Raw genomic sequence first — 144,179 nt, 5'->3', positions numbered from 1 at the left:
AAAAACAGATTAAGTCAAACCTGTTGAAATGGTCACCTTCATAAAGCAGTCACCTGATCCCATCTAAAATTCATACCCCTCATAAATATATATATATATATATATATATATATATATATATATATATATATATATATATATATATATATATAATGGTCACCAGATTTCAGTGGTCACTGGAGTTTGTTTACAGTGCCCACTCAGTGTATGAAAAGGAAACATTTTGCTTCCTGGGGAAAAAAAAAACACTGTTTAGGTCACATAATAACATTGCTTTTCTCATCTGTCCTCACTATACTCCAGTTGCATTGTCAATGTAACTCAAACATGTCTACATATTGAATCTGAAAGTGAGATAGTTTTATCATTAGGGCAGAAGGTTGAATCAACTTGTTTGCTGGATGGTGGGAAAAGTTGCTGTGTTATCACAGCAGAAATGAAAGTCAACTTTTGTGCCTGTGTGACAGGTATAGTTTGATATCTTCATCTATTTATATGTGAATTTTAAAGTTATCGCAGTTGAAAAAAATTCACCTCTGACATAAGAGTTACATCCCTTTTCATACGGGTCCAAGGTCATACAATATTTCATACTTTCTGTATGGTTACTCAGGTGCAGTTTCAATTCAGGGGCCACAAAGAATTGATTCCATATTCATCACATGCCTCTCACATGTGCTGTATTTTGATCTCAGTGAGTTGACCAACTGGTCAATCTTGATAATATTTTTAAAGCATGAACAGCTATTTCTAAGCCTAGCATACACAAGCTGTCAGCTTTGTACAGAGGCCAGTTTTGCAATTTCCCATGGGTTACTGCTATTGATAGGTATGTCTGATATCAATCTCAAGCATAGATCAATTTCTTAACTGAATTTTTCCTTGAGAAATAATCTGGTATATGACAGCTTGAATGCAGTGGTCAAAACCTAAAACTTGTTTTATATGGACAAATAACAAAATATGCGTGGTTTTGGGTACATTAAAAAAAATATACGAGTAGAACGCTCGATACAATCTTTTCATGTCTTTATCTTTGGATGGATGAATTTAAATGATGCATAAATCAGAAAATAAGTGTCACTTAACATCATCAATTTAACTTTAACTGTAATTACATCCCTTTCATTTTTTTTCTCAAATGTTTTTCTTTTTTAAAATTTATTTTTTCCACAAATATGTAGTCTGCACAAAAAACAGGGGTGTCAGTTGGGTAGCCAAACCACACATAATTTTTTTACTTGGCCTAAGGCAAAGTTTTTGAAGTGATTAAAGGTTTTTATGAAACTATAAATGAAAATTATAACATCCTGATTTGATCTAAAATGAAAAATGTCGGACAAATTCAAGCTAATTTGCACTGTTTAATAACAGTCAACAATATTTCAAAAAGATGTTAAATAACTTCTAAAGTATAAGAGAGTGCAGAAAATGCATGAGATCTGAGCATACATTCAAGAAAATAAAAGGCAGACACCTATTTGCTTCAACTGCCCTAACAATAAACAAATTTCCAATTGAAGTTAATCACACGACTTTTTAAGCCTTAAAAAAGTGGTCTAGTTCTGCGTTGGTATGTTACACATACTAAATATGAAAAGCTGACTAGAGACTACATGTGGTAAGTATAGAGAATGATTGGACACAGTGAAAACCTGAGCAGAGAGGCTAAAAGCAAGCCCTTTTAGGGCTGAATAAGCATCATTTATACCTAAAACACTTGCACACGGTTATTACCAAAATCAACTACCAAAATAAGTCCATCAGGCGAGACACAAATTCCTGAGGGGCGATCTAACTGCCCAGGCCCTGACCCAGGATTTCCAAATTTACACAGGAAGTTACCATTGGGTTGGAATATCTGAATTCGATGGTTACGTGAATCTGCAACAATGATATTACCTTCCTGGTCCACTGCTACTCCCTGTGGGCGTTGAAACTGACCATTTGAACAACCCTCAGTTCCAAGAAACCTTGCCGTCTGAAAATCGGGGTGAATGACCAACAATCTGTGGTTGTTAAAATCGGTCACCACCATATGTCCTTCATTAGTGAAACAAACCCCTCTGGGCGAGTCGAAATGCTTCCAAAGTGAACCTTCAAATCCGTACTTACTTATAAACTGGCCATCATGGGCAAACAGTTGCACTCTGTGGTTTCTGGTGTCAGATACAAGGATCTTTCCCTCCTGATTGACTGCTACATCCCAAGGATAGTTGAACTGGCCATTTTTATTTCCCTTCTCTCCAAACCTAAGAATAAATGCTCCTTCAAGAGTAAAAATCTGAATGCGGTGATTATCCTTGTCCGCCACTATTATACGCCCTTGACTGTCCGTTGTGATTCCTGCTGGACGATCAAACTGACCATTTCTTGTTCCTGGTGACCCAAATTTGTGATGAAAACTTCCATCTGGATTAAATACCTGGATTCTGTTGTTACTACGGTCGGCTATGATAATAAATCCATCTTTGTTACAACAGATGCCCCATGGACGACACAATTTTCCATCACTTTCACCTTCAGCACCAAACTGCATCAACATTGGTCCAATTGTGGCATAGTTTCTTCCACTGCGCACATATACTGCGAATGGACTCTCATGGATGTGTTTTCCATGTATCATGACTGATATTATGTGCTTGCCTTCCATCTGGGGATGATATGTCACAGTGTAAATTCCATTCTGCCGGTCTAAGACATCAGTTCTGTACAGGGCTCCTTCAGGATTCTGGATGATGCATTCAATAGAGTCGCCACCAACCATTCTCAATTCTCCATGGTGATCTTTTGCCTGAACAACAAACATGGCTAGTTTTCCTTTTAGTGCTCTTTTCAGACCATCTCCAGTTGCTACGGAGTTAGGGGCATAAGCATTGCTGCTTATGAAGCCCATTTTGCTGATTGCATTTTGAAGTGCTGTATCTGGTGGTGTAAAAAGAATATCATCATCTTCGTGTGGTTGCAAATGACCACGCAGTTTACGCAAGTTCTGAATTTCACACACAAGACGATCTTTAACTTTCAATACATCTAGATCATTACCCGTATTAAGAACAGTTTCAACTTCATTGACTGACTGAAGAAGTGCACTTAGACCCTGCTTCAAGTCATCAAGCTGTAAATGGAGAGATTTTCCTTTCACCTGCCGTATTTTCTCAACCCTTCGCAGAAGTTCCCTTTCTCTTTCTTCCAAGGCTGTCAAGTGCTTTTGCATCACAGCCCTTACTTCATTTGTCACTATCTGTGTTCTAACTTCTACTTTCTCTGCCATACCCTGAGTTATCTGAATACCATCTTCTAGAGCCTTAATCCCTGCCTTTGCATCAGTTAATAATTTCAAGGTTATGGTTTTAGAATTCTCAATAGCATCTTGGAGGTAGATGAAATTATGGCCAACATGTTCATTCATAGTGCACTCTCTGCATATTGGTACTGAACAAGAATCACAATATAAACGAAGAACTTCATGTTCATGTCTTTCACAGAAGCTTGTATGTCTGTCCACTGGATGGGGAGGTAAACTCGGTGAGCTTTGCGGGGTACTTGGTACCATGTGAGGAGAATTAAACTTTCGATCTAGGATCAATCGTTCAATGTAGTGATCTTTAGTGAGTCGAACTCGCTGATGAGCTTTAACACAATTATCACATAAATATTCACTGCAATTTTTGCACATGCAGGTGGCTGCACTTCCCTCATCACACGAATGACACCATAACCCTCGCCTGCCGAACCTATCCCGTTTGTGTTCTCCATTTTCAAACGAATCCTGTGCAACCATAACGTCAAGGATGTTGGAGATGAAATAGTTGGCTGGAAGATCGTCCACGCCTCTGGAGTTCAATGCTACGGCTTGGCGACACGTTGGACACTTTAGACCTGCAAGGGGCCCCTGCTTTTGCAACACCCCTTCCAGGCATTTCTTGCAGAAAGAATGAAGGCAGGGTAGCACACGTGGGTCATCGTACTTTCCAAAACAGAGGGGGCACGCAAGCTGCTCCCCGATTGTATCGGATAGAGCGGCCATTTACGAGTAAAAACATGAGGTAGAACGGTAGTGAAACGCCAGAGGAAATGCCCCGTCACATCATGCAATCCTGGACTGACCGGCACTCAGTCACTTCCATGCTAAACTGTTACTTACATGATCGGCCTTAGGGATGCTCAAATTTGGGTCCTACAGGTTAAAGTACAGAATATAATCCCTGAGTAAATTATTCCTGTTTATGTACACTTACATAGCCAGTATGAATGTTTTCTTTTCTCTATTCTTATACATTCTGCGAGCATTTGTTTGTACTTTTCTCACCGTTGCACTACCTCGTAGCTGAGGCGCCATCTTTGGTCTCATTTTTAGAGAGGGTGGAGTAACCTAATTTTATCGATAGTGTCAATCAAATTATTGACCAATCAAAGCTCTCGTGGTAGAAATGCCTGGAATTTGGCCCATTGATTCTAATGTTTACTATACGGGACATGTACACAAACCATCCCACTTTTCTATGTTACTGCTAGCTGTACTTTATCTAGACTTAAGATATTTCAAACTGGTTATTCTATTTTCACCAAGTTAATTGTAATAAATAACTATGACGCGATTTTTAAAATAAAAAAATCGTCTGTGAAAAGTCCGATTGATAGTTTTAACTCATGAAGGTCACGTGAGAGTAGTTTTCGTGACGTTCGAGAAGAATTACGTAAACTTTGGCGTCTGGCGAGCTGACTCAAATTAGTTTAATCGGCGTGAAGCTTATGCAATATTTGTTGCTATATACGCAGTTCCTTTGTCTGGATAATAGAAAATGGGTCAAATAGGACAGGAAAAACCAGATAAAGAGAGTCTAACATCAGGAGAATCAATTGGTTGCCCTAAATCAAGCAGTTTAAACAGGAGTCAAGATCAAGTTACGTGAGGGACCGACAATTTAATTGGGGTGGGGAAGGGGTTGAATGCTGAGATTTTCATTCCAGCAGAGATAAACAGAAAATCAATCAAACAAACCAAAATATCGGATATAAGGGTATCTTTTTATTTCTTTAACTATAAGCACAATAATAATTTTATTCGATCTATTTGAGGGTTATAACTTTTTTTTTTCTCCAAAAACTCAGAGCACCCCCACTCTGAAGATTCAATGGTCGGTCCATTACATACCGGAGATTTGATTTACTCTTCAAATCCATACCGACCATGATGAAGGCAACCATCTAACTATTGTACATAGTTACCTAAATTACACAAGTTTAGATCTAACAATAAAGTGTATGTATTTACGTGCACGTCCATACATTAGAGGCAACCCCTTTTGAGCATTTGCTATTCAGTCAACACGTGATCTTTTGCTTGCGATGAATATACTAGTATTGTTTTCATATTTATATTGCAGGTACATTGTTAATATGTTTATCCTGCCCAGACATACACTATATATTACTTTTACTGTAAATTTGATCAAAGAATTGTTTGTTTTTTAAAAACAATATTTCTTGACGTCGATTTCTGTTGATCATCGTATGAATATTGATCACATATCGAATACTTGTCGATGAGAATGCGTGCATTTAATGAACTATGCATCACCCTGTAATTTCGTTGCTTAAAATGTAAGTTCGCAATTCACATTGCATTTTCTTCTTTAATTTTTCCTCACATATTTTCTGTATGGAAATATGTACCATGCATGAGCAATTCAGTCATGTTGTAGCAATGTGATCTTTTCCTGTGATGAAAATAAGTCTTGTTTTGATATCTATATTGCAGATAAGTCATGCAATAAAACTACAGTCAGTTCAACCCTCTGACATCTTTTAAACCAGATTCACCCGTTTTTGTGTATTTTCTCAAACTAAACGAAATAAAATTGGGTACAAAATTGAGAATCGAGATTTATTTTTAAAAGTTCTTTGTCTATCAGGCACCAAATGGCTGTTTCTCGGTTAGTACTCCGTTCACTTCATGCACACGATCATGTCAACTAGTTTCCTACCCTTTCTTCTCTTTTAAACTCCAAGTCTCGAATCGATAGCGACGTTTGCTCTAAATATTACCCGAGGTTTTCTTCTTTGATCGTATTGTCACATTGGCGTAAATGCTTTATGTGTCTGAGTACATTGTCTGTGCTTTTATCATGTGTTCATGTTGGGGACGGGCTTCTCTACACCAAATCTTGCTGAATGCCATTCCATCTAAAAAAATAGAAGTGTCAGGGTGATGTGTATTTGTTTCTAATGCGTGCATATCTTATAAAGATATGATATTTTTAAAAATTTGGTTTTTCTTTTCCAAGCTTTAGGTTGTTAATTGAGTCAACAAAAAAATAGTCAATAATATTTACATTCTTTTTCGGCTTGGAGTTTTAATAAGGATTAAAAGGTTTGTAAACGGAAATACTGAAACCATGACGTTTGGAGCTGTACAAGGTTTAATTTTTTTTTTTTTTTTTTAACGCGGACGTAGAGAAAACTTGGTAATTAAATTTTCTAGAGCTTGGAATTGTAAGCCTGATCGAAATCGTTCTTTAAACGGGCTTTATTGAAAAAATGATGCGAAGATCCGTTTAAGCTTAGAGATGTAGGACCAGGGTCCGGGAACTTTTTTCCAAGCACTTGTTCCTGGTACGAACGAGTTGCAAGAGATACTCGTCCGTGCTATCACTGCACAGTACTCAACACAGTAAATTTACCCACTACACTGCTTACCAAAATATACCATAAGCACCCGATGCAAGCTCGATACTAAAATGGATCCAAACAATTACTATATCTTCGAATCTTCGAGCGAATACACAAGTTTAAAGGATTTCTAATACAATGCCAATGATATATTTATATAATTAGAGACAAAGTTTATAATTTGAGATATTCTAGTTTCACACTTAACGATGGTTTTCACGTTTGTTGTGACACTTTTAGTAATCTATGTGTATTTTCATGTAAAGAAGTTTTGCTTTTCAACAGGCTATGACACGGCTATAAGAGTCATACACTGAAAGTGAAGAGCCACAAAATGTCCACATGTTTTAAGTTTTCTTCTGGTCAAACAGTGTCGCCTTTGTCGCCGGTCACCATCATTTTGAACACTGCGCATCTTTTCTTTAAAATACACTGACATGCCACAGTTAAAATATCTGCAGATATGTATAAGGATGTAAGTTCTTTTCACAAGAAAAATATTATACATGTGTTATGTATATTTGATTTAATTATATCTAATTTAATATATATTTATTTCATTTTAATTGTTTGTTTGTTAGTTTTATTTTGTGTTATATTTGTCATTACATACAATTGTATTGTAAAGTTATTCACGGAAGATGATATTTTTCCAAAAAATCAGTTGACCTGAATCATTCTTTAGTAAACAACCAAATTTTGACCTAGATCCTGACCTTGATTCAAAATTAGTAGCAGCCACGTAAATAAGTTCTATTTTTATTTTAAAATGGTTGTTTGTTGTCGAGGTCATGATGGGACTACGTGATTTAAGAGCAAACAATTTTTATTTTCTTTCTTAGAGTAAAATGATTGGTTTTCGTCAGGGTCATGTTAGGCGTACATGATATAAACACGATAACGTGACCCCTTTCGATTTTGCAACTTGGGGATTTTCGAAGCTGTGTTTTAGAATACGATATAACCTTTGTTTTGGAGAAATATTCTCAGTTGGGCTCTTACACTGGAAAGTGTCTGTTGGCTCGTTTGGAGTTATTTCAGATTATTTGGATTCAAAAGGATTAATTCTTTTTTTTCCTGGAGATATACGTCTGGTCATATGAAATTCTTGAACAAAGACAGCTGTTATACAAATTTGTTCGGATTTCCAAAATAAGAGTGACATTTCTTGTTTCTACAAGGAACTGTAGACTTCAACACACTACTGGTTACAGTATACGTCATCGTCTTCCATCTTGGATTCTTCGTCGGGACTCGAACTTGAAATCATTAGAAAATTTTGTTAATAGGACTTCCTAAAATTGTATTCGTGGATTATTCTTAGATTATTTTTGGATTTAATTCTTAAAGTCGTAAGTTCCTTTTTTCATTTCTACTGATTTTTTCCAGGTAAAACAAATTATTTTATTTTTCAAAGCTTGTTGTTTTCACTCTTTCTTGTGTTACTGTTTATTCGAGACGAAACACGTAATATAAGACATGACAGAAGAATTCAAAGCCTCTCTGCAATTTTCGTCCACTTTATACTAAGTAATCCTTTCCAATCAGGCGACCACGTCTAGAGAACCACTCAAAAGAAACGTATTAAAGAAAATATTCCTAATTGACCAAAATAATTAGAAAGTTAATATGTTATACTAATTAAATTACGACGAATCAACGGCCGTCTTCACAATATGTGCTTTATCAATAAATTACAAAGACAAGTGAAATTTGGTGGGAATAGTTGGAGACAATTAAAATACTTCTTTTTAAATTAAGTTAGCAACATTTTTCTTATGAATGTACCCCCCCCCCCCCATACTTACATAACTATTTGCTTGTCTCCTTGCTTTAACTTAACAATGAGTTAATTCAAGTTGCACAGTTCTGAAATACCGGTTACCTAGGTTCACAGAAGAAATGTGCTTGTCAACTGCTGAGAATGTGTCCTACGTGTAGACAAGGCATACGTACCAATAGTACCAAGGCACACGTATGTCGAGGAAAGAAAAAATGTCACATTTGTCACCACATCGTGGACTTGGAACACGAATGCTACGTGCAAAAATACCAACCCCCACCAGAGAAAGAGGACGGTCACAAGAAGAAAGGCAATTTCATCTTTTTCGATTTCGAATGCATGCAAGAGACCGGCATTCACATTCCTAATTTCTGCGTGGCTCATCGAGCGTGCGAGAAGTGCATTCAAGAATCTATCTTCAGTCATTGCCCTCACTGCAGCAAGATTCCCGGAGGGCGTGAAAAAATCTTTCGGGGACCGAACACGTTAGCCGATTTTGCCCAATGGGTCTTAGACCCCATCGACAAGACGTGGAGCCAAGAGGACATCGAACGTTACGGAGATTGTCATCGTCATGCCACTGTGATGGCTCACAATTTCTCCGGATACGATGGACAGTTTCTTTTGAGATACTATACGGAACAAGGCACCGAGCGTCCTAAAGTGACTTTGAACGGAGCCAAAATCATTCTCATGCAAGTGGGACAAGTACAGTTTAAAGATTCGATGAGCTACTTGGCCATGCCTTTGAGCCGAATGCCTAAAACGTTTGGAATGACAGAAATGGCTAAAGGGTACTTTCCTCACTTTTTCAATACAGAAGCCAATCAACACGCCGTTCTACCCCATTTGCCTGAGGCTCACTATTACGACCCCGACAACATGCGTACCGAACAACGAGAAGCTTTCTACGCTTGGTACCAGGCTCACGCCTCGGACCCTTTCGACTTTCAGGAAGAAATGCTAAAGTATTGTCGTTCCGACGTGGACATTTTACGACGTTGCTGTGGAAAATTTCGAGAACTGTTCATGGAACACGGAGGGGTCGATTCTTTGAAAGAAGCTTGCACCATTGCCAAAGCGTGTTCCTTAGTGTATCGACAACGATTCACGCCTGAAAAGACCGTGGCTGTCATCAGTCCTCAAACGACTATGTCAAGCGTCAATACTCGGTCAAAGCCCTACGTTGGTTACATTACTTGTGCGACAAGGAAGACAAGTGGATTCAGCATGCCCGCAACGGAGGGGGCGAAAAGACCATCGGAACGTATTCGGTCGATGGCTGGGACTTAGAAAACCCCAAGATCGTGTACGAGTTTAACGGTTGCTTATTTCACGGATGTCCCGTCTGTTACCCTGACCGTGACACTAAAAATCAGTTTTTACAACGGACCATGGAAGACCTGTACCAGGACACTTGTCAGCGACGCCTAAAGTTGGAACAGGAAGGATACCAAGTGGTGGAAATGTGGGAACACGAGTACGATCACCGTATGAAAATCGATCCCGAGTTTAAACGCCTCGTGGAAAGTTACCAGTTCATGGACCCGCTGAACCCGAGGGATAGTTTGTACGGAGGAAGGACCAATGCCACCTGTTTGCTGTACCAAGCCGACGAAGAGAAAGGAGAAGAAATCAAATACTTGGACGTGTGTTCGCTGTATCCCTACGTGTGCAAATATTGTCGCTTTCCCGTAGGGCACCCGCAATTGTTCACGGAACACATCGACCTGAAAAACATTCGACGATACGAAGGCTTGATCAACTGTAAAGTTTTGCCTCCCACGAACCTATACCATCCCGTCTTACCTCACCATTGTCAAGGCAAACTGATGTTTCCCTTGTGCCGTACTTGTGCCGAAACGTGCAACCAAGACCAACCTTGTCAGCACAGCCAGGAAGAACGGGCCTTGACGGGAATCTGGGTCAGAGTAGAATTGTTCAAAGCTCTGGACATGGGATACCAACTGTTAGAAGTGTACGAAATTTGCCACTTTCCCAAGACACAACAGTACCACAAGGGTGATCCCAGTCAGAAAGGCATTTTCGCTGACTACGTGGATGCCTTTTTGAAACTGAAGCAAGAAGCCAGCGGCTATCCTTCCTGGTGTCACACTCCCGAAGACCAAATACAATTCAAAGAGAAATACTACGAACAAGAAGGCATCTCTTTAGACCACATCGAAAAAAACGAAGGCAGGCGATCGTTTGCCAAAGTGATGTTAAATTGCTTGTGGGGTAAAATGGCACAACGACCGTGTTTACCCAAGACGGAATATTTGACAGAACCTTCCCGCTACTTCCAGATGATTCACGACAAAACCAAATACATGAAACACGTGGACGTCGTTCGAGAGGATTTGATCTTGGTCAATTACGAAGAAGATCTGGACTTTGTACAAGACGACCCTTTTGGAAATGTCATCATTGCGGCTTACGTGACAGCTCATGCTCGCTTAAAATTGTACGAAGCTTTAGAACTGTTAGAAGAACGCGTCCTGTACTTTGACACGGACAGTTGCATTTACATCCATCACCCGATTCACCATCACCCTGACATCGAAGGAGACCGTTTAGGAGCCTGGACAGACGAGCATTCCGACGACAAGATTCTAAGTTTCGTCAGTGGCGGTCCCAAAAATTACGGCTACGAATACCGTGACAAACAAGGAGAAGTGCACACGACGTGCAAAGTGAAAGGACTGACTCTGAATCATCGCACCAGTCGAGTGGTCAACTTTGGGGTATTGAAAGAAGCCTTGCAATCGGGAGAGGATGGAAACTTTAAAGTGACCACCTATCAACCGAACAAGATTGTACGTTTACCCACTCACCACATCGTCAGTCGGCCCCTGGAAAAAGTCTATCAAATCGTCTACCAGAAGCGAGTGCGACTTCCCAATCATTTCACCTTACCGTACGGTCACGTCGGTATTGGTCTGTATATAAAAAGGAACCCTAGGCAAGATCGATAGTTTATTGGGACTACCAAGACCGAGCGAACAAGATGAATACTTTCAGAGAAACACAGAACAAGTTGTTTAGAAAGGCACAATTCAAGTGTGAGGCTTCGGAAGTGGAATGCGATTGTGAGCTTTGCGATGGGTACGATGCTGTACCTTGTGACCTGAGCGATGCCGTAAAGCATCATGGGAACTTTAGTGTCACTACCCCTATCATGGAAAGGGATGCTGTGCGTGTCAAACCTGTGGGATGCGAAAGTGATGCCGCTCGTCCTCTTGGACATTTGACTGAGTTTCGTTTTAAAGGGGAATGTTCACCTTCACGTCTACCCCCCTACGGATGTCATCCAGCCCTGAGCAAACTCCTGTTCATGTCACCCAACCCTCATCGAAACGAACCTGTGAAAGACGAATATTCGTTTCCTGTGCGTTTGTCGGAATACTGCGACTTTGAAAATCGTCTTCAATCGTTCAAAGGAAAATGGCCTAAGTATCTGGGAGGACCGACCCCCGAAGAATTAGCCAGAGCCGGATTTTTCTATTTTTCTACTTGGGCGAAGGATATAAAGTCAAGTGCTTCAGTTGCGGTGTGTCACTTCACCACTGGGAACCGCAAGATTCGGCCTACGTAGAACATGCTCGATGGTCACCGAATTGTCATTACTTACCCTTAGTGGGACCGAGACATTGAAGTAACTTACCATGTCGTTGACGAAGAAGAAGAAACCAGATTGGTTTGGCTTGGACCCAAGAGGTGGCCCAGTATGCACGAGAGTTATTCAAGGAAAAAAGTTACTTTTCAACCCGTGTTAGTGACAGTGCCAGAAGAACCCGTCACCCAGGACAGGACTGTCGTGGACAGGCCTGAAAGACCCTTTCGGGAGGACACTTGTGTGACCTTACCCCCTACTATAGAACTGGTTAGAACTTTACCCAAAACATGTTGTAGAGACACTTGTTTTTATTCCACGTTCATGGTTATCATGTGCCTTTTATTCTTGTACTTAAGCCTTTGGCTTTTATGTATTTTTGTCTTTCATATTCATGTTTAAAAAAAACATTCAATAAACATGTTCTGAAAAAGTATATAAACTCTTGTCTTGTTTGTTTTTCGTGTCACAAGTGACATTTCTCACACAATGGCTACCTCTGCTGTCTCTGCTCCCTCTTCCTCTACTGTCAAAGTCATCGACGAACACTTAGATCGTGCCAGTTGGGAGGCTTTGTATCTTCGCCATCCCTTTAACATGCTCATTGCTGGACCTAGCGGTTCAGGCAAAACCGAATTCGTCAAACGTTTGATCGAACATAAACATCATTTGATCGATCGGCCACCTCAACGGATCGTGTGGTGTTACAAAGAGTGGCAATCGGCGTACAGCCTCTTGCGAGAAAGTCAAGGCGATTCCATCGTGTTTGTGGAAGGCATTCCTAAAGAAGACGACGGCATCGTCTCTGACTCCCGTCAAACCCATTTGGTCATTTTCGACGACATGTTAGGAGAAGACGAAGAAGAAATTAAATTGTGGTTCACGCGCAAAGGGCATCACCGTAATGCCAGTGTCGTTTACATCACCCAAAATTTGTTTCAACAAAGTAAAGCCCATCGCACCATCAGTCTCAATGCGCATTACGTGGTCTTGTTTAAAAGCCCTCGAGATAAATCGCAAGTGCAAGTCTTAGCCAAACAGTTAGGAACGCCTTGGCTGACTCAGGCGTACGACGATGCCACTCAAACGCCACACGCCTATTTACTCGTCGATTTGAAACCTACGACTCCCGAGGATTTACGATTTCGTACCCACTTGTTTCACCACTGGTGCCAAGACGGAGAGCCTGTCCTGTACACGTCTCCGTCCTCGACTTCATTTCATTCCACATAAAAAAAATCTATAAAAACCTCAGACCCTTTTTCGTCTGTCTCACTCTCAGTGCGAACATGACGTCCCTTCAGTCGCATCTTCCTGTCAAATTGATTCGTGCCTTGTATGGCATCAGTCGAGAAAAAGATCCACAAACACGAGCTCGTGTCTTAGAAGCTAGTCTCAAAGAAGTCTTACGATGGTTCACGGTGACGGCACGTCAATTACTCCAAGGAATCATTCAGATTCCTCATCAAACCAAACGCTTTTTTGATCGAAACAAAGTCGCTTTGGTCCAACTGGCCGATGCCCGCATCGACACTCAAACCAAAAAACAAATCATTTTGAAACCTGGAGGGAGCGGTACTCTAGGAGGGGTCATCATTCGCTCACTCTTAAGATGGGATCCTAATGCCCCCAAAGTTATACCCAAGACAAAAGTCCAACGAAGCCCCAAGAAGAAAAAGACCAGGTCCCCAAGGAGAACTTCTCCAGTGGCAGGACCCTCCTCTGACCAGACACGACCACCCCGGAAAAAGAAAAGAAGCCCCCAGAAAAAGAAACAGAGAAAAAGTCCCCAGAAAAAGAAAAGTCCACAGAAAACTAGTCGCAAGAGAGGCACTTCGGCCAGGACGCAACCTTACACTCGCAAACCACGACCTGCCACGGCGGTGACTGCGTCTCCGGCAGCCTCACGTTTGTCCACTTCTCCGTTAATGACACCCAGAACTGAAGAGTACTTGGAGACGTTGATCACACCAAGAACTTCTCCGTTGATGACCCCCAAGACAACTTCCCCAGTGGCAGGACGTTCCAATTTAGTGGCAGTGGCTGCTGCTCACAAAGTACCTTCTCCCAAAATCAAAGTTCAAGAAAGATCAGGCATGTTACAAAGTTTACTGGATTTGTCCAAGCAAGAACTGGCTCGATTTAGTCCGTTACGTACCCCTGCACGACGTGTCATGCCTGTCCTCAAACTAATACGACGTCAAAACAATCAGTGGCGACGCGTTCCAGTATAAAAAAGGCCTGTGACCAAGTCGGGTATCAGTGTTTTTTGGTGCTCCTGAAGACTCAAAGATGTCACCCTCCAGAAAACCCCAAGGAAAGAAAAGGAAAGGACTGCCACCACGTTTAGCCAAACATGGGGACATGTTATCTGTCCTGTCCAAAGCTTCTCCACCCCTACGAAAAAAACTCATTCAAACGGCCTCCAAAGAGGTCATCGATACAGTGTGCGAATGTTGTTTGAACGTTTTGAAAGGCACGATCCCTTTGTCCAAACACCAGAAACAATGCTTAGGCAAACATCGTCACGTTCTTCGCCAAATGGTTCAAAAGAAAATTCCCATTCGTCAAAAAAAGAAGATGTTAGTGCAACGTGGAGGTATTTTACCTCTCTTGTTAGGCCCCATACTGAAAGGAGTCTTGGGAACCATGTTGGGAGGACTGGTGGGAGCAAGATAAAAAGGCCTCGGAAGTTCCAAGATCTCAGAATCGACCCCTGACAACCCCATGGAAGGACGAAAACTAGCTTTAGTGCCTTACAAACGATGGATGGAATACCATCGGTGGCAAGAACAACACACCCCGCATTTACCTCCCAATCCCCATTTGAGCGAGATGTCCCAGTTACAGCACGAATTGCAGTCCTTGATGGATCGCCAAGATTTGTCCGAAACAGAAAAATCGCAAAAGTACGGTCAACTCTTGCAACGACTGCAACTCTTTCACCAGAAAGCTTTAGACGAAACAGCTCTACCCACTCTGAAAGATTTTAAGACCTTGATGAAAAGTCCAGCACCATCACCAGTACCAGTACCAGTACCACCAGTACCAGTGACCAAGACAGAAAAAGGAAAAGAAGAAGAAGAAGAAGGGTTTCAAACTCCACCAGAAAAAGTACGCAAGTTAACAACACCACCTACCTCCAGAATTGGATGGATTAAAAAGATGATGGCCACCCCTTCTTCATCACAAGAGAAAAAGAAAGTGAAGACAGAAGTGAAGACAGAAGTGAAACAAGAACCGATATCCCCCGCTCAGACATCCTCCTCCTCTTCAACACCTATTGCCGGTCGCACACGCAAAGCATTGCAATGCAAGAAAATACCCCAAGAGAAAAAGAGTAGCATCCTCCAAGAGTGGGTGCCTTATTAACACACCAACAAAATGGAAAAAGTCTTAGCCAGCATTTACTACGATCCCTCCCATCCTGCAGGTTACGCAGGAGTTCAAAAATTGTATCGTGCTGCCAAAACGCGACTGAAAAGTCTCCGTTTACCTCAAGTGCAACGATGGTTACAAGAACAAGCTACCTACACTTTACACAAACCCATTCGACGCAAGTTTGCCAGAAGTCGCACCCGAGTGGAAGGCATCGATCATCAATGGCAAGCCGATTTAGCCGATGTCTCTCATTTGGCCAGCTACAATCGTGGCTACAAATATTTGTTTTGTGTCATCGACGTCTTTTCCAAATTTGCTTGGGTCGTACCCTTGACTTCCAAATCGAGCAGCGAGTTAGTGCGAGCCCTGCAACGGGTGTTGAAACAAAGCGGTCGTCACCCTCTTCGATGGCAAACGGACAAAGGTACCGAATTTCTGAACCAAGCTTTCCAAAAAGAATTAAAGAAACGTGACATTCATCTTTTTACCACCGAGAATCCCGAAACCAAAGCCAGCATCGTGGAACGTTTTCAATGCACTTTGAAAGAACGCATGTGGAAATATTTTACGCATCACCACACTCTGAAGTACATCGACATCTTACCGCACCTGGTGCAAGCGTACAACCAATCTTACCATCGAAGCATCGGACGTGCCCCGCAAGACGTGACTCCCGACAACGAAGTGCTGGTGTTTGAGCGTCTGTTTGGTACGTCCCCGACGAGGGCTGTCCCCAAGAAAAGTGGAGAGTTGGCCGTAGGAGATTGGGTGCGCATTGGCAAAACCAAACGCACTTTTGACAAAGGTTACTTACCTAACTGGACGACCGAACTGTTTCGCGTCACTGGACGAGTGCATGGCCGTCATCCTGCCGTCTATAAATTGGAAGACATGAACGGAGAAGTGCTCAAAGGAACATTTTATTTGCCCGAGTTACAACGTGTCACCAAAAAGGAAGACGACGTGTACGACATCGAAAGCATTCTCGAACGCAGAACCCGTAAAGTGGGCAAACGACGTGTCAAAGAAGTCAAAGTACGTTGGAAAGGATATCCGCCCAGTTTTGATTCTTGGATCGACGCTTCGCAAGTCATCGACTATTAAAAGAAGTGACCATCATGCCTTTTCACACAGACGCAGCTACGTCGACCACTCCTCCTTCACCTAGTTCTTCTGTGCAAGATTTACAAAAACAACCCTTGTGGGTGTGGTGTGGAGAACGTGTGCCTAAAACGCAAATCGTCTTTTTCTGCCAAATCTTCGTGGTGTATTGTGTCATCGGGGCAGCCATCGCCAATTTGAGTTTGCAACAAGGAGACAAACAATTGTGGACCATTTTATTGAGCAGTTGCATCGGTTACCTGCTTCCTAATCCATCCCTGAAATTCACCTCGAACGGGAACCACGGGAACCTTGTGTCCAGTGCCAGTGCCAGTCACCACTCCAACCACAACCAGAACCCCATTTTGGGCGGAGACACGCCTCTGACGTCCACTAACCCCTCGGACAGCCACAGAACTCTGGAATTATGAGTCACCAAAACCAATTTTACTTAACTTTACCCAGTGACAGTTCCATGGAGGTGTTTCCCAAGAACCCGTTGTGCTGTTACACGGCCAAATTACCTCAAGCCATCCAGTTAGATCACGAAGCCCATTGGGAAGTGGCTTTAGTAGAAATGATTCACCCGACCCAAGTCCTCAATGTCCTTCCCAATCAAAATTTTTTTGATGTGGAAGTTCATGACGAGCAAATGCAACAGTGGATGGATAGAAATGTCAAATATGACAAGAAAACCCGTACACAAAAGTACACCACCTATCACTTGTTCATTCCCCCAGGCTATTATTTTAGTGGTCAACATTTGGTCAGCACCATAGCCTCCAGGTTTAATGTCGTGTTTCTGAAAGCTTTGGAGCATGTCAACAAAAGTGTCACCATAGAGTACCACAAAGCAGCTCGTCGCTTCTTGATGAAATTTGAACGGAGTAAAATCGTGTCCATTTTATTTTGTCCTGAATTGTTTGACATGTTGGGCGGAGACATGGACATGAGAAAGACCATGCTCAAGAAAAACGAATTACCCATCGTTTACGACAACGAGTCTTTTAGCAAGTTATTTCGTGCCCCGGTAGAACTGAACCAAGGACTGAATTTGATGTTCGTGTATTCCGATGTGGTGGAGTACAACGTGGTGGGACACACCTCCGTACCGTTACTGCGTGTCATTCCTTTCAAAGTAGATTCTGCCACGAACGCTGACGAGGAAGGTGGAAACACTTACCACGTCCACCGCGAATTTGTCCATCCTCACTATTTGCCGGTCAGCAAGTCGTATTTGGACACGGTCAACATTGCTATAAAAGGAGATTTGGGACAAAATATTCCATTCACCAAAGGAAAAGTCACGGTGAAACTCCATTTTCGAAAACGGTTCTCTCACGACTCTTAAGTCATGTATCCAGTGTACCGAGGGGTTGCTCTTCAGCGAGGACACGGCTTAGGAGATATGTTAAAATCGGCCTTTCGTTCGGTGGCCCCGGTGTTGAAACCGATGGTGACACGCGGATTGCACGCCTTGAAAGATGCGGCACTGACGCAAGGCAAAGAATTTCTCCAAAATGTCATCATCGACAAACAAAACCCTAAAGAAGCCTTCATGAGGGCAGGCAAAAATGTCTTGCTGCAAACGGGCAAAGACATTTTAGGCCAACGAGAAACACCTATAAATGCCCTGCACGCTACCGAGTCAGGCATTCAGCAAGGACAAGGCAGAAAGAGACGACGAAGAAAACACCCTTTCACCAGACTTCAAGCGAGAAAGGCCAAGAAAAGAAGAACCGTTCGAGACTTAGACGTTTTCGATTATTGAGAAAAGAGACAAAAAAATGATGCACCGAGAATCTTGCGCTTGTTCCAAGACGGAACTGGATCTGTTTGCCATGCCCCCCACGATGATGACGATGCAAGAATCCCAGTGGGTGGAATTTCACCCCGTCTCCTCACTGACCGATTCCGCTCCCATCGAGTTTGAAATCAAAGGACAGCCCGAAGATTACATCGATCTGAATAGCAGTTACTTGTACCTGAAAGTCAAAATTCTAGATAAGACTGGAGGTGCTATAGACGATGAAGCAGTAGCTCCCGTCAACAATTTCATGCATTCCTTGTTCAGTGGAGTGGACTTGTATTTGAATAACAAACTGGTCAGTAGCAGCATGGATACTTACCCTTATCGTGCCTACCTGGAAAATCTCTTGACGTACGGAATAGATGCCAAGAACACTCATCTCAATGCCTGTGTGGTATGGGAAGCTGACGAACCTACCAAGTTTGAAATATTGGAAACTGATGAAAAGAAAGACAACAATGATGGATTTGTAGAACGAAGAAAGAGAATCACGGGAGCCGACACAAGTTTAGAACTGATGGATCGTTTGCATTTGGACATGTGGTTGCAAGAAAAGTATTTGCTGAACGGGGTGGATGTCCGCCTGAGACTGAATCGTAGCAGTGCCGCTTTCCATTTGATGGCTGATAGTGACGGTTACAAAACCAAAATCCTAGAAGCCAGACTCTACGTACGCCGTGTGGAAGTGTTACCTAAAGTGGGAAACGACATCAGTCAGACGTTGAGCAGAACGACCGCCAAGTATCCCATACGACGCGTGGAAGTGAAAACCTTCACCATTCCCAAGGGACAGCGATCCATGATCGAAGACCATCTGTTCCAAGGACAGTTACCCAAACGTTTGATCGTTGGTATCGTCGAGAATACAGCCTTCAACGGAGCTGCCGAAAAAAATCCTTTCTACTTTCAACACTTTGGTGTGTCCAAAATCGAAGTCAGTCGCGATGGCAAGACCTTGTGTACCCGACCTTTCGAACCTGACTTTACCAAGAATTACTTGAGATCGTACTTGTCCCTGTACGAAGCCACCGGACAGTTAGGAACCAATACCAGTCACGGTATTACGTACGAGGATTATGCAGGAGGCTACGCTTTGTGGGCTTTCGATTTCACTCCAGACCAAGGCAGCGACGAGGGACATTTCCACCCTATAAAATCCGGCCAGATTCGTGTGGAAATTCAGTTTAAAGACCGAGACCCTGATGAAACGGTGAACGTCATCCTGTATGCAGAATTCGATAATACGATAGAAATCAACAGTTTGAGAGAAGTCATCCTAGATTACTAGAAACCATGGAAGACTGTTATCCCTCTTTACCTAGTGGAGAAACTTTTAGTGTTGAATTATTGTTAAAAAATGTTAGAGTTGTTGTTGTTTAGTGTTAAGTGATTTTTGAATAAAAAATGTTGTGTTTTGAAAAAATTGTTTGATGTTATATTGTTGGATTATTGTTAAAAATGTTAGAGTTGTTGTTTAGTGTTAAGTGATTTTTGAATAAAAAATGTTGTGTTTTAAAAAAATGCCTTTGTCTTTTGTTTAGCTATAAGAATGTTGGATTGATGCTCTTTCATTTCTTACTATCCCTCTCATGACACTCACTAAACGTTGCGACTCAAAAACCGTGTGGGGGATGTTTTCCTTCACGTCCGCGCTTTGACTTTAAGAACCGGGGTTGTTTCCAGTCTAACCATCCATTGTCGACTCATCCTCCTACGAAGATGTGCTCCAAACTAGCTAAGCTCAACGAAGCCTACGTGAATTTGCATAGGGTCAGACACAGTCTGATACCGAAGCCAGAAGAAATAGAGAATGTGAGAATGTTAAAAATCACTGAAGACCTGATAGAAGAGCTCTTCAGAGAAGAAATGAACCGGGAAAAAGAAGAATGGACAGAGAAATACAGACTTCAGAGACAGCAGCAACAGCAGCAACAACAACAACAGCAGCAGCAACCTGAAGCTGACAGAGGCTTTGTCGATTGTCGTATCGACACCAAAGAGGTCTTCTTCTCTTTTCGAAGAAGCAGACCTATCGCCAGAAAGTCTATCCTCAGAGGATATCGCATTCTTAGAAACTAAAAAAGAATGCCATAGCAAACAAAAAAACAGCCCTTTTCAGGGCTACCCAATACTCTAGAAAAGAAATAACGATCCATTTGCCAATGTGTGTAGGTAGAGTAGTGTGAAAATTAACACTAACTCTTTTTTAAAAAAATGTGAGGGTATGTGTTTGTGTGTTTGTGTTTGTAAGTGGTTAAGTAAGTTGGTATGGATAGTAGATTAAAATGATGTCTTTGTTTTGGTGTTTGAGGTGTAAATTTGGGGTTAGATTGGATTGCTTTGCGTATGTGGATAGTCTATTGAAGTGATTTATAAAAAATTTTAAAATAGTGATGGGTAGCATGAAAAGTGAGTGAGTGTTTCTTTTAGGTCCGCGCTTTGTTGTTTTTTGGTCATGATGTAGGTAAGATCAATTTTATGTTTTTAGGAGATGTTTTCCTTCACGTCCGCGCTTTCACTATAAATTGAAACTCGTTCGGCAGTCCAACTACCCTTGTTGATTGATCAACACCAAAAATGAACACGAGACTGGAGAAACTGTGGGAACTTCATGTGCATCTGGATATGCCAGGCGCATATTAAATGAACTGGCCGCGGAAGCCATTGTGGAGGAGGGAAGGATAAGAGAGGAGGAGGAAAGAAGAAACAAAGAAGAGGAGGAGAGAAGATATAAAGAAGAAGAGGAAAGAAGATACAAAGAGGAGGAGAGAAGATACAAAGAAGAGGAGGAGGAGGAGGAGGAAAAGGAGAGAAAAAGAAGAAGAAATTTTAGAATCCCAGAAACCGAAAATTGGGATTCTGAAGCCACATATCCTGCCTCTGCTCTCTCCCCCCAAAAGGTAAAAAGTAACTGGGGGATAAGATGTGTATGCGGCGCCAGGCCTGGAAGGTGCCACCATTAACCAGGTGTCCATGAAGTTCCAAAAAAACAGCCCTTTTCAGGGCTACCCAATACTCTAGAAAAGAAATAACCATCAATTTGCCAATGTGTAGGTAGAGTAGTGTGAATATAAACACTAACTCTTTTCTAAGATAGTGTGAGGGTATGTGTTTGTGTGTTGGTGCTTGTAAGAGCTAAGGTATGTTTGTGTGAATAGTAGATTATGGGTTTCTTTATTGTTTCTTAGCGTATGTGAAGAGTATAGTTAGGGTTTTGTAACCGCTCACGTACGATTGTGTGGATAGTAGATTATGGATTTTGTTTATTGTTTCTTAGCGTATGTGGAGAGTATAGTGTGGGTTTTGTAACCGATCACGTACGATTGTGTGGATAGTAGATTATGGATTTTGTTTATTGTTTCTTAGCGTATGTGGAGAGTATAGTTTGGGTTTTGTAACCGCTCACGTACGATTGTGTGGATAGTAGATTATGGATTTTGTTTATTGTTTCTTCGCGTATGTGGAGAGTATAGTTTGGGTTTTGTAACCGCTCACGTACGATTGTGTGGATAGTAGATTACGGATTTTGTTTATTGTTTCTTAGCGTATGTGGAGAGTATAGTTTGGGTTTTGTAACCGCTCACGTACAATTGTGTGGATAGTAGATTATGGATTTTGTTTATTGTTTCTTAGCGTATGTGGAGAGTATAGTTTGGGTTTTATTATATGAAATGAGAAAAGTAGGGGGATGTTTTCCTTCACGTCCGCGCTTTCACTATAAGAACCCACAGTATTCGTCGTTCAAACCATTCTACAAAGAAGATGGCTTCTAACCAAATGGACAAAATACAAACATTGCAAGACGTTTTAGACAACTTAGGAATGATGGAACAGATGTTAATAAGACTCGTTGAAGACCATTATTCCTATAGTCCCCATCGTGTAAAGATGGAAATTAATAACTTAAAAAAGGTAAAGGACAAGATTAGTGGTGTGATGAAAGAGATAAAGGAGGAGAAGGAGGATGAAGAGGAAAGAATAAGAATAAGCAAATGGAACGAAAAAATTGAAAAAGAAGAAGAAAATGAGAAGAGGAAGAAAGAAGAGGAAGAGAAGAAGAAAGAAGAGCAGGAGAAAAAAAAGAAAGAGAAGAAGAGAAAGAGTGTAGGAGATAAAATAAGAACTTGGTGGAGAAAAAGAAGAAATTAGAAGCAGAAGAAAACCCAAAGGCCCTTTTCAGGGCCAGCCATATTTCTCGAAAAGAGATAGGCTTTCCATTGCCTACCCTTTTTTAAATTTAAATTTAAATTTAAATTTAAAAAAATTAAAAAAAAAAAAATCCCATGTTCAATTCCCCTTGAGGCTAGAGTGGCCCAGGTTTTTTTCTCCATGTTCAATTCCCCTTGAGGCTAGAGTAGCCCAAGACTATTTCCCATGTTAAATTCCCCTTGAGGCTAGAGTGACCCACGATTTTTCTCCATGTTAAATTTCCATTGAGGCTAGAGTGACCCAGGGGTCTCTGTAATGCTAATTCCCATTGAGGCTAGGGTGACCCCATTTACTACTCTGGATAAAGAGAATTGTCTGTGTGGACGTGATTGTTCCAATAAGTTATTTGTACGGGTGGGATGATCCAGGTGACTTTATGTGCACATCATCCCATTTTGGTGAGATATGAATGTTCATCCTTCAACTTTTCTACTAATGGCATAAATCATTTGGATCTAACTCCATGTTTTGTTTAAAATTTGAATGCTTATATTTAGCTTTTATTTATAGTATTGGATTTCATATTTATTTTGATATTATGTATGTATTCACTAAGGTTCCTTATATTTTTACAATTTTCGCGATTTTTTGCTGTTCTCTTTAATGAGAATTCTTCTGTTTCAATTGTCTCTTTGGACTCGTCTGAAATATCAGTAGGCATCTATTTCCCCCTGCAGTATGGTTGCTTGTGTTGGTTTTCTCTCTCGAAGTATTTGTTGCATTTTCAAGTCTCGTTGTCTCAGCATATTTTGTTTTCTTGGTATTTGATGGGGGTAGGTGTGAGACCTTCCCTTCTTCCTTTCGTTTGGTTTCTCATCTGTTTGTCTTCTTCTTACTTTTCTCTATTTTGCTATCTTTTGTACGTTTTCCCTCTCCTGTCCTTCAAATTCTTCCATTGTATTTTCTTCTTTCTTCTTCTTGTCTTAATCTTTGTATTCTTTAACAGCTTATCTCAAGTTCTTGTTTGCGTTCACATCCATTTGTCTTCTAAAGTTTCTTGTTGTTCATGATCTGTTAGTTCTCCCCATTTTCGGAAATACATGGATTTTTTTTTTGTCTAATAATGTTTGATATCTCGTTTCTCTTTAGCTTTTTCTCGTCTTTCGTTTCCCCGGATTGTGGCTGTGTTATTTTTGTTGTTCCGCTTGTGGGTGGATTTATATTCTTTCCTTTCTACTCACCCGATTCTTTTCCGCTTGGGTTCCGTTTTGTTTCCATTGAAGGAATTAGTTTTCAGTTTGCTGCTCATCAGTTTTGTTCTCAGTTTTCCTTTGCCTATTCCCATCGTGGGATTGTCTTATTTGTTTTTGGTTTCCTTCTTTGGTGCTTGTCTCCAGTGGAACCTTTGCCTCTCTTTGCTCTTCATTTTTTTGTTGTTTTAGGGCTTGGTTGGGGTGCTTTTTTAGGGGTCTTGCTACAGGAATTGGGGTTGGGGGCTCTCTGCTGTCTTCACAGGGGAGAGGAGTAGGGGTTGATATGGGTGATTGGTCACCCTCGATTATTTCTCCTATTAACTCTTGATGGGATTGCAATGTCTGTGGTCGTGACCTTCTTATTCGCATTTTAAACAAGTTCTGTGGAACACGCATTCATGATACCATGCTTTTACTTTGCAGCCATTCATGTAGGAGAATATTGGTAATTATTTCTGCATACTCTCTCTCTGTCTCTCTGAATTTTTAAGACATTTCTCCCGTTAATTCCTTTTTTTTTGAATGCCTTACGTGTTATCATCATGGATGTGTGCATTTAAATGCCGAACTTGTGTACGAATTTCTGTATCGACACATCTATTAGAATTTTTAGAAGGATTCCTGTTATGTGTATTTTCCGAAATGCTTTTGTCCCCCACCTATATCTCGTATGATTTCTCGTGCATTCTGTCCGACAGAATCTTCTATTGGGGCCTGGTTTTAATGAAGGATTTTTCTTTTTGGGGAATATGAGAAACATGTCTTTACATCCTCTAATTTTACACATCTTGTTATAAGAACTGACATAGTTTCAGGCCCGCGTGACCTTTTTTCCTTTTCAGTTGCAGACACACAGTTCCCTGCATACCAGCGTTACTCTGGACCATTAGTAATTTGCCCTATAATGTCTCCTTAACAGAAGTTTTCATGTTTCTCTAACACTGGCATTTCTCTTTAGATGGTTCTAATATGTGATGACAAAATAATAAATGTACTTGATGATTGCAAATTATGAATTCTTCATTTTTAGTAGCAGAGATCTAATTTTATTTAATAATGATGAAAATAGTGTTCCACAAAAAAAATGTCGTTTAGTCTTAATGTAACTTTTCATTCATAATTGTGATTTTCATCGATCCGATAGACCAGGCCCTTTTGAATTTTTTGAACGGAACATTTTATTTTTAGCCCCACTTACTGGCACTGCTTTTCCCACTCATATTGAAATGTAACCTGTGTAAAATACTTGCAGTTTGCAATGACGTAATATTAGTTTACATCAACAACGAGGGGAATATAAAAAAGAACAAGTATATTCAATTAATCTTGTGCGCTTGACCTTTGTGATAGAAGGCAGAGTTTTGACCTGCTTGACTGTTGTAATGTTTTCCTTTCTTGAGTTTTAGCGTGATTATAAATCTATGCTCAGAGTTTTTAGTTGTGTTCATATATAGTTTAAGAAGAATCATTGATTTAAATTATTCATTGCAATTAAAAAGTGCGCATTAACGTTTTGGACTAAAATACATCTGTAATTATATCACTGTGATACATCAAGACTATTGGTACATCAGCACATTAAAATTATTGGTACATCAGCACATTCAAGAATAGTTGTATATCAGCACATTTAAGTTTATTGGAATTCATTCTGAACATTCTATATTTTTGGACTGGGATAGAACATTTATGATTATTTGGAATTTAATCCACAATAATGTGTCATTTGGATTTTCGCTTTGTATTCTTGGGAATAACTTGTTTGCTGAATTTTTGTTAAACTTGCTGGTTTCGTTTCTTTCTGGTAAAAGTTAAAGACGATACAGTCGTAACAATTAGACTTCATAAAGTTTTGAAAATATAAAACTCAACGATGGAACGATGAAAATTACATATACAGGAGAGAGAGAGAGAAAGAGACTCACGATTTCTGACATACCAAAATGTTCATCGAAGTTGCATTTTGACATTTGATTTTACAACATTGTTGCATACAAGAGTAAGACGAGTTAATTTTTCGGACGTAACTTCATTTAGACAGACAGACATACTCTGGCCCTCGGTATTAAGCGTACACAAGTATAGTTATGTTTTTAATGAAATTAAAACCTGAAAGAAAAACTGAAAGAAGTTAACATTCTCTTGAGTCTTAATTCCAATCAAGGTAAATAAACAACTTGTAGATCTTAATTGTTAGGACTTAGCATACTCACCCATAAAGACAGTATAGCTGTCCTCAGAGGCGTAGCTATGATATTTTGCGCCCGGGGACGAACTATAAAATTGGCGCCCCAGCCCCCTCCCCGTTTAATCACATTTTTGAATATTACCCTTGTTTACTTATTATAATGTAACGTTGTAAGCCTCATTTTGGCGCCCCTGTACCTTGGCGCCCGGGGACATATGTACCCCCCTGCTCCCCACCCCTCCCCAGCTACGCCTCTGGCTGTCCTTGACTGTCATAAAAGACAAACATCTGAAGCAAAAGCAAATGTTAGGAATTTATTGAGATTGTAAGCGTCTTTCTTGGTGGAATTTAATATGGATAGACCTTGTATGCTGAAGGGAGGCTGAATATTTCCTCTAACAAAAAAAAAGATATGAAAAGCATATCCTCTCTAAATAGGAAAACCTAAGCTCAACAGCATCACACCAAGGGCATGTTTTATATCACGTCCGCGCCCAAAAAACTTTAAAATTCTTTGCCATAATCAAAACCTTAAGCAAAGGCCATAAATTAAAAAGGGGAGAAAGGCAAAAGAACTGGCCCAACAGGATTACATGCTTAGAGGGAAAGGAATACGAGTCTAAGTTCATTTCAACAAGGGAAGACAAAACTACCCAAAACATTAGGATAGAACAAAGCGGCGCAACCTCGTCCTAAATAGTTTTTCAAAATTATGTACTTCATTATTTTTCAACAAACAAATAAACATTGAAAGGGAGGTGATGTAAAACAACATTATCATTAATATAACCATTATTGTTAAACAAAACGAGCTGACATCTCCAAGCCATAACCAGTAAATTATGCTGAGATGAGGCAGGGGGTCCAACATAACATGATACAGCAGAAAAGAAAAACACAATCAGGGTCTCTCTCTCTCTCTCTCTCTCTCTCTCTCTCTCTCTCTCTCTCACACACACATACACACACGCATCCACATTACACTGCAGTCGTATCCTTATTTTGCATACAGCCAATCGGAAAGCCAACCACTTCCATGGCAACATAGCACAAACTGACCTTTAGTCACTGAATCGTTATATTATGATTTGCATCAACGCTACCATCATCAACCGCTATTTCAGACCTAACCTTAAATCAGACCCTCATCCGTGATAATATTTAGATTAGGGCTGATATCACATATTCATTAAAACCTGCACAAATTTGCAGTTACTTTTGGCTGCATACGTCGGTGTACATTTTATATACTTAACATATTTCTTGCGGCTGTGGAGCTACCGTCGGCTGAAGGGTTCTTTTGGTGACATGTACATTATATTTCCGGAGTAAATCCTATTTCTGTTGACAACCCTCCGTCCTGTGGCCACTTTGAATTTCGCGCTAGATATGGCTGTTACCAATTACTGGCATGTGTTCCGGAAAGATTTGCATGCAGCAAAATTGTAAATTTCAAACATTGTTAGCGACTTAAACATTTCTCGCACAATCTGATGTTTTTTTTTTTTTTTTTGTTTTTTTTTTGTAATTGTATTGTTCTCCAAGTCTGCATTGTTGTGATTCCAAGATTACCACTAACACAATTAATTTATCAATATGCTCCGGATATGTATTTGAAATAATCACACATATTTTGGACCTCCTTGACAATCTGTATGATACTCCTCTTTGTTTATCTCTTTTGTTTATCTCAGCTTGGTTGAATATGGTACAGCTATTGTTTCTGTATGTGGGTACTCCACACTAATGTCTTCTTTCTTCTGATGGTCTTTCCGGTATTGATCCAATCTTCTTTAATATATTGTCACTTTCGTAGCATTTACCACATTTTCTGGTAAACTATTCGTATGTCTGCTACTTGGTTGGTGAAATGATGTTTCCCTATGTCAAGACTTCTGAACTTTTAGTTTGCATCCACCACTTGTATTATCATGATTAACTTGGGCTGCTGCTTTCCGTTCATAAATCCCAGACAAGATATTAAAAGTCTCCAAGGTGCCTGAGGTATTTAAAAGTTAATAATTTCAGAATCTGTAGCTGCTCTTGATAAAATTTATCTTTCAGACGATGTAACATTCTGGTAGTTCTTCTTTGCACATCTTTTGATTCAATTTCTTTTTTATATGGATAACACACACTGTTCACATATTCTAAGGTCCGACGAGAGTTTTGAATATTAGGCTCAAAGATTTATAGCCGAAAAGGTTAATGTACGTTGTATAATGCCAACTATCTGACTGCCATTGTTGACCTGAATCCGAATATATTTGTCAAATGCAAAGTGCTTCCTTCTCCATCTCCACCACTTATAAGCCAGTCATGCCTCTATCCTACTTGCTTATAGTGTAATGAGGGTCATAATATACTTTTTGTTTGTTCACATGTCTTAGAAATTACGTTATTGCAAGGGCAGTATTTCCAAAGTAATCATGAAAATAAGTCATTGTAAATCCAACACGACAAAAATTAAAGTGACTCCATTTCCAAGGTCAGGGTCACATTTCCTATGCCGTGGCATAGACCCTTAATATATATCTTGAACAGATCGTGTATAAAACAACTTTTGTGATTGGTTATCTCAAGATCACTCATTAAATTTCAAACATGTACATTCAAGCCTAGACAATGTGAATTATTATTATAATACATTATACATTTCACAACTAAAATTATCTTTTAACTGCAGGGTTACCCACATAATTATGTGGGGGAAACATAGTGGTCAGCTATCAAGGTTTACGAATGTAGTCCAAAACATGTTTAGAGCTGAAATCCGGGGGGGGGGGGGCAGTGCCCCCCTTCCCCAATGTGTGAGAGAGAGTGTTCTTTTGGATATCGGGGGAGGAAATTGCAGTAAAGTGACTTGCCGAAAGACACCATGGCAGACCCTGCACTGCTCAAGTTGTGGCAAGTCGTGGGTCCCATATGGAAGGGTGAGTATATGACAAATATTACTATCAGGACACATTAGCCACTGAACCGTATGTGTGTGCATATGCATCTTTATGTGTGTGTATGTGTAGGATGTTCTCAGTCATTATCTTGGCTATATAGTGTACAGTATTCTATCACTGTGGTAAGAAAACTGAAGAATATCAGAGGGGAAGAATATGTATAGAATTTTGACTCCATTTGATATTCTGACACTTTCTAACAAACAGTGACAAAATTTCAAAGGCCTGTGAATAAAGGCAAAAAGGTAAAAAAAAATCAAAGTCCAATTTGCAAAATATAAATAGCATTCTTCAAAAATGACCAAGACTTAAGCTTGGACACATAATTATTGGATACATTCCTGGGCAGAGGTGTCCACTATTAGAAGCCTCTTATGACATGCAGGAGGGGCATCCAGAGACAACTTGAGATCAAGATCCTGACATGCACAAAACAAGAGGCTTTACTCTTTTTTGCCTTTATGTTTGTCCTGTATGCATTGTTTGTGTGTGAATACCAACACTTAATTGACATGTTGACGTCAGATTGTGCTTATGTGATGTTAAACCCTCCCTCATCTTCGCTAGCCAGGGTTGCGATATGTTTCCCTATGTACAGTAGATAGGGTACAATACTGGAACCTTGGCTAGCGAAGATGACCCTCTCTATGCATACATACAGCATTCTGTTAGAAACTGCACAGAATGAATAAGCATCCAACGCAGGATTAGTCTAGAAATAGTATAAGTAGAAATGTATTAAAGTCATACAGAATGCAGTCTCCTCCACTCTTACCAACTGTATTGCCATAAAAAAGAACTTATTCTGCCCACGAGTCAGATCTTTTTTATTTATTATTTATTTATTCTTTAAATTGCCAGTGGGAATTTGTAGATTGCTTGCATGATAAAAAAAAAAGAGAAAAAAAAAGAAGAAAACTTGGACACCTGAATGAACAAGAGTGTAGCAATATCCCTCCAGAAGAGCACTAAAATAGCAATGTCATCATTGGCCTTACTTTGCAAAAGTAATTGCTGCAGATAAAAAAAAGATCTAAAAGTACTACACTTTCACTTTACATGTGGCATTCATATGAACTTGATGATAGATAGTGTTTACATTTTAGTCTGGATTGCACTGTGTTAAATATTAAATTTGATTAAACAATATCTAATGTCAAGTTCCTGGCTAGTATAGTGTAAGTTGTTTTGAAAGATTAACAAGACATAACACATTTTAATAGCAATAATCCTTTGAGATATTTTTTTCTAAAATAGTCTTTAAAAAAATCAGCATCGATATGTAAGCTTTGGAGACAATTACAATAATACTTTGTCAAGGAAAAGAAGGCAAACTTCAGATTTATCTAGTGACTATACTACAAGACAAGGAAATATGAAAATATGAATCATATACTGTATTTTATTAAAAAAATCTTTTAAATTATTATGGCAATGGACATGTTTCATGTTGAGTTTATACTTTGAAACTTAGAAAGAAAGTCAGAAATGTCTGATTACGTCTTCCAGTAGGAAGGGGAGACAACTCACTTTAACAACACCTGTGAACCAAGTACTATATTTAGTTACTCCCATTCTGAATACGAAGCACACATGTACACTGCATTTATCACTCGCTAGTATTTAAGCTTTCCAACTTTCTAGATTATTAAACTAATGTTCTGCTTCACTGTGATTATCAGCCCATCGAAAGTAATGCCTGTAGATGTAGCTAGGAATCAGTCCTCTAGATCCAACTAACAAGTCTAAATAATGCAGTAATATTTTTTGTTGTTAAACTGACTTTTGGGTTAATAAAATTTTTTATGGGAGTAGTTTGTGTCAAAATATTAAACAGGGTAAACTGTACACTGAATGTGTACAAGCTGTGGTCTGACACTTGATTATATCCAAGTATTTACATCATAAGGTGTGGCTTCACAAATAGTTTGTTCTGCCAGCACCCTGCAGGAAGTTGGATATACCTGCTGTACACAGTGTATTCACTACTGTGGAATGAATCATATATAGGAAAATGAATATGAATATATAACATATAATCAGACATGGAGTATAGTAAATCCATGGTCACTGAATTTTGCTGGATTCCTATGCAAATGAAAACAAAAACTTCTGTCTTTCCAGCAAAGAAGGGAGCCATTGGTTTGTACTATCTAATGAAACTCCCTTGTAAGCATGTTATCTCAACTACCAATTAGCCAAACCAGACCAAATTTAGATAAATTAGGTAGGTTGCAAGACTTGATTGGGTTCTGGTAACTAACAATGATTTTCAATTAGTTTTTGAATATTTAGGACTTGGCACTTTTCAGGACAAAACTTTATAAGCATGACTATGCAATGAGTACTTGAGGTAGACATCAAATTTTGGTATGCATTTTTGTACTAATAAGTAGATTACCTAATTAGATGTTCAGACCATTTCACCAACAAGTTCACAACTTTGTAACAAGTTTATGAACTTTGTGGACTTGGACTTTGGGTGGGGAATCTTGTTACCATGATTAAGTGAAAATCACTTCAGGCATAACAATAAAATCTAGTATGATGTTAGTTTTAATGTCTACAATCTCGTTAGATTTTCAGACCCACTACTGCAAATTTTTCCTTGTAAAAATATCTAGAAAAAATGAGCAAGTCCAAAAACCTGGTTAGGTTCTGGTGACTGTGACCTTATTTCCATTTTTGTTTTAGTTTTTACTTTAAAAGTTTCTAGACATGGCAAACCTTAGAAAGCAACAGGCATCGGATATAGATAAATGGTGTAAGCATATTTATATTCATATGTATATAACTTCATTTTCAAGCCACTAAAGTGCAAGTTTTTTGTTGTTGTCTGTTTAAACTAATGTTTAAATATTATGGACTTTTTTAAATACAAAATCCACTTGAATTAAGACAAATGTAATTTGGTATGCATGTTTGGATGCATAAATAGATGATCTCAAATAATTTTAATGAAATTATAACAATTTTTCAATTATTCTTTTGCTATTTTAATTTACTGGAATTGTTTCTGACAGAAATTGCAAACAATCTTGTTTCAGTTTTTGTGTTGCTTTTTGGTCTAATAGTGTCTATAAAGTATATGCATTGTAGGAGGGTGAAAAAGGTCTACACTGCATGTAAGAAAGATATATCACAGTGTAACCTGCCCTAGTAGAAATGTCATCATAAAGACACTTGATTTTAAAGGACAAGATTTCTAAGTCGTGTCTTGTTATCTATTCTCTTACAAATGGTTTTCAAGATACCTTACTGATAAGCGAATATCAGTTCCTTCATGCAAATTGGTGACTAATGATCTCTGAAATCTGTTTATGGTCTACAGAACTAAAATTAGGTCAGATTTGGTCCCACGATATCATATGCATCTTTATCATATAATTACTTCCCTTCTAGGTACAAAATTTCACCCTTAGACTTTAACAGTAAGAGACTTTCACTATCACAATTCAAACTATAACTTTTTCCTTTTGTCAAGTACCAGTGTAACAGAATGATATTGACTATGGGGTGTGTAGCAAAATCTACTTTCAAAACAAATTCTGTGTACTTTTTAAGATTTTTTTCCCCACAACATTATTTTAACAATCAATATTGGAAATTAAAACTAAATACCATGATCTACAAGGTCAAAGCTTTTTAAGACAAGATACTAAAGTGGGCCTGATATCACTCACCTGGCTGATATTGGTCTAATAGTCAAATGTAAAACAAGTTGCTGAAACAGTTTGGGTCAGTAAGATGTTTTCTCCAGATGATTCTTCCAGTGCTATTGATTGCATATATTATGAAAATAATTATTTCATAGTTTCTCCTTTTTTCATCTTCATCGATATATAATTGACATTTAATGGCATATCTGCATCAATACTGAAAGGTTATTATATCAGGATACTTCTGACAAACTTCTGTTTAGTGTTATTATGAGATAAAGTTGTTTAAACGTTTATTTATTTCTAGTAACAGCAGCTTTATCTGATCAGCATCATTTACATAAATCTGAAAGGCTTTCAAAATTGAATACTTTCAGTAAAATTTGTTTAAATCCTGTGGTATGAGAAAACAGAATTTTATATTTGTAAGTAACAGCAGACATATTTGATGGCAGATCTGCATAAATTATAAAAATTTAAAAGACCATATACAAGGATGTTTTTGACAAAATTCAGTTGTATTTTGTTGAAAAGTTTAAAGAATTTTCATTTATAATGATGGTCATATCTGACTGTGAATCAGCATAATTTTCATTCAAATATTATCATATTCTGTTGAGTGGTTTTCAAGAAAAATGTATAGGTTTGTCGATTTTATAGCTTTGTATATTTTAGAAACAGAGGCCATATTTCATGTTAGATTGGCATCAATCTAAACTGTCTGTATGGTAGTCAAATTTTCTTACAAGGCCTAAAATAACATAAAATGATTATAAAAATTTGCTGTGTCATGAGAAATGGCATCATACATTGCAATAAAAACAAATTCTAGCTACCTGGGCACTTAAATGAAGTGGTGCAAACACATGGAGCATATATAATACAATACAGAGGCTTCAGTTAACATTACACCAGACAGACCTTTCAACACATCTGTCATAATTATTTAACAATTCCTTATCCAATTACCTAAAGCCAATTTGATGGCTATCAAATGAGGTCTGGCTTGATTAGTTTTGTAATATTACATAATGTGGGATGCAACTGTGAATCTTTCCCACAATGAGGACTTAAATATAGGAAATTACAGAGTAATTCTGAGCAGAAATAACTCAACTTAATTTGTTCAAATTTGACAGTTAACTTTCCATAATACAAAGAGATAGATCTTTAAATTTTGATAAAAATTGTATACACACTTTATTATGCAACTAAGACAAGGTAAGGTTTTGAGCAATTCTGTAAAAGGTCTGTGTCTTGTGGACTTGTCAAAAGCACAAGCAATGGGCTTTCGCATCAAGCATACTAATTAAATATGCATGGAAAACTACAATGTCAAAACATCGATGGCTTTACATCAGATTTCATTTTCTGAACATGTGAAGTGAAAAATCATGATCCTGCTATAAATTATACTATTAATAAGGTGATGTAAAAAAATTGGTAATTATTTTTTATAAATTCATAGTTATTGTTTTATAGATGAAAGGTGACTGAAATCTACATTCTAGGGAGACAGTAAAAAAAGAATATTACTTTGTTTACAATAAGTGACATAACATGTGCAAGTAAAATGTTTTACTGGTTAAAATGTTTAAAAATAGAGGATTTTAACAATCACAGATAATCAAGGTAATGCTGGTTATTGAATTATCTCATTAACTCATTAATCCATGGGGGCCCCGAGTGGCCGAGTGGTCTTAAGTGCTCACCGTTCTGGATCACTGCCATCTGACCTCTGTCTGCATGTGTTTGAGTCCAAGGCTCGGCTAGTGTGGGTACATGGGAAAGCCTGCCAGTAGCTTCTCATGGGTTGGTTCTTCCCTGGGTTTTCCAGGGTTCTTCCTCCACCAGTTATACTGGCCGCCATGTATAGCCTATCTTGTGCTGAAAAATGGCGTTAAACCCTAGAACAACAACAACATTAATCCATGGAGATTTTAGTCATTTTTGCCTGAAATATGAGTAGGAAACATATTTTGGGGGCTGCTTCAAATACAGCCAATAAAATCTTCATCCAAGTGATTTCTGTTTGGCCTCGTGCCTAGTTGTGTTAGAAATGTTATTTTTCATTGTCTATTTTGCTCACGCATGTCCGGAAAGGTAAAAGTTGGATTTTGTTGTGTTGCATATTGGACCAGTCGTTTTCATGTCCTGGCCACTTTTTATTTGAAATTCACAACTTATCCTACTTTTTGCAAAAGTTGGCCAGTCTTTGTGCAGTTCAGACCAGTCTGCCTTAGAACTGAGGCCAAAAAGTCTAAAATCTGGACACAAAATCCGATTCAGACAGGCAAATCTTTGGTGCAAAAATATTGGGTCTCAAAAAATGTTGTTCTCTCTGTATTATGTAATGCGAGTAGAAAATTCAGATTATTTGGTACATGTATCTATGTAGAACTGAGTTCAGAAGTAGGGTACTATCTCCTGACATGCAAACATGGCACCAGGGGTTAATGAGTTGATCCAAAGCAAGGTTTCAGTGTGAAATATGTTTATATGCCAAAAGTAGTGTTGTACTTTAATTAAGAGTTCCCAGATTTGCTAAAACAAATGTGGCCTTTGTCAAACTACCAGCAAATGCGTAGGAGCAGAGATGCAGAAGACTACAAATAAAACTGAAGGTCTACAAAGCCAATGTGTTGCCAACTCCTGTATGCTTGTGAAATCTGGCCAGTGTACAAACACCATGGCCTGCCACTGGAAACCAATGAGGACAAGATGGCAAAAATGGGTCCCAGTCAGAGATTCTCACACTGGTAGGCATTCCAAGAATCCACACTCTGCTGAAATCATGAAGAGCAAACCAAAGCAGCATCTCCTGTCAAGTGTGCCACAGACAGTTCTGGGCACGAATTAGCCTGATCAGCCACTCTTGTACTCATAGAAACCAAACCAGTTTGTGATGTTTTGGTCATTTTCAAACTCAGAGGATGAACAACAGCTGACACTTTAGAGCAAGCTGAGGTGTATTCAAACATAGATATTTTGGAATTTGGCAACAACATGTATCAGCATGATATAATGGGCAAAACAACCAGATTTACTTCTTCGATGACAGAGTATGGCTCTTTAATAGTTGTATGTGAGTTGACTTTTCAACAAATTTCTTCTAAAACTGGACAGGACCATGTTACATTGACAGGAAGTTTAGAAATCACACTGTCAGACTCAGAGATTGTAAGGGTAACAACATGCCCAGGTCATGTGCTCATGCAAATGGGAATTTTTTTATAAACATACCCATTAACCCAACTAAAACAATTTTCTAGGGATAGGGCAGCAAACATATACCTAAACATTAGAAGATGATACCTCATCTGACAACAATGCCAATACATATTCAGACACCTGAAATGGATCTCAAGGTGTCCAAGTGGCTAAGAATCAATAAAATCCTACACTGTCAGCAAAACAAAAGAGGCAATTGGCACAAGGTTAAGTTTGCGAGCAGGAAAGCTAGTAGATTCATTAAGATTGCTTGTCTCTAGCTGTCACGAAAGAATTTCATAATGCTAAGACAATGTCAGGCAAAAGAAGAAAACATCAATATCAGAACAGTAATAATGATTTTTTTTGCAATTAAAAAGTTTAAACAAGCCATGGAGCATAATAATTTATATCAAGTACATTCAGGTAGTATATTTATGCTCCTCTGTTAAATCTATCAAGCTCAATATTATTTACTCATAGAATGATTAATACCATGATTTGTAAAAGTGAAGGAATTGAGATGCAGCTACCAAATGATAAATCCAAAATGGTATGCCAGTATCTGCCAATATGATGAATTGTTGTAATGAACACGGGTCAGTGCATAGTCACGTTACCTGTAGGGTGTACATATAGTACGGAACCATTAAGAAGCATTGTAACTCCTTTTCCAAGCCGAGTTGACAAAATAGATTATATTTTTTTATGTCGAAGTTGTAACATGTCAGTTATTAAATGTCAATATGAAACTTGGAATATTAAGTTTGATTTAGGTCAAAATAAATGAGCGTGTTAGGTTAGCCAATTATTCAGTTAGTGAGTTCTGCAGCTTAGTCAGCAAGTTCAGCTGGAGTCGAGTTAGTGTTCAGTTTTATGATCTTGAGTTGTATAAAGTGGATATGATGGTCTTTTCATATCTAACAAAATGATGGAAGTCTACATAATATAGTATGGTAACTAAGACAAACTATATTTTTGAACTGACAGCCAATGTACCATGCTCACTTATAAGTCAAGTCCAATTGCAAACTGCGCAAACCAAGATCTGCCATTGCATAAAGTACTGGCAGATCTGGGTCTGTGCAGTTTGTTAAAAGTAATCAGTAAAACAAACAAGACAGACCTTAATCTGCAGGTGCATTATGCTGTGGCAAATCAGGATCTTTGTTGTGTGCAGTTTGACTAGACTTACAAGTGAGTATATATGGTACTACACATGCTATATTGTAATTATATAAAATCTCTGACTATATGCCACAAAGTAGAACTTGAGCTTATTCCCCATAGAACACAAATCCCCTCATTAATCCTGTGATAGTATTTTGCAAGAATTCATTCCTCTGTTTCGAATATTTGAAATAACTAAATATCTTGAAGCAAAATTTAGCCACAGATGCAGGAATTCAACAGAACAGGGGCTGAACACTTGTTTGGACAATGGTCCAGAATCCACATTTTTTATCAATAGGTCCAACTACTTGCCCACCAAAAGTCTGGTGGACTTGGTCTCAACTGAATAATAACAAGTGTACTGAACAATGTTGTTGTTGTTGTTGTTGTAGGGTTTAACGCCATTTTTCAGCACACGATAGGCTATATATGGCGGCCAGTATTAATGGTGGAGGAAGAACCTGGGAAAACCACGGAAAGAACCACCGACCCACTAGAAGCTACTGGCAAGCTTTCTCACATACCCACATTAGCCAAATCCGAGACTCGAACCAACGCAGACAGAGGTGAGATGGCAGTGATCCGTAACGGAGAGCGCTTTAGACCACTCGGCCACTGAACAATGTAGATAAGATATTGACAAAAAGTTGAAATGAAACAGTGGGATCTAACAGGAAAATACATTTCTCATTGTAAATATTTACTGCACAGAATAATATGCACTGTGTTACATACTTGGTATGGCTTCGAAGAATTGTTGGGATCCAGCTACTATAGGACTGGGACCCTGTATAAATTTAATTCCCATGACTGGGACAGTAGGATAAAAAAAAAACAATAATCCGCCCCTGAAGAAATGGTATGAAAAGATTTAATTTTGATTATATTACAATGTACACTTTGGGTTTAACTGTCTATAATGAAGAATGTATTTAAATGCAAAATATTCAGTATACATACTCAGCCTGAACAACTGATGTAAAATAAATAAAAGTATATACATTAAATAAAACTACATACATTAACTGCATATTCTTAACTTTTAAGTCTCTCTATATGACTGGGTAAATGAATGTATGCGAGAAACTTGTGATAATTATTAAAAAAATAATAACAACAATAATAATTTATTGATAGAGGCTGAATCATTTAGTGAAGGACTATTCTTCCTTGAGGACCTCTTTACAAAATAGCATAACAATCTGCATCATATAGAAGATAGCAGTGGTTACTATTAATTTTTAAACATACCATTAGTATCATAAACACTAAATTCCATTATAATCTATTTAGTAACATATACATAATGCTGATATCCCTTCTTAAATACTGGAATATTTCATGCAGATTTTATATGCAGTGGCAGCTTGTTCCACAGAACAGTAACAGAGTATTGAAAGCTTTTCTTAAATTGGACTGTTCTTGGTTTTGGTCTTTGAAGGTTTCCATTTCATGCTGACCTCAGCTGATAATGTGCTGAATAAGGCATGGATAAATCCTGAAGATACTCTAGTGCAGGTCATGTAGACATTTACATAAAAGACTTGTCTTGAGAAAATCAATTCTTTCATATATTGGATATCTCAGCAAATAATGTTTTCAATGAACAATCGAAAGATGAATCTAAAATAATGCATGCTGCCCCTTTCTGAAGTTTATAAATCCTATCAAGCTGAGATTTAGAAGTTTCCACCTACAGCTGAAAAACAGTTCATTGTTGCAAGAATATATGAACTGTATAATAAAATTTGAGTTTCTGTAGGTAAATATTTTTTGATTCTGCTGAGCATGGCAATTTTGGATGAAGTTGCTTTACTAAGCTTGAAATGCTGGGGTTGTAACACAGATTCTTCCATTGCCCAGCAGGGCTAGCTCATATGAAAATCAACTGACCCTCCCAATCATATCTAATAACGAATTTGGAAAATTTACCTAGCCCTGTGGGCCTATGACTGTCACTATTAACTGTCCCTTTTCAAAACCCTCAAGCCACAAACTGGTGGATCAGCAGCTAAACTGATCCCTGATAATGACACCAATATAATTAAACAGGTCAAATAGTTATAATTCATTCCATGCAGGATTAGAACCACTCAGTGCTGTTGCATGAGAGATTGGTAAATAAGTACTGGAACTTGTGCCATGGGTTCAAATTCTGCTTGGAATGAATTACAACTATCTAACTTTTTGGCTGTGGTACAATAGTGTTCTTTCTCCCTCCAGGGCTCAAAGTCAACAATAGACTGCTAGCCCGAGGCAAGTAAATCAACAGTAGACTGCTAGCCTGAGGCAAGTAAATTTTCCAAATTTAATAGTCTGATGACTCATTAATCTCAATATGTGACTGACATTGTTTTGTGGGAAGGATGACTGATGAGCAAATGTCTCACTCATTTTGTCCTTCTGGCTACAAAGAAATATATGTTAACTTTTAGACCAGCTCTGTCTGTCTGTCTCTTTCTTGGTAGCTAGCTAGGTAGAGAGTTACGTCTGAAAATTGGAAAATACAAATTTGGTTCTTTGAATTAAATTGATGTTTGTTCTAAAACTGATGTATTAATAAAAAATGATAATAATCAATAATGTATCATTATAGCCAAAACTGCTGTCAGGCATCTTTGTCCTCATTCTCAATACACTCTTTGCTTGGGAGACAAAATCTAACACAGGAATGGAGAAAGGGTCTATGGAATAAAATGTGAAAATGAATGGAAAACAGCTGGATATGTGTTGAAATGTAACAGGATGCAAGATTGCATGAATTTCCATATAACCATCTTTGCTAGCCAAGGTTCCGATATGTTAACCCAATGTACATCTTGCAGATCGAGCAGATATTTCCGTGCTTCGGGTCCGTGAATTACATTGGATGTGGCAGCAAGCCACTATATCCAATCAAAATTAAGTTGTTAAAATTTGAACACTGTTTCTCTATGATCGAGACAAAAGGAGCACACAACTTGAATGGACTCATAAATAAGCAATTTTTCACTGCCCGTCTGTGTTGGTACAAATACTTTTTACTCAAATGCACCTGTAATTGCTTCTCTCCGATACATAATAATACTTTTGATGTTAATCTTACAAACTATCATTTTAAAGTCAATTGCCACCACCATTTTCAGCCAATGTACAATGCACAGCTTTACACACCATTGCTCAGTTGGCATTACATACTATGGGAGGCAACTCAAGAAATCCAATAGATTTCACTAGGACAAAGCACTAAAATATCTGCTCAGTCCACCAAGGTGTAGATAGGGTGAACATATCAGAACCTTGGCTAGCAAAGATGCCCTTAAACTGAATGTCCTGCTTAAAAATGATCATGTGTGTGAGAATCATGCAGTTAATTTACTCTGAAGGTAACAAAACCTGCAACATTTATGATTATTAACACAGTTTGATCTGATCATGTAAGCACTTGACTTTTACATGAACCACCATAATCGAGAGCTTATTTAGTGACTTTTGCAATTTTTTTTAGCAGTGAGATGCTTTTATTAATTATCAAGTTATTAAACGTCTTGTACCAACTGCATTTAGTAAGGCTGTACTAAGGCAGAAATGCACTTTTTGCTATTCTTTGGTCATGGTTGTTACAAGTTTGTGTTGGATGAAGCAACACTCTGGACAAATGTTTCAGTGCCATCCATGCAGAATAGTGAAAATGATGCTGCAGGTGATTGTCTACCCCTTACAAAGGCTCTGTCTGTGGCAATGTCTCCGCTGTTGCATGTAATTCTAATGCATGTTGTAAGAAATTATCAACACTGCCATGCTAATAATGACGTTAAGACAATTACCGGTATTCTGTCTTTATTCATTAAATGTTATTTATCACATTTGTTGAAAAGTACATATACTGTAAGGGGTCTATTCAGATACTGTTGTCATATAAAACCACTCCCCCATCCCTAAATAAAAATATCCCCTCCCTGAAATTCCTAGTAATTGCCCTATGTGCCAGTGAGGGGGATTCGCCTTCTGTGTAAAAACTGTGGAGAAATAAATCTTTTTTATGTCATAGGTTTCCTGAAACATATGGCCACTGATCATTAAGTGAATGGTTGACAATCTCAACATTTGCTTATATAAGAGTACAAAAAAGTAGATAAAAACTTCTCAGTTTCAATAACAGTCATATTTTATTGGAGAGGATATGTACTCCTCTTGGATGTAACTGATAGAAGCCCATTAGGTTCAGGCTCCTCCTTGATGATCTTGATTTTCACCCATTCTTTAACCTTGTCTGATTTTCTGATGGCATCAATGACAGTTTGGACATACAAGCAATCCTCAAAAGATGCTGCATTGGTAATTGGATCCTGGCGGTAATACTGTCGCTCTTGCTCTTTTTCAAAAGCCTCTTTGACAGCTTCCATCATCCGTATAATTCCTTTTAGGTATGGAGTTGGTATCTCTACTCTATTTCTTTCAGAGATTCCATAACGTTCCTCCTCCTTGAAATTGATGGGATCAAAGTGAAGCAGTTCCTCACGCATTGATTCATTTTTGTGCCCATAGAGGTCAGCACCTCTAGCCATCAGACGTGCTTTGGTCCCTACAACTGTAATCTCATGAATGAAATTTCCAGGCATATTGGAGTTTATGGTAGCTGTGACACACGCACCTTTATCAAGATCCATTTGAAAGGAACAAAAATCATCACTAGTAATTTCTCTGATACCTTTGATCTTTTCAGTTTGTTTGGTGTATGTCTTCAGCATTCCATTAACACGTACAGCTTTCTGTGAAGTAAGAAACATGATGATATCAATAACATTGCTTCCAATGGTATTTAGTACCCCACCACCCATCATCTCATCACAAGTCCAGTCAAACTTGTCTCTCAGATAGTTCCCAAAATGAACCTTGATTTCGCAAATTATTATGTCACCAATATAACCATCATCAATGTATTGTTTCATTCGAGTAATAGTTGGAAGGAAGCGAAGTCCATATATCATTCTTGAGATAAGTTTTGGATAATAACCCGCTGCATGCACCATACGCACAGCCTCCACCTGTGTTGGTCCTGATGGGGTACCACACAAGACATGCTTTCCAATGCCAAGAGCTTTGACTGCAATTGGTGACTGTAAATGGGGTGGGCAGCTTATAAGAACTAAGTCAACATCTTTATGCAATAAAATCTCTTCCACTTTGTTAGTAGTGAAAGGAATGTGAAGATCATCTGCAAGTTTATCAGCCTCATCTTTGGTCTTTCCCCACAAGGCTACAACATTAAAACCACAGGACTGCAGAATTGATACAATAGACTTAATATTGGAGGTAGTTGCAAATACACCTATACCCGGGAGCATTTTCTTCATTCCTCTGATAAGATGAGAATGACTGTGGTCCTTTCACTTAGCCTAATACTTGAGATCCGAGATCTGAATATTTTTTTTTATATACTGAAGTCATTACATTTCTGCACCTTAGCCACTACAAGTGTAGTCGAATTAAATTTTTAAAACATTAAAATTTGCTTTCAAACATAAAATCAACTGCACCTGATGGCTGCATAATTATCATCTTGTACTATTAAATTTCTTCCTTACTAGATCAAATACTCAAATTTCTTCTGCAAATTCTCAAACGAATTACGGATAGTCGTAACCAGCATGAGAAACTTACATTATAGATAAAACATCATATCTGAAATATATGTGTCAGATTTAGTATAATGTACTTATAACACATATTTGATATTGATTGTCGCGGGTTTTAATTTTATAAAAATTGTAACATTTTAGGATAAGGTTATGCCGTAAAACGGTTTTAGTTTGGTTGTCTGATTATATTTATAACAATATATTATAGTATGAAACAGAGAGAAAACTCGTCATATTTGCATTACTTTCGTTTTCTGTCACATCGTAGTGTGTTTGCAAAGACTGAAATCATTAATACTGAACTGACTTCTTACTCAACCACATCACACGAGGTAATAAACCAACAAGTAGGTATCAGCTTTTTTTCTTCTTTTCTGACAGCCCCCCCCCCAAAAAAAAAGAAACGGAGACCAACTTGTTGGGCCAACCACAGGGGCTCGTATCGTTGCTTAAAATTGACCTGTCGTACATGTACTATATAATAACTAGTTATAGTACATGCACGACAGGTCAATTTTAAGCAACGATACAAGCCCCTGTGGGTCCAACGAGGTAAATGTTTTATTCCTATAAATACTGGCATGTTTCTGCTGTTCACTCTCACTCATCAACGATTCTTTTTCTTTTCTTTTTCTTGCTGTGTCAGTTGTAGTCCGAGTTTCCTCTGATCCTTGACACCCCATTTTTTATATTTGGACATTTATGTTGGGGTGTACACTAGTCCTACAATGTAAGACATATCACACGTTTTTCTTTTAGTGTCATCACCCCTCCCCCCAGAACAAAGATATCGGGTGATGTGTCTTACTTTGTAGGACTAATGTGTACACCCCATCAAAAATGCCCAAATATTAAAAAAATGGGGTGGCAAGGGTCAGAGGAAACTCTGACTATGTCACTTGTGACTCTTCAGGATTCGAGACTTGTGAGTGATAAGCCTAACAAACAGGCTCTGCCAAAATGACAGTATGCTATTGATCCACTGTTTTTCGGATCGGCAGGTGATGGCAGATCCAGATAGTAATAGGACAGAAAACATTTGATCAGAAATTAAATTTTGCTGTTTGGGATACAGTGTCTGTTGTGTGACTATATATGAAAAACCACACAAATGTCTAAATTTAATATTGATTTTTGACAAGCTTATCAGAAATGTGCAAGAAAGCTTTAAACAAAATAAACTTACTGAAACAGATTGGTAATTAATTATCTGACACTATATGTTAGAAAAGACATACGTGAATTACATTACATTTGTTACATTTTAGTTTATTCTATGCCATGGCATTTCTGTGGCATACGTAACACTAACAATTTTGAAAAACTCCATTTCAGAGCACAGAGATGTGTATATGAAGAAGCAATGTGAAGAACTGTTTGCAACATCAAACTCTGTACTCTTCATGTTAACATGCTTAGTCACACATCATTTAAGACCTTATAAGGTTGTAAATAGCATTAGCCATCAGTACATGTATGTTCGTCAACAGATAAAAGATTATAAATATTCATTCAGGTATGTAAATGTGGAAGAAATGTCAAGATAAAACAAATTTGGTTTGGTTAAAAAGTGTTTAGTTCAGCTGCTGCTTTTTTATGGAGCTCACTTTTAAATAAAATAACAACTGCTTCTTATAATAATTCAAAGAAATTTATAAAATAGCCTTTTCTTTAGCCTGTCCTTATGCTCTACAAGTTCTTAAGACTGGCTGAGTATGTTTAGCTCTTCTTGTGTATCTTCAGATATAAAGTACTTCTGAAAGATGAAGTTGCATGCATTTTTTACAACAAGCACATTGGAGAGATTCTTTGCATATATCTATGCTACATTAATATTGAAATCTTTTATATGTGATACAGTATCAGCGGAATAATTTGATGCATAAAGCAGCCACTGATCAAAATGGCTACACCCAAGCTAGACCAAAATGCATTAACTGTAGCAGTTACCAAGATAGAGAAAATGAATTTTGCCAGAGTAGATAATACTAACTTCTGAAATTGCAGTAAATGAATTATAAAATACAACAGAATCAAATGTTCTGAAATAATTTCAGTTCCTCGAATGTACTGGTCTGCCAACAGTCCTGATGTATCGAAATGGCATTGTCCAGAACTCTTGAATAAGTCATGATAGTCAGGAAATGATATTTTAGTCCAGTGAGCACTTTATAGTTCCAGCGAATATTTTAAACAAATGTTTCCTCTCAATAATATCTAAACACTACATTAAATATGTCTGAAGACAGCAAGAACATACAAAATAAGACTACAGGTAAAGAAATTTCTCTGGCTCCACACATTTATATACAAGCATAATAGGTGAAAACATATACTGTAAGTTACTACTCCAACATGACAATTTGCAAATATCCCACACTTTAAAAGAATGCACCTGACCTAACCTATCCAACAGGAAATAACTTAATTCTTCTAAGAACCCACCTGACCCACCAGCCATTGAAAATATACCTTATCTACATTTTTACTTTAAATATTATTATTAGTAATTTGATCACAGCTATTTATAAATCCTACACAATTTTGTCACTCTTAATATCATAAAATATAACCTATACATGTGCACACAATTTAGCTGTAGATAATCACTACAGCTTACAGTCAAGAATAAAATTGACAAAAATATAGACAAAAGAGTTACCAGAAATATAGATATACAGTAGAACCTGTCTTGAAAGACCACCCCTTCTGCCAATAAATACTGGTCTTTCAAGACAGGTGGTCTCTCATAACAGGTCATAACACTAAATAATCAATGAATCTGTGCATGGAAAATCTGGTCTCTCAAAACACGTGGTCTCTCATAGCAGTGGTCTCTCAAGACAGGTTTCACTGTACACAACAATGTGTATTTTCTAAAATCATTTACAGTTATGTATTACTGTATGTACAGCAGTATTGATTACATGTGTGTACCCAGATAAGTCATATACTGTTACGGTTTACTATATTGAACTGTCTAATTTCGATAAAGTACAATATGATAAATTATGGTTATCAATAATAAGCAAGGGTATGAATGGTAAAATAGTAAAATATTTAATAGATATGTATAACAAAATGTTGAAACGCTGTATCTGAACACCTAAAGGTTTAACTACTTACTTCAAATGAACATTAGGTACAAGACAAGGTTGTGTTTTAAGCCCTATCATGTTTTCCTTTTTTATTAATAATCCGATTACACAGTTGAAGCTCGAGTGCAACAGAGGTGTATTTATTTCAGAAGATATTGATGATATTTTTGCAATACTTAATGCTGATGTTGTTAATTGTGCCCATGCAATAAAGCTACTTCAGAACCAAAGAAATGTTATCAGATGTTTCTGTGATAAAACTGGAATGATGGTCAATCTAAAATAACTACAGATATTGTTTTCAGAAATGAGGGACATCTAAAGCAAAAGGAGGTACATGTATGTGTTTTCAAAGAAAGTTGCAGTGAGTGTATTCCTTATTACAAGTACATGGGTCTATTTTTCACCTCAAAGTTGGTTTGGATGAAAGCTAAGCAGATACTAGAGGCAGCTTCAAGGATTTTAAATTATCAAAAACTATTTGGCTGTTTATGGGCAGAGGATGCTTTTAAAATATTTGATTCTGTAATAAAACCAATTCCTTGCTATGTGTCAGAACTTTCGCGATATGAATTTAGTAGAGATATTGAAATTGTGAAATACAACTTTTGCAAACAGTATTTAGGTGTTCCTAAAACAATCAATAATGTGATTGTGTTAGGGGGAGTATGGAAGATACCCACTTTGTACCTAGTATTTTTTTAATGATATATTACATTCTGGTTGAAGGTTTTAAGAATGCCTTCAACTTGCTAACCATGCCAATGTTATTTAATATTGAAAAGATTAGATGAAACCAACCATGTCACCTGTGCTACCAACGTTAAAGACATATTTTGCTTCAGATTTGGCTATGTTTGGCTAAATAAGATGCTGGAGATGAAAAACAATTTTTCTCACTATTTTTGCAAATAATTAAGGATTCAACACTCCAAAACTGGCAAAGTGATATTACCAATTTGCATAAATGTGTGTATTATAGCATGTATAGGCTGAATTAGAACTGAAAAAATACATCTCATGTGGATTGTCATATTTTCTTAGTAAGTTACCTGCTAAATTAAGGTGCTCAACACATATCATACACTGAAAATAGAGACAGGTAGACATAGCAGGTTTGAGAGTAAAAATAGGCATTGTGAATTATGCCAGCAAAATAATGTTTATTTAGTAGAAGATGAATTCCATTTTGTTTATGTCTGTCCAGCTTATGGCCATTTAAGAAAGAAATACTTTAATGAAGTTTATCATCTCTATCCATCTGTAGAAAAATTTGTATCCTGTATGAGTCATAATAATATATTAATTATAAGTAATCTACTGTAACAATTCGGCTTTAGTCTTACACAGTCATTGATAACACAGATGAATGGTGACCAATAAACTTATAGGTAGTAACATCTTTATAATATTATGTACCAATTATAGGAATTAATATACGTATACTCATGATGAACACCATATTTAACTTCGTTACACCATGGGGCACATTATATTTTTTGGTATTGTATTTTGTAAAATGGCTCAGTGACCTAAATTACTGAATAAAATATGTTATTATTATTATTGAACTAATTTGTATATTGGTAATTTGTGTTGTAGTGTAAGTAATCCAGAAAAATTATGAAATTTTTAATTGTTTTAAAAGTTTGCAGTAAAAGGTAATAGTTTGTTTTATATGTTTTAAGCACACACACCAAATTATAAATAAGGATTACTTCTGCCTTTGATTGTATATACCGGTACTGTACTCATATTTATATCAACCCAGTTTTTTGAAGATAAGAATGTAGTCAACAGTTTCTATAAATCAGATTTATTTGTTGAAGAACTATGTCACAGGACTTCCAATTTCAGAATTCCAAAATAGATATGGAATCAGCAGTATTTTTCATGGGCAAACACGTTACTTCACTGCAGATTTATTAACTAAAGTACCATATAGCTGTTCAAGGATGGCTTAAGTTATATTTCACAAAATTCTCTCATTCATTGACACTGTGTTTTGGACATTTTGCTGCTTGCTAAGTCTGAAGCACACACACAAAAAATATCTTCAACATCTTTTAACCCACTGGACAACATTATTGATTATTCCAGTATTGTGCAGTCAAGAATACTGGTTGTGAACAGTTCACAGTAATATTTGAAAATTCTAGTACACTGTATCATTCTTTTTTTGAATGGTCTTAAACTCAGTAACAGAAATGAGCAAAAACCAACAAATTTTGTAAATTTCAACAAATAATTTATTCCTAGAATACAAAGTGAAAATTTAAAAAGAACTTACACTACTGTGAATCAAATCCAAAAAACTCCTAAAAGTTCTATCACAAGTCCAAAAGTAGTTGCTATAGGGTTTAATACCATTTTTCAGCACAAGATAAGCTATACATGGCAGCCAGTATAAATGGTGGAGGAAGAACCAGGGAAAAACCCTGGAAAGAACCACCAACCAACGAGAAGCTACTGGCAGGCTCTCTCACATACCCACATTGGTCGAGCTCGAGACTTGAACCCATGCAGAGTCCAAAAGTATAGGGTAGTGCTCTACAGTTTTGTATTTTACATAGGGTTAGAATTTTAAAGAAAAAGAATTTCACCGGCTTTCCTCACTGGTTATGCTGGTTTTACTGGCTATTTAAAAATAACCTTGTATATCTTAGGTATAATTCAAAGAACCTTTAATTTCCTTTATTTTGGTGTATGATTGATGGGTGTAATATGGGTTATAGAGTATACAGCTTGGCCTTACTCCAGATGTGCACCTTTCAAAAAAGTGCTAGCTCCATTTGGTCATTTTCACTTCCTGAACTTCAGAGGTAAATTGTATAAAAAAGAGCCGATAACATTTTTTTTACATTTTATATATTTGGTAATTCATTCATTGCACTATCAGAAGCTGGTATTGTCTAGTCTGGCAAAATTCATTTTCCCTTTTTTAATAGCTGCTATATATAGTGTACTTTAGACTAATTCAGGCTGATTTTTTTAGCACAAGGGAGCAATCATTTTAGTTAGCAGTGTGCTTAGATCATGTACAATTTCCAAAAATAGAATATCCAAAGAAATATCATCCACATTATATTAATGTAGCATATAGGTATGCCAACATTCTCTCCATTGTGCATGTTTTAAATGCAAACAACTTCACCTTACATACGTCACTCTCTCAAAAGTACATAATAACTGGTGAGTGCCCCCATAAAGAGAACATAGGTATTATTATTGTATGATTTAATTTAGATTGTATGGCTGAAACATTTAAGTCACAAGCATCAAAACAGTCCTTTTGAATAATTCTCCTGTATTTCCACCCACAGAACAGTATTTATGAGTGTCAGAGTCTCTAACAAGTCCAGCCCCACCTCTGTGATAAAAAGTGAGCTATTTTAAAAATGCACATTACATTTTGTAAACATAGCAACCAGTGTTATGCTGAAAGACAGGAACATGAAACTGGCCAGAATTATTCCTTAGATGTCAACAATAAATTTTGCAGTTTGAAAAGGAATGGAACAGATGAGGTTCTTATTGGTCAAAGGGTAAAATATTTGCCTATTGTTTGATATGGAAGAAGTGAATTCGCTTTCTCATCATTAATTTTTTTATTTCATTGCAAATAAATGAAAAGAAACATTTTCACTATATATTTCTTTTACTTATTGCAACAGTTTTAAATTTAAGTTGACTCTGTTCCTATATTCTAATACTTCTGATTTTCCCATAATTAAGGTCACTACTAACACAAACATGCCTCATGGCAAATTAAGTAAGCAAGAGCAAAATGCAAATAGTTAGCTTATTTTCATGCTTAGCATCAATATGAATGTACCATTTTATTCAGAACATCATACATAATGATATGAAAATAAAAAAATAATTGCATACATTTTTATATTTGCTTTAAGGTGGCGCTCTACAGTTTCGTATGTTGCATTGGGTTAGAATTTTAAAGAAAATGAATTTCACTGGCTTTCCTCACTGGTTTTACTGGCTATTTAAAAATAACCCTGTATATTTAGGTATAATTCAAAGACCCTTTAATTCCCTTTATTTTGGTGTATGATTGATGGGTGTAATATGGGTTATAGAGTATTCAGCTTGGCCTTACTCCAGATGTGCACCTTTCAAAAAAGTGCTAGCTCCACTTGGTCATTTTCATTTCCTGAACTTCAGAGCTAAATTGTATAAAAAAGAGCCGATAACTTTTTTTTACATTTTATATATTTGGTAATTCATTCATTGCACTTTCAGAAGCTGGTATTGTCTAGTCTGGCAAAATTCATTTTCTCTATTTTAATAGCTGCTATGGATAGTGTACTTTAGACTAATTCAGGCTGATTTTTTAGCACAAGGGAACAGTCATTTTAGTTAGCAGTGTGCTTAGATCATGTACAATTTCCAAAAGTAGAATATCCAAAGAAATATCATCCACATTACATTAATGTAGCATATAGGTATGCCAACATTCTCTCCATTGTGCATGTTTTAAATGCAAACAACTTCACCTTACATACGTCACTCTATCAAAAGTACATAATAACTGGTGTGCGCCCCTTAGACTATTCCAAATGAATTCTAAAGGTGTTGTGAATGAATTCCAACTTTGAATGTGCTGATGTACCAATAGACTGGAATAGTTTTATGTGCTAAAAGTTTTGATGTATCACAATGATACAGTCCAAAATGTCTTTGAATGAATTAACAATAACCTGAAAACAGTGACTTAGTCCAGAAATATTACAGTGAATAAATTAAATACATAAATCCTCTCAAATATTAACTGAAACACAACTTAAATTGATTCCATTGAGACTTATGTTAAGATATAGAATGAAAAATTCTGAAGTAAACATTCTTAATATAAAAAACTAAGACACAATATCAGAACCAGGATGAGAGTCATCAAATTCATAAACAAGATCTCTTTTAGCTTCCAAGATCAAAAGATCACACAAACATGTTTTTCAGAAAGTAATAATGATCTTAATATATAATCTAAAATCACAGACAAAAAAGTAAATGTAATATGTTGTTTATAAAAATAATACATTGGGCAGGTCGGTCCAAGTCATATTCTCAGTTATGGATAAAGGTCAGTCACACAATACAAAATAAATATACATAACATATAATCAGGGACAAAAGCAAACAAACAAACTGATATGGTCAAGTCAGATCTAGTACATGTATATTAACAACTGCACTGGCTATGTTTAATGTTGGATGGAGAAGAGTGAAGGGTTCAGTGTCTGGTTGGGTGTAGAGGGCTGGAGGGCTATGAATCAAGTTGGGTGGAGAGGAGTGAAGGGCTTTGTGTCTGGTTGGACAAAGAGGAGTGGAGGACTGTCAGGTTGGGTGGAAAGGAGAAAAGGGCAATGGTTTTGTTTGGATGGAGAGGACTGGAGGGTCATGCATCAGGTTGGGTGGAGAGGAGTGAAGGGTCATCTGTCTGGTTGGGTGGAGAGGAGTGAAGGGCTATGTGTCTGGTTGGGTGGAGAGGAGTGAAGGGCCATCTGGCTCATTAGGCGGAGAGAAGTGAAGGGCTATGCATCAGGTTGGGTGGAGATGACTGGATGGCAATGTGTCTGGTTAGGTGGAAAGGAGTGGAGGGCTATGTGTCTGGTTGGGTGGAAAGAAGTGAAGGGCTATATGCCTGGTTGGGTGGAGAGGACTGGCGGGCTATGCATCAGGTTGGGTAGAGAGGACTGGAGGGCTATGCATCAGGTTGGGTGGAGAGGAGTGAAGGGCCATCTGTTTGTTTGGCTGGAGAGAACTGGAAGGCTGTGCGTCAGGTTGGGTGGAGTGGAGTGAAGGGCGTCTGGATGGGTGGAGAGGAGTGAAGGACTACGTGTTTGGGTGGGTGGAGAGGACTGGAGGGCTATGCATCAGATTGGATGGAGAGGAGTGAAGGGCTATGTGTATGGTTGGGTGGAGAGGACTGGAGGGCTATGTGTCAGGTTGGGTAGAGATGAGTGAAGGACTAAGTGTCTGGTTAGGTTGAGAGGAGTGAAGTGGTATGTGTCTGGTTGGGTAGAGAGGACTTGTGGGCTATGCATCATGTTTGATAGAGAGGAGTGAATGGCTATGTGTCTGATTGAGTGGATATGACTTGAGGGCTGTACATAATGTTTGATGGAGAGGAGTGAAGTGCTACAAGTCTTGTTGGGTGGAGCGGAGTGAAGGGCTATGTGTCTGGTTGGGTGGAGAGGACTTGGGGCCTGTGTATCAGGTTGGGAAGAGAGGAGTGGATGGCTATGTGTCTGGTTAGATGGAGAGGAGTGAAGAGGTATGAGTCTGGTTGAGTGGAGAGGAACTAGTGGCTATGTGTTTGGTAGACAAGGCTGGAGGGCATGTGAGCAATCTGATTGAATTTGAGATCAATTTAAGCTTTTGAAGTGCACCAATATGATGCCACATGTTTCTGACCTTCTAATTAAACAATCAAACTACAGCTTTAAATTTGTACGTGTACATCATTGCTTAATACTTTGTTCCAAATTTAAATGATGACATCAGTTTAGCCGAGCCCTTCAGCCTGATAAAACTTGATCTCCCACATGGCAGAGATGTTATTGACTCATATAAAAGGTGTTCTGTTGACCATGGAAATACCAGTTGTGCTTATTTAAGTAAATTTGGTTAAGCATTCCTTATTGTGTTAGAGTCAGCAAATGAGCTTTGTTATATAATAAATTAACCTTGAAACAAACCAGATGGCTACAGCTCTTTAAGTCATTATGGTAAACCTGACACAGAAGGACTGCAGCAGAACGTTTGAGTAGATGGGAGGGGGAGAGGGCACAAATAAACCATAGAAACAACATACCATAGGAACGTTATGAGTAATAGATAATAGGCAAAAAGACCCACAGGAGACAGTACATTCACATGCACATCATGGCCTAAGTTACCGTTCCTTCGTGTCATTTGAAAATTCAAGTGACTTCTATTTAGAAAGCATCTGCGTGCAGTTTCTTAAAACTATTTACACAGTTATCATGATTGTCTCTCTATTTTTCAGCTATAATATAGAAATGCCAGGGAAGAGTAGGAGGGCAACATTTGCATTAAGCTGATTTTGGTTCCCTGAGGCACAGTTTGGCTGTGTCCCAGGGGTTATCAGCACTCGTGTTGGCTACACAGGGGGCACCACTGTTAATCCTACCTACAGGAACATGTAAGTGAAATGCAGTTATATTTTCACATAGGCTCAAACTTGTGTATTAAATATGTAGAAAACAGAATACCATTAGTAAGTATGTGGTACACTGCTACAGATATTGTCATGTATGATTAAATGATTCATTAATAAATGAATGAAAACAATGATACTCAAGAACTGGGATTGCAAACAGTAATGCTGTCACTTGCATTTACAGGGTTCTAGATCCAGTCTTCAGTAGCAGCACATACAAAGTCAAGTTGTTGCTCATTAATGGTTAGCTTAGATTTTCTCATGGTCTGGAAATTGTAAAACTTCTGAGTTTGCAATTTGTTCTGTCAGCCAGTCAAACAGCACTTTACTCCAATGCATAATGCTCCAAGTTTTGTGATCTCCACTTACCGTATGTACTCATTTATAAGCCAAGTCCAACTTCATACTGCACAGACCATGATCTGCCATTGCATAATGCATCAGCAGATGTGGGTCTTTAAAGCTTGTTAGGAGTAATCAGTAGAACAAACAACACAAACCCCGATCTGCAGGTGCATTATGCTAGAGCAGATCAGGATCTTTGTTGTTCGCAGTTTGACTCGACTTATAAGTGAGTAAAATATGGTAAAGAATCATTCTCATGATGATAACATCAATGAGTATACATTGTACAAGTCGTTACCCTGTGTCATCTGGCCTGCTTCAGCTTTCATCACTATGTGATGGCTAGCCAGATCAGGATCTGGGGAGAGAAAAAAAGTGATTTGAAAATGAGGCACATCAAACTTTTTTGGGCTCAAGCTGGTGCTATAAATGTTGATTAAGGTAAATTAGTTTAATACAGAAAACAAAGCACAGCAATTCAGACTTTTAAGAAAACTAAAGTTAATGTAAGTCAGGAAGAGTATTGTAAGAACAGTTTAGTTGAATACGAGCTTAATCTCCATGATGTGGGGCTCCGAGTGGCCAAGTGGCCTAAAGCGCTTACCGTTCCAGATCACTGCCATCTCACCTCTGTCTGTGTGGGTTCGAGTCCAAGGCTCGGCTAGCGTGGGGACATGGGAAAGCCTGCCAGTAGCTTCTCGTGGGTCGGTGGTTCTTCTTTGGGTTTTCCAGGGTTCTTCCTCCACCAGTTATACTGGCCACCATGTATACCTATCTTGTGCTGAAAAATGGCATTAAACCCTAGAACAACAACAACAAGAACAACGATCTCCATGATGTCAACACTTTCTCAAGGGCTGATATCAAAATACATCTACATTATGTAAAGAAAGCACAAGGGGACATAGTATTTCCTGTTCCCTTAGCTAGGTCTGACTCATAAATGCAAATTCAGTCTGCAGAGACAGCCTGAGGAGGCCAAAACTAAGAAGCTTTAAGAGTAAGTATAATACATAATTAATGTAACATGAATACATTTTAAACATAATATCTTATATGTATAAAATTAACAATTTAAAAAAATGTGTACAAAAATCTTTGAAGACTTGTTTTTTTTAAGGTGTAATATAAGTAACACTGACTCATGAATGGCTTGGTTTGATTTTGTTGTTTTAACAGCAGTTCTAGTACATTGTTATCTGTATCATGCAGAGGAAATGGGTTACTCATTATTTGATGCCTAATACAAGTTTTCCACAGAACTACTCTCTTATTTACTTACATTTGTGTGCAAGGTGTTTCACAGAACTAGTGTTTTAGTTACCTGCATCTGTGTGCAAGGTGTTCGCAGAACTAGTTTCTTAATTACCTATTTCTATGTGCAGGGTATTCCAAAGAACCAGTGTTTTAATTACCTGCATCTGTGAGCAAGGTGTATCCCCATCTGCTATGTGATTTGTGTTACCAATCTGTGGTCACAAACTTAAGTAACAGAAAAGAAGCAAAACAAAACAAGTTTTGCAAAACTCAACAAACAATTTAATTATCAAAGTTATAATGAAAATATGAGAGGAACAGTATTATGAAGTGAATCGCTGAATGAAAATTTCCTTATAAATTTCAAAACCGGAAAACGTACTGGTCCTCCAAGAAACATGATGATGTTATAATGGCATTATCCAGAATTTCCTTTGAATAATTTATAACAATTCCAGAATAATATTATAGTCCAAATAATGAGCACTTTCTATTTCCAGTGCAAACAAATGTTTCATCTCTCAAAAAATATCTATGTACAACATAAAACACGTCTGCAAAAATTTACAGCCGGAATACTATAAGTGAATGACTCCGAAATTGGAATGAAAATGATTGCTTAATTCTCTCCTTATATACACCATATATTGTGGCTGTATTACACAATAGACCCCAGGTGACAGAATACACTACTCATTTTTCATTGATTTGGCCTTTTCATGTGACCCATCCTAACCAATGGGAAGTTACAGAATTATTCTAGGAACATCGAAACCCCATCAGCCACTGAGAAATTAAGCCATAAACGTCATTTAAGTCTTATTAAGCCATAAACGTCATTTAAGTCTTATTATTAAAATTATTATTAATAATTGTCAACACATATGTCAACACATATGTAAACATCTATTTATAGATTCTATGCAACTACTATGCTTTAAAATACTCAAATCACATAGGCAGAACTAACTAAATATATCCTGTATACATTACAGTCGTGAATAAAAATTATAAAAATGAGATTAGATCATGTACCAGGAATTACAAAAACATAGTTATACATAATACTTTAAAAAAACTTCAGTACAAAACCTGAACTTTGATGCCACTGCCATGTGTGTGCTACCAGATCAGTGTCTATATTGCTTGCTGTTAGATCCAAAATTCTACATGTGTATATGCAGTTAAAAAAAAAAAAAATTTGTGAATTTTGTGGTTGCTATGCACAATGAATTTAAAGAAATAACAAAGAGTTAAAAAAAATTGAAAACAATTTTAGTGCTGAATAATAACAACAGTTGAAGATTGGTAATCAATATAGTTTTTTTTTAACTAATCCACTTTTTGGGATAAAACCTACCAGGAAAAATAAAGTGGCATGTTATAATGCATAGATATAGCTCCATAGCATGGTATGTAGCATATGATACACCGAGCCATGAAACTTGCATTACCCCAGTACGTTTGTTCCATCCAACCCTGCATACTGCATTTATCCAAATGGTTCTGCTTCTTATTGAATTCTATGTACATTTAATTCAGTATATTACCTGCAGAAGCCAAATTACTTCATTTGTACCCTTTATTTAAAATACTATAGTACATATCTAATAGTGTTTTTCAATCTTCCTACTTTACAGGTAATGTAATTGCAGATAAAATCTGTGTAACTCAAGGTTATACAAGGCTTTTGCCACACCATATTAAACTGTCTGCTGCTATATCAAGGCTATTTATATTTGTCTCCATTTTGGTTTATAGCCAGTTGGGTTATCATTTGAATATGTTCCATTGTTTCCATATATGTTATGTTACCAAGCGCAAGATACAGAGACATTTGGTCGGTTCAGTTTCTGGTTGTTTGGTTTCTATGGGTATAAAAAGATGCGTTTTGAGTGTTCTGGCAATTGTTTCCTTGGCCATCCATTAGTGAACACCTAAGAGCTACAGTCTCCACCATTTGCCAGAAGACAGTCTTATTGCCCGAGTTTTGTCAATATTAAAGGTGATTATCATTGATAACCATTTCGAGTTAAGATTGTCTGCTTGCCAGGGGAAGTAAGCCAGAGTACAATCATAATTACACCAAGGTTGCTAGTTTCTCCCTTTTCCAGTTGGGGATTTAAACCAAATATCCAAAGTTACTAAACTATTGGAATTATTCCCTCTTTTTGATAGGTTTTAAGTTACAAGGAGTGTCTTGTCTATATTACCTTTCTACAGTCTGTCTACCTGTCAGTATACCTGTCCTTCATAAAGTACATTTATTGTCGGTAATGTGATATTTTTGCCATATTTAATTATTCATTAATTTATTAGTTGTTAATTATTTAAAAAAGTTATTTGATGAGTGTTCTGAACCCTAATTTAGAATTATAATTCATAGATTCATTTCTTTCTCTCCCCATTCATTCCATACACTAATTTGTATTCAAACATTAAAATTTTAAACTACTCTCACATTGGGCTCCTGATATTCTTAAACTATTTTTTATTCTGCCCCTCCCCCCCTCATTTGCAATATTACACAAAACTCTAGATTTCAACGAGAAGTCATAATACTGACTTGGATGTGGTGTTATTGTTTTCATATAAGTATCAACTCGGTCAGATTGTTCATAAAGTAATCCAAATGGAAACAATTCCACCTTGACCATGTTACAATAAAATAATATGAATCCAGTTAATGTATCCTTTTCTTATTTAATGTAACCCATGTGCGAAAACCATGACAGATTAAATAAATAGAGATTTTATTAATTTCTTCATTTGGTTTAAATTTATTGTGTTGTACTTGTAGTGGTGACCATGCTGAAACAGTCGACATCGAGTTTGATCCTCACAAAATTTACTATGAAGATCTTCTAAACCTATTTTGGAAATCTCACGACCCAACAACTTTCTATCGCTCCCAGTATATGTCAGCCATTTTTTATCATGATGAGGAGCAACAAGTTGTTGCAGAGAAAACCAAGAGTGAGCACCAAAGAGGCAAAGTCCGGCCCATTGTTACCAAGATTGCACAGGCAGGACCTTTCTATGAGGCTGAAGAGTAAGCAGACATACACTTCTTTCATTTCATGAGAAAATAATTTTTGTTGTAGGGTTTAACACCATTTTTCAGCACACGAAAGACTTATATGGCGGCCAGTATTAATGGTGGAGGAAGAATCCGGGAAATCCCCAGAAAGAACTACCAACCCTCGAGAAGCTACTGGCAAGCTTTCTCACATACCCATGTTGGCCGAATCTGAGACTTGAACCCACGCAGACAGAGGTGAGATGGCAGTGATCCATAATGGAGAGCGCTTTAAACCACTCGACCACTCAGGGCCCCCGAGAAAATAAAAACCTATGGAAATATGATTGGGTTATACTACAAATACATGTACGCAAAGTATGCATTACAACACTTAAAAAAGTTCCAAAAGATCATTTTCTTAAAAACTGGTCATATTGAACCGAAAGATATTATAACTGAAAGCCTTCTTTTTTTTCTTGTAAAATAGATCATTAAAAATTTGTTGAACCATATAAAACAAATTTGCAAAGATCATGGCTAAAATAAAGTGGAAGACAAAATTAGTTTTATTGACTATGATGGGCAGATCTAGAATTATTTTTAAAATCAAACAAACAAGCAGTTGGTTGATTTTTTATTATTTAAAAATATTTGATCACTTAAAGACACAAAAGTCCTTGCATTTATTCCCCAAGAGAGAGAGAGAGAGAGAGAGAGAGATGGATCTGACATTCCCTGGCAGCAGTTGCATGGTGTCTAGGCAGTATCTAGCATTGTGTCAACAAAAGTTCATAATAGTGCCAAAATTATAATGAATTGATATCACTTTGTGACAAATATTTATAGCATGGCCATTGTCATTTGAATTAAGCATTTTCTGTATAACTAAGTCTAGAGATACCTAGCCTTTCAATTTTGATAGAATAATTCTTATTTTGAATATCAGAATTATACCATTAGTCACTACACTCTATGTGGACTTCATGATGCCAGCATTGTACCCTGATTTCACCTGAGAAACTACAAGAAAACTGTCAAAATGATATCAGTTGATAAAGATCACGTCTCACTGAAAAAATGTGGTACAGACATTCCAAGCATCCACACTGGATAATACTGTGCCTTTTTAATCTTTTCTCAAAGGACTTTAGCACCTGCTTCATGGTGGGAAAGATGACAGTAGGAATAATGTTTTGGTCAAAAATGACCGTAATCCATTAAATGTAATGCTTAAACTTGAAACATTCCTAAATGCATATTACTATTATTATTATTATTATTGTTATTTCCTTTGCAAACAAAATTCATATTACTGATGTTGTCTGTTGCCAGGCTTTTCCATACCTATTTATGGCTCTGAGGATACAGCCATAGTGATGAATATGTGTATGTTAAGTGGATGTATTGGGTCTGCCCATTTGTCTTGATACAGACATAAATTTAAGGAACTCTTCCCCAGTTCTTACACCATTGAATCTGTAGGGTCCGTTCCCTAATCTTTGTGCCCAATGGCCCTTTTTTCCCAATTTAAGTACTACAAAAAGAGCCATAAAATTGATAGCAAAGAAAAAAAGTGAATTTGAAGTTTGAAAGAATTCTAATATTTTGAATATGATAAGAGATAAATAGTTTTCAACATGTTTCACGTGAAATGAGTACTTATGTAAGATCTGCTATAACTCTTGGTGAAATCATAACGACATTATCAACTCTTGGCATCATGTGATACCAGCCTCCTCCTTGCTTATTAGTTGATATCTTGAGTTATGTTTCAGTTACCATCAGAAATACAAGTTGAGACAGCATCCTGAATTGCTGCGGATGTTGGCTTTAGATGACAGACAACTGATTAAGTCCAAAGTGGCAGCCAAGCTCAATGGTTATATGGGAGATTCAGGATCATTGGAGGATTTTGAAAAAGTACTGCTTTAACTTATTATCAGAACACCATAAGCATTAATATATTTTATGATATTTTTATTCTATTTTACAGTATCGTAACATCATCAAAACTTATCATGTCAGATGTCATGGTGTCTGTGACTGAAAGAAGGAACATAATGTCTGCATTAAAAACATAGATTCCACTTCACAAATCTAGACCTGAACCAAAGTTTGTGGATGCTTGCATTGGTGTAAGGAAAAGGATTATTGATTGGGGGCAAATGTCAAGGTTATTGTATTGGGGGCAAATGTCAAGGTTATTGTGACTGAAAGAATAAAAATAATTTACACTGCATAACTTCTGTTCTACATCACAGACCTAGACTAAACTTGCATGTGGACTAAGGAAGAAGCCTATTGATTTTTGAGTTAAAAGGTTAAAGTCACTGTGAATGAAGGAAGAAAAATATTTTGGGGGTAACAACTTTCATTTTATTTAACAAATCATAATCAAAGTATGTGGAGGGCCTGCACTCAATATGAGAATGAGGCCTATTGACTTTGGAATGAAAAATCAAAGATAAAGGTCATTGCAACAAAAAAGAATAGCTTTTGACAAGAACTTTTGTTTTAGATTATCCTTGACCAAACATAGATAATATGTGCCATGCCCTACTTTTGTTAGTAGTTGGCAGTATATTTGATGAAGGATCATCATGATATGTGCCATGCCCTACTTTTGTTAGTTTTGTGTCACATTTGGTTAAATTCTGTTCAGCACTGAATGAGATGATGTCATTTAAAGGTTTTTCTTTGTCAGTGTTAGCAGCCATATTGAATGGCAGCTCAGCATAATTTCAAATAATTTGAAAGACCTTCATGCCAGGATGCTTTGTCAAGTTTTGTAAAGTGGTTTTTGAGAACATTTTGAAAACATCAATGGTTGATTCACAACAAATGACACGACAAATACAGGGCCATACCATACATTCACTGGGCCTTAAAACCACATGAACTAAAAATCATGTCACACTGTTACATAAGAAAATGTCCAGCTACATCATGATGTCATTATTACAATGCATTTTGGTCAAGTGATAAATTAAACCTTGACCCATGTTCCATGACAACATTTTATCACATAATATAGGAGTACATATTTATTCCCCTTTATAAAATCCATTAATTACAGATCACAGTGTCAATTCTCATTCTCTCCCCCTCTGATAGAATCTTACTACCATGATAAAAACTGGGGTCAGCCTTATAAATGTGTTAAAAGTAAGGTGTGTGCTTATGTTAAAAGGTATCCTTTATAAATATTTTCTGAAAATGAAGATGGGCTTATCATCAGATAAGACAGATAAGAGGGTGGGCTTATTATCAGATAAATACAGATAAGATAGGTGGGTGTATTGATGGATTGGTATATAAAGAACTGCAAGTTTTTAGACATCTCTTTACCTTTTTTTCATCTTTAATTTTTCCTTTTGTTTCTTGCTTTCAGGATAAACAGGAGCTTGATCTAAAGCATGAGGTGGTGAAGTATGTGGAAAACCAACTCCGGAAAAAGTACAAAGGCTAGAAATCTTATCATCACGATTCTTTTTATTTTCACACCAGGAAGAAGTACAATGGCTAAAAATCTTATCATCATGATTTTTTTTATTTTCACACCAGGAAGAAGTACAATGGCTAGAAATCTTATCATGATTTTTTTTTTCACACCAGGAAGAAGTACAATGGCTAGAAAACTTATTGTCATAAATCTTTTTTTTTTGTTGTATCAGGAAGATGTTCCAAGCCTTGAAATCTTATTATCACATTTTTTAAACATTTTTGAATCCTTCATTTAGCCAAATCAGGAAGAAATACAATAACTAGAAATGTTATTGTTATAACTCTTTTTATCTTTTGTATAACTTCATTCAACCAAATCAGGAAGAAGTACAATAACTAGAAATCTTACTGTTATAACTCTTTTTATTTTTGTATCACTTCATGCAGGGTGGTATGACATTCTTCATTGTTTACACTTTAGTGTTGTCTTTATTCACTGATGGATAAACAGTGAAATATTTCTATAAAGAGATTTAGAAAAATTAAGAATATATCAGAGCACCAATTTAGGTCCAGATGGTTAAAATCTATGAGTTTATTCCTGTATTAACAAAAAATTCTGCTCTTAAAAACAACATGCACTAGTCCTTGAAGAATTGACTGAAGCAAGATCTTATATAAAAATGAAGGCACAGCATTGTTGAATAAAGAGTATCAGTCTGACCAGATCCATGAATCATTATCAGATTAAGTACTGTTGCCCATGTGTGTTGTAATACTTGTACTTTTTCTGGTCCACACCCAAACTAAATGGTTCAGATTTTGTATCATGTATATATTAACTGTAACCATGCATTCCTGTTAGGTTCTCCAATTGCACAGAAGAAAGAACATTTTCTGAGTACTCTCTTGCCCTAAAACATCTATTCAGAACAGTAGAAATAACAGTTAACACAAACGTGAATGTTCAGTTCATTGGTTTCATGGTAACTGGTCTGTATTCTCATTTGCATACCAATCAAAATACAATTTAGAATCTGAATAATTTCACATAATTACCTGCACCATGAATGACAGGTATTATAACGAACAATGCGCAAAAGTAGCTATTTCTCAATAGATCGTAGTAGTTGGCTCTCTTGCAAAACAGTTTTCCGTTTTTACTTCAGCTAATTTGAATACAGGTGTGCCGTAAACCAGTCTTTATTAATGTTCACAGTGAAGAATGAATGTAGCCAAGAATATTTGCATGTTTCATTTTAAGTCAGAAGAACTATACCAGCAACCTAAACTGAGATCTGTCATCAGGGTTGATCAATGTACAACACCAGTGCAAAATATAAAGACATTCAGAAATTCACCAAACAATGAAATCATGTTTTCTAAACAAAATTGCATGACCTTTATCTAAAAGGGCAGTTTGAATTGTAAATATTGAAATGTATACACTCAGATTATTATGTTGATGCATATCATATGTTCTTTGTGTACATACTATATGTATCCATATATGGCCTCTGAAGACAGGTGATTGCATAATACAGATTATGTGTTTTATGTACTTGATATATTTAAACATGCTTTGTTATATTTTTATGTCTTAATCAGCCACCTATGGGATGTTATACATTTGGCCTCTGAAGACAGGTGATTGCATAATACAGGTTAATTATTACAGTACTTTGGTTTTGGGGACCTTAAAAAAGTTACATTTTAAGACAGTTAATTGCTTAATACAGGTGACTTTTAAGGCATGTTGGACTACATTTGATACTCAAAATAGTTTTTTTGTGTGAAAGCCAATGGAGAAAATAGTATAGCACAACCAAGCTACCCTTTTGAAATAAAAAGTTTTTTTTTATATTATTATTATTATTATTATTATTATTATTAACCTTGACAGATTCTTTACAGCTGACATTGCCAGATTTATGGTGCATTGATAAATATATATTTTTCAGTATTTTCTTTCAAATAAGATCCATTGTTTATTTTTATTTATTTATTTTCTCAGATTATTGTCTTGTCCACATTTTTTAATATATCCAGATTTATTACACTCTGTTATATGATGGCTTGAAGCTAAAATCTGCTGATAGCTAGATTGTTTACAACCACAGGTATAATAAGTCTGGATACAGTGAATTTTTATTGTCGTTATATCACTGAAATATTCTTGCATGGGGAATTGAAATAAAAAATACAACTGATCTGCTTTTGGACTGATTTGTTTTTGGTTTTTTATGATATGCTGCAAGTTGCAAGTGGTGGGTCATAAAAAACCCCACTTGAATGCAGGATAACATGTGTGCCAAGTCCTTGTGTTCAAACTTTGATCTCTTCTGACAACTTCATTTCTTGATTATCTAGAAATGTCTGAAATTGTTTCAGAGGAATAGAACGGGGATTTGGCAAATTTTTTAAACACTTGTATCATCTGAAACAATCAACCATTTATTAAAATCAATTATTTTCAGTATTTGTCATGGAAAATTACATTTTTGCATACATGTTCAATGAAATGTCATTTTATGTTCTGAATAGAAAAACACTTTGCTGACACATTAGTTGTCTGCCATGTTGTTGGCATTTTGATTGTAACTGAATGCTTTGATTTATATCCTTCTTCTTCAAGTGAAAATCATACAAATTAAGATTTGAAAAACTGTTTCCAAAGAATAGCAAGAGTACCATAAATAGTATACTACATATGCCCACAGCATTTAGGCACTAGTATACAGTAAATAGTACAGTACATATGTCAACACTCTGTAGGCACTATTATATGATAAATACAATAAATAGTATACTACATATGCCCACTCCATTTTGTCACTAGTATACAGTAAATAGTACACTATGAATACCCACACCATATAGACACTAGTATATAATAGTATACAGTACTACATATGCCCAAACCATGTAGGCATTTGTATACAATAAATAGTACACTACATATGTCAACACTATGTAGGCACTATTATACAATAAATACAGTAAAAAGTACAATAATATGCCCACACCATGTAGGCACTAGTACACAATAAATAGTATACTACATATGCTCACACCATGTAGGCATTAGTATATAATAAATAGTATAATACATATGCCCAATCCATGTAGGCCTTTGTGTACAATAAATAGTACATTAGATATGCCCACACCATGTATGCATTAGTATATAATAAATAATACACTAGATATGCCCACACCATGTAGGCACTAGTATATAGTAAAATAGTACACTATGTATACCTACACCATGTAGGCACTATTACAAAATAAATAGTATACTACATATGCCCACACCATGTAGGAACTGGTATACAATAAATAGTAAACTACATATGTCAACACTATGTAGGCACTATTATACAATAGTACATTAATATGCCCACACCATGTAGGCATTAGTATACAATAAATAGTATAATACTGTACATATGCTGAAACCATGTAGGCATTTGTATACAATAAATAGTACACTAGATATGCCTACACCATGTAGGCATTAGTATATAATAAATAGTATACTATACATGTCCACACCATATAGGCACTAGTATACAATAAATAGTACATTTGATATGCCCACACCATGTACGCATTAAAATAAAATAAACAGTACACTAGATATGCCCACACCATTAGGCATTAGTAAACAATAAATAATATACTACACATGTCCACACCATATAGGCACTAGTATACAATAAATACAATGAATAGTACATTAGATATGCCCACACCAGGTAGGCATTAGTATAAAATAAATAGTACACTAGATATGCCCACACCATGTAGGCATTAGTATACAATAAATAATATACTACACATGTCCACACCATGTAGGCACTAGTATACAATAAATAGTATACTACGTATGCCCACACCGTGACGGCTAAGTTTGGTCCTAAATGAAAATGACTATCTTGCATCAAATAAAAAGTCATCAACCTGTGGTTTTTACCAGAAAAGTCTTCATATCATATCTCGTTTGTCATAGATAAAAATGGTGCCACCCAAACATTCATCTTCAAAATCTTGTTATTAGAACTCCACCTGAATGGATGATCATATCAGCACAAGGTTTACAAGGTTTTCACTAAAAGGTGTTTTATGATGTTGGTCCGAAATATGAATATGGTTCCAAGCAGATGTCCAATGTGGCCATCATAGTGGCCATCTTGAAAAGCTTGTAACTACTCCAACTGAATGGATGGCAATATTAACATGTGATTTTAATTACAAGGCTTTTTATGATGTCTGGTTGGTCCTAAATGAAAATGGTGAAGATCTGACAGCAATGTTGAAAAGTCTGGTTTTGCTACTCCTTCTGAATGAAAGTCACATCAGCATGGTATTTTTACCAGAAGACTTCTTATGATATCTTGTTGGTCCTAACTGAAAATGCTGCCACCAGACATCCAATATTGCTACCACAGCTGCCATCTTCAAAATTTTCCTGCTTCTCCAACTAAAATGAAAGTCGTATCACCATGGTGTTTCATCTTTTTTTTAATGAAATCTATTTGGTCCTAAGTGAAAATGGTCCAGACATTTAGTATGGATGCCACAGTGGCCATCTTGAAGTTTGTTATTGTTACTCCTTCTGAATGGATGGTCATAAGAACAGGGGTTTTTCATTAAAAGACTTTATCATGCTTAGCTGGTCCTGAATGAAAATGGTGCTGATTTGACATCCATTATTGGTGGCCATATCAACCTTCTTGAAAATTTTGTAATCTCTACTCCACCCCTAACATAAGGTCATATCAAACACCCACCGAAAGAACTTTTATGATATCTAGTTGGTCCTAAACAAAAATGGTGTAACCCAGACATCCAATATGCCTACCAAAGTGGCTCATTTCAATATTTTATCACTCAAGAATGTATCAGAGATGGCTGAAACACTCAGAAGTTTAAAAAATCTTAAATTCCTGTAAATTTTTTGGGGACAGTCAAGCATCAATCTATCTTGCTAATTTTTCAGCCATGGACCTTACCTTTTGATCTTCTGACCCCCAAATCAATAGACTTCTTTCTTTCTTTAAGTGACGACCATCCAGGGGCTCTGGGTGGCTGAGAGGTCTAAAGAACTCACATTCACCAATCACTGCCATGTCACATCTATCCACATGGGTTCTAATCTCGGGATAAGCCAATGTGGATATGTGAGAAAACTTGCCAGTAGCTTCCCCAGAGTTGCTGGATTTTACTGGTGTTTTCCTAGGATCTTACTCTGCCAATTATACTTGTTTTCATGTACAGTCTATTGTGCAATGCAAACTGGTAATAAACTCAAAACAACAACCAACCAACCAACCACAAAGTTTAGCCCACACCTGTTAGGTAGAACTCAAGTTATTGTGTCAAAACTATTTTCTTCACTGTGAGTGACCTTTACATATGACTATTTAATATCCCCACTCAAATCAATACACTTTTTCCACACTCCAAGTACACACCATCAACAAAGTGTGGCAAAATAAAATGATGTAAAACTAAAGTTACTGTACAGAAATGAAAAGGTAATGGACAGACAAAATGACTTACAGAGAGATCAAAATACATTGTAGGACATTAAGGTATATCAGTGGACATCATAGGACATACAGATAGAACAATGGACATCATAGGACATACAGATAGAACAATGAACATCATAGGACATACAGATAGATCAGTGGACATCATAGGACATACAGATCGATCAATGGACATCATAGGACATACAGATAGATCAGTGGACATCATAGGACATACATATAGATCAGTGGACATCATAGGACATACAGATAGATCAGTGGACATCATAGGACATACAGATAGATCAGTGGACATCATAGGAATACAGATAGAACAATGGACATCATAGGACATACAGATAGAACAAGGGACATCATAGGACACATATATATCAGTGGACATCATAGGACATACAGATAGATCAATGTACATCATAGGACATACAGACAGATCAATGGACATCATAGGACATAGATCCATGGACATCATATGACATTTAGGTAGATCAGTGGACACCATAGGACATACAGATAGATCAATGGACATCATAGGACATTTAGGTAGATCAGTGGACATCATAGGACATACAGATATAACAATGGACATCATAGGGCATACAGATAGATCAATGGACATCATAGGACATACAGATAGATCAATGGACATCATAGGACATACAGATAGATCAATGGACATCACATGACATTTAGGTAGATCAGTGGACATCATAGGACATACAGATAAATCAGTGGACATCATAGGACATACAGATAGACAATGCACATCATAGGACATACAGATAGATCCATGGACATCATAGGACATTTAGGTAGATCAGTGGACATCATAGGACATACAGATAGATCAATGGACATTATAGGACATACAGATAGATCAATGGACATCACATGACATTTAGGTAGATCAGTGGACATCATAGGACATACAGATAAATCAATGGACATCATAGGACATACAGATAGATCAATGGACATCATAGGATATACAGATAGATCCATGGACATCATAGGACATTTAGGTAGATCAGTGGACATCATAGGACATACAGATATAACAATGGACATCATAGGACATACAGATAAATCAATGGACATCGTAGGACATTTAGATAGATCAGTGGACATCATAGGACATACAGATAGATCAATGAACATCGTAGCACATTTAGGCAGATCAATGGACATCATAGGACATACACATATAACAATGGACATCATCAGACATACAGATAGATCAGTGGACATCATAGGACATACAGATAGATCAATGGACATTGTAGGACATTTAGGCAGATCAATGGACGTCACAGGACATACAGATAGATCGTTGGACATCATAGGACATTTAGGTAGATCAATGGACATCATAGGAATTACACATATAACAATGGACATCATCAGACATACAGATAGATCAGTGGACATCATAGGACATACATATAGATCAATGGACATCATAGGACATTTAGGTAGATCAGTGGACATCATAGGACATACAGAGAGATCAATGGTCAACATTTGTCTACTGTTGAAAGATATTTACACCAGAATGCTTTCAATCAAAGTTGCTGAAATGATGTTGAGGGATTTTTAGGTGATCTAGCTGTAAGGTCAAGTTAGCTTATATTATTGCACTGTTTCTATTGTGTGTCAATGCTATTTTCAATTTTCCTCCAAGAACAGTATGCCATTTTCAACCAAACTTTGCAAAGAGCATATTGGAACAAAGGCCTTTCAAGATGGTACAATTGATGGAATAATAATTATAAAGTAAGGCCAATGACAATCATTGCAAAAACAGAAAAAACATTTAAAATTCATTCATAGGTTAAGGTTTGTTATGTAAAACTAAATTTACTGGTAGAAACATTTACTGTTGTTTCTTCTCTAAAGATACATTTTGTGGGAGACTATTAGAATGTGTCAAGCCATGATGTATTATGAAGAGCTCATGAATAGACCATACTGTACAATCATAAACAATAAGTTTTCATGCAAAATAGGGTTCAGACATTTGAATAGTGTACTGGCATTTGAATAGGGTATATGAATTTGAATGGGCTACAGGCATTTGAACTGTATAAACATATCTTTATTAAACCTTTGCCTTGTCTATGTTGTTGTTGTTTTGGGTTTAATGCAATTTCTGTGCACAAGATAGGCTATACATGGCTGCTAGTATATCCAGTGGAGGAAGAACCTGGAAAAATCCTGGGAAGAACCAATGACCCACAGGAATCTACTGGCAAGGTGTTTTAGATACACATGATGGCTGAGCTGAGAACATGTGGACAGAGGTGACATGCTGGGTTATCTGTAATGGTGAGGGCCATTCAGGGGCCCTTCTTTATGTATGAAGGAAAACGAAGAGTGACAAATATTGAGCAGAACATGGTGAAAAATTATGTTGGGAAATAAAGGTTTGCATTTAAATGGAGCTGATCTGATCAGAAATGAAGCCTCTTGAGTGTGTGTGTGTGTGGTTAACTTTTTAACATAGCTTTAAAATGTTTTCAGTCATATTGCTTTAATGTCTCCAGTGTGACATTTTTTGGCGATGTCTAATGCTTGGGCGTCATGCTGCAGACATGTAGCATCATCTCCCACTCAGTCACATTATCCTGAAACCAGGCCAACCAGTCCTAATACATGTACTAACCTCTTAATGCTGAGCACCAAGTGATGCAACTATCAGTCCTATATTTATAAGTCTTTGGTATGACTCGGCTGGGATTTGAACCCGCAACATCCCGCATCTGAGGCAGATGCTCTAATCACTTAGGCTAATGGAACAGTAAGCCTGTGGAGTGTTGATAAACTAATGTTAATGAAAAGACAGACAACACATGGCAGACAAAGGATGCAGAGAGAGCCATACCATAAGTTTGCTTGGCTTTTTGACCAGATAAGCTAAAAACAAAATTATGTGTGAACGGAAATGTTAAATTATACACATGTTTCTGTGTGGCAAAAATAAACTAATTTTTAACTTTGGTTCCCAAGATATGGCATTCATACCAAATATAAACTAATTCTTCTTGATGTTTTAAAAATGCCCTGTATTTACAATCAGTTTAGTTTATAGGAATATGTAACATTCTGACAGATTTTTGAAATTTTACAAATCATGAACAATATTACAATTTAAAGATGGAATGATGTGCTAGCGCAAAAATTAATATATACTCAAAACACAAACAGAAAAATACATTTTCAAAATATTAATGAAATTTGTTTTGATGCTCATCACATAATGTGAATTGTTCTAATATTCTTACTAACAAAATTAATAAAATTGAAAACCTGCAGTATTTTAAATCAGCCTATATTAAACATTTTACAGAATTAGGCATTCCCAATGTTTTTCAGATACATTTATCTCCCTAACACTTCTCTAAAACAGCAAAAAAAATTCTATACTATAGGCAATTAGTGATTGGTTTAGAGGAGTAACATGGCATTCTGTCAATTCTTTATTTTTCTTGGCTTTCAATATTTGTGGTTTAGCAAAAATATACAAATTTGGAGATGAAATTTTACGTGGCAGCCAGATATTTTCAAAACTTAATTAAACAACATTCAAAGGAGGTTGAAAAAGTTGTAACAAGTAAAAAAAGACCGATATATATAATTATTAAATCTACCAGAAAATGTGTCCTAATCAGTGTTCTAATAGCTGTTGGTTTAGTTATAGTATTATCCTTCCATACTACATTAGTGTTCTCTAAAACTATTTAAGATATTTTTTCTTTCAGAAAACTATACAACAGAATTTCATCCAACAACAGTAGTTTATGCCATTTGACTGTTTTACAAATTATTTGGCAACAAGCAGACTTGCATCAAAAGTACATTAGACGAGCATTTCTGGTTAAGCCCAACAGTATCATTTTATTTGCTCATGTCCTGATACTTGTGTTGAAGAATGATAATGAAAGTTAGCTGTTCTTACAATTATCTTTTTTTGTTTAATCATGGAATGTGCAACACATTTTAAAAGTTTGAGCTGGGCTACACATCACCAGACTTAAGCACATCTCGTGGCACTGATAATTGTAATATCTACATGTAGTATAGGCCCTGGGCAGCAATCATTCAATTATATGTCCTTGTAACTTTTTTGCATTTGCAGGACTGATGATGAAGAGGAAAAAAAATATATTTACTACTGTTCACTAAAGAATTAAGCTGAATTTCTCTCATCTTACTTAACTGGATTACAATGACCAGTATAGCTGGGCTGTAGTAAGATTAGCTGGCAACACTTGTATTGATTGTTTGACAAAGAACACTGTAAATCTAATTGCCTTTGAATTTGATGTCATTAAGGTGTCTATTGGATACTTTAATGGATAAACAAATTTATGATAATTTGATATAATTACATTCGAGATATCTTATGATGATGGAGATCCAGTTGCTTACAATATGTGCCAGACAAAACCTTTGATCTGTTGGTCATACCTGGCAAATATAATGAATACAGAATCCCTCGAAGAATCAACCCTACTATAAACTATCTTTATTTTAATAAATATTCCCCAGCAAATACTTGTTAATACAAGATATGTAAATAACACAATTATTCCCCAGGAAATGCATCTTAATACATGATAGGATTAAATAAACAATGTATAATGTATTCCACTAGAAATATTTGTTAATACATGATATATATGCAGTGAATAACACAATTATTCCCATGAAACACATGTTAGTATGTGATAGGTACAAATAAGCAGTGAATAACACAAGTATTCCATTGGAAATAAGTTGTGAATTGCACAAATATTACCCAGGAAGCACTTGTAAATCCATGATGTAAATATGCAGTGAATAACACAAATAGACCCTAGAAAACAATTGTTAATACATGATAGATATAAATAAGCAGTGAATAACAAATATTCCCCAGGAAACACTTGTTAATTCATGACAGATGTCAATAAGCAGTGAATAACCCAAGTATTCCACTGGAAATAAGTTGTGAATTGCACAAATATTACCCAGGAAGCACTTGTAAATCCATGATGTAAATATGCAGTGAATAACACAAACAGACCCTAGAAAACAATTGTTAATACATGATAGATATAAATAAGCAGTGAATAACAAATATTCCCAAGGAAACACTTGTTAATTCATGACAAATGTCAATAAGCAGTGAATAACACATATTCTCCAGGAAACACTTCTTAATTCATGACAGGTGTCAATAAGCAGTGAATAACACAAATATTCCCTAGAAAACAATCGTTATTATACGATAGTTTTAAACAAACAGTGAAAAACACAAATACTGCTTAACAATTAGCTATAGAAATATGACAGCAACAATTACTGTAATCAAGGTTCATGCTTGATGACAAAAAAATCTATCCACTTTTTACTTGGATCAGTCCTCCTGGGCTTATCAAAGAAAAAATACAGTAATAATATATAATTTCTATTGTTGCACATTAAGTCTGGATTGCTTAACACAGTTTAATGTGGCCAGAGACATTTGTAAGGTTTGGATGGTGGGGCTTTCAGGCATTTGTTCAACTTCTCACAGCCTGGAGGAGACCAGTTCTGAAAAATGAAAGCAAATCGTGGGTACATGCATAAATTGTATGTGTAAAAATCTTTGTGCTGGTAAGAAATTCTGGTTCATTTCTTTCCCAAACTTAATAATAAATGGTGAAGTTTCATGCATTTGTCATCAGCTGTGCATCAGTTACTACATATTCAAAGTTCCAGGGACTACTGACTGCTCTTTTTATTACAGGCTATATGTAAATTATTATAGCATCAGTTCAGTTTGATGCAGATCTTCCATCAAATATGACAAGTGACTTCTTCTCAAAACAGCATTTTTGATCAAATCAGACCAAGCATTGTAAGGCCAGGTAAGCTAAAAAATAGCAAAAACAGCATGACATCACTCATATGACTGACATCTGCCTAATGACCAAACACAAGCACAGTTGGCCAAGAAATCTGGGTGTGTAGACAGCTTTCTGTTGAAATATCTTTGATCGTATAAAGTATAAAAACAACTGTTTCAAGATTTCTGCTTTTTATTATTTTTATTTATTCTATATGGCACATCAGCATCATCTGCCCAATACTAAAAGACCTCTGTGCCAGAATACTCTTGTGTCAAAGCTGGTTAAATTCAACTGAGCAGTGTTGTTAGATAAAGTTGTTAAAATTCTTTTCTTTGATAATATATTGGAATCAACTGAAAAAACGTAAAGGCCCTTGGAGCCAGGATATTTTCTACCAAATTTTTAAAGTTTTGTTGATCAGCTTTTGACAAGAGGCCATTTAAAAGCTTTTCTATTTTTAGTAATGGCAGCATATTTGATGGCACCATCTGTTTAAGGGGCCCAGAGTGGCCGAGTGGTCTAAAGCGCTCTCCGTTACGGATCACTGCCATCTCACCTCTGTCTGCGTGGGTTCGAGTCTAGGATTTGGCCAATGTGGGTATGTGAGAAAGCTTGCCAGTAGCTTCTCGTGGGTCGTGGTTCTTCCTGGGGTTTTCCGGGGTTCTTCCTCCACCATTATTACTGGCCGCCATGCATAGCCTATCGTGTGCTGAAAAATGGCGTTAAACCCCACAACAACAACCATTTGTTTAAATTGAAAAATTCTTCATGCTAGCATCTTTTATGTTAAATATGGTTAATTCTGTATAGTATTCTATTTGGGGGTCGTTTATAATTTTTCTATTGTTTTTTTTTTAAACAGTGATAGAGGAACATCATCTCTTGTACAAATCTTAAAGTCCTTCATGCCAAGATACTTTCAGTCAAATTTCAGTTGAAGTCTGATGAATAGTTCTGAAAAGAAGTAAAAGTTTTTCTACACCACAAGAGATGACGTGTTATCTGTAATCTGATGTCCATCACCTAACTGTTCATCTGTTAAGAGAAGTTTTTATCAATACTCCTCCTAAACAAAGAAAATGAAAATGGTGCTGATCTGACCATCAAAATGGCTGCCATTCTGAAAATCTTGTTATTGCTGACATCAAGATGAGGTTTTCACTAAAGTACTTCTTATTATGTCTAATTGGTCCAAAATAAAAATGGTGCTGATCTAACTCCAATATGGCCACCATGGCATGATGATACCAATCAACAGAAATCATATCACTATTCACCAACAACAGTCCCTCAAAAGGACTGAAGATCCACTAATTGAAAAGAATTGGTATCTGCTTTTATCACCAAAATTCACACCTACTATCCGGTGGATATTCTGGAGTACATCAAGTATATAACCCATTTCAGTAACAATAGGGGTTGAGGGGTGATATGAACCTTCTTGTCATTCACCAGGAGAAAGAGTCATCTTCTTGTTCCATAACTTTGCAGTTCAAGTACCATGCCAATAGATATTTAGTGAAAAAATGGCTAGCTGGATGTGTAGGATGGATCTTTTATGCTGATACAGCTGTCTGGCTGGCTAATCAAACATGGCTGTTGAATATATGGATGGTGAACACTGGATGTACCAAAGGCAAGGTATAATGGACAGATCTATCATTAATATCGCTGCATGTATTGATACTGTATGGGATGGATTACTGAAGTTACCAATCAATGGTTGCTGGGCACTAGGTATGACAGACTATAAAGCTTACCTGCCAGGCTGGCAGCTAGGACAGCATCGTATGGTATTGTGGTATGATGGATTGGACCATTAAGATCTGGTAAAAAAAATGTGCCTCCACTTAAATGCTCAAAGATCAAAATTATCTATTAAGGTACAAGACCTACATACAGGCAGAAATTGCCTTGAATTTAATGTATCGTTGCAACCTGATTAGGTGATGAACCTGTAGAGTTCAAAGAACAGCACATGAAGGCAAAACTGCCGCCTTTTGTTCCTCCAATTTGACTGAAATTAAAATAGGAGTTGGTATTGTACATCTAATTTTCAGAGGTGGTGGTGGTGGATAGCACAACACAATTGATTTTGTCTTGGGTGAATAGTCAATACGTCATACTGTTCAGTGCAAGATTTGACCCATTTTCTCTGCTGATAATGTGATTTTCATACAAATGGGTCAAATATCCTCTGACCAAAGGATGCGGACACTGCATTTTGCAGACAACAGTACATTTTGTGCAAGCAAAGCATTTATCATGCATGTACTCATTTGCATTAAACTTCTTGTATTTAAGACTGAAATGACAAGAACAATGTAAATTAATAAATTCCCAGCCAAGTGAACAAAATTACACAGTGAGTGCAAAAATATAATCAACAACATGCAACAGCAATACCATTTTACAAGATCAGAATAAACAAAGTCTACAACTATGACCTAATTCACATAATAAGTCTACAACTATGACCTAATTCACATAATAAGTCTACAACTATGACCTAATTCACATAAACATTAATCAAAATAAGAATAACGAATACTGACTGTAGTAGAATTCTTTATACAAAAATACCAAAATTCTGGATGGCTGGCTGAAAACCTCAAAGAAACCAATTTTTTACAGTAAAATATGTTTCTTCGTAAATACTTACCAAATCATAATACCTTAGGAGTACTACCACTCCCTCACAAATACACCCCTCCCAGATGCTACTTTTAGCTCACCTCATACCCCTAAGGATGATGATGCTGTCTCAAGGAATGTCATCGGTTCTGGACTTTATGATGTCATGCGAAGATTCAACCTTCCGGGCCTCCATTGAGGAAGTATTCTGCCTTTTACCCCTGGAGTCTTCCCCACCTCTCCATACACCAACAGCAAACTGGACTAGCTTCTGTTGATCTTATGATAAAAAAGGAGGAGCATGCCTTCGAGTTACTACCACAATCAGGGAGAGTTACAGACATTGTGAACTGTCTTCACCACCAATTGCAGGATCCCAGCATTAACAGATTTTTCTTCACACAAAAACGCCTTCCATCTCACTTCTGTCAGTCTTTCTACCATTATCACATGCCAGCTTTCACTTAGAAACCCCAGCAACAGATCGAGATATCGATGTTGTGGGGATGTCAAAACTGCATTCTATATGTATGGACTGAGTGGCCTTCCATGATACTCAACAGTTAGTGTGCCATGTTATTGCCATGGGCTCTCTACAGGACTTTGTTTCCATGGCAATTTTCCAACAAGCGGAACATAGCCTCTCTCCTCCCACTTTGACTTCTACAGTGCATGCATGGAAGTTGGAATCATGCAGGACCTATGTTTTAATTAGGGTGGCTCAACACACCTTGGCCAATGCTGACACTATCACTACCAACTCTGTACTCACAACCTCCACCCTCCTAAAGGACCACCATAAAGCCTGACTGCGCATACAACCTTTATTGTCCAACCTGTTGTTTAACGGCCAGATTGAAGAGGTTTGAAAACAGGTCACCAAAGAAACAAATTTCCCTAATCCACCACCACATCGCTGTTACAGGAATAATACAGGAAATCAGGAAAGGGATCAAAGAGCCACCCACAGGACACAAACCTCTGGAAAACAGTCCTACCACAGATCAACTCAGCATAAGCCACAGCCATCACAAAGCAAAGCTAATAAAACACAGAGGGGAGCCTTTTGATCGACTCAGCATTTTTCCCCTCGACAGCCTTCTCCCCTAAAAAATTATGCAATATCTAATCTGCCCTTTCCAGACATCCCAATAGGAGGAAGACTTCTTTTCTTCGTTGCTGAATGGGACAAAATTTGCCACAATGATACCTGGAGTCGGCAAGTGGTTGGCAAGGGACTCTGCATCATGTTTCACACTCCTCCACCTCTGTCCAGAGTTCTGTCATTCACCAACATCCCGACGGATCCACTCAAAGCCAGCACATTACAGCCAACCTCCTTTGGAAAGGGGCAGTAGAACTTGTTTGAAACACTCTCTCTCCGGGATTCTATTCCAGACTTTTCTTGGTTCCAAAGGCAAATGGCACTCTGCATCCCATCATCTACCTCATTGCCCTCAATCGCTTCATTCATGCTCCTTGGTTCCCAAGTCGCATTCTAAATGCCATCCAAGAGGGAGACTTTGCCATAAGTGTGGACTTAAAAGTCTCTTACCTCCTTGTCCCTATTTACCAGGCTTCCAGGAAGTTCCTGCGGTTCACCTACAACAACGTGGTATACCAATTCAGGGCCCTACCATTCGGTCTCAATATCAGCCCCTGGGTTTTCACTCATCTCATGAATCAAGTCACGGTGCATGTCCAAAACATTTCTACAGTGGCAACATCAAATGACCTGGATGACATCCTTCAAAAACATCAGGTGAGTTCTTTTTTACATCAAGACATGTTAACCCTCGTCACCAATCTGGGCTTTCTCATAAATGAGGACAAATCCAACCTAGTACCCTCCCAACATTTTGTTAATCTCGGTATGGAGTTCAATACACAGGAAAACATAGTTTGTCTTCCTCAGGATCGGGCATTCAAAATCTGCAACATGGTGGCTTCTTTACTCTTAAGAAGAACCCTAACAGCACGGGAATTCCTTTATTTCCTAGGTTTATTCAATGCAGTAGTAAACCTCCTCATCCTAGGTCACCTTTTTATGTGTCCATTACAAATGCTTCTTCTGTCTCAATGGAGACCCAAAGTTTGCTCATTGGACCGACCTCTGCTCACAACTGAGGCACCATCTGCAGCCTTGGAGCAACCTTTCTTGGCTTACGGCGGGTATACCTCTGCACTTACCACCACCACAGATTACAATTTGTACCCACACGTGCACAGAGAGCTGGGGAGCGCCAACTTCTACCATAAGTTTGGGATGCCAGCGGTGCATGGTCTCCACACGAACGACTTCTCTACATCAATCTTCTGGAAATGATAACCATTGTGACAGCTTTTCACTGGTAGCAGGAGCACCTCTCCGGCAAGGGAGTCCTGATTCTGTCCAAGAACTCTACAGTTGTGACTTATCTCAAACGACAGGGAGGAACCAAGTCCCCAGACCTTTGTGTCATGGTGTGGGACTTTCTAAACTAATGTGGTTAACAACAAATCCACATATATGTTCATCATATACCGGGATGCCTCAATGTTCTAACTGACTTGTTGTCATGAAACAATCAACAGATGAAATGGTCTCTTCATCCCTTGGTTTTCACCCAGATCTGTACCCAATGGAACTGACCATTGGTGGAGCTGTGTGCAACAAGGTGGAATCCTAAACTCCCAACCGTTGTCTCTCCCATTCCAGATCCGAAAGCATGGACAGTTGACACTCTGTCCTTGGATTGGAACAACCTGAACACATATGCCTATCCTCCAATACCGATGATTCCCAAAGTGATACAGAAAGCGAAGGAAAAATGCCTGTCATCTCATCCTCATCGCATTATTCTGATGGGAGAATTCATGGTTCAACAACCTCATTAATATTGCATCAGAAATCCCACAGAAGATTCGGGTCTTCCCTTATCTACTCAAACAACCATGTCAGTTGTTTCATCCCTGTCTGGAGCTCCTGAACCTGCATATCTGGATCATGTCAAACAGGCCCTCAGACTAAAACAATTCTCGTTACCAGTTGTGGACAGAATCACTCAGGCATGATGGCCCTCCACTCTAAAAGCGCATTAAGGCAAATCGCACATTTTCACCCAGTGGTTGCAAACAAACAAATTTTACCTCTCCAGGTGTTAATACCACAGATAGCTAATTTCTTCATCTGGCTCTTTGAAGAAAGAAATTATCCCTGAGTATGATCAAAGGTTACCACTCCACGATAGCTGACACCTTTTGTCATTATGGACATGAAGATATCGGACAAAACAAGGACGTATCCAATTTACCCGCAAACTTTGAGTATACAAGGCCTAAAGTGTTAACCCTCTGCCCCAAGTGGAACCTATCTTGGGTATTACCCTGGCTGAACAAGACCTCCTTTGAACCAACTGTAAGGGGATCTCTGCTGCATCTTTCCTACAAGACCTGCTTCCTCTTGGCCTTAGTGACAGCAGGCAGAATTAGTGAAATACATGCTCTGTCAGCAGACCCCAATTACCTGCAGTTCTGACAAGATGGGGATGTATCTCCCTCCACCACTTACCTATTCTCCAAATGTATAATGATTGGGCAATGTATTAAAAAAAGAAACCAATTTTTTTAAAGTATGTTTCTTCGAAAATCCTTACCCAGTCATAATACACATACACCCTCCGAGCCTCCCCATATTTACATCCTTAGGGAGCATGCCTTCCACACCAGTAATAATGTATATTCTTACTCACTGCTGTCTAGTCTTATAGGTAAGGGGAGATCACTCTGCCTGATCACCACATGGGTTGGCATAAAACTTTTATCTCCCTTTAGCTAAAAGTAGTATCTGGGAGGGCTGGATTCACGAGGTAGTGGTAGTACTCCTAAGGTATTATGATTGGGTAATGTATTCGAAGAAGAAATTCACAGAATTTTGGTAGGCATTTGGTACCATGTTGCCAGCACTTGAGCTAGAGCTTAAAACTAATGCAAGGGGTTGTCCATTAATTATGTCAACAAAATAGGTGGGGGAGGGGGTTTGAAGAAGTTTGACAATTGTTGACATGAGGGAGGGGGGAGTTCAAGATAAATTGACGTCAACAATGTTATTTTTTATAATAAATTTAATAAATCAAAAAATAGGAAATTAGTCGGTGCGTTGGTATGGCACAAACTCACCCACCCATCAACAGCCCACCAGTTTAATCTTAAACCGGTTGAGCTCTTGCCTAGGAAGTCATAGTCTTGCATCATCATATTTTGTTTTTATTCAATGTAGATTGTAGACTGTAGACAGATTTGTAAGGGAAGTGTCTGAGCTTGAGGCAGAAAATTTGCTAAGGATCAAGATTGGTGCAAAAACCATGTAAGAACAAGTCAATACTTTTTACAAATTGTAAAATGCCATGATGTAAATTGTTGCCAACCGATTCAAAGCTCATACTTTGAGATTATTGCCAATAGATTCATTCCACCACCAATTCCAGTCTGCCAAACTAGTGAAGGCCTTAAAGCACCAGATGCATCTGAGAGCGACTTGCACAGATTTCCATCTCTTTTCTTCAATCATGCTACCTTGATCGGCAAAGACATTCAAAATTCTTCCATATGATCTATATTGTCCTTCCATTCAGTTGCCGTTGCTTGAACAGATCTGCAAAATCTGTCACCTCTATGTTGCTTCACAAGTCATGTTGAAGAAGCATGTTCAACAGCACCGACAACGCGATCTTGGGCCTAGGCAATTACCACATGCTCAACCACAAAGAATTCGGCCAATACGAGTGGCTGCCAAAAGACAGAGAGAGCTGATGGCATTTATTGCTCATGGAGAGATATTAAGCGCAGAATGGTTAGATGAAGATGATGTTGACTTGTCAGGTGTATCGGTTCCACAAGAAATTAATGAATCAGCCACTATGCCCATTATAACAATTGAGGAACATTTGGCTTCCCCAGGGGAAGATGATAGAAGCTAGAATATAAACTCTCGATCTTTTCATGAATTCAAAGTGTTATAGTCAATTTGAAATCTGTTAAACAAGTAAAAAAAATGTATTAAAATTTATTTGTAGACCTTTTAATTTCCATAATTCTATTTTTAGCATAAAAGCCAGCTGTATAAAATATTGTTAGTTTGTGTGGGGGTGGTAAAATTTTATTAGGGGGGTCACTGAAAGTTTGACAGTTGTTGACAAGAGGGGGAGGGGGGTAAAATATTGCCTAAAAATTGTTGACATAATTAATGGATGTCCCCCAACCTGTCAATAAAAAGGGGAAGTAATTGGCAAGAGTTATTTCCCTTTGTCCATATGATTGCAATTGAAAAGACCTTTTTTCATTTTGGAAGGATTGGATTCAGGAGGTAGTGGTGTCTATTTCTTAAAATTATTTTGACGGGGGAATTTTTTCAAAGAAAGGATTTTAAAACAGATTCCTAATGATGACATTGCTGCAGCTTATGCCATTGGAAAAGTGATAATTATTTTTATACCTTACTCATGCAGGCATGACTATAAAGAAAAAGGATGCAAAAATGGAGGTATATCTCACCATAACAGCATCATCACAAAGATTCAGTTGAGGTACGCCAGGTACAAGACCGGCTTTGTGATTCTCTACAGCAGCAATAATCTTTGGCATCACCATTTTGTATTCTACAGAATTAGGTCTGTCAATAAAGAAATCAATCACCATTAGAATTATTGTCATCAATATTTGCTTTAATACAAAGCAAACAATCAGTATTTAAGACAACTGCTAATAATAAGACATGTTTAGTACCTATGTGTATGTATTTTGGTATACAAAGTCTGTATTTTTTCTATATCCAAAGATTTTTATTGTAACAAATCCACTATTGCTATGGAGCAACATAATACAGAAAGGTTGCAACATGCACGCATGTAAATGACTTTGTCTAGCTTACTGCCTGCAGACATGTCTAGCTTTCTGCCTGCAGACATGTCAAGCTTACTGCCTGCAGACATTTACAAAATCATTAAATGTATCATGCACATGGTACATCTGGTATTAGCTGATGTGCAGATCCATGCAGTACACACAGCTGTCCTACAGCCATTTTTCTATCATCATGCACATAAAAGTAGCAGTTTGAAACAAAACCATTATAATCCAAAAGGACACTTTTGCCTAAATTGTTGGATATATTCAACAAAGACCTGTCTTACAAACTGAATCCGTGGCCCTGAGTGGCCGAGTGGTCTAAAGCACTCTCCATTATGGATCACTGCCATCTCACCTGTCTGTGTGGGTTTGGGTCTCGGATTCGGCTAATGTGGGTATGTGAGAAAGCTTGCCAGTAGCTTCTCGTGTGTCGGTGGTTCTCTCCAGGGTTTTTCCGGGCTCTTCTTCCACCATTAATACTGGCCGCCATGTATAGCCTATCATGTGCTGAAAAATGACGTTAAACCCTACAACAACAACAACAAACTCAATCCTGTCATAATAAGAGGTAAAAGATATACAGTAAATGAAACAAGTGCATGTTATATTTCCAGAATGAAGCAAACAAGAAAATAACATCACCATCACCAACAATACAATAGGGATCCATATGAAAGAAATGAAGAATATTTGCCGAGATACCGAGGCACATGCACATTTGTGCTCAAGCATCTATAATTCAATTAACTAACTTGTACTGAGTGAATAACAGATATATTTCATTAAGAGTGTGAAAAATGCAGTATTTTTACAACTGGCAAAGGCAGGAGTGAAAATATTAAAGCAGTAAACCCAGAGACGAATTACAGTGAAACCCCACTATCATGCATATTTGGGTATAGCATGATGGTGGCATGGATCCTGATATTTTTAAATAATTTCACTGATTTTCTCATGTCCTACAAAACTTTAGTGGCAAAATAAATGAGTTAAATTTAATAATTTGGCAAGATGTGTTGTATTCTTGAGGACAAAAATATCGTTTTGCTTATATTTGAACCAACAACAATTTAGTCATTAAATCTTCCTTGCATTTTTCTTCAATGCATCCTGTCTACATGATGCTCAATCAAAGGCAAATAATAGTCAACAAATGTTTTCTCAGTCATCTGACATATTTAATCAAGCCCCAAACAATGCAGAGGCTTAAAAAGGGTTCTCATCCAAATTTATAAATCAGTTGATTTGCTCAACTCTTTAAGCACAAATAGTAGATCACTAATGCCTCAATCAACTGTCATGCACTTCTGTTGAAACAAGTTTATCACCCAAATTGTCAGGAGCAGTTTTAGTCACAGCCCCCCCCAACTATTTTTTTTTTTTATTTTTCTGCCAGAAATGCAGACAGCAGCTCCAAATCATTCACATATTAAAAACTCACTGTAATGCTGAGTTACATGTATATAGCTATACTGTTGTGGACCACTGACTGGAACAGAACCATTTAAGATGTAGGGGTGAAACATTTGTTATTATAATTAGGCATACTACTCCCCATGTTCCCTCTTCAGCAGTGCAAGGTCATAATTATAAATACAATTTTCAGTTAACTTTAGGTTTATTTTATTGATTTTTTTTTCCTCTGTCTTTTAGAGAATGACTCATCTATTTCATGGAGATCACTCTTAACCCATAAACTCAAAAGGTTTACTCCCAAATTTGAACCAGGCAGTTACCTGTACAAGGGTTGATCTCAAATACATTACAAGGTCAATATCCTTGACCTCAAGTATGAATTTTCAGTTGAGATATTTTGCAAGCCTAAACACAAGTTTCTTTTAAGATACACTTATTGTCAGTCAAAAAATATGAATATTTTGGAAATACAGTGTTTTCAAAGTTAGTGTCAGTGTAACAGCAAGAAATTAAGTATTTGGATTCAAATGGAATCAAGCAGAAACCACTAAACCAAAAAGAAACATCAAACTCTCCTAACCATACCATTTTATTGGTGAGTTACCACACACCCAAGCCATCTCTTCAAGCATCACAAACGTGCCCTGGTGTGCTGACACCTTGTTGTGTAGTAATTTGCCATGAAAACTGCTGACCACTGTATTCTGTGGAGTCGGTTTTATGGGTGTGAAATGACAGTGGTGTTATGCCTCCAAAGGTCTTAAATGACAACAAATATGTTTCTGCATTTATTTAAGGAATATTACAGGCATCCAATGTTAATTTTGACAACTCTGCTTTACCATTCGCCTTGTCTGTGTCATGCCAAACTGCATCATTACCATCACCATTTCGACATAATGTGACTGTGTTGGCTCAGAACATCTCCACGAAAACTAAATACAATGTACGTGATTGAGACAAAAGTTAATGAGGTTGTCATAATTACAGCATCGTAATTTGGGTTGATGGTAATTATAGTATGCATTTCAGTAGTTTCTGCCATATTCTAGTTGTATGCTGAATATGACTGGCATGGATGACTCCATCCTTGTAAAACATCATTGATAGGCTAGTAGATCTTGCATAATCACCACTGTATCTGGCACATCCAAGAATAATTGTGGCAATATCAACACTGCTCAAACAAGGTTCAATTTGTTTTCCATCTATGAAATATCATGTGCTTTTGAACAATTCTATGCTGTTGTTGACAAATCCACCTATGTGTCTTTGCCATAATCAGCATTGTTGGTCCGTACAAATTTTCCACTGATTTCCAAGAAAGTTTCACACACGAGAAAATACCAAGACAAGTTATACACTTGTAATTCTATTATGTCCTTAATGGGATACAAATAATATTTAAAGTCTATCTTCAATTCATGTCAAAGTGGGATCAGAGCCTTCCTCAAATGTTGTCATTGTTTATACATTACTGATTTTGTCTAATACCTTTTTGGGTGGAATCATCACTTACATCTAGGTTTAGTCCCATATCTGCACTTACAATGATCAAATTGGTTCTGCATTGTTAATCAGATTCAATGACAATTTTTCTGACTGGTGCAGGCATTGTAGGTGTTGACCGAAGTGCAATTGCCATTGGTTCTACCCATGGTGCTCGAGTTACTAATTGTTGTAGATGATCTCTAATCAAATGAAATGTTAGTAATCACAAATTTTTCAACCAATCAGCAACAACATTTCTGATGCTATCAATGCATTGCAACTTGTTTAGCGATCGGTGTAGCGTGTGAAGACAAAGACCATAAGGATTTGGCTGCAAACAATCCCTGGACAACATCATCAAGACAATTTCTGTAATATGTCATGTAAACAGTTTTTTTTCATGTACGATTGTCATTGTATATTAAATATATAATAAATACCAGGTCATTCTCTAACATACAGCTAGAATGACACAAATGCCATGTCAGCAACAAGCCAGTGAAGTTTATTTTCCTTGCTGTCCCGAATGCAGAGCACATTCCCAAATTTTCTATCATTGTACTGAACACGGCATTTTTCATTATTTTAAAAAAAATAATGAAGAGACTCATTTATTGTAACCATTATTATGTTGGTATTCATCTGGATGTATGGAATACTCAATGCATGTTGGCAAACCTGAACACCTGATGGATTCATGATATATGCATAACCAATCATAGATATAACTTTAAATTAAGTACATGAACTACACATGTACTCTTGGCTCTCAGATCTGGTAAAAGTTTGATACATTCTGTACACTTGTGCCAAGAACCATCTATAATTGTACACTGATATTCTCAAAATACCGACAGCACTTCCTCAGACAGTGGATGATCATTATGGCCACTACCCCTTGCCAAGGTGAAGCTCATCTGGGTACTCAAGATCATTCTCCAAGAAGGTCCTGATCTCAGTATTTTTTCATACTCTTGTATGCATGTTTCACCATTACATATGCAGGATCTGTCCATTGAAAACTGCTAACAGGCATGAGCTGCTTTGTTGCCCAATTTATACAGGTTATTTGCAAAAAGGTACATAAAACAACTTTTTGGGGATGCAGGATTGTATCCATCCACGTTTGGGTTATTATCACATGTATCAGCGACTTGCCATAGAAATTACACCTTCCACAAATAGATGCTGGGACTTGCCATAGAAATTACACCTTCCACAAACAGATGCTGGTCAATATCAGTCAGCAGTTCCAACTACATCTGGTTTTTTTTTACAGCATCCCAGGCCATTTGTGGTGATGAAAGGTAGTGCACGGGATTGAAATTGTACACATGCTTGGATGTATCATCAAATGTCTCAAAGACATCCGCAAGTAACCACCAGTGCATCAATGCAGATCATGATTTTCATCGAGATTTTGACAACATGGACCAGACATTGTTTGCATGTGTGTAGTCATTGGTGGAAATGCATTCGCAAGACAACAAAGAATTAAAGGCCCCTGTGTGTGGCAACAGACTTTCAGCAAACTTGTCCCAATCACTCATAGCTCATTCCTTTATAGGTCAGCAAGATAAAGATTCCATCATCACCGTATTGAATGTGAATGTAAAAATGATTACTGTTTGCTGCAAGGCTGCTCACTAGTTTGTCCAGGCAGGAATTCAGAAACTTGAGAGTCAAGAAACTGTAATCGCCCTAGCCTGAATGTCATGTATTTTTCCATTGTGTTCGGGATAACACTTATCCTGTATTCAATGCAGTCATACCCTTTGCATAATTAGATGTCTATCATATTCATGTAGATTATGAAGGATAACAGGCAATCTTGTTTTATTTGGATAAATTTGCAGCTGTAGATTGCATGCACTGTGTGCAGCTCCTCTGTACATGCCAGTAATGTTACAGTGATCATGTACTTTATCCTAGTTGGATAGCAAAGTTGTCTTTGTTGAGAAGTTTGTTGCAGATCCAACAATGTCTTGTCATGTCTGAGGGTGAAGCAAACCAATGCCATATCCATTTTGAAGTGACATCATGCAATCTTTACAAAACGTCTGTTGTACTGTTGCCATGGTACAACAATGGCAGTTCAGTTTGCCTCTCTCATCTGATTACAGTGTAGCAAAACATGCATGGGACGTGTTCAGCTACTTTAGTTGTCTTTGACTTTACCTCTCGGGCATCTACAGGAACATTCAAATATTCACCTTTGTACTGATTGCATCCTAATGCCACTGATTGAATCCACAACCTCCCGCATCTGAGGCGGACGCTCTAACCACTAGGTGACCAGAGCGGTTGAGAGAGAGAGAGAAAGAGAGAGAGAGAGAGAAAGAGAGAGAGAGAGAGAGAGAGAGAGAGAGAGAGAACCATTGCTTCAAGGCACCAGCAGTTCATGCATGACATGGTGTATGGTGCAAAATAACCAAGAGTGCCTTATATCCAGGTTAATGAATTAATTAATACTGTGTATACTAATGTACCCTGCAGACATCAATGTCAGTTTGTGTCAATTAATACTGTGTATGCTAATGTACCCTGCAGACATCAATGTCAGTTTGTATCAATTAATACTGTGTATGCTGATGTACCCTGCAGACATCAATGTCAATTTGTATCAATTATGATAACAAGGTGGAAAACAATTAAAGCTTGTGTGGTGAATAAACACACTGGTAGGGCCTGGAGAGATATAAGCTGGAAATGCCTGGACTAAACTGTACCCAAAAATGGAGTTATGGGTATATGGATACAATTCTTGATCCAATCTAATTGGAATCAACTGTACTGGAGATTCCAAACACTATGGAAATCATCTCTCGTACAGGATACTCTTTAAGGACTTGAAGAGTCCAACCATGAACTGGAGCTTTTTGTCTGTCAAGACAATTGTACTCGTGTCCATTTCGATGATATGGACATATAAATAATGATCCAGAGTCTAAAAAGGTAAGAGACTTGCTCCCCCCACCCCACTGTGAGCGAATTTATATTGCTCATGATTGCTGAAGGATGTGTTAGCAGAGGTATCGCCAGGGTGAGTGCAAAATGTCTTCATGATGCAATCTTGAATGGTTACCAACTGAAAGATGGTCCAATTGTCAAGATTTTGTCTCCACTTTGACCACATAATCGCTGTTATGAGAGCCCAATAAAGTGACCAAGGACTCATGTCCACTGCTATAATGAACAAAACTCGACCAGCAAAGGAATACTCTAGTAGCTGGATTGTTCCAATGAGGCAATTCAAATATCATTCCCAGGGAACACAATCTAAGAGTCCAGACTTAGCTGACCGAGTCTTGACAGGGTACAAGGTCTAAGATGTTCTTTCAACAAGAAATTGAGAATGAAAGGAAAGTAACATATAAAATCATGACATGCTCCAATATATAACTCGTCTCTTGTTTGTAGCCTGTTGTGGAAGCTGTTTGAGTGGGGTGTGAAATTATGTCTCTTGCAAGTTCACAATAACTGCAGTCTTCACAATGGACAGTGTTAGGACCCATCACTGCATTCCATCTCAAACCCAAGAGCATAAAAGAATTGATTGAATGTGCTCAGGATGTGAACCAACTGATAAGTGCAGTATTTAAGATGAGAGAACTCTGGCCACAGGCTCAGCAGGGGCACTAAACATTATACCGAGTCGCCAGGAAACTAGTTAGTTAGGTCCCTATGTAGTCATGGGATCTCTTCCCCATTCAGCCACAAATGACTGGAGCCTTCTCCTTACTGGGATTTGCAATAAGGATGGGATTGGATGGAGGCCTATATGTTTGTCATTGAGATAGGGATGGTCACATGTAATGTCACTGAAAATAAACAACCTCCCTTTGAGTCTTCCACTTAGTTTTAGGATTGTTTCCCAGTGGCATGCACCTTGGGGATATCCCTGTGTCCTAGTTGGTTGCATTGCAAATCTCTGCTGTAGCTGAGTAAAAGGGGGATGGTGGTAGGCTCCAAATTCCATCAACCTGAAGTTGAGGAAAATAAAAATAAATGATGATGGTTGCAAGCCTATCTTGGTGCATGATTGGTTAGCCAGGTGGTAGAGAGCATTGCATCTTTTTTGCACCTTTTTTAAGTTCATACCTATTATTACAGTTGCAGGAAGTTGAGTCTCTGTTATGAAGTGGATGATCATATGAATATGCCACCGCTTATCCTGTTCACTAAATTTCTGGGGTGCCTTGAATGGAGACTGTGACTTATCATGTATATGTTGTGGCCGAGGACCCAACTATCCTTTGTATATGGCTTAGTCTGGTCAAAACAAATGTATGTCATCTGTGTGGGGAAAACTTGATTCATTATGTTGGGATGGGTTGTGGGATGTTTGGTACATGTAACCAGTCCATGCATCTGCTGTGTGACAGGATACTTTGGTTGTTTGCTTAGCTCTTTCCCTTGCTGTACAGCAAAAGAAACAGTTGAACCCTGAGGTGGCAAGGTCTATAGGAATCGCCAACAATGATGAGTCCTGTGGTGGTGACCCATGAAGATTTTATTGTGGAGGCAACTGAAAGTAGAATCTTCAGTAGATAATTTTCACCTTATGTCTGAACTGTAGACTTGGCAGGTGATGTAGAGAAACAAGGACAGAAGTTTGATGGGATTTTTCAGGAAACTTCTGATCAATCCTGCAAGGTGGAGTTTCACTCATCCAAGTAATATCTAAATAATGACCATGAAACTTGAATGCCAATTTCATCGGTTATAGATTGAGGTAGTGAAGTTGACATCTCCTGCGCTATCTGCTAAGTAGATGGAGAGACTTGCAGAACTTATGAGTCAGATCCCATTACATGTTGCTAAGGGGCCACGAGTGGCTGAGTGGTCTAAAGCACTCTCTGTTACAGATCACTGCCATTTCACCTCTGTCTGTGTGGGTTTGAGTATCGGATTCGGCTAATATGGGTATGTGAGAAAGCTTGCCAGTAGCTTCTTATGGGTTGGTGGTTCTTTCCAGGGTTTTCCCAGGTTCTTCCTCCACCATTAATACGGCCGCCATGTATAGCCCATCGTATGCTGAAAAATGGCATTAAACCCTACAACAACAACATGTTGCTAAGCAGCATATAATGGATGGCAGAGGCTTGAGGGCGAATGAAGAGACATCTCTTGGAAACTGAGGCCCCAAAATGGACATGTCTGGATTTGCAAGGCAGTAATAGTTCTTTTAATGTATTATGATTAGGAAACATGTTCAAAGAAGAAAGTGGTTATAATAATGAAACTGCTTGTCATATTACAACTGATGGTCATTATCTGCATGCAGATAAAAATATAGAAAAAAAACTGATGACACGGAATTATGCTGGCAACTATATTCAGGTGGTTCCTAAAGTGGGTTTGAATACTTCTACGTAATGAATACTTCTATGTAATGAATACTTCCATGTAATAAATACTTCTATGTAATAAATACTTTCCAACAAGGAGCAATGTACATCGATGTTAGAGCATAAAACCATTGTTCTTGAAAAGCACTTGTACAAAGTCAGATTTTTATACATGCTAATGGCTTAAAATGTTGGCATCATTATGGAGGTTAACTGCAAATGCTTTCACAACATGAGAAAATGACTTTTGAGCAAGAAGATGAAGACTGAATGTTCAAAGTCTTTCTAAAGTCCAAGAATCTGCAAACAGCAAACCATGTATTACTAGTATTCTTGCATGATAAATTATTACTAGGTATAAAAATTTTATAAAAAAATAGAGTTTCTGATCATTTGCATTCAGTGAAAACAAATGAAGAATGAAGACAAACTATTGTGCAATCCATAAATGACTTTTATGACTGCTCTTCTGATTTACATCCTTTGAAAAAGCTCTCTGCCATCTTTGGTGTCAATCTTTTATGACACCATCAGTAACAATAATTCATTATTTAGATTACACAGCCAATATTGATTATACTATGTTTTTGAGATATCTCAGCCTTTGTTAACTGCAAAAATTGTTAAGGAATTGATTTCTGCTATAAATTCCAAACAGGATAATGACCAATAAAATAGGTGACAATTACATCAGTTCCCCATTACAATGTCTTTCAGTATAAAATTGTCTCATTTATACATGGATCCCATTATTTTTTAATTTGGTTGTATTCTTACATAATTTTTATTTATCTTTATCACATTTCTGCAGCTGTATATTATTAAATACTTGTTTTGGTTTTGTGTTTGTATAAGGCACAGCTTTGTCAGAACATATCTCTGTATCATGTGACTTCACTTATAATGTGGATCTCTTCTGTGGCTCCCAATAACAACTTTATTAATGAGGTACATTGTATTTCAAATTCAAGAATGTCAAGGCATACAAGTTACCGTAGTATCATCAATTTTCGTGGTTTTCGTTGCTGCCCCGAACCACGAATTTAAATCCCCAACGAAAAATGATCCACATAGGATAATACCCCACCCCCATTTTCTTACAGTGTTTCGTTCCTAGAGATTAACACAGCTACTGGCATTTGTTAAATCAAGGTCAATACTGTAATCTGGTAATTAAATATTAGCTTTTACATGTGTTTGTTTTATGTTTTTATTTTAACCTTTTGAAACAAGAATTATACATTTTATATTATTTCAATGCACTCATTCGATAAGGTATCCAATAGCTGTAATTTTACACTCACTGCCTTAAATCGATATGTGAGGTAAGTAAGGTTAGAGAGAAAATAGAGAAAATGCATAAGCATTCAAACAATAGTAATACTAAAAATGAAAGAAAAATAATACAAAATAACAGTATATGAAAATTAAATTTAATACTTATTCAAATCGATCCTTCATTTGAGTAAAACTATTGTTGAAACATTTAAATCCTTCTGAAAGTACATTTCATTTCATCCATGCATTTTTAATCCAAAAGAACAACAATCCTGTAAAATACTATAACTATTTCTTGAAACACTATTGTTAATGAAACACTATGTATATACATTAATTACAGCAGAGTATTAAAGCTCACACTTCACAGATTTTTGGACAAAGCCACTGTATCAACATCGTGCCAATCAAGTCTCATGGTACTCACAAATGCTTCTCAGGTAAATAATCCCCAAATTGCTGAATTAAACAAGTACAGCTTTCTCAAAACCAATGATAATTAGGTCTGATCTTTCACTCATTGTTGCATGAGCTGCAATTATCCATTCAGCGTGAATTGGCTTCATTAATGAGGTTGCAAGGTTTACTAATATTGTGGACTGATCGTCACCAGTAACATCTTTTTTCGTAACGGCGTCGTTATAACTATTATACTCTCCTCGCTTTCTTTTCCAGGACAGTGACTGAAGCAGGGGTTCTACTGCATCATTAGCTGCCTGGTAAGCAAGCGCCTGTGCCGTGTTTGCAGCTTCTGATGGGTTAGAAAGTCCAGGAACCGAGGGGGGTCTAAGTTGAATTTTACCACTCTTAAGCCACTGTCTTAACGCCATGATCGTCAGAAAGTACTGATGGTACAACTTGATGGACAGTGGTTTAAGTAATAGATCATTCATATGTACTTTAGTAACTGATTGGCCTAGTGTTGCTGGCTGCATCGGCTAACTTTGATGTTGAGCACTCAAACAAAAACATGGCGAAAGTGATTAATCTTGACAGGTGTTTTATTTGTGCTCATAGAGATGGAAGTTTTATTTTAGTGTTGTTGGATGCATCAGCTTCAACTGATGTTATTCACTTGGTCAAAAACACGGCTAAGTATTGAACTTTCCAGGTCTTTAATTTGTGCTCATGCAGTTGGTAGTATCGTTTTAAATATTAAAGTGACTGCTGTTTGTGTAGGCATAGTTTTATACTTTTTTATTCTTTACTTTGGGTATTTGTAGAGGTTAAACCGTGAAATTAAATACCAGTACCTACTAATATGCAAACCGTGACATGCAAAACCACAAATTTAAGTACCCACGAACATGCCTTTTTTTAAAACACAAAACACAAAAATTGAGCCCAATGAAAATAAATGATACTACAGTATTTGAAACTATGTATCCTCAATGGCTTTCTATTCTCTTCAGAAAGCATCTGCGTGCATGTGTGTGTGTGATTTGGATTTTTAAAGTAGCCTGAAAGAAATTTCAGTCATATCGCTATGATGTCTGCAGTGTGGCAGTTTATAGTGATGTCTAGGACTGGGGCATCATGCCGCAGACATTTAGCATTATGTCGAACCCAGTCACATTATCCTGACACCAGGCCGACCAGTCCTAACACTAACCTCTCAATGCTGAGCATCCAGCGAGGCAGCTCTTAGTACCGTTCTTTATAAGTCTTTGGTATCACTCGGCCAGGGTTCAAACCCATTAAGAATCTGAAGAAATATGGCAAACTGTGTAACTTAAAAAGGTTATAACTCACTTAATGATGTACTTCTCTCCAAAATCTCTGCCAATGTGGAAAAGCAGAGGTAAACTAGAGTGGTTCACTTGCTCATGTGTTGTCACATTCTCTATTTCTTCACCTGGACAAAAGTCTATACCCTACCAATAAGAAAAACAAAACATGGAATATGTGTTTATGAACTTTATTTGGTGTTTGAGACTTAAATACATTAAACTTAAATTATAAATTGCATTTTTTGAAAGTCTTAAAAACAAAATGAATAATGATTCATAAATTTTATACATTTTTCAGTTGTTTCTTTCTTGTCGATTTGTCTTTCATGTATCACTGACCAGTTTGGTACAAGGTATTACAACACTGACTGGTTTGGTACATGGGACTATATTACTGATTTTCCCCCAGCCCCCTTGCCCCCCCCCCTTTGCAATTATCTTGACATCCACTTCACACTTCTGTTGACAATATTACATTGGGCCTGAGGATGTCAAGATAAACAGGTATTACTGATTAGTCATCAATTTGGAGAGGATGAGAGATAATATTTTCTTTCTGTTCAGGAGGCAAAGCAAGATTTTTGCCCATAGTGGACTTCAGATCACCATCAATTGTATTGAGCATCAACTAGAGATGATAAGAAGTCTTTGAGTGAAAACCCCATCTTGATATGACTATCTGTTTAAAAGGAGTAGCAAAAATAAGATTTTCAAGATGGTCAATATAGCAGCTCTATTGGATGTCTGAGAAGCACCATTTTCATTTAAGATCAACTAAACTATGCCATGAATATGCTGAATGTCCTGGATCATGCTGATCCAAGACCATATTCCTAGTTTGATGAAAACTGGATCATGTTGATCCAAGACCATGTTCCTAGTTCGATGAAAACTGGATCATGTTGATCCAAGACCATATTCCTAGTCTGATGAAAACTGGATCATGTTGATCCAGTACCATATTCCTAGTTTGATCAAAACTGGATCAGAATTACAGCGCCCAGAGTGGTAACAAGCTCAGTCAATCAGATGTCAGATCATCTCATTAATATTCACATATCTTGCTCGTTATCACATTTATGTGATATTGTGATGATACAGGCCCATATTTCTAGTCTGGAAAATGAAGGACTAGAAATTTATCCTCCTCAGATGCACAGTAACTTAATTAATGTGTAGATGTTACTGGTCATCAAACTTGTCAAACTCGTCATCAAACATGTATGAGATCTTCATGATATGAGCTTATAATCAAAGTCAGACAAGAAATATGGTCTCCAGATTGGTAACAATCTCAGTCAATCTTATATTAAATCACCTCATTTATTAATATTTACATGTCTTTTACATACAGTGGTTTCACAAATTGTTGGCGATACCACTTTCATGAATGTATTGTTGCTACAAACCATGAATCCAAAGCCCCAATGAAAAATGAGCCACATGTGATGCAAAAGTCCCCTTCCCCCCATTTTCTTACTGATACATTCCTAGTATTCAACAAAACTCAGCTATTTGAGAATTCAACTTCATTAATGTAATCTGGTAATAAAATAGTAGCTTTTACATGTTTGTTAGATTTACCCTTTTTAAAAACAAAAAACATGAAGCATTTGATCAACTCTGACAGTGAAATTTTGATTCTTCTTTCTGGCTTTTTTATTGTCTAGTGGTAGAAATTGGTCCGTGAATCAGGCACCAACAAAGGAGTGATTCCATTGTTGTTGACTTGATCATGCAACTTTATGGACAGTGGTTTAAGAGATCATACAAAAATGGGCTTAAAAAGAGACTGATTGGCTTGTTTTGTTGACTGATCTTCAACAGGTGTGTGATTTGTGCTCACACAGGTGGTAGTACTGTTTTAAATATTCAAGCAACTGTTGATTGTTGTCTGCATTGTTTTTTCTTTTGTATTTTTATTTTGGATATTTGCAGAGGTTAGTCCATGAAGTTAAACACCTAAAAATATGCAAACTTTGACAATCAAACCTACAAATATAAATACTAATAAAAATGTCTTTTCAAAAAAATTCAAAACAATGAATACTGAGACCAACAAAAATACATGGAAGTACAGAAGCCTAAAATAATATATTTAATTTGAACAATAAAACTGAAAATGTTACTTCCCATATGTACTATTTTTATTCTTTGCAAATTTCTTCTAACCACTTATGTAAATATGTCTCAACTGAAATCAGCCTCTATCACTCCAATCAATAAATTAAGGAGTACAAATAAAGTCACCACCAACTAATTCAAATCGTGCAAAGAGTACATCATGCTGCTTGACCTCTAAAGTGTACTGACCTACCTGATTGTATTCTTGTATAGAATTTGTCCATGTCCATAAATGAGCTTTGTATACACCCAGTCTCATTGCCATCAGCTCATTTCCACGGTAATAAAACAGTGGCCTTCAAGAATACAAGAACATCAAATCTGAGACAGACATCAATAAATCAAATATAGAACGTATACTAAAAGCTTTCAAATTTTAAAACTGACAACAGCTACATGTGCTGTGAATTCAATTTCTATCCCCCTGACCGATGGCAAGGGAGATATAGTTACAGTCATGTCCGTCCATCCATCTGTTGACAAGGTGGTTCCCATAACATAACTTTAGTTTACTCTAGACTGGTCTTTGTTATTTTCAAACCTCATGTTCTCACTAAAAGCAAGAAGCAGAAGTCTACTGATTTGGGGCTGCTAAATTTCAGTCATACTTACTTAGTTGAAAATGTGATTTTCCTTTCTGCATGATAAATCAAACTCGTTTTCTCAGGCTAATTATCATCAATCTTCAAAGGCAGACTAAACTATTGACTAGAACAGCCCCCTCTTTATTCTGAGGCAGAGGCAAAAGGTTGCAGTCAATGGAGCTAATACTGTAATTTTTCTGCTCAGTAAGTGAAGTTTCCTGGATCCAATGTTTATCAAATTTCACAGGTAGTCTACACTTAGACTGAGACACTTCGCTACCAATTCTTGAGGCCTGAGGTTAAATGCCAAGGTAACAGTAGCTAAAATTGTCATTTTGGGCTATTCTCCTTAAGACTCAAACATTTAATTTGGATCAACTTCATAGTTGCATTATAGCTGATGAAGGGCAGCTCACTAATGAGTCTTCAACTGACAGATTATGTACATCAGATTGCAAAGCATGTTAATTATACAGTGGGACTAATATAAATTATTGACCCATAAGTCTCAATGGCCTGGACCTTTGGTCAAGGTATGTGGTCTTAAACTAAACTTACTGAACAGAAACTAATTTCTTATGATCAGACTTACCATGATCATGACCTCTAACCTTCTGATACCAGAATCCAAGGATATCCTGATCAGCCTAAGTGCAATGTATCCACAAAGTTAGGTCAAGGAACATATCCTAGAACAAATGTTTTTTTCTCTGTAAAACTCATTTTTCTTTAAGTCAAAATGACACTGACTTCTGGCCTGTTTGATACTGGCCTCTTCCAGTCCTTAATTCAAGTCTTTCACAAACTTCAATTAAGATATATGGTCTAAAACTGAAGATTTTCATGCCAAAACCATGTTTCTTCTTTCACTCATGGTGATCTTGACCATTTGACCCCAAAATCAACTGGCTTTTTTTTCTAATCCAATGTTAAAGTCATATACAAACTTACATCCACGTGCAGGTTAAGAACTGAAGTTTTTGTGCAAAAACCATTTTCTTCTGTCCATCATAGTAACCTTGACCTTTAACCTTTTGACCTCAAAACTGATAGGGTTCTTCCTTATCCCATGTGCAAGCCAGCCATAAAGTTTTGTCCAGGTGTATTGTGTATGACTAATTTTACTGTATGGAAACCATTTTTCTTTGACCTTTAGACCTCAGAATCAATAAGTTTGTTCCCTCCATTTACAAAGTTTGGTAACTGTAGAATGCGGAGAACTTGAGACATGCAGAAACAAACTTTGTAATAGATGGATGACCAGATATCATAATATAGTGGAACGGTGTATAATAAAAGGCTGATATTAAAATAAACGCAATGAAAAATATCTTTTTTTTACAAATCCGCAGCAGTCTAAATGAAAACACCCATAATGGAGTTGTGTGTAGGCACTTTGTTATTTTCAAGATATGTAAGTAGATATTGTTATACTGAATAAAGACATGGTCGCACTTTAACACTAATTTAGCATCAACAAGGAATATTAGAATAAAATTATTGCCATTAATTTAAAGGAATTTAATGTAACTTCTTATAATTGTAGTAATTTAATATGCAAGTAATATAAAGTTTAAGTGATGAATTTAATTATGATAGAATGGGCATATAAAAACTGACCTAGGGACCCAAAAGAGCCCATTTTCTTGCAGAGTTGGAAAAATACTGATTATTATTATCATCATCACGGAAGTGATGTAACAAGACTTGAGGAGGCCCCGAGTGGCTGAGTGGTCTAAAGCGCTCTCCGTTACGGATCACTGCCATCTCACCTCTGTCTGCGTGGGTTCAAATTTCGGATTCGACCAATGCGGGTATGTGAGAAAGCTTGCCAGTAGCTTCTCGAGGGTCAGTGGTTCTTTCCGTGGATTTCCCGGGTTCTTCCTCCACCAATACTACTGGCCGCCATGTATAGCCTATTGTGTGCTGAAAAATGGCGTTAAACCCTACAACAACAACAACAACAAGACTTGAGAAGTCATATAATTACTGGACCATAACTGAAACAATAAAATTGAATGATATATAGGGGATCTCAAATTGGTAATGACTTAATAGTGAATTTATGCAATGAGTTCAATACTGTCCAACTTTTGCAATCCTAGATGGGCAAAAGCTGCACATTGTTCAAAGAGTTTCATAAATGTAATATTAAATTCATAACCATTTGAGATTCTGTTTATCACATAGTTTTTATTTTAATGGAAATAGTTTAGAAAGAATGAAAAGGAAATATTTTCTTTCATACTGGCACAGATGCTGCACCCTTCATTTTTTGAATGTACAAAATAGGCTTTTTCGAATGCCCATTGGACAATCGATTTGAAAAATGGCTGCCACAATGTTGATATTAATAGTAAAAACAAAAGTTCCAGAAGGCAGGGTAAGGAAAATTCCAATGGTCTCAGTGAATCAGTAAAGAGAATAGTGCTCAAGAACCTCATCTGCTTATTTGGAGCAATCAGAATCACATAAAGTGATGTGTTAACATGTTGTCATGTCAAAAATATTAAACTGTACACACTACATGTACAGTGTGCCAACTATGTGATATGTACATTTTCTAAATGTACCAAAGCAGGCCTTAAATTCTCTCTCTTAAAAATAGACTCCAAACACTCTTTTGTATGTATCATCAGACAGTGTATTTTCCTTTATTTTGCCTATTTTAAAACTTGTAGGAGAAAATTACTATCATATTGCTGTTTCGTGCTCACTTATTTTACCTATCAAAAGTCTGATTGCTGAACAGAACATCAAAGAGATCAATTCCATCAATGACTCTATCCTTGGGCACATCAGCACCAGCTAGGTTAACCATTGTGGTATATAAATCCATTAAAGACCCCACCTGGTGTGATACCTGCAAGAAACATTTATAAAATTAACCCTGTTAGTAACTACCATATGTACTCACTTACAAGTTGAGTTCAAATGAAAAATGCATAGACCCAGATCTGCCATTGCATAATGCACTGGCAGATTTGTGTCTGTGCAACTTGTTAAGAGTAATTAGTAAAACAAACAACACAGACCCTAATCTGCAGGTGTATTATGCTATGGCAGATCAGGATCTTTGTTGCTTTCAGTGTGACTTGACTTTTAAGCAAGTATATCCAGTAGATGACATGACAATCAAAACATCCTTTGCCTCTTCCACTGCATGCTAGAAAAATACCTGGCTGTAAATAGTGGCCATTTTGAACTGAACTCAAGCTAGTGGTTATTGTTACCATAACAACTTCAATGACATCACAACAGCTCAATGGAATGTGATCACAAATATCAACATAAGCAATAGAATGAGGATGTTGAAGCCAACGATTTTTTTTTCAACTTCTTTCAGGAATAACATGGAAAATTAAAGTGTGGATGGCTGAAATGTCACTGTCATTTTTTTTAAAAACTGTACCAATTCGGGCAGTTTCATTACAACTATATGTACCTCCAAGTCTCTCAGTGAGTCAAAGCTGTTCAGTGAACACTAGAAAGAAACAAGAATTTACAATTTATTAGCATGAATGTACTACTGTTGGATTTAGCTGGTTCTTTTTCCAGAAGGCTTTGCTCACAACTAAAACAGCCAGAACTGGGAGCAAGTCTACTACATATGCACCTGCTGAGAGATTAATGGGTGGGTGAGTTTGATAAGGATTTTTCTGCAAGAATTAAAGTGTCAGGTATTTAGCTGTCCTGATACCAATACTTGGTGACAAATAATTCAATACTGGCATTTTTCCACAATAATCATGTATAATAGCCATATTGTGAGTAATAAACACCATATACCTGAATAACACCAGCTATGCAATCTATTTGCAAAGTAATAACCTGGAATAGCTTGCCTTGGCAGGGACTTCATTATGTTTCTTATAGTCTATAAGAAAGAAAAAAATATGATGATGTATTGGATCCATTTTGAATCCAAGGGGTGTTTCATTTGCACTACACATGTAATGACATGTTCTTGCTCTTGCCATCTACTGGAACAACCCCAACAATAAGAAATGAATTTCTGAACTGGCTGCCATTTATTTGCTGGAATCCATTGTATATTCGGATCATTTCACATTATTCTAATCACGAATATCATCACTTGGAGTGGTCATTAGATTGGAACTTGATGATCTGTACAATTTGTTTCCAAAGAGAAGTAGAAAAAAAGGTTGTTGTTGTTGTTGTAGGGTTTAACGCTATTTTTCAGCACATGATAGGCTATACATGGCAGCCAGTATTAATGATGGAGGAAGAACCCGGGAAAGAACAACCAACCCACGAGAAGCTACTGGCAAGCTTCTGAAAAAAGGTCATCTTGCTCATATTATATATAGTACAATGTATATATGCTCACTCATAAACCGAGTCAAACTGCAAAAAAAACAACAAATATCCTGATCAGCCAATGCAGAATGCACCTGCAGATCATGATCTATGCTGTTTATTCTACTGATTACTCATATACTCCTATCGAACTGCACAGATCCAGATCTGCCAGCATATTATGACAGCAGATCTGGGTGTGCGTATTTTGCAGATGGACTCGACTTATAAGTGAGTATATAAAGTAGGTCTGATAAGTAACACAAACATCTCATTCAAATTATAGTAAAATGTAGAGAAGTGCAACAGTATAATGATAATGACTCTGTTATGGCAAAGCTAAATTTCAAATGTGTCTTCAAAGGAGCAAAACTCTTGAAAAGCAAAACAATAAAAAAAAACTCATAAAGGCACATGGCAGCTAGAGAAAAATTTACAGAAGAAATAGCATCTAAACATGTTAGTTGATTACTGAGAAATGACACTTACAGGATATGAAATAAAACACACAAAATGTAAAATTTAAATTCAATAGTAACAATTCAGTCAAAATGGGATTGCTCTGGTGGCCTAATGGTTAGAGCGTCCACCTCGGATGTGGGTTCGATCCCCAGCCAAGTCATACCAAAATCTTACAAAAAATGGTACTAACAGCTGCCTCGCTTGGCACTCAGCATTAAGAGGTTTTTGCTAGGACTGGTCGGCCTGGTGTCAGGATATTGTGATTGGGTGGGACATCACGCTACATGTCTGCAGCATGATGCCCCAGTGCTAGACATCACTATAAACTGTCACACTACAGACATCTTAGTTATATGACTGAATTTTTTTTAAAGTTACGTTAAAAATCCAAATCACACACACACATACTCAGTCAAAATGGGCGACAGACACTTTTATTCACAAAGTAATTGCCTTCATCTAAAGTTTACAAACCAAATGTCACAAGCTACATTCATTGGTTGCAATGTTACAATGATTAAAATATCACAAATGAAAATAAGAAAATGTTTTAAATTTGGGCAAATAACTCCAATAGAAATAATGGGAAAAAGCAATTGGCTCCAATAAAGATTTCATGTGACTTTTAGACAGCTGTTATGATTATATGTATGTGACTTGGTAGAAAAATAATCTAATATGTTACTGTCTTGTTACAACTCTATAGTTTTAAATTAAGAAAAGAAAAGAGCAAAAACTAACAAGTTATGAAAAATTCATGAAATAATTTATTTTCCTAGAATACAAAGTGAACATTTAAAAAGAACTTCCAGTATTGTGAATTAAATTCCAAATAGTCCTAAAAGTTTTATCACAAGTTCAAATGTATGAAGTTAAAACTGAATTCCTGTGGTGTTCATATATTGAATGTGTTCTTGTGTCTGTACTCTAGAATGTGCTAATGAGCCAATGGCATGAAGTGTGTTGATGTGCTGACAGTCTTTTGATATATGACAATAATATAATCAAATATGTTCTTGACTGAATTCACTATAATTCCAAATGAATGTTTTAGTCCAAGAATATTATTGAGTACTTTGTAACTCTAGTAAATAATAATTTGAATAAATCCAACCAAATTAAAACTGAACATAACAATAAGACTGCTTCTGCTTCAAATGATAAGGCAAGAATGAATGATCACAATGTAAACAAAATTATATACCCATCTACTTGATCTAGGTTGCAGTTACCTTTTTCTGAAACTACTCTGTCAATTTACTATCAATTTTTGTGGGGGACCAATTTTCGTGGTTTTCTGTTGTTGCCCCAAGCCATAAATTTAAATCCTCAACAAAAAATGTTCCTTGCAGGTATCACACCAGATGGAGGATTAAATGAACTGATGGACCAGCAAGATAGACTTTAATAAGAGATCATATTTTAGGGCTTCAGAATCTGGAAGACATTTAATAACATGGTGGATATAGTCAAGCTTTCTATCAATTTCTCCCATGATAAAGAAGAGTTTTTTATTGTTATGCAACCAGTCTGCCATCCTATTAAACTGATAGTTGGAAATTTGCCAAAACTTGACACATAGGTTGTCCATGTAGTAACCATCCACATAGTAACCATACATGTTGTCGCCACCAACGTAGTAACCATCTATGTAGTAACTATCCAAAAAATGATAAAGTCTATGTAGTAATCATCAATGTAATAACCATCCATGGAGTTATCATCAGTGCAATAACCATCTATGTAGTAATAATTTATGTAGTAACTATCTATGTACCAACCATGTAGTAAACATCCATGTACCAACCATGTAGTAAACAGCCATGTACCAACCATGTAGTAAACATACATCTACCAATCATGTAGTAAACATCCATGTACCAACCCTGCAGTAAACATCTATGTACCAACCATGAGTAAATATCCATGTACCAACCATGTAGTAAACATCCATGTACCAACCATGTAGAAATGTACCAACCATGTAGTAAACATCCATGTACCAACCATGTAGTAAACATCTATGTACCAACCATGTAGTAAACAGCCATGTACCAACCATGTAGTAAACATCTATGTACCAACCATGTAGTAAACAGCCATGTACCAACCATGTAGTAGACAGCCATGTACCTACCATGTAGTAACCATGTATGTTTACTAAATGGTTGGTACATGGCTGTTTACTACATGGTTGATACATAGATGTTCACTACATGTAGTAATCCATGTACCAATCATAAAGTAAACATCTATGTACCAACCATGTAGTAATGATCCATGTACCAACCATGTAGTAAACATCCATGTGCCAATCATGTAGTAAACAACCATGTACCAACCATATAGTAAACATCCATGTACCAACCATGTAGTAAACAGTCATGTACCAACCATGTAGTAAACAGCCATGTTCTAAAACAAACCATCTATGTACCAACTATGTATTAACCAACCATGTAGTAAACATCCATATACCAACCATGTAGTAACAATTTATATAGCAACCATGTAGGAATCATCTATACAGTAACCATGCTTGTAGAGTAACCATCTATGCAGAGTAATCATCTATATGGTAACCATCTATATAGTAACCACCTGAAAAATGGATCTGAATTTTTTATCCCAAGTTCCAGGGTGAGGGACCGATTTGTGGTAAAATATAAAAACATTGCAATTTCACTGACATTTTTTAAATATTTTGAACCAAACTAAAGAGGTGAATTCTTTTGACAGGAGGACACATAATAGGTCACTAAATATTTGGTCACTTTGAGAAAGGGAGGGAGGGTAGTGGGAGGAACATTTCATAAAATAACATGGGTAACTGCCATGACCAGACAAGAAAGTAGCTTCAAGTTGTTTGCTCTTCATCAAGGTGTGATGTATGTTCATTTTGGAAGTCATTTCAGCCTTTCTGAGGCATATGTACCTTAAATCCATATATGCATTAATTTATTGGCTCATGTCATGGTAAGAATAGCATGTGGGATTTTTCTTACAGCATTTTCAGTTGGCTAAGAATGTGTTGATCACAGCCTAGTGCAGAATCAAATTTTTACATGAGTTTATTTGTACACATCAATAAGGCTTTGATGCTGTGGTACATACATCTATGAGTCAATGTCATGTCAATTTACACTACAATCAAAATATTTTTAACATCTTAGAAGTCTTAGGTTACATGACTTTTAATATCGCCAGATTCACAGAATCTGCAGCAGAAGAACTTGTCAACAGTCATGTTAAAAGTTTAACAAATATGTAAGGGAGGCAAATACAACTAATCTGTGAAACTACAGATCTCCCATAAGTATTTGAATTCCCTCTATGTTATCATTTTAAATATTTCAACATAAAATTATTTTAAAAAATTTGAAAACAGTTCTTCCTGAGCATCATTTTCAAAGGGTTTTTCAGAGACATAAAATGGCAGAAAGAAAATTATACGCTATGCTTACAACATAGCCTGTGTAATCCCAAAATGCATGTAAGAATGGTAGCAGATGTTACTTTCAAAATATCTCTTAGTAAAATGCATGTAAGAATGGTAGTCTGGTTACTTTCTACAAACCACTTAGTAAAATGCATGTAAGAATGGTAGTCTGGTTACTTTCTACAAACCACTTAGTAAAATGCATGTAAGAATGGTAGACAAAATCCCTTTCAAAAAATTACTTTGTAAAATGGTTGTAATCATGGTGGTAGAAGTTACTTTCTAAATATTGCTTCCTAAAATGCACATAAGCATAGTTGTAGAAGTTACTTACTAAATATCACTTTGTAAAATGCATGCAATCATGGTGGTAGAAGTTACTTTCTAAATACTGCTTCCTAAAATGCACATAAGCATAGTTGTAGAAGTTACTTACTAAATATCACTTTGTAAAATGGTTGTAATCAAATCTGTACAAATGCATGAACAGTGCCACAATAAAGGGCAGAGTGGTTAAATCTGTACAAATGCATGAACAGTGCCACATTAAAGGGTAGAGTGGTTAAATCTGTACAAATGCATGAACAGTGCCACAATAAAGGGTAGAGTGGTTAAATCTGTACAAATGCATGAACAGTGCCACATTAAAGGGTAGAGTGGTTAAATCTGTTCAAATGCATGAACAGTGCCACATTAAAGGGTAGAGTGGTTAAATCTGTACAAATGCATGAACAGTGCCACATTAAAGGGTAGAGTGGTTGAATCTGTACAAATGCATGAACAGTGCCACATTAAAGGGTAGAGTGGTTGAATCTGTACAAATGCATGAACAGTGGCACAATAAAGGGTAGAGTGGTTAAATCTGTACAAATGCATGAACAGTGCCACAATAAAGGGTAGAGTGGTTAAATCTGTACAAATGCATGAACATTACCACATTAAAGGGTAGAGTGGTTAAATCTGTACAAATGCATGAACAGTGCCACAATAAAGGGCAGCATGGTTAATTCTGTACAAATACATGAACAGTGCCACATTAAAGGGTAGAGTGGTTGAATCTGTACAAATGCATGAACAGTGCCACATTAAAGGGTAGAGTGGTTAAATCTGTACAAATACATGAACAGTGCCACATTAAAGGGTAGAGTGGTTAAATCTGTACAAAATGCATGAACAGTGCCACAATAAAGGGTAGAGTGGTTAAATCTGTACAAATGCATGAACAGTGCCACATTAAAGGGTAGAGTGGTTAAATCTGTACAAATGCATGAACAGTGCCACATTAAAGGGTAGAGTGGTTAAATCTGTACAAATGCATGAACAGTGCCACATTAAAGGGTAGAGTGGTTAAATCTGTACAAATGCATGAACAGTACCACATTAAAGGGTAGAGTGGTTAAATCTGTACAAATGCATGAACAGTGCCACATTAAAGGGTAGAGTGGTTGAATCTGTACAAATGCATGAACAGTGCCACATTAAAGGGTAGAGTGGTTAAATCTGTACAAATGCATGAACATTACCACATTAAAGGGTAGAGTGGTTAAATCTGTACAAATGCATGAACATTACCACATTAAAGGGTAGAGTGGTTAAATCTGTACAAATGCATGAACAGTGCCACAATAAAGGGCAGCATGGTTAATTCTGTACAAATACATGAACAGTGCCGCATTAAAGGGTAGAGTGGTTGAATCTGTACAAATGCATGAACAGTGCCACATTAAAGGGTAGAGTGGTTAAATCTGTACAAATACATGAACAGTGCCACATTAAAAGGTAGAGTGGTTAAATCTGTACAAAATGCATGAACAGTGCCACAATAAAGGGTACAGTGGTTAAATCTGTAGAAATGCATGAACAGTGCCACATTAAAGGGTAGAGTGGTTAAATCTGTACAAATGCATGAACAGTGCCACAATAAAGGGTAGAGTGGTTAAATCTGTACAAATGCATGAACAGTACCACATTAAAGGGTAGAGTGGTTAAATCTGTACAAATGCATGAACGGTGCCACAATAAAGGGCAGAGTGGTTAAATCTGTACAAATGCATGAACAGTGCCACATTAAAGGGTAGAGTGGTTAAATCTGTACAAATGCATGAACAGTGCCACAATAAAGGGTAGAGTGGTTAAATCTGTACAAATGCATGAACAGTGCCACATTAAAGGGTAGAGTGGTTAAATATCTGCCAATGTATTAACAAATATGAAAGTACTTAGCATAATTCTAGGCTTAGTGGCATGCCATAATAAATTGCTACTATTTTCACCATGAAAACCAAGTTATATCAGTTACATCTTGTCAAAATTGATTGTATGTGACATGAGTATGGTTATTGGTACTTTGTGACATTTTGACCTGAAAAGAAATCTAATCAGGGCACAGAGATTCTGTGAAACAGAAATTTCCTAAGACTCTGAAATCTAAATACACTCCTGAAATAAAAGACAGAGATTTCCTAAGGCTCAGAAATCCAATTACACTCTTGAATTAAAAGACATCTAAAACTTACCCCACACCTGCTTAACAGGAAACAGATTTTCCTGCTTCAAACAGATTACATTACTCACCCTGTCCCTTGTCACTAAACTTCCCTTTTAATCTTTCTTTTTTTCCAAAACCAAACAATGAACTGACTATAGAGTTGCCTTCAAGTTTAGGAAAAGCTAACACTTGTTTTCTTTAACACATTAACCCCTGGCAATGAGTTAATGTGGCAGGTGGTAGTAGCCTGCTGCCGAGCTCTGTAGCATCAAGGTCATGCAAGATACACTAAAGTGGGTGGTATTATAGAAAGGAAGACAGATGTAGCTCTACAATGATACCAAATAATCTGGAAGTTCTAGTTGCACTACAAAATAAAGAGGGAAAAACCTAATTTTTTGGACCCAATTTTTTTCCACCCAAAATATGCCTGTGGTCGGAATCTGATTTTGTGTTTGGATTTTAGACTTTTGGTCTCAGATCTAAGGCAGACCAGTATGAACTGCAAGCAGACAGATGAACCTTTGCAAAAGTAGGATAAGATGGGCATTTGGAATAAAGAGTGGTCTCCATACAAAAATAATGGCTCCGTTTAGCAAAATGCATATAAAGAGTGGTCTCAATATGAAAATAATAAGTCCGTCAAGCAAAAAAAAAAACGAAGAAAAAGAACTCCAACTTTTACCCTTATGCTCATGCACAAGCCAAATAACCAAAGAAAAACAATGTTTCTAACACAACTAGGCATTAGGTCATTGGAAAATCACCTGGAAGTTGATGCCATAGAATGTATTCAGAAATAGCTTTCCAAATGTGTTTCCTACTCGAATTTCAGGTGAAAACAACAAAACCCTCCAAGGGTTAATGCAGGGCTCGAAATTAGCAGTAGTCTGCTAGCCCGAGGCTAGCAGATTTCCTGTCGGACTAGTAACTTTCATAATGTTAATAGTCTGATAGGCTAGAAAGTTTCAGTTATCAATAGTCAGTGTATGTTTACGCCATTCCCTAATAAAGACTTGACTTAGGAGATTTTCTGTAGAATCAAAGCAGTGGCCATTGTAAACACAGTCACAAAATATTAGCATGAGAAGATGAAGTCAATTTCTGCCTCAGAAAGGTGCATTTCTATTAACAAGAATCCATCCAATTTTGTGCATTTCACTTAACAGCGCAAATTATGGTCCCGTCATTAACAACAAAAGCTTGGTAATTGATCCTAATTAATCTGATAATGAATTAAATGAAAAAATGACGTGATATCACACTTTATTCACTCGACCACAGTAACAAACTACAAAGCGGTATACCACACAAAAGAACACGGCCAAAACTATTCAAAGAAATTAGTTTGCAAGTTTATTGTTTAAGGATCTTTTTTTTTGTTGCTCCCTACCCACACGCTCCAACAGTTACAAATAGGAAACTACATATTTTACATTTCCATCGAAATAATTATAAGAATTAGATCAATTTATTACAATTACGTTATTGACACATCCTTTCCATACAACTACTTTTTCTATGATGATAAGAATAGTTATTATGTTTTTTCCTTGCAAGAATGAACAAATAATTGAATGCACGTGGAGATATCCAAGCAAAATGCCGTACATTTGTTGGAAATTAAAATCTCTGAGCATGGGCATCTAAGATTTGAAAAATTTCCGCCTTATTATTAATTTCAACAATACAATGAGGTTCGATTAATTAGGAACAATTACCAAACTTACGACTTATGCTGCTGTAATTGGAGCTGTTAAATACAACGCACCGAGTATCAGATGGCTTCGTTTGATGGGAACACACCTTTTCCAAGCTGAAACTAACACTATCTTCTGATGCTAATATTTTATAACAGTGTTTCCAATAGCCACTGCTTTGATCATGCAGAACATCTGCTAAGTTAAGTCTTTGTTAGGGAGAGGCCATTTAATTGTGGGGGGGGGGGTAAAGACACATGTTCTAAAATGTGTTTCTTGCTCTGACATTCTTAAATAAAGGACACTGTGCCATTCCTTTTCTTGCTTTAAAAAATTCGCGTCAGCTATACTATAACATCTTGTATTTCAAAACAAGGCACAATTCCCTCCTTATAAGACAGGCAAAATGTGGCATTTGATAGGTGTTCAGCCACCGGAAAAAAAAGCTAAAGTTGAATGAGAATGATGAGGAATAATTCTTATGATAGGGAAAAGCGTAATGGAAAATTTCAGAAGAAACTGACAAAAGACGGAATGGCTGAATTATGATGAGGAAATGAACATTATGTGGTGTATTTGGTGTTTGCAATTCGCAAAAACAAACACACAGAAAACATCCAGTTTTGTTGCGGGTTGTTTGAACTTTAAAATTGAATCAGTAAATGTACATGAAAGCTGTGTGACATTGTTTTGTGAAAAAGACTAGTAAAGATTTGGCAGGACTAGTAAACTTCTCAATATACTCGTCCTTCTGGCTATAAAGAAATCTGTGTTAAAATCGAGCCCTGTTAATGTATTAAATAATGCATAGTGCACATGGATAAACTGTAAAATCTAAAAAGTAGTTGTATAAAGGTAAGCAGGACCATGCTTCCTTCAAATCTCACACAGTCAAAATACAGTAAAGCCCGTTGCAAATGAAATCAGATTTTAAAAAATATATTAGTTTTTTAATTGTACTTATTTGAGTCCAAATGTTCTATACTCTTTTTCTATCTTTAACAAAGTGTTATTATCTCATACACATTTATCTGGTGCATATAATTTTTATTCTGAATAGATCCAGTAGATGTAAAATAAATATGTATTGCTGGGTTCAGTATCATTTCTTGTCTCATAATAAAAAGTGCACAATATCTACTGGTTTGATTCAGTGCTAAATAAATATATGCTTAAATTATTTACAGGGAAAAACCCACCTGCCCTGGTTGAATCTTGCCTGGCCACCATGCAATTGATGGTTCCCGTACACCACCTTCAAATGTAGTTTGCTTGCCACATAAAAATGGACCATTACTGCCACCTATGTAATAAAAGATCAAACATTAAAAAGTTTCATCGTTTCTATAGATGGGACATAAATAACCACAGGTATTAAAAAAGAGCCCTCGCATTCATTGCAAGTGAAACAAATTCTTGATCATCAGTGATTGGTTGACAATTTTTCAGAAATGATGTGTTCATAAACCAACCTTTCATTCATATTTGTCAGATCGCTGCCAATCAGATCAGCTCAAAGTCTGAGTTGTTTCATGATCAATGGTAAATGTCTTGTTTACATAATGCCATCAATTTTCATAATAAAATACCACTGGGGTGAGAGAATATCCTTCTGCCATTACTATCTGATCTAACTACTTTTGTTTTCCTTCTAAATTTATACTGGTATTTACACTAAAATTGTTTGCAAAACAATGTTAGAGTTTTGAAAAGGTGGTGGAGGAGTAATGCAACACTGTCAAGCAATAAGAGTTTCTACTAGAGTTTTGGTAAATCCTTTATGTGAGATAACATTCAGGTGGACTGCATCTGTCAAGCAATCCGAGTTTCTACTAGAATTTTGGTAATCCTTAAGAAAACACAGGTGCATATAATTTCTTTTCTTTGATTCTCACTTTGTATAGATATTTTTATTTGTATTTCAATACAAGCTGCTAGGATGAGAGCATGAGAAAGTTTGAAAAGGCATGTTTTTGTCTCTGTGAAAGTCAATTCTGTTCAATAAATCTTTTTTGTTCTGGTTAAAAATGTATACAAAGGTTTCCTTGGATTATATCTACTTCCTAAAATTAAGAAATTTTCTGTCTTTTGTTTTCTTGCCATAAATGACTTTGTTTTCATGATACAACTTTTTTGACAAAAAAAATATAAGTTCACAAATAATGAGTAAAGCTCCTGTTATTATAACAGTGGTTGGGGTCCATGGGTCTGTCACAGCCAACCATGTTAGGCACTAAAGTGCAGTACAGAGAGAAAAATAAAAAACCTTATTTTCAGTATGTATGTCAACATAAGCAGGGGAGAGGGCACAGGTGGGGAAAGGGGGTAGATAAACTGAATACTAATGAAACATAATATAATAATGTAAAAATTGAGGTCCAACCATATTATGTACTGTATAGTTAGAATACGCATACATTTCAAGATTGCATGTATGCGTGTCAGGGGTGGGTATTGGGAAAAAATTATTGTTTTCTTTCAAACAATAATGTCATGTATTTGATAAATCAATTCAGATATACTGTTTAATTTTCATCACAGGTCCATAATGGTTTAGCATTATATCTGGAATCCCATTATAATGAAGGGCATTATCATAAGGGACAGCTTTAATTTTGGGGATGGGGTGGGGTGGGGTGAGGAATCAAACTTGCCTACCCTTGGTAGTGATTACAATTCATTTATTGATATTTCTTACCGTCTGTTTTAGCATATGTGGCTGCACCATTATCCGAGGAGAAAAATACAAAAGTGTTCTTGTCAATATTAAGTGATTTCAGCTTCTGCAAGATCACTCCTACACCATAGTCGAGTTCTTTCACTGCATCTCCGTACCTGTGGATAATGCACAGGATAGTGTATAACAACATAAAAATCAAAATTAAGAGATACCTTCAAATACTGTGACCTCATTTTTTATTTATAGTCATAAAAAAAATTCAGTACTTAAATTCAAGGACTGGGAAACAAAGACCAATTGTTTCAACAGAAGAATCATTGTTTGTTGGATCTTTAATTTTGTGATTATAGCAACCATAAGATCCACAGAAATTGGTACCCCTTGAAAACTGGTACCTCCTCATGTACATTTATTCCAAACAAAAATTGGCATCCAATAAAAAATAGTGGATCAAATGTACAATATGGCTGTTACAAATGAAATACATCTTGGAAATTTATGTGATTCTAATTACAAGTCACTGTCTTCATAGGCTCAGTGAAGAACCCCCTCCAACTGTGAGAAGGTTGGCACTGAGATAATTTCACAGCAGACCAATCAAATATAGTCGACTAGTGGGCTAAATCCAAATGGGCCTGGGTCTAAAATTTAAGCAGTAAATTGGCATAATTCGTAAGGAAAAACTTCACTAGCATTTTCAGCATGCTGCAAATTCTGGAAGAATAAAGAAGTGTACATCTTAAGTCAAACCACAGTGTTCTGGGAAAAGGAAAGTGTGCAGTTGAAGTGAATTCAAAGAAAGGCTAGTCTGAGATTTGTGGTGACTTATCTTGTATAAAGGAACTGGAATTAGAATTTCAAATCTTCTAAAAGGAAGACAATATCTTGGCCAAGTTTCATACCTGATTAAATTAGATTGTGCTACCTCAGTTACATGTAATTATCTTTTAAACTGAGTTACAACGTGTATTTGTATTTAATAGAATATTTGAGTTAGGTTGTGGAGTTGCATTTATTAGAATGTAACAAGTGTAGATTGATGGTTGTATAAAGCTAAACCCTGAGTTAAACGTTTTTAATTCTTATGATGCATACATAATTACTTCATTAATTATGTTCTAGTTATTGTATAGGAATATACCTATATTAATTTTTTTTGTGTGTGTGTTACCATATTCGTAGAATATTATTTATATGTAGAAGCACAAGGTATGTATAAGTTATTCGAGTGGAGATTTGTGGTTGTACATAGGACCTTGTAAGGTTGTTCGCCCATTAATCTGATGGAAGGTCTGTGAGAGTGATGAGGATTTCCTGGAAGATAGGGTAGAGATGCACGAAATTATGTCCCTTGTAATCCTTCAGGAAGCTTCCTTGGTGCATGCATGTGGTGGCACATGACAGATGGAGGAAGAACATTCAATTCAATTCAATTTTGTCACTCTTGGTTTTTCCTGGCATCTTTGTTCATCATGCTTATTGTTGAAATGATTAAATACTGTGTACAAAGCATACATACTGAATGTGTACAACTTATCATGTAACTGGGATCTCAATGGCTAGGCGGTTATGCACAGTGATGACTGCATGCATTATATTATTAAACCAGTACCGTGTGTGCTTAATCCCAAGACAGGAGGGGATTATCTTTGTTCTGTGATGTTTAAAGATATAATATTTCAAATTTATAAACTAGTAACACAAACCTTGAAATTGGTAATTGATGATAATGATGCTGTCCCTATAAACAAAAGTGACAATTTAGTCCAGCTATCTGCTAATGCAGATATAGTGAAAAGACCATAGATCCGAATAAACAATAAATTGTCTTTGATACTCACAAACCTCTCCTACTTGTTCCCAAGAATTGACGGGAGGCATAGAGCGGTTCATGAGTTGCGTCAACAGCCCAGTATAGGAAGAATGGCTGGCCTTTTGACGATTGATTTTCAATAAATGATACTGCCTCCTGCAAAATAAACTAGGGCTTCTTGAATACTGTCAGTGCAGTAATACTTTTTGTGATGATTTCTCTAAGGACTGCAGTTGTCTGTATGACTGCACAATTTGTGTAAATCTGTAATCTATACACAGCATACAATAATAAAAATGATGGCACTTAATTGAATGCCCATCTAATTTGTAGATCTGTATTTAACAGACTCATGGCAGACTGTTAAATGTTGGTCAATGGCAACACACCATGCCCAAAATGGCCTTGTTTCATTTAGTTAATCTTGCTGCCATCTTACCATGATAGAACTTCAATTGGCAACAAATCTTACAAAAATTGAAGCAAACAAGGTTTTTTCTTCAAAATATTGCTTTGCTTTGTAACCACATTTATATATAGTATCTGATGAAACAATTGTAAAAGCAATTAAATATACTGACAGTTTATTTTTAGAACTCAAAGTATCAACTTACTGTATTCCCCTGTCTTTAAAGACATTGGTATTTTTTTATATTTTACCCATAAACATACACATTTGTCTGTGTCCCAGCTGCCAAAAAAGAAGTCACAAGTTCAAAACTTGTGGCAGCATCCCTATTTTTTTTGCATACTTTTTGAAAATTTTATTTTCAAACTTTCTTTGAAATTCATTCATCCCATTTTTTAAATACTTTTTTATTTTTATCCTCTAAATTTATCACTCCCAACCTAGGACAGGTAATAGCCAGTAATAAATATTTTCTTAACAGCTTGAAAAGAGTTTATCATTGCATTATGATGTCATCAATATGTTTGGTTTTAATGAGGTGTAACAGTCCTATAAACTTTGGGAGAGACTGGAAACAAAATAACACATCAGTTGACAAAATAACACATCAGTTGACAAAATAACACATTAGTTGACAAAATAACACATTAGTTGCTAATTCTGTCTCTGGATAAATAAAGAAAAGGAAAATTTGCATACAATATTAATAATCTGAATAAGGGCACTCTGAAAGAAAATGAAAATTTAAATTATATTTTAGATACAGTGAGAAAATGTTTAGCAATTATGACTTGCCATAAATCAGCCATGTAGGCATTAAAATGCAGAAAACTGAGGTGATCTCACAAAGTGTTGGACTGAAAAATTCACTCAACAGTACAAACATTTCTTTCTGTATCTGATAAGGAGTCTGTTATTTTCAACCTGTACAAAATTTTATTAATTTTGAAATATTCATCAATCTATTTTTTCAAGGGCAATCAGTAACAGGGTACTTTTTCCCTTGTCTATGTAAAAATATCGATTTTTAAAACTTAAACACACTAGCATTTCACAAGCAATCAACCTTAAACAAAAGCTGGGAGAAGCAAATCTGGACATCTGTATTCATGAAAGTAAATTAGCAATTTGGGAATATGATGTATAAACCTGAGATGATTAGTACAACAACATCAACAACAGCAACAACAACTGAACATTAGTACACAAACACACTGACTGGAGCCAATCTTACTTCACTTATCACAGTAACAAAATTATGGAAAATGAATCTAAATAGGTGCCTAGACACACTTCACTGTGACATCATTGGTATGATGTAAAGTCTGTTTGCAAGCTACCTTGAAACATCATCAGCATCATGCTCCAACACTCTTTTCAAACCACATATTACATGTGATCTCAAAGCCTGCAGTAAAGCCATTTCTGACTGAAGATTACATCAAGTGAAATCTAAATTGAGAATGATGCAGTTAGTAATGTGTATTATTTCTATAGATGGCATTTTACCAGCACATTTACAGTGCTGGTAAAAGCGGTATTATCCTACCAAAAGGAGTTAACCCCCTTTGAGGTGCATTATCTATAACAAGGATACCAATCCATAAGAGACAGTTTAGTGGTCCATTGTGTAACAGAACAGACTGATTTGGCAAGAAAACCAAAATACACCCCAGAGATTAAAGACTATGAATGACATTCTGATTTTAAGAATTGTTTTATTTTTCTCAGACCAAGCTCAATTAACTCACCTGAATAAAAATCTGTGTTAAATTTGATTCTCCAGTTTTTTGGTTAATTGGAAACTCTTCATAATATCTGAAAAAAGGACCAACATTATAGTTCCATTTATAGTTAAAAAAGAATTTTAAACAATTGCTAATCTGGCAACTTTTAAAAACATATCAGGGACAATCTTGCATCAATATAAGCATTTAAAACACATTTTAAAAATAAAACCCAAGAATTTTCAGCTCTAGTGGGTTTGAGATAAATCACTTTGCTAACATCTACCTCAAAAGTGACATGACAGGGCAGCTGGCCAAGAAAGTTGCATTAAGTACAATGCTTTCTGATATCTAAAGGTTTTTCTTATTAATGGTGGCCATATTGGATGGCAGAACAACACTTTTCCAGGATGCTTTCTAATGGTAGCCATACTGGATGGCAGAGTAACACCATTTGTGCAAATATGGAAGCTCTTTTTCCATGATGCTTTCTAATGGTAGCCATATTGGATGGCAGAACAACACCATTTGTGCAAATTTTGGAAGCTCTTTTTCCAGGATGCTTTCTTATGGTAGCCATATTGGATGGCAGAGCAACATCATTTGTGCAAATATGGAAGCCCCTTTTCCAGGATGCTTTCTAATGGTAGTCATATTGGATGGCAGAACAACACCATTTATGCAAAAATGGAAGCTTTTTCTGGGATGCTTTATGTCAAATTTGTTCAACAATTGTTGACCTGTGATCAAGAGAAAGTTGTCTCAAGTCTCTTAAATTATTTTTTAAAACTGTGAACAACACTGAAAGTTTCTCAAGATCATTTGTAAAACCTGAAAGCTCTTCATTTAAGAATGCTTTCTGTCAAATTTCATCAAATTCTTTTCTGGTCACTGAAAGGATTTTCTTTTTTTTGTAAAGCTCATGCAGTCTTCAGATGATTTTTGTTTGGTCAAAGTTTGCTTAGCAGTTCTTTAGAAGAAGCTGTTTATAGGTTTTAATAATTTCACTATTCATGGTAATATTCTGTTACAGACTGGCATCATTTGTACAAATCTGTAAAGACTTAAACGCTGTCAGTTCAATGATTTTTAATATGAAGTTGTCTGAAGGTTATTCTGATTTTAAAAACAGTGGCTATATTGACAATGGAATGGCATTGTTTTTATAAATTTATGAGGTCCTAAAATACTTCCTGTCAAATTTGTTCAAATTCTGCTCAGCGATTTGTGAGAATTATTCATTTAAAGCTTTTTCACTTCCAGTAATGGCACTCACATTTGGTGATGAATCAATGGTAAAATCTTAAAAGACCTTTGCACCAGATGCCTTAAGCCAAATTAAGGTAAATTATTTTGGATGTAGTTTGAAAAAAAGTCATGTAAAGGTTTTCTACCATTAGTAACCATAGCCATATTTGTCCTCTGCAAAACTTGTCTTCTGTAGCCATTTTTTAAGTATATGTTCCTTTTTTTTTGCAACTACTGTACCTACGATGGCAACAAAAGCATGTACAGACATATATTTTGTACATCTGCAATTAAACATTTCTGCCTTTTGTGACCAACAATGTACTGGATTATTTGCACTCATACTTGTACACAGTTGTGTAAGTATTTGTGGGTTAAATAAGTATGAGATAATTGAGACAAAAAAGAGGGACAAGTAAAGCTGGAATAAAATAGGTTATTTATTCATTGTGACAAAAGAGGACAAGTTAATCTAGTAACATAAGTTATTCATTCAGACAAAAAAGTGGTACAAATTAAGCTGGAGTAACATAGGTCATTGATTGATTCAGACAAAAAGAGGGACAAGTTAAGTTTGAGTAACATGGGTTATTTATTCATTCCGAAAGAAAAGGGACAAGTTAAGCTGGAGTAACATAGGTTATTTATTCATTCCAAAAGAAAAGGGACAAGTTAAGCTGGAGAAACATAATTAATTTATTGATTCAGAAGTCTGTATGCAATATTAATGTCTTGTATGATACAAATGTTGTGATCTTGGCCTTTGACCAAATAATGTCAAAGACTTTCCCTACAAGGACTCATGTTTATTGATACTCTATTGTTCTTACTGGGATCATTCTAGCAGGTGGAAAGGACAAGTCTGATATTGTGAGGGAATACTGAGGCCATTAGGCCAAGACTATGTTCCTATGCCGTATCAAACAAGTTCTTTTCCCTGATTCAGAACAAAATACTTATGTGGTTTTGTATTTATTACATATCCCTTTTTATTCACATATTCTTTTAAAAAATGTAATGTAAACTTATCAAAAAATAAATCAGGCATTTCATGTTTTATGAAATAAAGTGTACAACCCTCAACTCATCCATGTATTTAACCATGGCTATGCTTATGTACACTGTGCAATTGCATCATCAGTCTGTGTGTCTATTTCAAATATGGATTTACTCTTATTGCTCTGAAATGTTAAAAATGTTGTATGGAACATATGAACAGATTTAATCTGTAGTCACAGACAGATGAATTTTTTCCTTATTTCTCAAAAGAACATTGATTTAGAACCAGTAAGAGGCCCTTTTTCTTATACTCTATTTACTGAATATATACTCTATTTACTGAATATACACTCTACTTACTGAATACACACTCTATTTACTAAATATACACTCTACTTACTGAATATACACTCTACTTACTGAATATACACTCGATTTACTGAATATACACTCTACTTACTGAGTATACAATCTATTTACTGAATATACACTTACTTACTGAATATACACTCTACTTACTGAATATACACTATTTACTACATATACACTCTACTTACTGAATATACACTCTATTTACTGAATATACAATCTATTTACTGCATATACACTCTATTTACTGAATATACACTCTATTTACTGAATATACAATCTATTTACTGAATATACACTATTTACTGAATATACACTCTACTTACTGAATATACACTCTACTTACTGAATATACAATCTATTTACTGAATATACACTCTACTTACTGAATATACAATCTATTTACTGAATATACACTCTACTTACTGAATATACAATCGATTTACTGAATATACACTCTACTTACTGAATATACAATCTATTTACTGAATATACACTCTACTTACTGAATATACACTCTATTTACTGAATATACAATCTATCTACTGAATATACACTCTACTTACTGAGTATACAATCTATTTACTGAATATACACTTACTTACTGAATATACACTCTACTTACTGAATATACACTATTTACTGCATATACACTCTATTTACTGAATATACACTCTACTTACTGAATATACACTCTACTTACTGAATATACACTATTTACTGAATATACACTCAACTTACTGAATATACACTCTATTTACTGAATATACACTCGATTTACTGAATATACACTCTACTTACTGAGCATACAATCTATTTACTGAATATACACTTACTTACTGAATATACACTCTACTTACTGAATATACACTATTTACTACATATACACTCTACTTACTGAATACACACTCTATTTACTGAATATACAATCTATTTACTGCATATACACTCTATTTACTGAATATACACTCTACTTACTGAGTATACACTCTACTTACTGAATATACAATCTATTTACTGAATATACACTCTATTTACTGAATATACACTCTACTGACTATACACTCTACTTACTGAGTATACAATCTATTTACTGAATATACACTCTATTTACTGAATATACATTCTACCTACTGAGTATACACTCTACTTACTGAGCATACACTCTATTTACTGAATATACACTCTTTTTACTGAATATACACTCTACTTACTGAATATACACTCTATTTACTGAATATACACTCTACTTACTGAATATACACTCTACTTATTGAATATACACTCTATTTACTGAATACACACTCTATTTACTTAATATACACTCTACTTACTGAATATACACTCTATTTACTAAATATACACTCTATTTACTGAATATACACTCTACTTACTGAATATACACTCTACCTACTGAATATACACTCTATTTACTGAATATATACTCTACTTACTGATTATACACAGCACAAAATCACATACTTAAATGCTTAAAACACAGTGCAAAATCACACACACAAACATATAACACAATGAAGAAAATCACATAACACCAAATCCACCATACAAAATCACAAACTTGAAGACCTAACACATAGAACACACACAAACATATAACACACTGAAGAAAATCACAAAACACCAAATCCACCATACAAACTCACAAGCTTGAAGACCTAACACAGTGCAAAATCACACTCTTAAACAACTAACAAAAAGTACATTATCATACACTTAAACACCTAGCTCACAGTACAAAATCACACTTAAACACCTAACACACAGTACAAATTACACTTAAATACCTAACACACAGTAAAAAATCACTCTTAAACACCTAACAAAGAGTACTTAATCACACACTTACACACCTACCACACAGTACAAATCACATTTAAATACCTTAAAAACAGTGCAACATCACACACACTTAAATACCTACCACAGAGAACAAAATCACACACTTAAATGTCTAACATACAGTAAAAAAACCACACATCTCAAACACTTAACAGTATAAAATCCTCCACTTAACTCTAACCCCACATGCCACAATTATGCATCATGAGGTTGTACCCTACTTCTGCACTCTGTACCATCAACATCATTTAAGAGACACCAAAGTGGATAGTATTACAGAAAAGTAGACAAATAATAATGTAGACTCTACTCACAAAACAAAATACAGTGGGAAAAACATAATTTTTTAGACCTGATTTTTTTGGCCAAATATTACCAGTTTCACAACCAGAGTTTGTGTCTGGATTTTAGACTTTTCCATGGAGAGTCTAAAGTAGACCAGTCCAAACTGTACACTGACAGGTGAACCTTTGCAAAAAGTAGGACAAGTTTGAGATTTGGAGTAAAAAGTGGCTGGGCATGAAAATTATGGATCCAATATATGAAAAAAAAGTTCAATTTTTAACCTTCTGAACATGCTCAAGTGAAACAGCCAATAGAAAATATTTTTTTATACACCTAGGCATCTGGCTAAATTAAAATCTATCTGAGGCAGATGCCTTTGGAGACATTCAGAAGTAACCCCCAAAATACATTTCCTACCCCATTTCAGGCAAAAATTATGAATCTCCAGAGGTTAATGAGTTAATGGGTGATTTTTAATGATGTCACCAAATCTGAATGATCCTTGTATATTTGATCATTTGTGCATGATAATTGCAAAGAAATTACAAAATAGCCCTTCCCTGACCATTTCAACAAAATTTCTGAAAAACTTGTCAACTCATTAACCCCACATACCACATTTACTTGACATGATGTTGTAGACTACTTCCAAGCTCTGTAACATCAACATTCTTAACGATACATCCAAGTGGGTGGTATTAAAGAAAGGTAGACAGATGTAGTTTGACAATGATTCCAAAAAATGTCAACTTTCTACTCACATTACAAAATACAGTGGGAAAAATCTAATGTATGAGACCTGATTTATATTAGGCTACAAATTACTGGTTTCAGAAGTAGAGTTTGTGTCTGCACTTTAGACTTTCTGGCCTGAGATCAAAATCAATCCAGTCCAAACTGCACATGGAGAGGTGAATCTCTGCAAATGGTAGGACAAGTTTGAGATTTAGAGTAAAAAGTGACCAGGACACAAAACCCATGGGTCGAAATATGTCCAAAAAAGAGAGTTGAATTTGTATCCTGCTGCACATGTTTGAGCAAAATAGCCAGTAAAAAATGTCTTTTATGCACCTAGGCATCAGCTAAATGAAAATCTATCTGAAACAAATGTATTTGGAGACTTTCAGAAGTAACCCCAAAAATGAAAAGAATCTCCAGGGGTTAATGAGTTAAACTGCTAAAATAACAATGTAAGAAAGAGCTAATATGACATCCTCACCTTCCTATCATCTCTGTATCTCTGTAGACAGGTATGTTTGGTGTTGTTTTGTCATCATAGGGACCAAAATGACAATTAGGTGATCCAAACCACTCGTCAAAGCCATGTTTCAGGGGATGAAACTGAGGTCTATGACCAAGGTGCCTGGAATAACATGGGAAAATAGTGAAGAACAATAAGTTTTCAACAGCTTTTCTGATCTGGAATAACAATATAATTATGTGCTTGTGGAGGACCAATTCGTGGTGATGTACGAACAATCTTTTGCTGGATCACAATAATACAATCCACAATCCAAGAATTAAATCCTTCTTTGAAATTTCACAATAAATTCCAGTCTCTATTTCCATGTATGCTATTTCTGAAGACCACTCTCTTTTTCCAGTGAATAAATAATTTGAATAAATTCAGCCCAAATGAATTTCTGGACAATAATACAACTGATTCAGCTAAGCTCTTAAAGCACGAATGAATAATTTCTACAAAAACCAGATTATTATGTCCTCTACTTGACCTCCGGTCACAATTAGCATTTTCTAAAAACAACTGTTGCCTGATGGAAAATAACATTCTAGAAGCTTCTTAACGTTCACAAAAGAAATTTTTAGTTATAATTAGATGGTTTATTACTAAAATTATAATATTGAATGTGGAATATATCAGGTAGGCCAGGTATCTTTATAGGGGAATTCCAATAACCTACATCCAGGCCAAAATAAATAGGTTTACACTATATATTCAAATATAAGCCAAATAATTTAGGGAAAAATAAAAGCCTGGCAGAAGGGGTATCAGTGTATCCACAAGCCAATGTTTAAACTTGAGAGTTTTTAAGTTTTTTTTGTTGACTAATGTAATTGAGGTAAAATCTTTATGAAAAGGTACACATGCAAAGCACATAACTAGCGTAACTGTTACATGTTCATGAAAGAATAGTAATAATAAAGGCTAATATTGTGAATATAGATCCACTAAGATCATCATTAATTTATTTCAGCTTTGTATTTAGAATGAACAAAATCATAATTTTTCACACAGTGGAAAGCTGGATGTTTCAGCGTATCCTTTGTTTATCATTGACATATATATGTCTTTTGTTTTCTAGTAGCAAAACAGGCCAGTTAATCATTAAAACCCTGAAACTGGCTTGGGTTAAGATTGAATTTTGATGTATAATTGTGTTTCACTCCCAAATATTAGCTTGATTATCATAATTTTGTAAAACACAGTGTGAGGTTGCTTACATCAAAGCAAACTACAGTTTTATGGTATTAGCATAATTTTTAAAGCATTATTTCTCAAACTTCATTTCTGTATTTTGGAGATATCATTAAAGTTTAGTGCAGTGGTGCCCATGAAGTATAGTTGCAGTGTTGCCCATGATTCGAATCCAAGGGCTGTACTTCAATGTACTTCATTCAGCGCATGTTGAAAATTACAATGTACATGTGGTTGCACCATAATGTAAATACATTCACTAACCTAAAAGCGAGCATTGAACCAAACCCAACTGTTGTTTGTTGTTGTCATACTGGGATCACATTTTAATAAGTTAGGTATTCACAATTTCAAGGCAAAATATATGTAATTACTGGTGCATTGATATAAAAAGTCTAATGCAATAATGCATAAACAAACAATAATTAACTTGAGTCAAAAAGGGGGAAGTAGAGCTAAAGCAACCTTCAAATGCTCAATTCTTGTCATGGTCTGATCAAGTCATACACAAATCTGAATTTGGCAGAAACAATAAGAAAACAGAACATTAAATACATTTCTTGACTTTTCAAACAAATTTATGAACTTACACCATCTCTATGTAATAATAATACATGCCAACCCTGAGAGAGGTATAAGTGTAATTTTTACTAATATAACTTTGCCTAAATAAATGTATTTAAAACTTAACACATGCATCTTGTGATGTCGTCTCGGACTTGTGGGTTGGATTATACATGGGTCATGCACTTTTTATCATTTATACCTATTCAGTTTGGAGTGGTCAAGTAGAAAATATACTTTATTCTGGACAAGGTCAAGTCCAACATACAATGTTACATTATTAACAGAATATAAAAAAAGTTATATAAAAAAAAATACAACAAACAAACAATGCAATTAAATATATCTAGCTAAAAATTTCACAAATAAATTATGTCATCTAATACCACCATTTCACCAGAAGTCTTAATATTTCATATATGACCTTTTGCCTAGGTCACTAACATTCTGATGCTAGATTTCTATCCTCCTTACCCTGGGTTATGTCCCCTTACTGGAATAATCCCATTGCCATAATGCAGTAAATTTGTAAAGTTTTAAAAAGGTTTGTTTGTAAAAGAATGTCACCAGAGAAAATTGTACCCTTGATAACTTATGACACTTAATTCAGTTCTACATAATATGACACGGGAAAAACACATACGAATTTTTACTTTGAGTAATGGAATACAAAGACAATGGTGTTATAAGACTGCACATAAGTAGATGTCATAATTTACAAATGATATCACAATGCAATGCTGACATATCTAGCTTAATTCCTTTATCCTTCTTGCATAGGGAACAATAATAGGAACCAATCAAAGTTCTTATGTATTAATTTGCAGAGATGATGAACTAAGGTTTAGATAACTTATGGATTGAAACATTATGGCATCAAAATATTCTAAAAGAGTATGAGCTGTGAGTAGCATAAGAAACCTATTGATTTTTCTTGATGCTTCTTGTTTATGCAATTAACTGAAGGGCAAAGTAGGGCTCATGAAGTGAATTGAATTTAAAACTGCTTAACTTGGAATGAAATAAGAAACCAGTCAGGGCCTTCCCATCAAGCTGGCTCTAAACCTTTTCAGTAAAGTAGTATTGCCCACATTAACATATATCCACATACCAAATAATGTAATTCTGTTACCAAATGTACTTGAAAACTGACCAAGTTAATACAGTATACAAAACTACTTGTAGTATTAAAAACATTATGCATTCACAAATGGTTTCATGACTTGTGAATACTTCATTGATTTTGCATGTAAATAATGTAAACATAACACATTAGAGTCATTAATAATCCTGACTCACCATTTGCCAATTATTTTACTTTTATATCCAACTTTCTGAAGTAGCTCAGGAAGTAAGACCTCCTCATCAGGTATCCCTCCCATGATGATCTGTGGTGTATATGCTGAAGTAGATCAAAAGTAGAAAAATTTATCATGAAAACTACATGAAATTACCTTTATACTGAGGTAGCCTGTTTATAATAGACATGTTCATGAATCTTACAGGAAATTTCTCAAAATAACTGGCATTGGTTGTGAATTCATTTATATTTTTTTGGGTATTAATTTGTATGCCTTCATAACGACCAAAAAATGTTTGGGACTTAAATCTGTGGATGGGTAGGAAGAGTCCTACCATTTCCAAACAAGGATCTTTGTTCATTAGGTCATTGTGGCCTGCTGCAAATGGGGTACAAAAAATGGTTCCCAAGGAAGAAATCAAATTTACAGCATTATGATCATTTATGTTAATGTGCAGAGAGGAAACTGACCATTGCCCCAAATGTAATTCCAGTATGTCATGGTCACCTATGTTAACTTGCATATACAAGATAAACAATCCATATTATAATTACATCACATAATAGTTCTATATATTTGACAATAATGACACTAATTTACTTGGTAAGTGGATGAGTGGTTTAACACCTGCATCTTCACTCTACAAGCAATTACTGTACCTCATCAGGTGCGGGATGTTGTTAGGTACTTAATTAGTTGCTATTGTTTTGGGTTTAATGTCATTTGTACTGTGCATGTTATCTTCTACATGGTGGCCAGTACAAATAGTGACGGAAGAACCAAGGAAACCCCTGGTAAGAACCAATGACCCATGGGAAGCTACTGGAATGCTTTCTCACATTCCAACATTGGCCAAGCCTGAGACTCAAACCCATGCAGACAGAGGTGAGATGGAGTGATCAGTAAAAGCGAGCACTGTAGGCCAGCCAGGGCCTCAGTACTTAATTAGCTGTAGGCCACCCAGGGCTTCGGTACTTAATTAGCTGTAGGCCACCCAGGGCTTCGGTACTTAATTAGCTGTAGGCCAGCCAGGGCCTCAGTACATAATTAGCTGTAGGCCACTCAGGGCCTCGGTACTTAAATAGCTGTAGGCCACCCAGGGCCTCGGTACTTAATTAGCACAGTATATATCAATCAGCCATAAAGGAAAAGCTGATTCCCATTTTATTTCATACATCCTACAGAAGATTATTGTTATGTGGTATGAAAATGACTGGCAATAAATTTCACTACTCCAATGGAATAGTGAGGAGCGGGGTTTTGCTGATCCATCAGCACAGTCACAAATTATGAATTAGCAGGTTAGCGTTAATTTTGAGCTACACTATGTCAACATGCAGAGAGGATACAGACCCTTGTCCCAGATATAATTACAGATTTGCAAGTAAGAATCATGGGAACCTAATATCAGTCATACCCATAATACCTTGCAGAACAGTACCTAAAATGACTGAAAAGGTGGAGCTGATTTTTACTGGACTTCCATTGTGTAGAACATCATCCAATAAAAGTCACAGTTCCTACTGAAATTGACATTCAATTACCTGCTCAAAATAAGTGAGCTTTCTTACTGTCATAATTTTAATTATAATTTTAACTTGAAGTTTAAAAACAACAGGAAGGATATACCCACTCAATCATGCTGAAATATAGTTTAGACTGGTTTCACTGCTCTCTACATCTATTTAAATGTTTGAGGCATATTTTCTTGTTTGACACAACTTACTGCCCTCACCACCACCCCAAAACATCCTAAACAGGTTTATCATCAGATAATTCTTAAAATTGCTGCACCAGTAATAAAAAGTCACTAACGCATATTATAAATTTAAGTATAATGAGTGGTAATTTTCCAGAAACACTGAAATGTGCAAAGGTTACACCTATCTTTAAGAAAGGAGAAAAGGAGGATCCAGGAAATTACAGACCAATATCAATTCTACCTGTATTGTCAAAACTATTTGAAAAGCATGTAGCCATTCAGGTCTATAAATTTTTCGAAACATACTCTCTATTTCATAAAGCGCAATCAGGATTTAGAAAGTACCACTCATGCCAAACAGAACTTACCAAATTAATTGATCTTTGGCTGAAGGAAATGGATAATGGACATATAACTGGGATTGTTTTCCTTGACTTCAAGAAAGCCTTTTATCTTGTTGATCATGAAATTCTGCTGCAAAAGTTGAACTGCTACAGGTTTGACAATCCTTCTTTAAACTGGTTTAGATCATACCTAAACCAAAGGTCTCAACAAGTAAGCATTGGCAATATTAGCTCTCAAACTCGCACTATTCATTCCTGAGTCCCTCAAGGCTCAGTTTTGGGCCCTCTCCTCTTCCTTATCTATATCTGATTCAATGATCTACCATTAAATAATGAATCCACAAATACAGATTTGTTTGCAGATGATGCAACCTTGTATACATCTAGTTCTGCTACTGAAGTTATCCAAATGAGATTAAACTCAGACCTTATTAGAGTCCAAAACTGAAAACAACAAAATAGGATGGTAATTAATGAAGGTAAAACAAAATGTACGATTCTGGGGACATCACAAAAGCTAAACAAGTCAGCGAACCCAAAACTATCTCCTGCAATAAATAATTATCCATTAGAAAATGCCAAACATGAAAGGCTTGTAGGTGTGTCTGTAGATAATAATTTATTATGGAATGACCATATTGATAAAGCTTTGTAAAACACTGTCATCCAAAATTGCCCTTCTCAGCAGAATCAAGAAATATTTACCTATATACCTCGCAATCTATACTACAAGTAATTTTTCTTCCAACAATGGATTATTGTTCTAATGTATGGGGAAAGTGTGCTAAATCTGAGCTTGACAGGATTTATAAACTTCAGAAACGAGCAGCATGTGTAATTTTAGATGCATCTGTTGATCATCCCTCAAAAGCATTATTTACAGAACTCAAATGGTTCACAATATATGACAGGATAGATTTTCACACGGCAGTTCTTTTATATAAATGTCTACATGGAACTGCACCAGAGTATCTTCAAGACTTATTCAGTCCTTTTTCAGCACAATACCAGTTGAGATCAATATCACATGGAAACCTTCTAATACCAAAACCAAGAACAGAGCAATTTAAAAAGAGTTTTCAATACTCTGGTACAGTTCTGTGGAATAAGCTTCCACTACATGTAAAATCTGCTGAAAATATTAGAGTATTTAAGAAAAGATATCATGAGCATGTATGTGTTTCTAATAGATGATGGAATTTAGTATTTTAATACTAAACATGTTAAAATAAACACTAATTATTGCTATCTTCATATAATGTGCATTGTAATACTCTCCTTAAGAGCGCCTCAAGGGAGAATAGTCCTTGACTAATGAGTCACCCTCTATAAATAAAGCATTATTATTATTATTATTATTATTATTATTATTATATTTTTATAAACAGACAAAATTTACAATAAACTTCTAAGAAATCATTTCTAATTGTTGCCTAAGATCACAGTGATCGTCACATAAAGGGATACAACATCTATAAGATTTTTTTCCCCCACTCACCCATGCTACTGAGAAATCTATGTTTTGCTAACCTTTTGTTTCCTATCTCAGTCTGGTTATCTCAGACCTGTTGTTTCAGTTGTGGTGTCCACAAGCTAGGAACTACTTTAAAAAGAAACCCTAGATGTCTTCTGCTGTGCCTGATGGAGTTGTTATAAAATCCAACAACAACAACAGATATATAACGAAAAGAAATTTACTCATAAAGCAACTTAATGTCTCTCCAGCTTTGATAACACCATATAAAACATTTTGAGATGCACACACAATAAGCTCACACACAAGTTGAGCTATTTAATAGAGCTCCAGAAACAAAGGCAATACACATCACTGGCCAAACAATACAAAACTCTCTCAAGTGCAACTGCAAAACTAGCAAAAACCAGAATGTCAAACTGGTTTCACAATCCACCACAGTTGAATAAAATATAATGTGATTGCAAATTAAAGCTCCTGCACTTACCAACCAGAGTGGTTCATTGATCAGTCCACATGCTATTCCACAAAAAGATTTCCATGTAGCATATCACTGTATTTGTGATAGCAACACTCACCATATTTCCAGGACAGAAAATATAAATTTCCAAGAAAACCATGAATTAGAATTTCATGATATTACTATACACTTCATGTGATAATACAGTAATAATATCAAATGTTATGTTTCTATTTTCTCATGTTTAGAACTTGTGTACTTAGGGTCGACAAGTCACTTCATTGCCCACATAAACATATTCGTCTAATGCACAGTATTTGAAAACACACAAGCATGTGGCTGAAGATGCTCACTGCACAATATTTCCAACACATAACAATTATAACTTATAGATAATTATTCAGATACAGATTTTCATAAAAGAGTGCAAAACCGGATGACTTATATATAGAGAAGCAATAAAAGTACCTGATGAATACAGTGTTTTGAACTTGCTAACTAAATTACAAGGGTGCAGGGTTATTTTAATTTAGTTGGAAAAAATTGTGTGAGGAAAATAATCTATGTCAGTGTTTGTACATACCAGACAAGGAAATCCCAGTCATGGGGTTACATTATTTGTCACCCCACAAGGCATAGCCTCATAGGGAGACGTTCTCTTGGTCCATACCCCAATGTAGATTTTATCAATATACACACATATATACAAATATATGCAAGAAATATATATTGCAGCGACTAGTTCTTCCACTTTATGATGACATGGCACAAGTTGATTTTCAATGTTACATGTACATATGAGAATGAGACATTTTGGTCTTTCATGAAGTCATCATGTGATTTTCCTTATGTTCTTGATGGATTTTAACAAAATCCAAACAATGTTTTAGTGTTAAAAATCATGAGATTTTATTGATTTTTTTTATTTACATATAACTATCATAAAGACACATTCCAGTGTTTCCTTTCTAAGTTGTTTGAAATTTGCAAATTGTTCACTCACCATTTCTTGCATGTTCATTTGTAGTGTAAAATCCATTTCGAATGGGGAGTCTACCGCTTAACAGGGCAGCTCGTGCTGAAAGATACAAAGAGAAAACATCAGATTTATGCAGTCAACAATTATAGACATGATAGATAAATATTACAATCTAATTATGGCCACTGCTAAATGTACAAGCCTAAATGTCTATCAGGCCTAGAGGGACTTTGAGCTCAAGATATGAGACTCACAGATCCAGACACAATCAAACAGCAAGATATGAGACTCACATGTCCAGATACAATAAAACAGCCAGATATGAGACTCACAGATCCACAGATCCAGACACAATAAAACAGCAAGATATGAGACTCACAGATCCAGACACAATAAAACTGCATGATATGAGACTCAGAGGTCCAGACACAATCAAACAGCAAGATATGAGACTCACAGGTCCAGATACAATAAAACAGCAAGATATGAGACTCACAGATCAAGACAAAAAAACTGCATGATATGAGACTCACAGATCCAGACACAATCAAACAGCAAGATATGAGACTCACAGGTCCAGACACAATCAAACAGCAAGATATGGGACTCACAAGTCCAGATACAATAAAACAGCAAAATATGAGACTCACAGATCCAGATCCCTTTTGTTGTTATAATCATAAAATCAATTAATCTGAGTTTCAAAATCCAGGATAATGTTATAATCAGAGACAATTAAATCCAAATGATAAACTGCTACAGGATGATTATCATAAAAATGTATCAGGGTATGTCATAAGAGGTTATTATTACTGTATCAGGGTATGTCATGAGAGGTTATTATTACTGTATCAAGGTATGTGATGAGAGGTTATTATTATTGTACCAAGGTATGTGAAACAAGTTGATTATCACTGTACCAGGGTATGTGATACTAGGTTACTATTACTGTATCAGGGTATGTGATTCAAGGTTAATATTACTGTACCAGGGTATGCAAAACAAGATTAATATTACTGTAACAGTGTATGTGTTACAAGGTTAATATTACTGGACCAGGGTATGTGATACAAGGCTAAAATTACTGTATCATGGTATGTGATACAAGATTAATATTACTGTACCAGGGTATGCAATACAAGATTAATATTACTGTACCAGGGTATGTGATACAAGATTAATATTACTGGACCAGGGTATGTGATAGGAGGTTAATATTGCTCAACCATGGTATAAGATTTGAGTTTCATATTACTGTACCAGGGTATGTGACAAGAGGTTTATATTACTGTACTAGGGTATGTAATACAAAGTTAATATTACTGTACCAGGGTATGTGATAAGAGGTTAAAATTACTGTACCAGGTTATATATGAGTTTAATATTACTGTACCAGGGCATGTGATATGAGGTTAATATTACTGTACCAGGGTATGTGACATGAGGTTAATATTACTGTACCTGAGCATGTGAAAAGAGGTTAATATTACTCTACTAGAATATGTGATAGAAGATTAATATTACTCAACCAGGGTATGTGATAAAAAGCTAATATTACTGTACCAGGGTATGTGATAAGAGGTTAGTATTACTGTAACAGAGTATGTGATACAAGATTAATATTATGCAACCAGGGTATGTGAGAAGAGGTTAATATTACTGTACTAGGGTAAGTGATAATAGTTTAATATAACTGTACCAGGGTATGTGATAAGAGTTTAATGCAACTGTACCAGGGTATGTGATAAGAAGCTAATATTACTGTACCAGGGTATGTGATAAGAAGCTAATATTACTGTACCAGGGTATGTGATAAGAGGTTAGTATTACTGTAACAGAGTATGTGATACAAGATTAATATTATGCAACCAGGGTATGTGATAAGAGTTTAATGCATCTGTACTAGGGTATGTGATAAGAAGCTAATATAACTGTACCAGGTTATGTGATAAGAAGCTAATATTACTGTACCAGGGTATGTGGTAAGAGGTTACTATTACTGTACCAGGGTATGTGATAAGTGGTTAGTATTACTGTACCAGAGTATGTGATACAAGATTAATATTACTATACCAGGGTATGTGATAAGAGTTTAATATAACTGTACCAGGGTATGTGATAATAGCTTAATATAACTGTACCAAGGTGTGTGATATGAAGTTAATAGTAGTTCACAGCCTGGATACTTTGTCTTCTTTCTATTTCCTGAACAGACTACTCTGGATACAAGATATATACCATTAAAGTTGTATTAGACTAGACGTGTAAATTCAAATGATTTGAAGTATAGTTGTTTCAAATGTATTCATTATACTGGGATGATTTTCATCAGCTAATGATACCAGTCATAACAGTATTTCAATCCAGAGTTACTGTATGAACTAAATGCATGCATCCTGGAAAGAAAGTCACATGAGAAAAGGTCACAAGAAAAGAAAGAAACTGAATAAGTCACAGGAAAAACTCATAATTATTAAGTTTACAATTTTATGCTAATTTTTATTTAATATAAGTGAAGTTAAAATTGATTTATTTTTATAACTTGCTTTATCAGTAATCCAAATGATGCCATGGTAGTAAGGGGAAATAATATCATAGGCATGAATGGCATCAAGTCACATTCCTTCAGCAAATAAAAGTTACATGTACCATGTTTGAAAGATACTGCAGTTTCGTTTATTTGCTAGTGTCAAGAAAGTACATATATTTCATGCTACAAACATCTTTTGTAGGTACACACAATCAAGCATTGCATGACATTATGGGAAATTCTATATTTGCACATGTGAAAATATAGTGATATAGTCAAACCCGTCAACAGTGGTCACTCACAGGAAAAGGCACTGGCTGCTACACACTGGTGACCCTGTACACATTTTCACCTTTTGGGTGATCTTTTGGGATAGGGTCTCTCTGACATAAAGAACTACCTGTGTATTTAATGAGACATGCAAATGAAACATTCTGTATTTTAATAATTATAGAAAGTTCCTGATAAAATTTAAAATCATTATTCTAAGATCTATGCAGTGGTAGAATATATTTTCCCCCAAAATATCAAAATGTCAAAAGTTTTTGATATCTTAATTTTTTTCTTTGTGCCCAATAAGGTAATTTCTAAGCTTCCTAAATAAACTGGTTGTAATAACATTTTGGTCCACATGCCAAAAGCCACATTTAAATGTCCATGTTAATTCTATCTAAAAAAAGCTACTCCCCAAATGCGACATATTCTTCTCATGCTTTTTACTCAATTAATTTATTTGTAACCATGGTGTGCTTTAACATAACAAGAACTCAGAATGGACCTGAAATCATTCACCTGACTGAGATCTGTCTAACGGCCAAGAATAAAAGCATTTTGCCAAGATATCTGAATTAGCAGGATGTTTTCTGTCAACTCTTTCTCCAGGATTGTTGATCAGTTAAGAAAAGGTGTTTAAAGATTATACATTTTTGTATCCAAAGCCACATTTGTCGGCAGATAAAAGGTAAGTGTAAAATAATGGCTTCTGGAACATCCCTTGTCACCAGGTATACATTTTAATTCTTGTCATGAGTTTCAAATACCTTCTCAAAAACTTAACACAGAATCTCAACATTGTGGACAACAAAATAAAAAAAATTTGATAAATCTTGAAACTAACAGACAGGAGACAAAAATATGATAGTAAGGACACCATCTTTAATAAATAGTGTACTAGTTTACAGTATGAGATCCTATCCACACATACATGGTGAACATAAAGGATTAGCTGAGTAAAAGTCTGGAAACAGCATTCCTTCAGCTGCCATCTTATCCAAGTTTGGTGTTTCCTTGTTTGGCTCTCCAAACACACCAAGGTCACCCCATCCCATCTGAAAACAAAGGAAGATAATCCGTGTTCAAATGTAAACAAAAGATTTTCATTGTCTATTTACAAGATAAAAATTTACTTTTATTACAATTATTAAAATTTATTTAGTATCATAAACTTTCATATTCAAATAATACAAGCAAGAAACGCTCTTGATGGGTGAAGAGATGCATGCATGTGAGCTGCATGAAAGTCACAGCACATGGCATCAGCAATGCACATAAACAAGCACAGTGGTGTAAAAATTGAATGTTATTTCATTACAAATGGCATTAAAAAGAAAGCATTTAAATGGAACTGACCTATAGTGTCACCTGCATATGACACCACATTACAGATCAAAGACACCGCAAAATTACATTGCAATACATAATTAAGAATAATAAAATACAGCCATATTCATATTAATGATACACATTGTCCTTGGAATACATTATAAACATTATAAACATTATAAACATACCATTAATTACACATGCTGCCCCTGGACAGCATTATACATACACCATTAATTACATATGCTGCCACTGAACAACATTATACATACACCATTAATTACACATGCTGCCACTGAACAACATTATACATACACCATTAATTACACATGCTGCCCCTGGACAGCATTATACATACACCATTAATTACATATGCTGCCACTGAACAACATTATACATACACCATTAATTACATATGCTGCCCATGGACAGCATTACATATGCACCATTAATTACATATGCTGCCACTGAACAACATTATACATACACCATTAATTACATATGCTGCCCATGGACAGCATTACATATGCACCATTAATTACATATGCTGCCACTGAACAACATTATACATTCACCATTAATTACATATGCTGCCCTGAACACCATTATACATACACCATTAATTACATATGCTGTTCTTGAAAAAAATGATACACATTAGATGGAAATGGAGAAAATATGAACTAGAAAAACAGTAGAAGTAAAATGCTGTTCAGGATAGGTCAATTTTCCCAAAGTCACATGTCCTAGATATGGCTGTGGCAAAGATTTGTACAGCCCTGAGTGCAGAGTGAATTTAACAACAATGTAATAATAAGAATACAAATATAATTTTTTTAAAATAATGATAATAATAATCATCAGAACATCATCAAATAATGCTTTGAAAGTAAAACAAAGCAATATACAGTAAAAGGTATAATGATGGTTAGCAGTAAGATCACAACAAAAAGACAAAAAAGACTTCACAATTTTTTTATTTATTAAGTATTATTCTCATGCTTTTTACTTTTCATTTCACTATTTTCTGCATTTTTAAAAACTGGTTATCTAGTTCTTATTTTGAAAAGTTTTCCTGGAATGGTAAAAAAAAACAACAAGCTATTGCATGGGCCCACACCCAGTGTGTATTGTTCATGGTTCATCAAACATTTGCCTTTTTTTAAAACTTCAAGCGGCTTCTTCTCAGAAGCCACAGGAGCACAAAATAAGCAGACAAAATCCTGCCATGAAGAGATTTCAGTTTTGAATAAATTAAGGCACTCTGCCACAAAACTAGACCACCATTGCCAAAGAATGAAAAGCCATTAAACAACTTCTCAAAACATTACAAACAAAATTTGACTATGCTGGACAAAAATGATAATGGTATGAATGGAATTTGACTATACTGAACAGAAGACATTATGGCATGAACAGTATTCAACAGGCAATATAATATGACTAAATCTATGGTATTCATACTGCATAAAGAGTTTTCAAATGATACAATTTATGTAAATATGCCATCATACCAAATATCGTCACTGTAACCAAAAACAGGAAACTTTAAATTACTTTTTGGTTCAAAACCACTGAACAGCATTTGATCAAATTTGACAGAAATCATCATGAAATAAATACTTCTAAGATTTTTGTACAAACGATGCTAACAAATATGGCCACCATAACTGAAAACAAAATCTTTACAAGACATCCTCTACAAAACTGCTGATGAAATCTGATGGAAAGCATCCTGGTATCAAACCATTCAATTCTGAACAAATGATTCTGACCCACCATCAAATATGGAAACCATTTCTAACAATATGGAAACCATTTCTAACAATATAAAAACCTTTAAACAAATTTTGTCTTTGTAGTCAGTAATGTGATTATCTGCCAGCTTTTCTTTCACCTATCTAGGGTTCATAGTGCATTCCGGTTACTTAACATAAAGTGAGACTTCCATTAAAAATCTGATACTTTGTCACCTTAGCTAGGGGAACTTACTATTCTTATGAATATTATATTTATTTCCTTTAATGTTTTGTTATTATTGTTAATTGGTACTGTTGTTGTTCAATGGAGTTTTGCTTTAATATCATACAGCAGGGGCCCAGAGTGGCCGAGTGGTCTAAAGTGCTCTCCATTATGGATCATTGCCATCTCACCTCTGTCTGCGTGGGTTTGAGTCTCGGATTTGGCTAATGTGGGTATGTGAGAAAGCTTGCCAGTAGCTTCTCGTGGGTCAGTGGTTCTTTCCGGGGTTTTCCTGGGTTCTTCCTCCACCATTAATACTGGCTGCCATGTATAGCCTATCATGTGCTGAAAAATGGCGTTAAACCCCACAACAACAACAACAAACCATACAGCATGTTAGGTAACATTACAAGAAAGTTGAAAGATCCATTAAAATATGTGGAAAATAAAAGGGTCTGGAAATGAGAATTATCTGGTAGTTTCTTGATATAAAAACAGCAGCAGTACCATTTCTAATTCAGAAAACATCTTAACATTTTACTGGTAATACTAATACATGTACGCTATTCACTGATGCTATCTCGAGACAACCCATACAAAAAAAAGTGTCATTTGCATTACTCTGAAAATTTACCAACTAGCTATTAAAAGAATGATGAACATTTAATTACAATTTAAATATTTCATTTGCATGAATCATTTTTATTTTAGGTGTTTAGGGTACATGTATATAAAATAAATATTGAACAACATTTCCAGTTAAATACCTTTTATTTCTTTGATGGCATTTTGTTTAGTACAGATGCCAATGGGTAACTAGGTACTCAGGTACCTGCTCAATGATAATAACCTAGGTAATAAAATGAGCCATAGGGTATCCTTTTATCATATACAAGTTTTCTGCCTGTGCTTGTTAACGCAGCACTCACTTTGTTTTGAAGTTGACAATCCTTTTGATTGAGCCATGAATATGTGTACTTTGTCAGTGCCATGCAGAGGTCTGACTCTTCCAGTAAATAATTGACCTTAATCACATAGCTTTTTTTCCCATGTCACAACCCTTTGGAAGCCTGTTTTCTGTAAAATTAATCTGTAATGTGGCATCAGTGTCATTCGAACACTCTGCAGTGCCATCAGCAAAATCTATGGTAGAAATTACATTACAAATATCTGTCTGCGTGGGTTCCAGTCTTGGATTTGGCTAATGTGGATATGTGAGAAAGCTTGCCAGTAGCTTCTTGTGGTCCGGTGGTTCTTTCCTGGGTTTTCCTGGGTTCATCCTCCAGCATTAATACTGGCCGCCATGTATGGCCTATCGTGTGCTGAAAAATGGCGTTAAATCCTACAACAACAACATTACAAATTCTAAACATCCTAGTAGATCTCACACCTTATTTAAACAAAGTTTATAACAGCCATTTTAGACAAGCTTTAATACACCTGAGTCTATGCAAATACAAGCTGGATACTATGACAGAATGATATCAATCCAAAGAAAGGTCAAACAGAATACACAAATTCAGTTCCAATGAAATAGAAGATTAACTGTATTTTCTCACAAAATGCCAAAAATACAAAAAGAAAAATATCATTTTTAAATCTATATAAAAGGTTTTTCATGTGCTCAGCAAGTCAGTGAAAAATGCCTTTTATCAATGACTGTCCAGATTACGTAGTGACTGCAGTGTGAGAACTTGTTTATGATATGGAAGGGAGGGGAGGGGCTGAAATCACCATAGCATCTCAAGCACCTACATCAATCTGATTAAAATCAGATCTCCATCGTCCTAGGTGAATATCTCACAGTGACCACTTAGTAGTCATGTTCTGGTGACCAATGTAACTACCATAACTGCTAATTTTATCTGCCAATCGGATGAAGTCTTATATTTTTACATTTGGGAGACTGAGCAGTGTGGCTGAAAAGCATTAATGTGTGCTGAACAATATAATTGACTTTCAAAAGGTGCATTCCACTGGCTAATTCAAAACTAACCAGAACATGACCCCTAAGCAGTCGCTGTCAGATCTTCACCAAGGACAATGAAGATCTAATTTTAATCAAATTGGCACCTTAATTACCTCAAACATCTCTCATACAGTCCTATTTTATTGTTACAAACATACCAGATAGTCTACAAGATAACATATGTGTTATGATGAATAGGGTGTTGACTGTATTCATTCATTACTGTACATAGAGTGGTAATAAGGGACTTTGAAAGATTTGAATTTTGTAAAATATAGATGTGTTATGTATATTTAATTTGCATGTTTGTAAGTATTTTTTTTGCTTATTTTTTTATTTCATTATATGCTACTGTAATGTAACTTAATCTTGTCCAAAATCAAATATATTTTCTACTTGACCGGAATTATATTGATTTTGTAAATTTTTTTATTTTATTCTGTAAGCATATAATACATACCTAAAATATTCTCTATTTGTATGGGTTTAATGCCAGGTACATTATTAACAGAACATGCTTATTTGTGTCTGGGTCTAGGTTATTAGAATTTCCCTACAATTTATCTGGCATACCTGATATAGTTCAGGTTGTATATTATAATTTTGGTGAAAGACTTTCTAATAATAAGTAACATTTTATTTTGTAAACATTAAGTTTCTAAAGGTTATTTTCCATTCGATAATAGTTATTTTTAGAAAATGGTAATTGTGACCGGAGGTCAAGCTGAGGACAATATAATCTTGTCACTGGCAAGATTATTTATTCGTGCTTTAGCATCCAAGCCGAATCAAATTATTGTTGTGTACAGTGATCCGGAATTATTCAAATTATTTCTTCTCTGGAAAATTAAAAATTGCTCTGATAACATTCTTAGAAATAGAGACTTGCATTAATACTGAAATTTCAAATAAGGATATCTTCTTGGATTGCATTACTGTGTTTCAACAAAAGACTCTTAGTACAACAACACAATACAGGCTGCCTCAGGAACATCAACACCTTCAGCATTGGACTTAATTTGGATTTCCACTAATGTTTATTCACACTTTTTATTATTAGGACTTGTGTATGTAATTGTATGATTATTTTGGGATTTAATTCGCATTACCGTAAATTCTTTTTTTCATTTTCAAATTTTTTGTTCAATTTTACAAAGCTTTTGCTTTTCACTCTTTTCTGCTACTTATTTTAAGAGCATAGACTCATAACAGATTAATCTCTCTGACAACCACCACATTTTTACCTCTTACAAGTATCTAATAATCAAGTGTTTATTTATGTTTCTATAAGTGCACCAATCAAAACAATTTATCACCAAAAAAAATTATTTGCAGCAAGCATTGCTGTCTTTATGGGTTTAAAGCCATTTTTCAGCACATGATTAGGCAATACATGGTGGCATGTATATCTTGTGGAGGAAGAACCCATGAAAACCTCACCGACCCATGGGAAACTACTGGCAAGCTTTCTCACATATCCACGTTTTTCGAGCCTGAGACTTGAACACATGCCAACAGCAGTGAGAGGTCAGTGATATGTAAAGGTCAGAGCCTTAGACCACTCAGCAAATCAGGATCGCATAGTAGGAATGGTACACAGGAGCCTGATGTTGTTGGAAAGTGTTAAATATACTTCCTGGATTTGTCTTTGTTATACAGAAGATATGATCCAGAACAAAATGCAAACACTAACATTAACCTCCTATGACACCACATCACGGTTCATGTCTTAAACTGAAAGTCTATATCACAGAGGATCATAAAATTACATTTTAAATTGCTAAAAATTTACCTATAAATCTTACACAAAAATTAATGTTTTGTTAAAAGAGGTGCATCAATGTAGCCATATACATGTATCAATATCAGATCTGATGCACTGGTGTGCTGTTATACTTATCCTATGATGTAATTTCTTGCCCAAACACATTTTGTTAATTAAGTGGAATATAAATAGCACTGTACACAAAGGAGATTTCCACTCTGCTCCACATTATCTGGTGTATTATCTCTTTAATCTATACACCAATACAAGGTTCAGAATCTGAGTAATTTTACGCGCTTACCTGCCAAACCTCTGGTAGTTGATTACTCGTCAAAAATGACATACTATCCTGAATTATTCGCTAAAATAAAATACTTTATTTCTCAGCATCTCTTAGAAGTTGGCTCTCTTGCAAGATGCTCATCCATTAAACATCAACTGATCATAAGCAAACACAGCCCCAGAAAAAGATTCAGCAAAACCAATGTACTGGATGGCTGCCTTCATTAGGGATATTTGAAATAGCATTTGAAATTAATTTTTGTTTTTATGTAAGATTAGCAGTCACTTTTTCTAACTTCAATGTTCACTTATTTTATGTCTGTTAAAACCCTTGCCCTTCAAGCGTGAGCTTCAGCAACAAATTTGTGTTTCAATGAATGCTGATACCCCATATGAGCCTTATATACCATGTTGCCATATAAAAAATTAACCCTAGAGGAAGTCTACCAATGTTATTCAAATTCTTATTTTCAAGAAAAGAAAATACTGCATTAAAATGAATGTGTTCTTAAGGCAATAAAAGATAGCCTCTGTATCTGGTTACTTGAAACACCAAAATATGCTCAAATACTGAAATATACAAGTATTTACACATTTTCAGCATATATACTGATATACACCCTGATATTATAATTTGTAGATGCTTCAATAATAATAAAAATCAAAATTTTAATGTAAACAATTTTTATATCGATTATTTACTTTTTACCAATTTCTAGCACAATTCATGTAATGACGACACTTGGTCGTACTGGATTTTAATCCATTAGACAAGTACAATAAATGGCAAATTGGTCAGAACTTAAAATTTGAGTGAAATTATGATTACGAGAAGCCAGAATGTGTATTTACCTATCAGAGTCATTGAATGCATTCCAAGTGGCTAAGAAATATGTCTTCATTTTAAATAACACTAAAGACACCAAAAAAGGATGAATTATGGAAAAAGTTCACTTTCAGACCACTGTTGTGTGTTGGATACACCTGCTGGTGCATACCCATAATCATATTTTCAGTCGGAAAAGTGGACTGGAGCATCTTTTTTAAATGGGAAGTAGTCCTGATCCACATTTACAAAACTCAGCTGAGAAAGGACTATGTGTACAAGAAGAGGGTCACATGGCTAGGTGAGAGAGTATGCAGAGATTTTTTTCTTATTTGTCAAAATCTATATTTGTAAAGGAAGTGTCAAATTGCATGGCTATTTTGTATAACACTATTCACATGGCCACTGGTCAGAATAGAAAAGACTATCCACACAGTGATAAATAAATGCATTGGGGATGAGTCCAAAATAGTCCAATTCAAATCAGACTACACACAAGCTTCCAAATTAAATTAGATTGTTAAGATAATTCTTGATTAAATATCTCTTTCAAAAAGAATAGTTTTCTTAATTTTGTGCACTCTTACACACACAGACACTGATGACTCATAACTGCATTCTCTGTCTGTCTGTCTGTCTGTCTCTTTCTCTCTCCCTCTCTCTCTCTCTCTCATCATCTAAGTGCTTAGAAAAGGACTTTTTCCACGTCCACATTTCCACACTCAGTAACCCAAAAGCTTTTGAAAACTGAAACAAGTATTGGATCACTTGATATCTCACCTTTATTTGCATTAGTCTGAGTCTCTGTCTTCATCATTACTATATGGCAACTTTAAAAAAAAAAGAACACTCATTATCTACAAATTCCAACTGTATTAATGTGTTATATAGTGAAGGAGGACATGTCAAGGAAAAAGTTGACGTATTGCATGGTTCAGCATGGGAATGTGAGAACTCTTGATAGTTGCTTCATATGGGTCCATGGTTCTTTCTGGGTGTTCTTTCAGGTTCTTCCTCCAGACTTTACTGGATGACCTGTACAGTCTATCATATCTAACCACAACCACAAACCTAGACTGTGCTACTGAACATTTACACAGAAATATATGTTGTTGTTGTAGGGTTTAATGCCATTTTGCAGCACACGATAGGCTATACATGGTGGCCAGTATTAATGGTGGAGGAAGAACCCGAGAAATCCCCAGAAAGAACCACCGATCCTCGAGAAGCTACTGGCAAGCTTTCTCACATACCCACATTGGCCGAATCCTAGACTTGAACCCACGCAGACAGAGGTGAGATGGCAGTGATCCATAACAGAGAGAGCTTTAAACCACTCGGCCACTCGGGTCCCCACACAGAAACATATACAAATATTAATCTGGATATGAACCCCTCCAGTGGCCTAAGTGGTTAGAGCATCTGCCTCGGATGTGGGAGATCGCAAGTTAAAATCAAACCAAACCTTATAAAAATGGTACTAGCATCTGCCTTGCATTGTGCTTATCATTAATTGGTTTGTGTTGGCACTGGTCAGCCTGGTGTCAAGATAATGTGACTGGGTGGGACATGATGCCACATGTCTGTGGCATGATGCCCAGTGCTAGACATCACTATAAACTGCCAAACTGCAGACACTGTAGCGATATGACACAGATTTTTAAAGCTACATTAAAAGTCCACATCTGGATATGCATGTCAAAACAAAATCCAGCCTTGATTTTCCTGAGAAAATTCTTTCAATTGCAAAGAAAAAAAGAACATTTTCAGATGAAAAAAGTCAGCGTATCTGTTCCCAATAAAACTGATGGAAATCCATCCCCATGATACTTATTAATACAGAAACTCGTGTTATTTTATGTGACAATTATGAAAGAAGACTAGTATCTGGACTCAACCTTACATCATCCATCAACATGATAATAAAATTTGACTTTTCAGCAAAGCATGGGTTTATTAGTAAAATCAAAACGATCAATGTATAACCCCATCGTCGAACTTTGCAGTGGGTCGCCATTTTGAATATTCTTGACAAAGTCACATGATAGTGTCATGTGATGAATACAACCTTAAACAATTAGGGCGCTCACCAGTTATTACATACTTTTGAGAGAGTGACGTTTGTAATGTGAAGTTGTTTGCATTTGAATCATGCACAGTGGAGAGAATGTTGATATACCTCTATGCTACTTTGATGTAATGTGGCTGATATTTCTTTGGATATTCTACTTATGAAACTTGTACATGATCTAAGCACACTCAAAGCTAAAATGACTGCTCCCTTATGCTAAAAATCAGCCTGAATTAGGTCTAACTGGATATTTTCGTATTTTGACACCCCCCTAATTTTTAAGGTAGAAAGCATGAACCTAATTATCACAAGCCTAGCATTTATAAATTCACACATAAGCTAAATCTATAATGTGGTTTAGATTTACTTTGAGTTAGGCTTGGAAATAGGTTGGCTTGTTGGTGACTGCCTGTCACAGTTAGACGAGCATTGGAGATCAAATGCGTAACTTGGGCTGCAAATGAGCCGCTGACTTGGCTTACGTATTTATGTGTGTCTGCTACAGAGGTAAATATCTAAAAATCTAGATGGTTGAGGGGTGATGAAAAGTATGCTAATTTGTTATAGTACTAGTGAACTTTATTGATGCATAAGGCACATACTGATTCTTTTAGCTGCCTTGTCACGGAAAAATATTCAAAATAGCTATTTCTTGTCAAAATGAATGTAAAATTTAGGGGTTGGTGGCAGTGTTGGTTCAGTATAAAAACCACCAGTTGCATCAGGAATTCACCTGATTACTGCAGTCAAAATCTCACATGTATGCGTTCTACAAAAATCATTAGTTTGTTTTTATTTGTATCTTCAGTGTAAAATTATTCTCATTTTTCTGTAAGTGGTCATTGTCGGATGAAAATTCACCAGACACACTGTTCAATGAGACCTTAGTCTAAAGTACACACTATCATTAGCACCTATTAAAATAGGGAAAATGAATTTTGCCCAACTAGACAATACTAGCTTCTGAAAGTGCAATGGATGAATTACTCCATACATAAAATGTAAAAAAAAGTTATCGGCTCTTTTTTTTAAAATTAAAATTTACCTCTGAAATCCAGGAAGTGAAAATGATCAAGCGGAGCTAGCAGATTTTTAAAGAAGCACATCTGGAGTATGGCCAAGCTTATGCTCTATAACCCATATTAAGCACATCAATCATATACCAGAATAAAGGGATTTAAAGGATCTTTGAACAATACCTGAGATATACACAAACAATATTCCTGTGTTTGAATTTCTGAATAAAATTTCAAGAAATGTCTTTGTCCAAGAATTCTGTATGAGCTCTCAAATATTTTCAGAAAAAAGAATTAATCTTTTAGAATCCAAATAGTTTGAAGAAAATTGTAAAATATAACTCAGCTAGTCACAACAGAAAAATACCCCACCTTAGTGCCAGTGTTTAGTAGCGCGACTGACTAATTTTTCTATAGACAAAGGTTATACAGCAAAACAAGGCGAAAAATAGATACCCGTCTGAGGGTCACGTGATCACATTCCAGAACGGTTTAGAAGCTATTTAAATGTCTAAGGTCACGTATTCCATCCAGTAGAGCCTCGATCTCACTATATGTATATGACAATAAAAATTTTAAAAAATAAGTTGTTTACTTGATTCTAAATCAAGGTCAGGAACTAGGTCAGCAAAAAAATACAAAGTTCTGTTTTTAGGTTTTTTCGATTAAACAGTCAGGTCAGACTAATTTCTGGAAAATATCAAATTCCAGTAAACAAAATTACATTACTTAACATGTAATGAAATAAAAATAAAAAGATTTTAAAGCTTGCAAACAATTAAATTAAATCAAATATAAATTAAATCAAATATACATATCAGCAGAGAAAAGAAGCCGTAATGGATACTATGTAGGCTATTTCTGATATTGGATTGGCTGTATAATTAACTGCAATGAAAAGATAACTATCCGAATACCCTTGGTTTTCGGTTAAGTTTTATCCGACTAACTTTACACAATTCTCAAGTTCATTACAAATTTTCTCGTTTGTTGAGTAAGTGTGTTTTATGTTTACTGGCCCTCTCTGATAAATATCATTCCCGGGTGTTTGCATCCCGATCAAAGTTTCCATGCCTGTTATATCAATCGTGTAACCAATAAAGCGTAGGCTTTAGTATTAACACTTTGTATTTTTATGTCTCTAATGTCAGCAGGATGCCTTTCACATTATCGCTTATAGTGTAAGTTAAATCATCCCGCATTGGGTACAGCTTTTAGATCACAACGAATACAACAATAACATACACATTGCAAAAGCATCTACTATAAAGCACTGACCATTTAATTTTCGGGGCGCGGGGTGTGGGAATGTGATTTCTTTTGAGAGGAAATATTTTCTTTTCTTTAATATCAAAAAGCAGTTAGAAAAATAAGGAACACAATTAATATTATAAAAATACAATTGACGCTGATTACAAAATATTGGAAGTGTATGCAAAATGCTGCTGATCGGTATGCAATTGCCTGAAGGTATGCGGTATTACAGGTTTACCAGGTTTGCCGGTTTACAGCGGTAATTTCACTGTACTGGTACTTCGATAATTTCCGTCAGCAAGGAATGCAAGGGAATTCCCGAGGAATCTTGTTACAAATTTAATGATACAAACATCACCTTTTATTTTCACATGTTTGACATGCGTCACGTATGTCAGTCGTAGACTATGAGTAGAGAGCAAGTATAAATAGTACATGGCACCAAAGATGGAAATACAAATCATCGACCAGACCTTAAATGCAACAAGGGGTTAGGCCTCAATATCTCTTCAGGGTGGAGCTTTCGTGCTCAAGCTAGGCATATACACTGATGCTATTCTGGGAGGACAGTCGAAGAAATAATAATTGGAGAAATGACCTCGAAAGAAGATCGGCGAAAGGAAGACCGACGCAGAGACAACAGAGGGAGCAGACACTTACAATGCATACTCGATCGCTTCCCTGCGCTCACCCCACAGAAACCCGTACTGCAAGAACTCGTCTGAGAATAATTTAATATGCTACATCAGTTCCATTAATGGAGCCCCCCCACCACCACCACCACTGTGAGTTCTACTCTTAATGGGGATAGTGAAGAGGGAGAGGAGGAGAAATAAAATAAACATCAATAAGAAAAAGAAAAGAGACATTGGAGGTGACCAAGATGCAGGGAAAATCCAAGGAGAAAGAATCACTAAAAAAAACAGCAGTAACAGTAGTAGCAACAACAACAACAACTAAGTCAGCTCCATCAAACCAAATTA

The 144,179-nt window shown here is 36.2% G+C and overlaps 4 protein-coding genes across 5 annotated transcripts; 1 reads left to right on the top strand and 3 right to left on the bottom strand.

The window, feature by feature from the left end:
- Positions 1-262: 262 nt before the first annotated feature.
- LOC149782970 (E3 ubiquitin-protein ligase TRIM71-like) lies at positions 263-4,341 on the bottom strand. The gene has a single exon (XM_089934531.1). It carries the CDS (start codon positions 4,028-4,030, stop codon positions 1,712-1,714), a length of 2,319 nt encoding a protein of 772 aa, XP_089790657.1. The 5' UTR covers positions 4,031-4,341; the 3' UTR covers positions 263-1,711.
- A 33,457-nt stretch (positions 4,342-37,798) lies between these two features.
- LOC149782969 (glucose-fructose oxidoreductase domain-containing protein 1-like) lies at positions 37,799-42,574 on the bottom strand. Its single transcript, XM_089934530.1, has one exon. The coding sequence runs from the start codon at positions 42,283-42,285 to the stop codon at positions 41,098-41,100; it is 1,188 nt and encodes a 395-aa protein (XP_089790656.1). The 5' UTR covers positions 42,286-42,574; the 3' UTR covers positions 37,799-41,097.
- Positions 42,575-42,772: 198 nt separating this feature from the next.
- On the top strand, positions 42,773-63,147 carry LOC149782968 (peptide methionine sulfoxide reductase-like). Of its 2 annotated transcripts, none has more exons than XM_089934528.1 (5): positions 42,773-42,917; positions 52,696-52,851; positions 57,272-57,523; positions 59,269-59,413; positions 60,885-63,147. In XM_089934528.1, exons 3-5 carry the CDS (start codon positions 57,390-57,392, stop codon positions 60,960-60,962), a joined length of 357 nt encoding a protein of 118 aa, XP_089790654.1. In that variant the 5' UTR covers positions 42,773-42,917; positions 52,696-52,851; positions 57,272-57,389; the 3' UTR covers positions 60,963-63,147. The 2 variants fall into 2 exon arrangements, with proteins under 2 accessions (XP_089790654.1, XP_089790655.1); XM_089934529.1 differs by having other exon boundaries at positions 42,790-42,902.
- A 218-nt stretch (positions 63,148-63,365) lies between these two features.
- Positions 63,366-140,872, bottom strand: LOC149782967 (N-acetylgalactosamine-6-sulfatase-like). The gene is made up of 14 exons (XM_089934526.1): positions 140,759-140,872; positions 131,654-131,777; positions 127,944-128,018; positions 122,959-123,061; positions 119,878-120,021; positions 113,922-113,988; positions 111,790-111,917; positions 109,967-110,103; positions 108,468-108,571; positions 97,586-97,722; positions 94,469-94,571; positions 92,174-92,295; positions 80,532-80,649; positions 63,366-72,066 (listed from the first exon to the last, which is right to left on the bottom strand). The coding sequence occupies exons 1-14, from the start codon at positions 140,870-140,872 to the stop codon at positions 71,980-71,982; spliced, it is 1,563 nt and encodes a 520-aa protein (XP_089790652.1). The 3' UTR covers positions 63,366-71,979.
- Positions 140,873-144,179: the final 3,307 nt, after the last annotated feature.

The sequence above is a fragment of the Sinohyriopsis cumingii genome, chromosome 15 (genome assembly GCF_028554795.1).
Source record: "Sinohyriopsis cumingii isolate HCF-2022 chromosome 15, ASM2855479v2, whole genome shotgun sequence".
Lineage (NCBI taxonomy): Eukaryota > Metazoa > Mollusca > Bivalvia > Unionida > Unionidae > Sinohyriopsis > Sinohyriopsis cumingii.
This window is presented reverse-complemented; position numbering and strand designations above follow the sequence as displayed.

Bases quoted from the DNA above. Each gene is read 5' to 3' on its own strand.
- LOC149782970 (XM_089934531.1), bottom strand. From the start codon at position 4,030: ATGGCCGCTCTATCCGATACAATCGGGGAGCAGCTTGCGTGCCCCCTC.
- LOC149782969 (XM_089934530.1), bottom strand. From the start codon at position 42,285: ATGAAGAAAATGCTCCCGGGTATAGGTGTATTTGCAACTACCTCCAAT.
- LOC149782968 (XM_089934528.1), top strand. From the start codon at position 57,390: ATGTCAGCCATTTTTTATCATGATGAGGAGCAACAAGTTGTTGCAGAG. The intron at 57,524-59,268 runs GTAAGCAGACAT...GTTATGTTTCAG, and splicing joins CCTTTCTATGAGGCTGAAGA to TTACCATCAGAAATACAAGT. The intron at 59,414-60,884 runs GTACTGCTTTAA...TCTTGCTTTCAG, and splicing joins CATTGGAGGATTTTGAAAAA to GATAAACAGGAGCTTGATCT.
- LOC149782967 (XM_089934526.1), bottom strand. From the start codon at position 140,872: ATGGCGACCCACTGCAAAGTTCGACGATGGGGTTATACATTGATCGTT. The intron at 120,022-122,958 runs GTGAGTCAGGAT...ATGTTATTCCAG, and splicing joins AGTAAAATAATTGGCAAATG to GCACCTTGGTCATAGACCTC. The intron at 97,723-108,467 runs GTGGGTTTTTCC...TGTTTCTTGCAG, and splicing joins GCAAGATTCAACCAGGGCAG to GTATCACACCAGGTGGGGTC.